This window comes from Ornithorhynchus anatinus, chromosome 17 (assembly GCF_004115215.2).
Source record: "Ornithorhynchus anatinus isolate Pmale09 chromosome 17, mOrnAna1.pri.v4, whole genome shotgun sequence".
Taxonomy (NCBI): Eukaryota; Metazoa; Chordata; class Mammalia; order Monotremata; family Ornithorhynchidae; genus Ornithorhynchus; species Ornithorhynchus anatinus.
In genome coordinates this window covers 4,529,178-4,672,195 of record NC_041744.1, presented here as the reverse complement: position 1 = coordinate 4,672,195, position 143,018 = coordinate 4,529,178, and the positions used below count along the sequence as shown (strand labels likewise).

General features: G+C 51.1%; 1 protein-coding gene across 3 annotated transcripts; it reads left to right on the top strand.

The window, feature by feature from the left end:
- The first annotated feature begins 47,450 nt into the window (after window positions 1–47,450).
- On the top strand, window positions 47,451–128,813 carry WSCD1 (WSC domain containing 1). 3 transcript variants are annotated; one of them, XM_007669835.4, is made up of 9 exons: window positions 47,451–47,585; window positions 84,420–85,138; window positions 93,753–93,867; window positions 95,004–95,191; window positions 98,879–99,000; window positions 119,675–119,852; window positions 123,228–123,392; window positions 126,821–127,021; window positions 128,002–128,813. In XM_007669835.4, the coding sequence occupies exons 2-9, from the start codon at window positions 84,727–84,729 to the stop codon at window positions 128,352–128,354; spliced, it is 1,734 nt and encodes a 577-aa protein (XP_007668025.1). In that variant the 5' UTR covers window positions 47,451–47,585; window positions 84,420–84,726; the 3' UTR covers window positions 128,355–128,813. The 3 variants fall into 3 exon arrangements, with proteins under 3 accessions (XP_007668025.1, XP_028937844.1, XP_001510281.1); XM_029082011.2 differs by lacking the exon at window positions 47,451–47,585 and adding an exon at window positions 71,735–72,081; XM_001510231.4 differs by lacking the exon at window positions 47,451–47,585 and adding an exon at window positions 77,639–77,718.
- Window positions 128,814–143,018: the final 14,205 nt, after the last annotated feature.

The following is a 143,018-nucleotide window of genomic DNA, read 5'->3' as shown; positions in this document are numbered from 1 at the left end:
AAGAGGAAGCACACGAAGAGGGAGAGGAGGGAGAGAATCAGCAGGATCTAGCGGACGGAGTATGGGCCTGGGACCTGCGTTCTAATCCCGGCTCGGCCTCTTGTCTGCCGTGTGACCTTGGGCAAGTCGCTAAACTTCCCTGTGCCTCAGTTACCTCATCCTTAAAATGGGGGTTAAAATTGCACGCCCCATAAGAGACATGGACCGTGTCCAACCCGCTTAGCTTGTATCTCCCCAGCGTTTAGTGTTGTGCCTGACACAGAGTAAGCGCTTAATATCATAAAAAAAGGAAGGGACAGGGGAGAGGGCAGAGGAAGCGGAGGTGGAGGGAGAGGGGGAGAAGGCAGAGGGAGCGGAGACAGAGGTGGTGAAAGCGTAGCGGATCAGAGGCTCGATTTGACGTAGCCGTAATTTTTATCGGGAGCTGCAGAGAGAGCACATTTGACTCAAATCCATTAGCGAGGCGAATTGATTGACTGTAAGAGCTAATGGCAAGGTGCAATATAAATATTTACCTTAATGTACGGCTAAAGTCTTTTATTAACGGGTCGTATTTTCTTGGCATTGCTCTGCATTTTTACTGTGGGATTTCAAAGCGGATTTATGCCCCCCCAGGGTTATAGCTTCTACCCGAGGAGAAAGTCAGGGGCCACGAAGAACGGGCTTCCCATATGACTGAGATGTAGATATGTAGATCAGGACCACAGGGCTTTCAGACTGAAAGAGTCCAGCCTGGATTTTACCTCTCAGCTCCACACGTGAAAACTCTCCAAAGATGCCGGCCGATGTCTTGGGGAGGGAATTCTGGCAGACGAAGACTCCTGGAGCTCCAGCTTTACCCTCAAGGGCCGGTGCGGTTGACGGGGTCATTTCCAGCTCCCTCGAAAGTGGAGGATGGGTTCCCGTAGGAAGCCGCCCTTCTCCCCACAGAATGCAGGCGGGGAGGAATTGAAAAAAAATGAAAAAGTTCCGCCTGCTTCTTAAGGTGCTTTTCCCAAGCTTCCCAGAGTGAACTCCTGCTTCACGAATGCTAAACCAGAAAGAAAACCTTTTCATCCTGATCAATGTGGTTCTCATCTAACACCAAAGATGGAAGGAAAAATCATTTTACTTTGTGGAGGCCACTGTACCAAAGCTCTTTGGAGAGTGCAATCGGACAAGCAGACGCAAAGTGATGAACGGGGCCTAGAAAGAAGCGACGTGGCCTGGTGGAAAAGCACAGACCTATTAGTCACGGGATTGGGTTCTCATTCCGACTCTGCCTCTTGTCTGCTGCGTAACCTCGGGCGAGTCACTTAATGTTTCTGTGCCTCAGTCTCCTCATTTGTAAAATGGGGATGAAATACTTATCCTATCTCCTCCTTAGACTGTGAGCCGCCCGGGGGAGAGGGATTGTGTTCACGCTTGTACTTACCCCAGTGCTTAGTATAGAGAAAGAGGAGGAGGAGAAGGAGGAGGAAGAGGAGGACGAGAGAGACCAGATCAGTGGCAGAGCTGTGGAAGTCAGGATATCTAATCCCGGCTCTGCCACTTGTCTGCTGTGTGACCTTGGGCAAGTCACTAAACTTCTCTGTGCCTCAGTTCCCTCATCTGTAAAATGGGGATTGAGAGCGTGAGCCCCACCTAGGACAACCTGATTCCCCTGTGTCTACCCCAGCGCTCAGGACAGTGCTCGGCACATAGTAAGCGCTTGACAAATACCAACAATTTCTTTTAAAACTTTCCCGTGCCTCGGTTACCTCATCTATAAAATGGGGGTTAAAATTGCACGCCCCATATGAGACAGGGACCGTGTCCCACCTGATCAGCTTGTATCTCCCCGGCGTTTAGTGTTGTGCCTGCCAAAGTATGCGCTTAACGAATATCATAAAAAAGGAAGGGACAGGGGAGAAGGCAGAGGAAGCAGAGGTGGAGGGACCCACATGTCCCTCTCCTGGACAGTTGAAGCTCCTATGATACTTGAGGGAGTGGGAGTCTGTTTTTTTAATTATTATTATTATTATTATTATTATTATAGTATTTTGAACCCAGATATCCTGACTTCCACCCCTGGAACTGACAGGATGATTATGAAAGGCATCGTGGCTCAGTGGAAAGAGCACGGGCTTTGGAGTCAGAGGTCCTGGGTTCGAATCCCGACTCTGCCACTTGTCGGCTGTGTGACTGTGGGCAAGTCACTTCACTTCTCTGTGCCTCAGTTCCCTCATCTGGAAAATGGGGATTAAGAGTGTGAGCCCCACGTAGGACAACCCGATTCCCCTGTGTCTACCCCAGTGCTTAGAACAGTGCTCTGCACATAGTAAGCGCTTAACAAATACCAACATTATTTCCTTTCTCTTCTTTTGTCTGTAAATCATTTCTGTGTTTATTCCCCTTATTAGATGGTAAGCTCCATGAGGGTCGAGATAGTGACTTATAATAACTACGGCACTTTCCCAAGTGCCCTGTTCACAGTAAACACTCAATAATTACGCCTGGGCGATCCCCCGGTATTTCCATTTCTTTAAAAATCAGCAATGGAAACATTTTACTCTCCTCCCCAGTATTTAGTGGCAAGTCCATCAGTCAAGGTGTTCATTGAGCGCTTCTAGGATGCAGAGCACTGTATAAGCGTCCAAGAGAACACAGTGTTACCGCGGTCGTAGATACCATTCCTCTCCAGGAGGAGCTCATGGTTTACTGGGGCCCAGTCAGAGATAAGTGAGTCACTAAATTTTCCAGCGGAGTGGTGAGCTTCCAACATGAAGAGAGTTCGGGGGAATTTGTTACCAGAGGATTCTTAGTTCGGTGCCTGGCACATAGTAAGCACATAACAAATACCATCATTATTATTCATAAAGAAAATCAAGAAGCAGCGTAGACTAATGGAAAGCGCCCGGGCCTGGGAGTCAGAGGACCTGGGTTCTAATCTCGGATCTGTCAGTAACTTGCCGTGTGACCTGGGGCCAGTCGCTTCTTTGTGACTCAGTTTCCGCAATTGTAAAATGGGGATTAAATACCTGTGCTCCCCCACCCTCCCTCTTAGACTCTGAGCCCCGTGTGGGACAGGAGCTGTGTCCAACCTAATTAACCTGTACCTAGCCCAGTACCCACAACAGTGTTTGACACACAGTGAGCACGGAACAAATACCATAATAAAAGAAAAAAAAGAAAATAGGAACTCTAAATTGGTTGTCCAGTGTGGACACCTCTCACGGGGTTTGCCTAAACTTTTCTCCTCTGACTAACCTGCGTAGACGAACCGTCGAGAGAGCGGAAATAATTGATGCCAGGTTGGGTGAAAAATCCTATTTTTTTGGGTCCTTCTAATAGGCTGATGTTATTTATACTGGCTGGTGTGAACATTACTCTGTTTTAATGGGGTTATAAAGTGCAAAGCACAGCGAAAGTTTCTGGTCCCTTCTCTCCTCCCTTCTGTCAATTTTATCTCAGCCCCATTATCCTGTAGTTCTCTTGCTGGGTAGGAACCCATATTGATCGGTAGTTAGCTGACTGCTCTGCCCTGGGCCAGGACCTAAAAACCAGGCTTGGAATGCTGATTAGGAAAGAAATGTCCCTTTCACGAGCGACTTGAACGTTCGGCCCCTTTACTCTCCAAATCTACAAGTGACTGAAGAGGAAAAGACACCCAAGAGAATACGAATGCCAAGATTCTCACTTTCCCTCGCTCTCGCCTCTCTAACCCTTGACCTCTTGCTCTCACACGCTGCCTGGAAAGCCCTCCCTTCTCATATCCAGCAGACAATGACTCCCCATTCAAAGTGTTATTGAAGGCCCACCTCCTCCAAGAGGCCTTCCCTGGCTAAGTCCTCCTTTCCTCTTCTCCCACTCCCCTCTCCTTCGTCCTGACTTGCTCCCTTTATTCATAACCATCCCCTCACCAGCCCAACAGCACTTAGGTGGGTAATTGTAATTTCTTTATTTACACTGTCCGTCTCTCCCGACTGCAAGCTCTCTGTGGGCAGGGAATGCGTGTGTAGTTATAGCGTACTCTCCCAAGCGGTTAGCACGGTGCCCACAGTAAGCGATCACTAAATACGATCGACTGACTGCCTGCCACTTTCCCCATCATCAAAACCCTCCTAAAGTCTCCTCCAGTCTCCCAGATCCTGCCCTTGTTCCTTCTTTAATATGACACCTATGTCCTTGAGTCCTCAGCCCCCAAAGCCTTTAACTTCTTATTCCAATCCCTCCCTGACACTTCACTTACTATATATCCTTTCTTACCCTTCCTTTTGTAATTCATTTTTAGGGTCTGTTTCCCTTGCTAGGTTGTAAATTCCTCGAGAGCAGGGATCATATCTACTGACTCTATTGTATTCTCTCGGGCACTTGGTACGGTTCTCTACGACCGGAAAAGGCCCGGTGAATAGTATCGATTGACAGATTGATGGCGAGGTGAGGGGAAGTTTTAAGGTGATTTTGAGAGGGTCTGGTCCCAGATGTTGAAATAAATATGACTGTCAGGAAATGGCAAAAAGTGACTTTTGGCAAAAATCGCCTCGCAGAGAGGGGAAGTCCAGGAGGACTCAGAGTGTGGCCGGAGGAAGCTTCGATCTTCCAGAAGCCTCCGTGGCCCGGTGGCCGCCTTTGATTTGCAAGGGCTATATCTCCCACACAAGACGGGTATGTTAATGAGAAACCAGTCGATAAGAGGGGTTTATCAAGTGTCTAAAAATTAAATCCGGCCGCCCTGTAATGTGAACGACTGATTTCACTTGGTAGGCAGTCAGGCCCCTTGCCGGCATTAAATTAGGTAGATTAAAATAATTAGTAATACTTTCTATTGACTAACATTCGGTACTGGAAGTTATTAATAGAAAAAATATTAGTCATCTTACGGCTAGACTATAAAGCTGAGCTTTTTACGGGAGATGCTAAATTTTCGTAATAAACTTTTTCAGCCTAATATGAGATGTGCTGTGGAACTCTGGTTAATGGGGCCTAAGGGGCCCTATTCGTTTGCAGAATAATAATAATAACAACAATAATAATTTCAATAATAATTCCATAATAATACATTTTCTCAATGAATTATTAAAGAGCTGGTTTTGTGGAGCCCCACAATTTTGTATTCATATTAATGGTTTACAGTAACCTGCTAATAATGAATGGTAAGGCTCCGCATACACGATTCAGTATCGGAAAGGATTTAAAATCTATTTTTTTCTCTAGTAGCTAATGAATAGCTCGTGATTAAAAATCCAAGACCAAGATAAAAGACCCCCTAAGCTGTTTTGTGGATGAGCAATCTATTCGTGACTGAGTGTTGCTTGATTAAAGAAAAAATTCTTCCCCTTTAGACTATCAGCTCTCTGTGGGCAGGGAATGTGTCTGTTTATTGTTATACTGTACTCCCCCAAGCACTTAGTAGAGTGCTCTGCACACAGTAAGCACTCAATAAATACGAGTGAATGAATGAATGAATAAAACCGAAGAATAACAACGAAAAGGTTCAACTGGAGCTTCCCAAAAATGGAAAAAAAAAAGACCTTTCAATCAATCAGTCAATCAGGCAGTTATATTTATTGATATCTTAGCCTGTGCAGGCCACTGTTCTAAGCTCTTGCACTACAATAAACTACAAACAGCAGGAAGTGATAGAATTTAAAGATTTGTTTGTAGTGTGTGCCTAAGATTTAAGATGACACGGAAGGGCTAAAGTGTCTGTAGGTAGGGGAAATGAGGTAGGGAGATGAGTTGATAATCAGGGAAGGCTTCCTGGAGGAGACGTGATTTCATAAGGTCCTTGAAGTGGTCTACCAGAGGTGAAGAGGGAGAGGAGGGAAGGCGTTAGCAAGAGATTGAGAGCCAGAGAGGTGAGAACGAGGCCCGGTGAGTAGATCGGCTTAGCGGAAGTATCATCCGAACCATCATTTGATACCAGTGGATTTCTACTTCAGAGAACTAGTGCCTTGGGACCAGGTATGATCTCACTGGATAAGAATGGCAACTTTTAAAATCCAAGAAGAAATGGCCGTGACTTCCAGGGTAACAGTTTACACTGAATTGGGATCTTAGAGCGTGAACTTCCACAGAGTCAAGAGTGCTGAAGATGATGTCACTTAGATCAATAAGGTTTCTCTGGAAAGCACCTCGGTGAGAAAAGAAATGAGCTGTTGGGGTTGCAAAACTCAACTTGGCAATCCATTTCCAACTCCGAGAATTTTATCCGTGACTAATGACAGATCAGAGTCAAGGAACAGAGTTCCTGGTGGAACAGGGGGTTGGCAACCTCCTTTTTAGGGACATAATTTGAATTATTTTAGATATCACTTCAAAACAACAGTATGACTCGGTGGAAAGAGCAGGGGGCTGAGCGTAGGAAGACTTGCGTTCTAGTCCCAGATCCGCCACTGGCCTGCTGCGTGACCTTGGCCAAGTCACTTGACCTCTTTGAGCCTCGGTTTCTTCATCTGTAAAATGTTTATAACAGCATCTACCTCTCCCTACTTTCCAGGGATGTTGTGATGATAGAAATAATTGATGTCTTCAAAAAATTAAGAGTACTAACCCCGATGAACAGTCTCTGGAGGAATGCAGCTAAATTGTAACAAATAACACCAGTGCAAAGTCACAACCCTTCAGTGCAGAGTTACCTGGTCCACATTATAGTTAAGAAATCTGGCAAAAAAGTGGTTTATCACAGTGCGATTCTAATACCCCAAGCCTTATTACCAAATCCTGAGATTCAGTTATTACAGAATCTTTTGAGAGGAAACTGATTCAACATTTCATCAACAGGCAAGTTTTATTCTCCAATACAGCCAGAAACCATCCCCCGTGCCACTGAAAAATATCGAGCTCTATTTCAGTGTAGACAACAGTCAGCCAAACAATAGTATTTACTGAGGGTTAACTGTGTGCACAACCCTGAACTGGGCACTTGGGAGAGTACAATACGATCCCTGTCCTCCGGGATTTTATAATCTATAAAGGAAAACAAGTCCCTGTCCCCCTTTGGATTCACTGTCTTAATCCCCATTTCACAGAGGAGGTAACTGAGGCTAGGAGAAGTGAAGCGATTTGCCCAAGGTCGCCCAGCAGTCCGGTGGCTGAGCTGGGATTAGAACTCAGGGCCTTAATGACAATAATAATAATGTTGGTATTCGTTAAGCGCTTACTATGTGCCAAGCACTGTTCTAAGCGCTGGGGTAGACACAGGGGAATCGGGTTGTCCCACGTGGGGCTCGCAGTCTTCATCCCCATTTTACAGATGAGGTCACTGAGGCCCCGAGAAGTGAAGTGACTTGCCCACAGTCACACAGCTGACAAGTGGCCGAGTCGGGATTCGAACCCATGACCTCTGACTCCAAAGCCCGGGCTCTTTCCACAGAGCCAAACGAAGACAGATTAATGCCAGTCGAGACCATTAACATCAAGATACTTTGGAAAAAGAAAACACCGAATAAATTCAAGGAATTCTTCTTCCAACATAATGCAGAGAAGTAATTTCTCCTGAAAACCTGGATTCCATTTTTCCATCTCTCCTAAGTGTCCTGGATTCAGTTAAAATCTTAGACCGCGAGACAGAATGCCTCGGGGAACCAGACTGAAGAGATTAAGCTTTTGTCCACCGACACTAATCAATCAACTAAATGAGTGAAATCCTTTTAACCGGAGTGATAAACAGCCTTATTTCCAGACTCTTCCGGAGTGTGGAAGAAGCCTTTGACAGCTTCTCCCCACCCTCCTCCATCCCCGCCCCACCACAGCGGCCAAACCACGGTTTTGGGAATCCCTCTTGGGGTTTTGTCAGAAACCGTTGCTGCCAAGCACTCTCCTAAGCGCTGGCGTAGGTATAAGGTAAGCAGGTCCCAGATGGGGCTCACAGTCTATTTATTTTGTTTAATGAGATGTACATCACCCTGATTCTATTTATTTGCCACTGTTTTCATGAGATGTTCTTCCCCTTGACTCTATTTATTGCCCCGTCTGCCCGTCTGCCCCGATCAGACCGTAAACCCGTCGAAGGGCAGGGACCGTCTCTATCCGTTGCCGATTTGTCCATTCCAAGCGCTTAGTCCAGTGCTCTGCACATAGTGAGCGCTCAGTAAATACTATTGAAGGAATGAATGAATAAGTAGGAGGGAAGAGGTCCTGAATCCCCGTTCGCGGATGAGGTAACTGAGGCACGGAGCAGTGACGTTTCTTGCTCGAGGTCACACAGCGGATGAGTGGCAGAGCGGGGATTAGAACTCAGGTCCTTTTGACTTCTAGGCCCGAGTTCTTTACACTGGGCCACGCCGCTTCTCGCTGCTTCTGCTTTTCACTGGTTCCCTCGGTGTCACCGACACCAGTCTGTCTCGGCTTGTGGAATTAGGTCGAACAGAGGAATCCGGTTCCATGAGTTATTTCGGAAAACGCTGTGTCTCCGTCTAGCGGTCGAGCAACACGTTGAGATAAGTGGACCCTTAGTTTCCTTCACCGTGGTTAAAAAATGTGCTTATTCCTCCCTCCCTTAGTTTCCTTCACCATGGTTAAAAAAGGTGCTTATTCCTCCCTGCTGCCGCCTCTGCATTCCTAAAGATGTTTTGTAATTATCCGGATTGACCGAGGAGCGAAAACAAAAACCACAAGTGGCTCGAAAAGGGCGTGAAGGATTCTGTGGTTGCATCTATCGTGAAAAGCGGTGAGAAGATGAAAAGATGACCTGGGCTCCGAACATCTCAAATACGTCGTGAAAGCAGCACGGCCTAGTGGAAAGAGAATGAGCCTGGGGATCAGAGGTCCTGGGTTCTAATCCCACTGCCACTTGTCTGCCCTGTGACCGTGGGCAAATAATCTCTCTGGGATTCAGACCTCCACGTACGTCTAAAAGGCAGGGATATTTTTATGACCCTCGAAGTATGACAGACATACGGGAGAAGCAGCGTGGCTCAGTGGAAAAAGCCCGGGCTTGGGAGTCAGAGATCATGGGTTCGAACGCCGACTCTGCCGCTTGTCGGCTGTGGGACGGTGGGCGAGTCACTTCTCTGGGCCTCAGTGACCTCATCTGTAAAATAGGGATTAAGACTGTGAGCCTCATGTGGGACAACCTGATTCCCCTGTGTCTACCCCAGCGCTTAGAACAGTGCTCTGCACATAGTAAGCGCTTAACAAATACCAACATTATTATTATGTCTGACTCCCAGACCTGGGCTCTATCCACTAGGCCAAGCTGCTTCTTAGCTGTTGCCAACCATCGCTTTACCACTTTGTAACTCACTGAATTGACCACAGATTTTACCCCTCCCTGTCGCTCCAGGGAGAGGTTACTCTCTTCTCTGATGGTCCGGACACAATCCCTCCTATTCCTGCCTCCTTAAAGATGTTACCCCTTTTCTCATCTCAGCTGAATCCATAACTTTTCTGCCTCCCACCCGCCACACAGTTTACACCCTTTCTCCCCTCACTTTGATTTATCTCTGCAAGGCTTTGGGAGTCTTAGCTGGAAAGAAAAAGCGCCCTGCCCAAATGCTTTGTGCTAGTCTGGATTCATTGCGCCGTGCAGTCACCACAGAGATTTGTTTCATGCATTTTTTCAAGAGAAAGGGGGGACTCGTTCTCTCCATAGCTGCTATTTTGCATCTTAGGGGAATTGCTGTTCTTCCCCCCATTGGGGCTGACTTCTTGGAATCCCACGGGGAAGAGGCAGTCAGTCAGTCGATCAATGAAAGGTATTTATTGAGCACTTACCTTGGGCAGAGGACTGTACTGAGTGCTTGGGCTAGGACAACAGAACAGAATGGTAGACAAGTTCCCTGTCCAGGCATTAAAATAAATTACGAATCTATACATAAGCACGGTGGGACGGAGGGTGGAATGAATATCAACTGAGTACGGGCTTGGGAGTCAGGGGTGGTGGGTTCTAATCCCGGATCTGCCACTTAGCTGTATGACTTTGGGCAAGTCACTTAACTTCACTGTGCCTCAGTTACTTCATCTGTAAAATGGGGATTAAGGCTGTGAACCCCAAGTGGGGCAACCCTATTACCTTGTATCTATCCCAGCGCTTAGAACAGTGCTTGGCATATAGTAAGCGCCTAAGAAATACCGTGAGTATTATTATCGTTATTATTATTAAAAGATACAGATCCAAGGGAAAAGGAGACCACAGAAGGGTAAAGGAGGAAGGAAAATTAGGGTTTAGTCAGCATGTAGTATGGTGCTTGGAATATAATATGCACTTTATCAATACAGTATTATTATTGTTATTGTTGTTGTTATTATCAGGGTCTCGGAGCTCAAGGATTTGAGATGCACACGCCCAGGAGAACGCCACCAATCAATCAGTGGTGTTTATCGGGAGCTTATGATGAGCAGAACACAGTACTAAGCTCTTAAAAAATTAGCCTCAATCAATCATTCAGTCGATGGTATTTATTGAGCTCTTACTGTGTGCAGAGCACTGGATTAAGCGCTTGGATATGCGTGGGTCAGCGTGGTTTGCGATCGTGTGCGCATACTGGGCGTCTGTGCGAGTGGGAGTGAGTACAACTGTGTGCGTGTGTGTGTGTCCATGCGTGTGCGCCTGGGTGTGTTGCACGTATGTTTCTCCCCCACCGAGAAAAGTAAATAGAGATACACTATAAATGTTGGAGAGGATCTGCATTAAAGGGTAATGGGAATAAATAATGGAATAGATTTTTTGGAAATTCTCGGTATTCACCCAGTCCAGCCACCTGGCAGGTGAAGAAAGGAAATCGGTGGGGAGGAAATGGTCGGGCGGGGGCGGGAGGAGGGGGAACGAACCTTTTCTTCCAGAGTGGAAAGCTTTGTCATATCTGGGTAAAAATGTTTAAATGTAAAAAAAAAAAAACCCCATAAGAAACAAAAAAAGTCATTCCCTGATGACCCATGCTTGCGATTCCCTAGGGGGCCATGCTGTTCGGTTCACCGTTAGGGTGGAGGGCAAGAGGGAGAGGGAGATTTGGAAATGCTTGATAATATTTACCCAAATTAATCGAATGTCGAACAACAGCCAGTGAACGAGAGCCTCCGTTCTAATTAGTAAGTGGTTCATCCTGTTCTAACAATATGGAATAATTAATTTGCACAGCCTCTTGTCTTCTTTTTCACAAACAGTAATTAAAGAGAAATATTATATGGCCGCACCTGTTCTTCATTATATCCCTGCCACACAGAGTAAACCAAATCTTTTATTGATGAGAACAGCCGCAAGTTGGGAGACTGGAGGAAGAGCATCAAAAAGCCCCGCAACCTTCTCCGGAGACATGGCTGAAATATAAAATGATTAAAACATATGGAGGCACATACTGATTACTGGCAGTTCCCACTGGGTTTAGGAGCCCTAATTTTCTGTCGGCTTTCAATTTTTCTAAAGGCGTTGTGTGTGGGGAGAGGGGATGAGGAGATAGACAGAGAAAGTTGGAGAGAGAGGAAAAGATGGAGAGATAGAAACGAAGGTACATGGAGGGAGAGTTAGAAAGAGACGCAGGGATATTAAAACAGAATGAGATAGAGACTGAGGAATTGAGTCAGAAAGAGACTGAGGCAGCGGTAGAACTACAGAGGGAGCAATAGGAGAATGAAACAAAAAGAGACAAAGAGAGACAGAGAGCGAATGAGACCAAAAGAGGCAAAGAGAGAGAGAGGGAGAGAGAAAATGAAACCTGAAGAGGCAAAGAGAGAGATTGAGACAGTGGGAGTTGGAGAGATAGAGCGAATGACAACGAAAGGAGCAGGGAGAGATTGAGATAGAGAGACAGACATATTGAGGCAGAGAGAGAGATGAGAAAGGGACAGAAAGTGACTGAGATCTGAGATGGAGACAGACAATTAGAGAAAGACAGTCAGATGGAGACAGGGACAGAGAGAGAGACCTAGGGAGAGGAAGAGGAAGAAGACGAAAGAGAGACAGAAAGAAAAAGAGAGGGACCCAAAAAGACAGAGAGGAAGAAAGGGAAAGAGGGAGAGACGGAAAGAAAAGGAAAGACAGACAGGAAGAGAAAAGAAGAGAAATTATATTTATTTCTTCTTGAGGTCAAACCACAGTGAATGGAATACAGAGCCATGGGGTTGGCCAGGTATTCACTGTGTTATGATTCCCTCCTCAGAGAAGGAAGAAGTTTTCTGAATAGCGAAACATGGAAATGACCAGAGGGACAGAGATAGTGAACCGAGGTCTTAGCTCTCCCACTCAGACACCCTGAAGCCCTTCCTTTTCTATCTCTCCCTGACCTCCCACCTTCTGTCTTGCTTATAAAGATGGCCTGCAGCGGGCCGGAGGTTGGGGGAAGCTAAGGTGAGGAAAAGATCAGACTTCCCAAACTCCTCCTTTTCTTAGGCTGAGACACAGCAGGAAGGCCAGCCACATCCACTACTTGGAAATGGCAAATTCTTCCTGACAATTCTGGGGATTTGATGGCTGTTTGAGTTTTATGTCGCAGTCCAGTACACACGGCCACGGCTTGATGATCTTCTGCTTCTCTCCACAGACTTAAACATCACCCTCTCGGCCCCGCAAAATCCTCAGTCCCACTCTCATGCTTTCAGAGGAAGCCGGAGGCAAATTCTGGGCTTAACCGAGGCCTCTTTTTCAGGGCAGGAGAAGCAGACCGGTGGTGTACGCGGACAGTGAAATCAAACAGATTGGATTGTTCATGAAAGCTGAATGCTGCTGCCTCGGAAAAATCTCATGGAAGTGTCAGAGCTGGAGGGCAGAGGGCTAGGAAGCTGTCATCTTCTCCTACCAGCAGTAGGGCTCAGGATAGGCGATCCTTCCTGTCCTTCCCACCCTGGAGAGCGAATCGGTGGAGTAGCCTAACGGACGGAGCCCTGGCCTGGGGGTCGGAAGGACCCGGGTTCTAATCCCGGCTCTTCCGCTCGTCTGTTGTGTGACTTTGGGCAAGTCATTTCACTTCTTCGGGCCTCAGTTACTTCAACTGTGAGATGGACATTTAGACTGTGAGCCCCCCGTGAGACATGGACCCGTAGATTAGATTGTATCACCCTCCGTGCTTTGTTCGGTGCCTGGTACCGTTAAAAAAAATCCTCAGGAGGCAGGACACAACCCGATTCTTCTATGAGCCACCTGAGAGTCTCCCTCCTAAAAAATCCTTTCTGGCAATGAATTTAATAGAATTTCCATTGGAATTCTACGTATCATAAGGCAAGAGTAATATCCCTATCCGTCCAGTGAAAAAATGGTGCTTCTAACCCTGGATATGCATGGAGTTGGTGAATTAAATGGTATTAGAAGTTGTGTTCTTCATTAAGCATCTACTACGTGCCAAGGACTGGAGGACGTGATAGATAATCAGGTAGGGAACAGTCCCCGTCCGACATGGGGCTCACAGTGTACGAAGGAGGGAGAAGACATATTGAATCCCCTTTTCACAGATGAGAAAATGGAGGCCCAGAGCACTGATCTACATATCCATGTTCCTTTTCTCTTGTTCAGGCTGTAAATGATTTTGTGCCCGTCTCCACTGATCGACTGAAGCTTTGTGCTCAAGGGAATGTGCCTCTCTCTACCTAAAGATGGATTATTGATGACGACGATTGATGGTGATGATTAACGATAGGGATGATGATGGCTGAGGGTGACGATACAGGGTGATTAATGATGGTGACAATTGAGGATGGTGATTGAGGGTGATGACTGATGATGATGTTCGTGATTGTGATGATTAATGGTAACGATTACGATGATTAGTGATAATGATTGAGGATGGTGATGGATGATGATTTGAGGGTGATCACTGATGATGATTGAGGGTGATGACTGATGATGATATGAATTATTGGGATGATTAATGATAATGGTCATGTTTGATGATGATTAATGGTGACGATTGAGGGTGACTGTCGATGATGATGATGACAATGATTAGAACAGGCAGATTCAAGGCCAGTTGGGAAGTTGGGAAGCAGCCTGGCCTAGAGAATAAGAGGACATAGGTTCTAATCCCAGCCACTTGTCTTCTGAGTTACCTTGGGCAAGTCGTTTAACTACTCTGTGCCGCAGTTTCCTTACCTGTAAAATGGGGATTAAAACTGTGAGCCCCGCATGGGACGGGGACTCTGTCCAACTTGATCTTGTAGGTATCCCAGCCCTTAGAACGGTGCTTGACACCTAGTAAGTGCTTCACAAATACCATTATAAATTCACGAGAGCCTGCAGTGACGTGGCCCAAAATCCAAGACAGTGTTTGCCGAACCCAGTTGCTTCCAGCTGATCCTGAAATTATTTTTTTATGGTATTTGATAAGCGCTTACTATGTGCCGGGTACTGTACTAAGCGCTTGGGTAGATACAAGCTCACCAGGTTGGACAACAGTCCCTGTCCCACGTGGGGCTCACGGTCTTGGCCCCCATTTTACAGATGAAGAAACCGAGGCCCAGCAAAGTGAAGTGACTCGCCCAAGGTCACACAGCAGACTAGTGGTGGAGCCAGGATTAGAACCCAGGTCCTTCTGACTCCCAGGCCCCTGCTCTCTCCTCTAGGCCACGCTGCTTCCGTATTAAGGGCTAACTCGGTTCGTGCTACTAGACCCTGCTCCGTTGGAGTGAAAATAAAGGCAGAGTCAGAGACGGCATTCGGAACATCAAGATTTTGGATTGTGTGGGCCATCCTGACTAACGAAGAGGTCGCCTTCTCCCCTCCCCACCGTGTATTAATTCTCTGGCTGAGACACCGTGAACTGGGCAGAGATTGACGGCAATTCCCTGGAGCTAAAAGTCTCCCCGTTGAAAACGTAACCAGATAGCCAGCGAACACAAAACATCTGCTCCAACTTCCTATTAAATATATTTATAGACGGCAGTTTGCAAAGCAAGACGTCGCTTCCCAAGAACGTGAAAACGTCGAGGTCCTCACAACCGCCGCTCGTCCTCACGACCGCTGCTCGCCAGTGACAGCAGCCAAGATTCTCTAGGTGGCATTGTCGGCGTGCCGTGAAGGGCTCTGGGATCATGCCAGGAACAGCTGCTTCTGAGGGTGAGTAGAGCACTGAATTAAGCATAGAGAGCACGAGAGCGGGATTCAGAGGACCTGTATCCTCATCCCGGCTCCGCCTCGGGCAAATCACTCAACAGCTCTTTGCCTGTTTCCCCATCTATAAAATGGGGACGAGATACCTACTTCCCTCTTAGACCGCGAGTCCGGTGTGGTACAGGGACGGTGTCCAATTTAATTATCTTGTATCTACCGCAGCTCTTAGCGTCGAGAATCGGCGTTTAATAAAAAACATAATAAATGAAAGCTCAAGAGAAAACTGTCATAAATGCCAAATAGCACCCAAGCATTGTGGAGATGGACACTGAGCTATGCTGTTTCAAGGCAAAACAGCGATGTTTCTGCTCGATCGGTCACCCTTCCTTCTTTCATCTCCTCTCCTCTGAAGCTAAGTTCACCGAGAACTTTAAAGATGCCCTCTAAAGTTATTAGGGATAGTAATTGAAATAGTTTTGGGCTGACAGTAAAGTCGATGGCGGAAATTATTCAGGCTCTTAAAATGGGATAATAAACCCACTTTCTTCCTCCTGGAATCAGCTCATTTAATTAGAAAGATCTTAATAAATTCAGCTTGATTAACTCCAACCTTGTGGTGGAAGGTTACCCACTGTTGTAGAGATAATTGTAAACGGAGGGGGAAAAAATAAAAATTAGAACAAAAGAGAAGGAAGAAAACATTCATTACTAAAGGAATCCGGAGATCTGGGTTAATTATGCCGAAGGAACCTTGGAGAAACATGTGCTGGTGTGATGGTTGCTTTAGTTGAGTTGCAGAATGGCATTTGGGTTTAGTTTATTTGGCTCCATCAGTCAATCAATGGTATTTATTGAGCGCTTATTATGTGCAGAGCACTGAACTAAACGCTTGGGAGGGTACAAGTAAGCTACTACTGAAAGCTCCCTCCTGAAAGCTAAACTCCTCCAGGAGGCCTTCCCAGACTTAGCCCCCCTTTTCCACGGCTCCCTACCCTCTCTCCATCTCCCCGACTCACTCCCTTTGCTCTACCCGCCTCCCCGCCCCACAGCGCTTGTGTACGTATGTACATATTTATAATTACAATTCTGTTTATTTTTATTAATGATGTGTATCTATCTATAAATCTATTTATTTATAATGTTGCTATTGAAGACCGTTTACTTGGTTTGATGTCTACCTCCCCTCTTCTACACTGTGAGCCTGTTGAGGACAGGGATTGTCTCTATTTGTTTCTGAATTGTTCTTTCCAAGCACTTAGTGCAGGGCTCTGCACACAGTAAGCGCTCCATAAATACGATTGAATGAATGAATGAGTGAATAATATACAGCAGACCTGAAGAAGTCCCAGGCAGTGTATATAATAGAATTTGAAATCATTAGGGAAAAAATCAGCGTGCGGAGGGAAGAGAAAGAGAGACTCAGAGAGAGAGAGAGAGATAGAGAGAGAGAGGATGCAGGAGAGTATTATTAGTAATAGTAATAGTATTTATTTAAGGCTCACTGTGTGCAGGGTACTGATCTAAACATCCCTACCTCACCTAGATAACATGTCTACCAGCTCTACTGTGTGGTATTCTCTAAGCACTCAGTACAGTGCTCTGCACACAGTAAGTGCTCAATAAATACAGTTGATTGCCTGATTGATGAGACAAAGACACCATCCCTGCTCAAGAATTCACCTTGGGAACTGAGTCGTAGTTTTCAGCAGCCAATTTCAGCTTTCCTGGGGCCTGAATAAACCCCCATTCAATCATCTGGTTCAGTGTGCCCAGTGTCCAATGGATGAGGCAGAGGAGGAGGGAAACAGGAAAGAAAAAAAGATCAGACACAGCAGTGTAGAAAGAGGGAGGAGTTCGGTTCATTCGGGTGTCAGGTGCATTTTTCTCTTTGTTTTCGTCAGATTTATTTTTTGATTGATTATCAGTTTTTGCACCTTGCCGTTTACTTCCTCTCTACTCCATGAATGCGTGTGTTCAGTTCCAAGTATTTTGTGAAGTCATTAAGGAATGAAATGTTTTTATGCGGTCTTCTACATTGGGTTGGGGAAGGGGTTGGTGGGGAGGGATAAGTGAAGGCACTTGCCCAAGGTCACACAGAACAGGCAAGTGGCGGATCCGGATTAGACCCAGGCCCATGCTCTTTCCACTATGTATTACTAACTAATGGTTTACTACTGTCTTTATTCCACCGTATCCAAGCTCTTCCTCTTTTTTCTAGTGCATGTGGCAACCTGTGTCCATTTTTTTTTATTCCTTGGTACTTTTTCTTTTGTTACGTGTTCCCAAAAGCCTTATACAGGGCGGTTGGAGCGCAATCTACCTGATTGATGAGAAGGATGATATGAAATTGTCTCAACAAGTGAAAAGAAGGGAGTTAACCCTATTGTGCTTGAGCTCACATAACCTATGGAGTGAAGATGAGGCTTGCGGTGGAGAAAAAAAACCCCAAATCCAAGAATTTCCAGCTCAGGGATGAGGGCAGAAGGAATTATGAACTCTAGTTGACCTCGCTTGAGAATGGTTAAGTCAGCTGGATGGAAAGGATATCCAAATTACCATTATCTATTTAGGGTATTTGTTAAGCGCTTTCTGTGTGTCAAGCTCGATTCTAAGGAGTTGATCAGGCCAGACACAGCCCCTATCCCACGCGGGGCTCACAGGCTAAATAGGAGGGAGAACAAATCTCATTTCTTCATCATTTCCTTCAGAGTCTTTCCAAATGACTAGTTTTCAGTTGTGTGGCAAGTGTGAAAATACGTCCAGGTTCAAAAATAGGATTCTACTCACCTTTGTTACGAGTTCGGGCTTCCTCCAGTCGTGGCTTCCTGCTCTGTTTATCCAAGGAGACTCAGATTATCAGACATAATCCAGTAAATATTGGAATTTATCGAGCACCAGCGAGGATACAATGCAGTATACTGAGTGTTTGGAAAAGAACAACAGATAGAGATACTTGCCCTGCCCACAGTTAGCTTACACTTTAATGTAGCTATAAGGGTTTTTACTAAGGGATCACTGGATACAGTGTACTGTATTAAAGGCTTGGGAAAGTACAATGGAAGATGGATTCGCATTCCCTGCCCACAGGGAGCTTATACGCTAACGGGGGGTAGGCCTTGTCAGTTCGAGACGAGGTGACTGTAGTTTAAGCTGGTGAGCTGGGATGAAGGAGGGATGGTGGCCTTCTTCTCTGTCCCTTCCCCCTCCGCCCCTGCCCCGATCCTGGTGTGATTTTTTTTTTCGCAAAAATGCCAAATCGATGGTGCCGGTTACTTTGGCTTTCTTTGTCTTGGATGATCAGGGGAGGTTTGGGGGAGCCCTTGTGGGTGGAGGACCAGGAATCTAGGCAATTCCAGCTTCCTCTGGACCTCCTGGGAGCCTCCACTCCATTGGAACCAGACCTGGGCGATGGGAAAGATAGGGTGGGAGGAGGTGGGGGGGAGAGGGAGGAGAACATTTTGATCCCCTGCAGGTCCTTGGGGCTGCGATGGAGCGGTTTGAGTCAGAGAAGATCTCTCCGGACGCATTTCCTGCCCACAGTGAGCTTCCATCTAGAAGGGCAGAGTACAGTAATAAGCGCCCGGGAGAGTCTGAGAGTTGGTAGTTATGTTCCCTGCCTGCAAAAAGCTTACAGCCTATCAATCCATCATATTTATTGAACCCTTACTGTGTGCAGAGCACTGTGCTAAGTGCTTGGGAGAGCGCAGTATAACGGAGTTGGTGAACATGTTCCCTGTCCACAGTGAGTTTACAGTCTAGAGGGGGAGACAGACTTCAATAGGCTGGAGGAAACAGCTTTCGAGGCGGGGTGCGGGGGCCCTCCCCAACCCCCAGAACTCAACACCGACAGCTTTCGGTTGCTTTCTTTCCCTCCTTCGCAATTAGCGCTCAGATTTAATTATCCTAACTATGCTCGATGCCGCCCTCAAGGCTGGAAGCTCTCACCTTTACAATAACGATTAAAGGTCTTCGGCGAGATCTGAAGTGATTTTTCCGGGGGAGTTTTAGCGGGAAGGTGAAGGATGGACAAATTAATTTAATGCCAATTAGGGACACGGGCCCTCTCCGGAATGAGCTCTTTCCCTCCTCCCCGCAATGGTTCTAGCTTTGAGAAAAAGAAGGAAATGGTTAGAGATGTTATCTTTCCTTAGGGACAAGAAGACAGTAAACTCCTTGAGGGCTGGGATTACGTGTCCCTGTCGTCTACGCCTACTCTCCTCTAGGCTGTAAACTTGCCGTGGGCAGGGAATGTCTCCCAAGTGCTTAGTACAGTGCTCTGCACACAGTTAGTGCTCAATCAATACGATTGATTTCTCTCCCAAGTGCTTAGTGCAGTTCTCTGCCCACAGTGAGTACTCAAAACCAATGACTGATCTATTTTGCAGGGGTTACTTTGTCTTTAGAGGACTTCAGTGCCTTCTAAGATAGAGCAATCTGTCTTTCAGAGTAAGGCGGAGCATCTGATAACGGAAGGATCGTCAGCTTCTTGAAGTTGGAAAAATAACCATATGAACTCGCCCAAGTGCTCAGGACACTGTTCCCAGCACTTAATAAGATATCTGGCATATAGTAAATGCTTAACAAATACCACACTTGTTTTTATGATCAACTCTACCGGATTCTCCCGAGGCCTTAGGACCAGCACTCTGAATGAATAATAGTAGTGAGCGGTATTTTGTGAAGCATCCATTCATTCATACAGTAGTATTTATTGAGCACTTACTACGTGCAGAGCACTGTACTAAGCGCTTGGAATGGACAAATCGGTAACAGAGACGGTCCCCGCCCTTCGACGGGCTTACGGTCTCATCGGGGGAGACGGACAGACGAGAACAATGGCGCTAAATAGAATGGAGGGGAAGAACGTCTCATTAAAACAATAGCTAATAAATAGAATCAAGGTGACGTACATCTCATTGCCAAAATAAATAGGGTAATGAAGATATATACAGTTGAGTTTATTATGTGCCCGACACTTTACTAAGCGCTGGAGAGCATACAAGCAAATCATTTTCGACACAATCCCTGTTCCACGTGGGGCTCCCAGGCTCAATCCTCATTTAAGCGCACCCTCAATAAATCCCGTCCATCGGTTGATCGGCCAATCTGTGAACCTGTGCTGGCTGTATCTGAAAACGCTTCCAAACCCACATGTGAGTTGTTAGTATTTATTCAGCTATTGTTATCGTTATTAATCGTATTTAATGAGCACTTACTGTGTGCGACAAACTGTACTAAGCACTTGGGAAAGTACACTGTAACACCAGGCACGTTCCCAGGGCATTGTATTAACTACCTGTCCAGCCCACTGAAGTTCAGCCCAAAGATTTCCACTGTCCCCGCTGGGTCCTAACAGAGTCGTGGACCATCTCAACCTTATTGTCAAAATCGTCAGCCCCCGGGAGCCGCCGATGATGGAGTGTCGACCCTCGCACGGCGTTCGTCTCTTGGGAAGTCCCTCACGGCGGCGAAGGTCGAATATTCCCACCGGACTTTGGGCTGTCTTTCCAACCGTTCAAATGAGAAACTGGCCTGAAATGACAAGAGGGATTGAAATGAAGCGAAATGGAGGCTAATCAGGAAGGTGAAGGGAAGAGTGGACAGCGGCGGAGATGAAGCGATCCCCTGGGCAGGCACAGTCGAGCCAAGAGAGGAAGTCGAGGCGGCCTCGGAGTTGACAGAGATCAAGGCGTCCTGACGGCGTTTGGATCCCGGGACCTAGTTTTACAGCCCGTGAAGCGGTGATAGAATGGACAGCTATAGCTTAGCCATTCACTGAAGGAACTCCTTTTTGAAAGAACGGTTCTAAAGAGGAAGCTTAATAGAAATTCAGGTGCCCTGACCCAAATTCAGAAGCAGCAAGGCCTATCGGATAGAGCAAGGGACTGGGAGTCAGAAGGACCCGGGTTCTAATCCTGGATCTGCCTCTTTTCTGCTGTGTGGCCTTGGACAGGTCACTTCACTTCTCTGGGCTTCAGTTACCTTATCGGTAAAATGGGGATCGGGGCTTTGAGCCCCACGTGGGACGGGAACCGTGTCCGACCTGATTACTTTGTATCTATCCCAGCCCTTAGAACAAGTGCCTGGGACACGGTAAGTGCTTTACAGATACCTTAAATAAAACACGATCATACTAAAAAAACGGGTGTTCTGGGTAAAAGATAGTTGCTGTTCTGGGTGTGGAAAGGATACCGTTGACTCAACAGAGTGTTTTTTATGGTATCTGTTAAGCGCTCACTACGTGTCAGGCACTGGTCTAAATGCTGGGGCAGGTACACGCTAAACCGATCGGACGCAGTCCATGTCCCCTGTGCGGCTCTCAGGCTTACCCTCCATTTTATTCATTCATTCAATAGTATTTATCGAGCGCTTACTCTGTGCGGAGCACTGTACTAAGCGCTTGGAACGAACAAGTCGGCAACAGACGGGGACGGTCCCTGCCCTTTGACGGGCTTACATTTTACAGATGAGGGAACCGAGGCACAGAGAACTTCAGGCTTGCTCAAAGTCACACAGCAGGCAGGTGGAGGAACCTGGATTAGAACCCAGGTCCTTCTGACCCCCGGGCCGCCGATCTATCTTCTGGGCCGTGCCGTTTTCATTACTGCTTCCTCGGTGCAGAACACTGTACTAGAATCTAAGCTCCACGTGAGCAGAGATCATGCCTACCAACTGAACTGTATTCTCCCAAGCGCTTACTACAGTGCTTTGCGCACAGTGAGGATTCGATAAATACCACCGACTGCCTGATATAATAGAGTTGGTAGACGCGATTCCTGCCCTTAGGAGCTCACAGACTATCGCCAGAGAACAAGAGAGACAAAGAAAGAGAAGGGAAAGGAGGCGAGGGCTGAAGGGAAAAGCTTCTCCTCCCGAATTCTCACGCGAAAACCTGAAGATAATGAATGGTTTAATCATTCTCTAGAAAGCTAGCGGCTTTTTCTTCCTCACTGGGTCCGTGTGGACAGGACTGCCTCGACCCAATATTTTATTCTGACCTATATCCATCACCCTTAGGTGTAAGCCCAGATAGCGGTTTGGCATCAGGGAAAAATAAAATGGAAAAAAGTTCAGGTTCCTAATTACGTTCCCCCACCTCCAGCCCCCCGCCCCGAGACAAAGAACTTGGACGTGAGAAAAATTTCCAAGCAATGAGTTTGACTACTTTAGGGATCCCCGCACCCGCCCTTTGGTTAATAACCTACCAAATAAATAACAGGTCAAAACAACTCTGCGACTGAATTGCTTTAAACCTGCGGGTCCAGCTGCTACGATTAACATCAAATCTTTCCCAAAATAAAGCAAGCCTCCAAACAAATGCAGAATTGGCGGTGCATTTCAAAGACCACCTCAGTTGTAGCGGCGGCGGCTTAAATTTTCATTGCTTCTTCTGGGACGGCGCGGAAGGTGGAGGTCAAAGTCGTTACTTCCCTCTCGAAGAAGAGAAGGAGCCTACCGGCTCCGTTGTACCGTGCTCTCCCAGTGCTTAGTACAATGCTCTGCACAGAGTAAATGCTCAGTAAATGCACAGTTCCCTCCTCGGGGAAGCAAGCGTGGCTCAGTGGAAAGAGCACGGGCTTGGGAGGCAGAGGTCATGGGCTCGAATGCCGGCTCGGCCGCCTGGCAGCCGTGTGACCGTGGGCGAGTCACTTCACTTCTCTGTGCCTCAGTTACCTCGTCTGTAAAATGGGGATTAACTGTGAGGCTCACGTGGGACCACCTGATGACCCGGTATCTGCCCCAGCGCTTAGAACTGTGCTCTGCGCATAGTAAGCGCTTAACAGATACCAACATTATTATTATTATTATTGTTAAATACCAGTGACTGATGGGGAGACTTATGGGAATGATGTGAAGCTGGCTTTTTGGGGAGAGCCGCCTTACCAATCCATCAATGATATTTACCGATAATAATAATACTAACGATGTTGGTATTTGTTAAGCGCTCACTATGTGCCAAGCGCTGTTCTAAGCGGTGGGGGAGACACAAGGGCTCATCAGGTTGTCCCACTTAGGGCTCACAGTCTTCATCCCCATTTTACAGATGAGGTCACTGAGGCACAGAGAAGTTAAGTGACTCGCCCAAGGTCACACAGCTGACAAGTGGCGGAGTCGGAATGGGAACTCTTGGGAGAGGACACTGCAACAGAGTTGGTAGACGTGTTCCCCGCCCAGAGCAAGTTTAGAGTCTAGAAGGACAATCAAGTTGGTAGCCGCAATCCCCGTCCTGAACGTTCTCACGATCGAGTGGATCGAGAATATTATCGTCATCTTCGTATCGGTTAAGCGCTTACTATGTGTCAGCCCCTGTTTGAAGCTCCAGGGGAGATATAAGATCATCAGGTTGGACACGGTCCCCGTCCCGCAAGGGGCTCGCAGTCCAAGTAGGATGGAGAACGGGTACCGAATCCCCATTTTACGGCTGAGGAAAGCGAGGCGCAGAGAAACGGAGTGACTTGCTCACAGTTGGGATTAGAACCCCGCTCCTCTGTCGCCCAGGGCCGTGTTCTTCCTACCAGGTCATGCTGCTCCTCCCCAGTCCGTTCACACCCGTGAAATCCCTGAAACACTGAAATACCTCACCCTTCCCGTGCGACAAACAAGATGGCAGAAAAATAATAACAACGACGGTATCCGTGAAGTGCTTACTAGGTGCCGGGCGCCGTACTAAGGCCCGGGGCGTTAAAGAACAGAGCGGGTTGGACACGGTCCCCGTCCCACGTGAGCCCCGCTGAATCCCCATTTTACAGTTGAGGCGACCGAGGCCCAGAGGAGCCGAGTGGCCGGTCCAAGGTCACGCGGCGGACAAGGCGCTGCATTTTAGGCTCACCGACGTATCCGGGTCTGAGCGCTGGAGAGGGAGAAAGCCGGGGTGCTAGAGTTCTACCTTCCCCGAACGGAGTCCGAGTTCCATTCCTCCCACCCGGGATAAGCCCGAGCAAGTTCCGGCTCCCGAGGGTCTCCAGAGGCCGAATTCTACCGTGACAAGCTTCACGGGTCCTTGGCGAGAAGGCCAGTGATTGTCGAAAATGTGCTTCGTGAATGAATTCCGAGTATTCCCCTCTCGCCCGATTCAATTTTACTAATGCATTTTATTTCCATCGGTTTATTGGATTTCCCCCCTCGGGAAATGGGCTATTCTCAACGGTGACAAGAAACCCAAGACTTTGGCCGCCGTGTCTCCGGGCGCGAGCGCGGAGTTCGGGACCGTCCGGAGGTACGGTCGGCCCGTTGTCGGGCGGGGATCGTCTCTATCTGTTGCCGAATCGTGCATTCCAAGCGCTTAGTACAGTGCTCCGCGCACAGTCGGCGCTCAGTCAATACGATCGAATGCGGGAGTGAATCTAAGTCGTCAGAAACAAAAGGGGGTGGATAAAGCGGCGTGGCCTAGTGGCGAAAGCACGGATCTGGGAGTCAGAGGATCTGGGTTCTCATCCAGGATCTGCCACTTCATAATAATAACGATGTCGGTATTCGTTAAGCGCTTACCGTGTGCAGAGCACCGTTCTAAGCACGAGGGCAGACCCAGGGGAATCAGGCTGTCCCACGTGGGGCTCGCGGTCCTCATCCCCATTTTACAGATGAGCCAGCTGAGGCACCGAGGAGTGAAGTGACTCGCCCACAGTCACACAGCTAAGTGGCGGAGCCGGGATTCGAACCCATGACCTCTGACTCCAAAGCCCGGGCTCTTTCCACTGAGCCACGCTGCCACTTCCCTACTGCGTGCCCACGGGCAAGTCATTTCTGAGTGCCTCAGTTTCCTCGACGGCAAAAACCAACCTGGGCATTCGATAGCTTCTCCCTCCTACTTGACCGTGAGCCCCATGCGGGACAGGGACTACGTCTGGCCCGATTTAGCTCATCTCTAACCCAGTGCTTAGTACAGTGCTTGTCACATATAGTAAGCCCTCCACACGTACCACCCCAAAAAGGAGAAACCTGTTACATGGGTCCAAGAGGGAACAGGAGACGGGGATTGCTGACTTTATTAGAAACTGCTCCCCTCTGATGATGATAATAATAATGATAATAATGATGGTATTTGTTAAGCTCTTAACTATGTGCCAGGCACCGTACCGAACGCTGGGGCGGTCACCAGCGGATCGGGTTGGACACGGTCCCTGTCCCACGTGCGGCTCACGGTCTCAATCCCAATTTTACAGAGGAGGGAACTGAGGCACGGAGAAGTGAGGCGACTTGGCCGCCGTCACACAGCAGACAAGCGGCGGAGTCGGGATTAGAACCCATGACCTTCTGACTCCCAGGTCCGAGTTCTATCCACTACGCCACGCTGCTTCTCTAGATTCTCAGTCGATCGATCGTATTTATTGAGCGCTCACTGCGTGCCGAGCACTGTACTAAGCGCTTGGGAAAGTACAATATGACAGAGTAGGCAGACACGTTTCCTGCCTACAGTGAGGACTACCGGACAGCAAGGGAGCATGTTGACGTTCTCCGGTTCTCTCCCGAGCGCTTAGTACAGTGCTAGTCCGAGAAGGCAGCAAAAATTAGTAGCAGTAACAGTATTTATTAAGCACTTCCTATGTGCAGAGCACTATACTGAATGCTGGGAGCAAAGAAACGCAGTCCTTATCCCCCGTGGGGCACACCATCTGAAAGACCTAGTGGTGTTCTTTAAGTGTTTACTACGTTCCAAGTACTGTACTAAGCGGTACTAAGTTCGAATCCCAGCTCTGCCACCTGTCAGCCGTGTGACCGTGGCCGAGTCACTTCACTTCCCGGCGCCTCAGTTCCCTCATCTGGAAAATGGGGATTAACCGTGAGCCTCACGTGGGCCGACCCGATGACCCTGTATCTCCCCCGGCGCTCAGAACAGTGCTCCGCGCATGGGAAGCGCTTAACAGATACCAACAGGAGACCTGGCTTCTGGTTCCAGTTCTACCACTCGCCTGCTGTGCGACCCTGGGCAAGTCACTTCTGTACCTCAGTTTCCTCATCGGTAAAAGGGGGATAATATACCAGTTCTCCTTCGGACTGGGAACCGCATGTGGGACTGGGACTGTGTCCACCGATTATCTTGTATCTGCCCCAGTGCCTAGCACACAGTAAGTGCTTAATAAATACCGTCATTATTATCAGCACCCTGCGGGTGCTGACTAAATGCCACTGATTAATTGATTTGCACAACTCCATCCATTCATTCATTCAATAGTATTTATCGAGCGCTTACTACGTGCAGAGCACCGTACTAAGCGCTTGGAGCGGACAGACCGGTAACAGATAGAGACGGTCCCCGCCCTCTGACGGGCTCACGGTCTAATCGGGGGAGACGGACGGACGGGAACGGTAGCAGTAAATAGAATCAAGGGGATGAACGTCTCATTAGAACAATAGCAAATAAAGAAATTTGGTTGATTTCTTTTTTTTTTTTAAAATGGTATCTGTTAAGCACTTACTACGTGCCGGGCACCGTACTAAGCGCTGGGGTAGCTACAAGACAGTCGGGTTGGACACAGTCCCTATCCCACACAGAGCTCACGGTCTTAATCCCCATGTTACGGATGAGGAGACCGAGGCCCGGAGAAGCGAAGTGACCCGCTCGAGGTCACACAGCAAATTAGAGGCGGAGCTGGGATTAGAACCCGGGGTTAGAAGGTTAAACTAGACAGGAGCAAAGTCAAAGCTGTTCCTGGTTTTGAGCTGTTTCCCGGGTTTTCATTAGGGCCGGAGACTAGAACAGGTTCCTAACTGCTTTTCGCATCTCGTAAGGGGGACTTGGCAAAGGAGGGCTGCCCGAGGATTTTTGATCGCGCCAACTCCTTTCATTCATTCATTCACCGGTGTTTACTGAGCGCTTACTCTGTGCAGAGCACCGTACGGAGCGCTTGGAATGGACCGGTCGGCGACAGACAGAGACGGTCCCTGCCGTTCGACGAGAACGACGGCGATAAGTAGAGTCAGCCTTTCCGCGGCTCAGTTGCCGTCCGCACCGAGTCATCTGTCTGACCTTGGGGGATTCAAATTCTGGAGCTCGGTTCGGGAAGGAGCCACCCAGAAAGCAATCAGATCCAGTCCGCTGAAGTCCCCCGGCGATGTCGACGCTGCGGGCTTCGAAGCGGCGGCACGGTGAAATGTAAGAGCAGAGAAGCGGAGGAAGAGAGGCGAAGCCAGTGAGGAACATCTCCCTCCGGCCCAGACTGTAAGATCCCAGTGGGCAGGGAACCTGTCGACCCGCTCCGTCGTATTGTACCTTAATGACGCTGGCATCCGTTAAGCGCCTACTACGTGCCGAGCACTGTTCTAAGCGCCGGGGGAGATACGGGGGAATCGGGTTGTCCCCCGTGGGGCTCACGGTCTTCATCCCCATTTTCCAGACGAGGGAACTGAGGCACGGAGAAGTGAAGCGACCTGCCGCGGAGCCGGGATTCGAACCCGTGACCTCTGACCCCCAAGCCCGCGCTCTCTCCACTGAGCCACGCTGCTTCTCTGCGCTTAGTACGGTGCTCTGCACGTAGTGAGCGCTCAATAAATGCCGTTGAATGAATGAATGAATTGTACTCTCCCAAGCGCTTAGATCAGTGCTCTGCACTCAAAAGATACCTCGGTTGGATTAACTGATCGAACGTCTTCCTTACCCCTAACCGGGCCCTGGAGTCTTATCAGTTAATCAGTGGTATTTATTGAACACTTACTGGCTGCGGAGCACTGTACTAAGCGCTCTGGAGAGTTCGTTCATTCAGTCATTCATCCACTCGCACTTATCGAGCGCTTAGTTCAGTACAAGCTACTGAGTAGACATGATCCTCTCGACCGTGAGTTCACCTCTAGACCGTCGGCTCGTTGTGGGCGGGGAACGTGTCTGTTTATTGTTGCGCCGTACTTTCCCAAGCGCTTACTACAGTGCTCTGCACGCAGTAAGCGCTCGATAAATACGACCGAACGAATCCTCACCCCTAGGAGCTAACGGTCTAGTGGTAGGCGAGCCAGACGTTAAAATGAATTCCAACTAGAAGGAAGCGGCACGGTCTGATAATGAGGATGGTATTTGTCAAGAGCCTACTCTGTACCAGGCGCCGTACTGAACGCTGGGTCGGATACAAGCGAATTGAGTCGGACACGGTCCCTGTCCCGTGCGGGGCTCACGATCCCCTTTTACGGATGAGTTAACTGAGGCGCAGAGAAGCGAAGTGACTCGCCCGCGGTCACACTGCGGACGGGTGGCGGAGCCGGGATTAGAACCCGTGACCTTCTGACTCCCAGGCCCACGCTCCGTCCACCGGGCCAAGCCGCTTAGACTGCAGGCTCCTCCGGGGCAGGAAGTGGATCTCCCGCTGTCGTTCTCGTCCGTCCGTCTCCCCCCGATTAGACCGTGAGCCCGTCAGGGGGCGGGGACCGTCTCTGTCCGTTACCGGTCTGTCCGTTCCAAGCGCTCAGTACGGTGCTCTGCACGTAGGGAGCGCTCAATAAATACCATTGAACGGATGAATGAACGAAGCGGAGACGCTCAAACAGAAACCCTTTACCGTCGGCTTCAAGGCGGTCCTCAACTTGCCGATCTCCTACTTCTCTCCTCTGATGCCGGTCTCCTCTCTGTACCTCGAGCTCATCTTTCTCTCTCCCGATCCCTCGCCCACATCCTCCCTCTGGCCCGGGACCCCCTCTCCCTTCCTCTCTGACAGATCACCCCCCTCCCCTCCTTCAAAACCCTCGGAAAATCACACCTCTTCCAAGGAGCCTTCCCGGACTAAGCCCTCGTTTCCCCGTTTTAACCTTCCCTTCTGCGTCACCTGTGCCCTCAGACACTGTTTTCCTTAAGCGCTTTGATATTCACCCCTCCTCCGTGCTCCCCAGCGCTTAAGTACGTACCCATCGGCGATTAGAAGCGGCCCGGTCTGAGAGTATTGAATGGATGAACGAACCGAATTCTCCCAGGTGTTCGGTACAGACTTTGGCGCGCAGTAAGTGCTCGGTCAGTATTTTCATTTGATCAAAGGGACACCGACAACCGAGGGAACGGGAGACAGGGAAGTCAGTGAAGAGGGAGAGCCCTGTCAGAATTCCAGATTAACGGGGACGGTAAAAGGCTTGTGGGAGTAATGGGATAGAAATCATCGCCCTGTACTGTTCATATCAATTTTCCATCCCATTGAAACCGAACTCCCCAACTTACCAGGGAGGCAGGGGGGCCCCGGAGGGTCTTTCGAAAAGTAAACCGCTTCCGGGCACGTCGGTCGATCCATCGACAGGGCGATCCGTGACGTTCTTGGTGAAGCCAAGTTCAACTTCCACATCCTCCACATCTTCAGGGTCCGGAGCGTCACCTGCGTTACGGGAAGCAGCGTGGCTCGGTGGAAAGAGGTCTGGGTTCGACTGCCGGCTCCGCCCCTCGTCAGCTGCGTGACCGTGGGCGAGTCACTTCACTTCTCTGGGCCTCAGATCCCTCGTCTGGAAAATGGGGATTAACCGGGAGCCTCACGTGGGACGACCTGATTCCCCTCGATCTCCCCCAGCGCTTAGAACGGTGCTCTGCACGTAGTAAGCGCTTGACAGATACCAACATTATTATTATTATCTCCCCTTTTGGACAGGCGGGGAAAGAATCTGCCAGTTCCGTTGGCGCGCACGCTCCCAAGTGCTTAGTAGCGTTGTGCACACTGGAAGCGCTCGGCCGATACCGTTGACTGATCGATTGATACTCGCGGGTCGGTCGTCCCGTCGGCGGTATCAGTCGATGGTGTTCATCGAGCGCTGTGCGCGGAGCTCTCGAGAGAGCGTTCCGAATTAGCAGCAGCAGACGTAAGCCGCGTTCTCGAGGGGCTTTCGGGCTACTGAGGATGACAGTAATGACGGTATTTCTGAGGCGCTTGCTATGTGCCAAGCACCGTTCTAAGCGCTGGGGAGGATGCAAGGTGATCGGGTTGCCCCACGTGGGGCTCCCGGTCTTGGTCCCCATTTTACAGATGAGGTCACTGAGGCCCAGAGAAGGTATATGGGAGAGTAGGGGCAGAAGACGAGACTGTTGAGGCATTCGTCTGATGGAATAAGCTTCATTCTACTCTCAAGCACTAGCTCACTGACCTCTCCTCCTTCTCTTCAAACTGGGGCCTCAGTTTTCTGAGTTTTTCTCAGTTTTGATCGCGTTGGTATTTGTTAAGCGCTTACTGTGCACCGAGCACCGTTCTAAGCGCGGGGGGAGATAGCGGGCAATCAGGTCGTCCCACGTGGGGCTCGCAGTCTTCATCCCCATTTTCCAGATGAGGGAACTGAGGCCCCGAGAGGTGAAGTGACTCGCCCACGGTCGCACAGCTGCCGAGGGGCGGAGCCGGGCTTCGAACCCGTGACTTCTGACTCCCAAGCCCGGGCTCTTTCCACTGAGCCACGCTGCTGCATGGCCTCCTGGAAAGGGCTGGACCTGGGAGGCAGGAGGACATGGCTTCTAATCCCAGCTCCGCCACCTGTCACTCCCCTTCCCTGAGCCTCAGTTGCCTCAACTGTAAAACGGGGAGTGAGACCGCGATCCCGATGCGGAACGGGGACCGCATCCAACCCGATTTGCCCGTCTCCACCCCGGCGCTCGGTACCGCGAGCCCGTCCAACGGCAGGGACCGTCTCCATCTGTTGCCGGCTTGTTGGTTCCAAGCGCTTAGCACAGTGCTCTGCACGTAGTAAGCGCTCAGTAAATACTATCGGGTGAACGAATCCGGCGCCCGGCATATAGTGAGCATTCAACAAATACCGCGATAATTCTTACGATCATTATTTTCTCGTCTGCGAGAAGGGGAGAGGATTCCCAACAGGTCTCCCCGTGGATGTCGGGAGGATACTACACTGGGGCTATTGCACGTCTTTGGGAGGAAGGACTTTTATCGGCTGAGTTCGCTCAGTAACAATAATAAAAATCGGGGTATTTGTCAAGTGCTCACTCTGTGCCGAGTACTGTGCTAAGCACTGGGGCGAGACGCTGACACTGCCCCAGGTCAGGCTCACGGTTTCAGTCCCCGTTTTACAGGCGAGGTAACTGAGGAACGAAGGAGTGGAGTGATTTGAATGTTCGCGGCATAGACGATCCCAAACCACGAGACTAGAGGCTGACCCCGTGGCTCAGCACTGCCCAACGTGCTTCCTTCGATTAGTGATAATAATAATAATAACGGTGGCATTCGTCCGCTGCTTACCACTGACGATGGCATTTGTTAAGCGCCTACTACGCGCAAAGCACTGTCCTAAGCACGGGGAAGGCTACGAGGTGATCAGGTCGTCCCACGCGGGGCTCACGGTCTGAATCCCCATTTGACGGATGAGGTCCAGAGAAGTGAAGTGACTCGCCCGAAGTCACACAGCTGACAGGTGGCCGAGCCGGGATTCGAACGCGTGACCTCCGACTCCCAAGCCCGGGCTCTATCCACCGAGTCACGCTGGTTAGGGTTTCTGTACACACGGAGAGGGAATTGGGCCAATTCTTCCCCGGTCCTTTCAGGAGCTTTGCCTTCCTCGTCGAGATACGGCCTTTTTCCTTGAAGCGTTTCGTTCACTCGTTCAACTGCCGGGCTCGGATGTAAAAAAAAAAAAAAAGAATAAATGAAAACCGGTTCTGGTTCGCCAGTGGTTTCGAACCCAGTGAGCTGGGACTCGATAATTCCACTCTCGGCAAGCTTCCTCAATTCCGTCTCTAATAATAATAACGTCGGTGTGCGTCGGGCGCTTACTATGTGCGGAGCACCGTCCTAAGCGCCGGGGTAGATACGGGGTCGTCGGGTTGTCCCACCCGAGGCTCACAGTTAATCCCCATTTTCCAGACGAGGTCACTGAGGCCCAGAGAAGCCACTCGCCCGGAGTCACGCGGCCGACAGGCGGCAGGGCCGGCATTCGAACCCACGGCCCCGGACTCCCAAATTGGCGAAGAACGGACTAGACGCTATACCGTGAGCTCACCGTGGACAGAGAGTGTGTCTCCCGACTCTCTGGAACTGTACTCTCCCAGGTTCTTGCCAAGGCGCTCTGCGCGGCGTGAGTGCTCGGTAAACACGACCGGTTGATTTGCCGAGGGCGGAACTAAAGCGATCCAGCGAATCCGGGATGTCAAGCTAAGACGAAACCTTTGTGACAGATCGGGGGACGTAATTGCCTTCCGCCTCCGGCAACCCTTCTTGTGACGTTACCTTTTCTTCTCCCAGGCACTTAGCTCGGTGCTCTGCACACGGTAAGAGCTCAATAGGTACGGTCGGTCGGTGGTCCAAAGTCATCGGGCGGGCGGGTGCCGGAGTCGGGATTAGAGGAACAGCGATGAGTGGAAAGAGCCCGGGCTTTGGAGGCCGGGGTCATGGGTTCGGGTCCCGGCTCCGCCACCCGTCGGCCGTGTGACCGTGGGCGAGTCACTTCGCTTCTCAGTCACCCCATCTGTCAGATGGGGACCGTGGGCCCCATGTGGGACAACCCGATCACCTCGTAGCCGGGCCCCGCCACCCGTCCCCTGCGTCACCCCGGGTAAGTCCCTGGACTTCTCGGCACCTCAGTTTCCCCGTCCGTGAAATGGGATTCGATACCCGCCCCCCCCCCCGCCCCCCTTAGACCGTGAGAAGCGGCGTGGCTCGGTGGAGAGAGCCCGGGCTTGGGAGTCAGAGGTCATGGGTTCGACTCCCGGCTCCGCCGCCTGTCGGCCGTGTGACCGTGGGCGAGTCACTTCGCTTCTCTGGGCCTCAGTGACCTCGTCTGGAAAATGGGGATTGAAGACCGCCAGCCCCGCGGGGGACAACCTGATCCCCGCGTGTCTCCCCCGGCGCTTAGAACGGTGCTCGGCACGTACCAGATACCACCATTATTATCATTATGATGCGTTCGGTGTTTACACCGTGTCAGGCACGGAGCTAATCCCCGCTTTACAGATTAGGTGACGAAGGCACAGAGAAGTGAAGCGGTTTGCCCAAGATCGCACAGCTAAATCTCCGACTCCCAGGCCCGTGCTCTTCCCGCTCGGCCACGCTGCCTCGCGTTGGATTTCCCGAAACCTCAGGGAGCCGCAGGACTCCTGGGGATGGGCAGGACGCCGTTTCGAAAAACTGAGCCTCAAACCGGGGCCTGAAGCGGAGCGAGATCCAGCGAGAGAATAAGTTGGAATGTTTGCTCTATAAAGCTCCAAACTAGGTTATGTAAATAATGAGCGGTAAAGACTTTTTAATGTCGGTGCTTTCGAAACATCTCGTGATCATTAACTTCCCTCCTCCTAATGTTTTCGGTAAGACTTTTAATGAGAAAAGACAATCCGGGAGTCCTGACATTAATAAGTCTATCGTGAAAAGGTCATCTTCCCCAATGCATGTTTTATTATCAGTAGAATAGCTCTGCATTTGTAATGACTTCTCCGACGGCAGTCTTCTTCCTCGGAGAGGAAAGCTTCAGATGCTCAGCATTTACATACGGGTAGGGAGCCGGCGGATGCAAAACGACGATCCGAGAGAGAAGTCGAAATGACTCCCTGAACGGTCTTTGAGTGAACCGCCGTCGCCTGGTAGGATGATCCGCACTGACCTCGGCTCAAGTAGCGAAACGGGACTGCGCGGCCTCCGGCCAGACGAGGGGCCCTCTCGGGGTGACCGTACCCCCCCGGATTTAGCCGGGAAAGGGCTGGATTTTGGGGGGTGACTTTAGGTAGCCTCCCGATTTGTTAAAATCGCATTTACTGAGCTCTTATTGGGTGCAAGAGCACTGTACTGAGCGCTCAGATGTGAGGTCAACCGGACAGAGCCTCAACCGCGGCACGGCCTCGTCCTGTGCCCAGCCGAGGAGGACGATCGTCAGCTCCTTAAAGTTCCTTCGGGGAAGGGAACGTGAAGGCCGAGTCTACTGTCTTGGACTCGCCTAAGCGCTTCGTACGGTGCTCTGCGATTTCTCAGTAAAAATCCAGGAACGATTTACCGCCGCCTCCCTCCGCACAGCAAACCGGAGCCTCTGCCCTCGACTCTCTTCGGCGCCGCCGCGGCCCAGCACAGGCGAGTTTTGACTCGTAGCAGGTCCCCTCGCTGGCCGCTGGCCGAACTCGGAATGGACAGGCCTCTGCTTGACTCTCCCTCCCGTAGTCGAGACTGGTAGAGTCCCGGACACCCTCCGGGTGCGAACTTCTAATTTAAAATCAGGATGGATTTTCACCGAGGAAACTCTACGGCTACGCCTCCAGAACGACTGCAGACGGAGAGCGGGGCCTTCTGGGAGAGATGTGTCTACGGCGCCGCTACGGTGCGGACGCGGCAGCAGAAGACAACAACTCGTACTGACTCTGTACGCCGGAGTCTAGCTTCTACTTTGCGTTTTGAATGAAATGTATTTCTCGCCCTCGCGTGACTTCTAATTTGAAAGCGGCGTGGCTCAGTGGAAAGGGCCCGGGCTTTGGAGTCAGAGATCATGGGTTCGAATCCCGGGTGTGTGTGACTGTGGGCGAGTCACTTCACTTCTCTGGGCCTCGGTGACCTCATCTGTCAAATGGGGATTAAGACCGGGAGCCCCACGTGGGACGACCTGATTCCCCTGTGTCTACCCCAGCGCTTAGAACTGGGTAACTTAGAACGATGCGATCCTTGCGTGTGACCCCGGTCTCGCCGCCACAGAGGTCTCACAGAACCGGAACTGGTTTTCATTTATTCTTTTTTTTTTTAACACCCAAGCAGACTGCCGCTCTGGCAGTCGAACGAGTGAATGAAACGGTTCAAGGAAAACGGCAGTATTTCCCCGAGGAAAGCAAAGCTCCAGAAAGGACCGGGGAAGAATTGGCCGAATTCCCTCTCTGCGTGTACAGAAACCCCAATCAGCGTGGCTCAGTGGGAGGAGCCCGGGCTTGGGAGTCGGGGGTCATGGGTTCGAATCCCGGCTCCGCCGCTTGCCAGCTGTGTGACTTTGGGCCAGTCACTTCACTTCTCTGGGCCTCGGTTACCTCATCTGTCAAATGGGGATTAAAACTGTGAACCCCGTGTGGGACAACCTGATCCCCTGGTATCCCCCCGGCGCATAGAACAGTGCTTTGCACGTGGTAAGCACTTAATAGCGATGATACCACCGTTATTATTATTGAGGAGCAGCGTGGCTTAGCGGAAAGAGCACGGGCTTGGGAGCCGGAGGTCGTGAGTTCAGAATCCCAGCTCGGCCTCTTGTCAACTGTGTGACTGGGGGCAAGTCACTTCACTTCTCTGTGCCTCAGGTACCTCATCTGTAAAATGGGGATTAACTGCGAGCCTCACGTGGGACAACCTGGTTGCCCCGTATCTACCCCGGTGCTTAGAACGGTGCTCTCAACGGATACCGCAATTATTATCGTTATCATTTCTTGTATGGCACTCTCCCAAGCCTCCACCCACGGCAAGCGCTCGGTAAATACGACTGAATGAATGAATGGGTATAGGGAAGCCGGGCGACCTAGCGGAAAGAACGTGGGCCTGGGAGTCAGAGGACCTGGGTTCTAATCCCGGCTCCACCACTTGCTGGCTGCGAGGTCTTGGACTGCAGTCTTTCAGATTAGAGAGGACCTGTCTCCCTCCTGCCCCCGCCCGCCCCCCGGAGCTAGCGTCATACGGGGTTAGGAGCGTAAAGATGAAATTGGGTGCCCCTCGAAACCTTTACGTACCTTTAGCCGTAACTCAGAGCGACTTCAGTCGAGGACCTACTTTAGATGCAAGGGCATTTCTAGAGAGCTCTCTTCGAAAAGCATCGCGATCCAACTCGGTCAGTGGAATTTGAGTGTTGGCTACGTGCGGGACCCTGGTCTAAGCACTTGGGAGAGTTGTCAGGAGCGATCCCTGCCCTCGACCAACTTACCGTCTACCGGGGGTGGGAGGTGGGGAGACAGACGTTAAAATAAGCTGTAGCTGAGGGAAACAACTCAGGATAAGGACGTATACAGAAGTGCTTAGGGGGACGCGGATTGAAGTCCGTGGGTGGTTCGGTAAGTGGGGGAAATAAGATGGGGAGATGAGAGGTTAGTCGGGGAAGGCTTCTTGGAGGAGAAATGATTTTTAGAAGGCCTTTGAAGATGGGGAGGGTAGTGGTCTGTCGGCTAGGAGGGAGGGCGTGACCGCGAGGGCGGTGGCGAGCGGCACGAGAAGCAGCGTGGCGTAGCGGGTAGGGCGCGGCCTTGGGAGTCGGAAGGTCGTGTGTTCCAATCCCGGCTCCGTCGCTTGTCCGCCGTGTGACCTTGGGAACGTCACATCGCTTCTCTGGGCCTCAGTTACCTCATTCGTAAAGCCCTCCGCCCTCCCGGCGGCTCACTTTTTTTTTGCGCCAGTAATTTCTAAAGGAACCCGACGGAGAGACGAATGAATGAAGTCCACCTTTCCTCGGACTCATTCGATCACCAGGACTTCCAGGAAGCGTATCGTACCAATAATTGAAAACTATTCCGTGAGCCTCCCCGGAGGAGAGAAGCGCGGTACAGTTACACGCTGCCGTTGAGATGAAAATAAAGAGGAGCGTGTGACACGTTGAACTCTCGAAGAACGGCGGTCACCGGTCCGCTTTCCGGGCCCGGGTAGGCAGGGAGAAAGGCATCTCGTTTAGAGAGGAGTGCAATTCAGATCCCGCAAGCTAGCTTTCCGTTGCGGAGCATTTATGGCAGAAGGGCAAATAAAACTCAGCACAGTTCCCAGTTGCACATTTTAATTTCGGATCTGGAGAATGAAACCGGCTCCAGCAGGCCCGGATTGTTACAATAACATTAAAATTTCAACAGAACTCGTTATCTTAAATTTAATCGCTCCCTCTCAAACCCTGTCAGAGCCATTATGCTGCCTCCCTTTCTGACATGTTTTAAGCTTCTCCAGAGAGGAGCAGAACTGTAGCTGCAATAATGATTAAATGGCTGTCTAAAGCTTCGCTGGACATCAAAAATAAGCAGAGTCAATTCGCTCTTACACGCGGTTTTAAAAGAAGATTCCCCATTGTGCCCAAACACTGTATCCGGAGGCATCCGTTTCTGGAATCAGCTGAGCCCCGGGAAGCGACACCGGGAGAAAGGAGTGTCACCGCTGGAAGCTGACTCGGAGCGGATACGGGTTTTGGGGTTCAGATTCAAGACTGAACCAGGAGCTGAGGTGATCCGGCTGTGCTCCCCGCAGATATTGGTCTCGGCTTCCCCAGTGCCGAGAGATTGGTGGTTCCGACGTGCTTCGGGACTAAATGTCGCTCCCTACAGCTGTGGGATTTGAGGCAAGTCCCTTAACTGCTCCGTGACTCGGTCTCCTCATCTGTAAGATGGGGGATGGGACCGTCGCGTATTCATTCGATCGTATTTACTGAGCACTTACCGAGCGTGAAACACTGTACTGGGCTCTGCTCTCCCACTTAGACGGAGTTCCTCGTGAGACAGGAAATAGGCCCGACGTGATTCTTCTGCGTCTAGTTCAGAGTTTGGCTCATGATACGTGCTAAGATCGCCTTGGATAGTGTAGCGGATAGAGCACGCCCCTGGGAGTCAGAAGGTCATGGCTTCTAATCCCGGGTCTGCCATTTGTCTTCTCTGTGACCCGGGGCAAGTGGCTTTACTTTTCTACGCCCGCTCAGCTGTCAAAATGGAGATTGAGAACGTGAGCCCCACGTGGGACGGGGCTCCCTCGATTTGCCTGTATCCACCCCGGGGTTTCGTACAGCGCCTAACGGATACCATCGTCGTTACGTTGACCGATGGGAAATCTGATCTCCCGAGAGAGTGGACTTCGTAGGATCAACCTTTGCTTAATAACTGTGACATGTTAATAAGCGTGTATTATTAAATACTTAGTAGAGTGCTCTGCACGCAGTAAGCGCTCAAGAAATACCACTGATTGCTTACCATGTTCCCAAACACTATTTTAAGCCGTAAGGCAGATATAAGACGATCGGGTCAGGCCCGGTCCCTATCCCTCACGGTGCCCCCAGTCTAGGTAGGAAGGAGAACCCGTATGGAGTCCCCATTTTAGAGATGAGCAAACCGAGGCATAGAGAAGCGAAGCGACTCGCCCAAGCTCACACGACAGGCAAGGGGCAGAACCAGGATCGGACCGGATTTAGCAACGTGACCGCGTGGAAAGGGCACAGTCCTGGGAGACAGAGGATTTGGGTTCTGATCCTGGTTCTGTCACTTGGCTGCTGTGTGTTTTGGGGCGAGTAACTTAACTTCTCTGTGCCTCATCTCTAAAACGGGGATTGAGACAGGGAGCCCCAAGTGGACTGTGTCCATCCCTATTCTCTTCAATCTACTCCAGTGTTTGGTACGGTGCCTGGCACATGGTGAGCACTTGACAGATGCCAAAAGGAGTCAAAGTCCCCCGACTCTAAGGCCTAGGCTCTTCCCAGTAGGCCGAACTGGTTCATCTATGTAGTAGGAAGCTGAGACTAAAAGCCCAGGGATTGCCGGCGCTTGTCCGAAGGCAGACTATCACAGTCTCAAATTTCTCTCGTCTTCCCTGCTCACCTCCCTGCTTTGCCAACTCTTAGCGGGGGAATGCAGAAAGGAAGCTGTGGGTGAGATTTCTATTTGACTTAATTTCATCCGATCCTATCAAGCTGTCCATCGTGAAGAGGGAGGCCGACGGTGACGATCCCGAGGGAGATTTCCCGGCGTCCTTACGCAAGCCTCCGGTGTCGTCGCCGCCGCTTCCGTACGGGATTTGTGATCTCCTACCATTTCGGGTCGGCACTGTTAAGAGAGTCAGGGCAAGGAGGTCTTCGAGGCAGATGCCGGCTGCTCCCTCTCTCTAGGTAAGACGATCCCATTCGGTATCAACAGCCAGTCAAGTTACCGAAAAAAAACCCCCCATTGACTTGTATAAACCGAAGTAGACTGTAAACTCCTCGAGGGCAGAGATAGCGTCTTATCAACTCTACTGTAGATCTATTTTTGTTATAGCATTTAAGCGCTTACTGTGTGCCAGGCACTGTATCAAACGCTGGGGTAGCTACAAGTGGATCAGGTCGGACACCGTCCCGTATGGGGTTCACGGTCTCAATCCCCATTTTAAAGATGAGGGGATTGAGGTACAGAGAAGTGAAGTGACTTGCCCGAGGTCATACAGACGTCAGGTGGCAGAACTGGGATGAGGACCTGGGGCCTTTTGACTCCCAGGACCATGCTCTGCCCCCTGGACCGCACTGCTAGATTGCGAGCCCCTCGAAGGTTAGGGCTCGCGGGTCTAATTTCCCCTTGTGTACTATTTCCCAGTGCTTAGTACAGTGCTTGGCACGCAGTGAACCCTTAATAAACACTATTACTGCTACTGTACACTCCCCAGCACTTAGTACCAGATTTATTCTGGTATTTTATTATCATTTATTGATTATTTAGGAGAAGCAGCGGGGCTCAGTGGCAAGAGCCCGGGCTTGGGAGTCAGAGGTCATGGGCTCGAATCCCGGCTCCGCCACCCGTCAGCTGGGTGACTGTGGGCGAGTCGCTTCACTTCTCTGTTCCTCAGTGACCTCATCTGGAAAATGGGGATGAGACTGTGAGCCTCACGAGGGACGACCTGATGACCCTGGATCTACCCCAGCGCTTAGAGCAGTGCTCTGCACGTAGTGAGCGCTTAACCAATACCAACACTTATTTTTTAGTTATTTTATTTTATATGGCCTGCAAGGTGTCTAGCACCTGAGCCTCAGAGGGACAATAAAAACGGTTACCTGATCGTATCTTGATCCCATTTTGTTATTGTATATTTTCCAAGCATCCAGTGGAGCGCACGGCCCCAAGCAGGGCGCTCAATAAATCCTACTTCTAGGGTGGGTTGCGTTCTCCAGTCCGATTAGGGTTGAGAGGGGACCAGAGAGCTCGAACGGGGCTAAATTAGTGAATGTTGATTGCGTCCGAACAGTTCCCGATTCTCTCGAACGCGTCGGATTTGCTCAACCACACCCAGAGAGGGGTCCGCTGTTCGAAACCGCTTTACGCTTCCCATTTTAGTTTTCTTCGGAAGAACACGAACTGCGACGACCGCCCTGACTGTTTGGAGTGGTGAAGACGAACTCTGAAGCAGAAGAGGACGTGGGGAGTGAAATATAAGATGACGTCAGCATGGAGTAAGTAACCGCCACACGTGTTCGATGTCCTCAACAGGGGAGCTCACATTTTCCTTTCATCAAAAGAAAACAAATCTAATGAATTGGTTTTCGGCACACAAATACTCGCTTGAACGATAAGTCCCGTGTGGGTAATCAATCAGTCATCCGATCAATCACTGGATTACCGGACTCCCCTCCCCTCAACCAGGACACGGTGGAGTGCTTTACGGCCATTAAGATCAAATAAATAAGCAACCCAAACCGTTAGAACACAGAGCGAAAGAAATCAGTCCCAAGAGTCGGCAGAGACCCGAGGACGGGAGTAGAAATGATGCCAGAAGTAGAACGAGAGATGTTCCGGTCATGATACGGAAATCTACAGATTCTGGGATTGGTCTGAGCCGAGTAGTTCAGCGTGGCGCGGCGGAAAGAGCCCGGGCTTGGGAGTCAGAGTTCACGGGTTCGAATCCCGGCTCTGCCGCTTGCCAGCTGGGTGACTTCGGGCGAGTCGCCTCGCTTCTCCGTGCCTCAGTGACCTCATCTGGAAAACGGGGATTAAAACCGCGAGCCCCACGTGGGACAACCTGATCGCCTCGTATCCCCCAGCGCTCGGAACGGCGCTTTGCACAGAGTAAGTGCTTAACAAATACCGCCGTTTGTTTTTTAGTTTGAAATCTTGCAGTTCCTTTCCCGGTTTGTCCCCGTCTTTCACATCTTCATTTGTCTTTCCTTCCGTTGCTGACAATCCTCCCCCTCCCTTTTAACTTTCTTAACACTGTGATCCCCTTGGAGGTTAAAGACCATGTTTACTCCTCATCCGTGTCTTGGATAATAATAACTGTGGTATTCGTTCGTTCATTCATTCAACAGTATTTATCGAGCGCTCACTACGTGCAGAGCACTGTACTGAGCGCTTGGAATGGACAAATGGGCAACAGATAGAGACGGTCCCTGCCCTCTGACGGGCGCACGGTCCGATCGGGGGAGACGGACGGGCGAGAACCAGAGCGATAAGTGCTTACTGGGCGCCCGACGCTGTACTGGGTCCTGGGGTGGATCCAGGGGCAAATCAGGTCGGACACAGTCTCTGTCCCACGTAGTGCTCACGGAGTTAAACCCCGTTTTACAGATGAGGTAAATGAGGCACAGAGAAGTGAAGTGGCTCGCCCTAGATCACACAGGAGGCAAGCGGCGGAGGCAGAATCAGAACCCAGGTCCTTCTGACGCCCAGGCCCGTGTTCTATCCACTAGGTCACGCTCTTTCTCATGTCCTTCTTCCCCAGTTCTCCAGTAAGTCCTTAGTGTTTCAACTTCCGATGGCTACCCCAATTCCCCCTTTTAGCTGGAATGCAGCCAGCGTGGACCAAAGAGGGAGAGGGGATATCAAGCGCCCAACCCACCACAGAACTGAGAAGAAGCAGCGCGGCTCAGTGGAAAGAGCCCGGGCTTGGGAGTCCGAGGTCACGGGTTCGAATTCCCACTCGGCCACTCGTCAGCTGGGTGACTGTGGGCAAGTCACTTCACTTCCCTTTGCCTCCGTTACCTCATCTGTAAAATGGGGATTAAGACTGTGAGTCCCACGGGGGACAACCCCAGCGCTTAGAACGGTGCTCTGCACATAGTGAGCGCCCAACAGATACCAACGTTATTAAGGCAATTTTGCGTAAGTGGTTGCACAAAGGCCATTTTGATTCGGTTTAGTCAACGAGCTGCTTGTTGCCCTTCGACTAATATCGGTTCGGTCGGAAAGGACTTTTTCTGTCAAAGCGAGTGCTTCTTAGGGAGAAAACAAGGGACGGTACGGAGTCTTTAGAGGCCGGGATTGCATCCAGCAACTCTGTTGGATGATATTCCCCCGGGGGCTTAGTACAGTGCTCTGCACCCAGTAACTAAAGGCACACAGTGCCTTCGATTGTTTTTTTCCGGTATTTGCCAAGTGCTGCGTGCCAGCCCTTGTACGAAGTGCTGGGGTAAGCGACAAGATAATCAGGTTGGATACGGTCGCTGTCCCACATGGGGCTCACGGTCTCAATCCCCATTTTACAGAGGAGGGGACTGAGGCACACAGAAGTTAAATGACGTTCCCAACCTCAATACGTCCCACTGACTGAGACGTTTCCCAGCTGCTTAATACTATTTGCTTATTTCCTGAGATCAGTTGGTCAGTATCTGATCCCCCGGATTCCGGCTGCCCCATCCCGTTCCCCTTCTTATCCGCTTCCCGATCCTTTACAGTGCGCCCTGTGTTAAGACGGGAACGATTCCCGATGTGAAGACAGCTGGAGAGGTGACCAACTCCGAAAGCTCCGAGGAGGGAGGTTGATGCCAACACTTGTCATAAGAAGGCATCTTTTGTTTTCCGTGGAGCAGTTGAGAGGGGGAGAATTTGCATTAGAATACACTATTTTTTGATAGGTTTCATCAAGTGTAAAGAATTGAATTTTACACCTGATCTCCATTTACTCCCAAACCCATGAATGCACTTCCACCGCCTTGGATTTCTTTTTCTTTTCTGTGGTATTCGTTAAAGCGCTTACGGTGTACCAGGCCTCGTACGAAGTGCTGGGGCAGCGACAGGATAATCGGGTTGGACACAGTCGCTGTCTCGCATGGGCTCGGGGTATTAGTCCAGCGTGGCTCAGGGGAAAGAGCCCGGGCTCGGGAGTCAGAGGTCCCGGGTTCGAATGCCGGCTCTGCCACTTGCCGGCCGACCGTGGGCGAGTCACTTCACTCCTCTGGGCCTCAGTGACCTCATCTGTAAAATGGGGATTAAGACCGTAAGCCCCACGTGGGACGATCTGATTCCCCTCTGTCCACCCCGGCGCTTAGAACAGTGCTCTGCACATAGTAAGCGCTTAACAAATACCAACATTATTGTTATTATTAATCCCCATTTTACAGATGAGGGGACCGAGGCACAGAGAAGTTAAATGACTTTCCCAAGCTCACACAGCACACAGAGTGCAGAGCTGAGAACCCAGATTCTTTGACTCCCAGGCCCGGGCTCGTACCTAGTAAGTCGTTCAACACCTAGAGAAGCAGCGTGGCTCAGTGGAAAGAGCACGGGCCTGGGAGTCAGAAGTCATGGGTTCTAATCCCGGCTCCGCCACCTGTCTGCTGTGTGACCTCGGACGAGTCACTTAGCTTCTCTGTGCCCCATCTGTAAAAATGGGGATTAAAATACGCGAGCCCCACGTGGGACAATCTGATGACCCTGTATCTCCCCCAGCGCTCAGAACGGTGCTCTGCACATAGTAAGCGCTTAACAAACGCCGTAATTATTATTAATTATTATAGTATTTAGTGTAAGTACTCTCCCGAGTAAGTACCGGGAGAGTAAAGTAGAGTTCAGAGACACGACCGCTGCTCTCGAGGAGTTTATGATCTGGCTGGATAGGGAGGTGTCAGTCTTACCGGGCTTCGAATGGGGGTGGTTATGCTCAGTTCAATCAATCAATCAATCAATCAATCATAAATTAGGAATTTTATAATGCTCACTCGAGTCACCACACACTCCCGACACCTCTTGACTGTTGCCCACTGAGCGGCAGAGACTGTGTCGACCTCATTATCTTGTACCAATCCGACGCTTAGTACGCTACTCGGAATATAGTAAGCACTTACAAATGTCATTAAAAAACGTGTGCTACTTTGGGGAGGAAGAAGCGGGTGGCGGGGGAGAGAGGAGAAAAGGACGGGAAAAATAATAATCATGGTATTTGTTAAGCACTCACTATATGCCGGGCACTGTACTAAGCGCTGGGATACACGCAGATTGAGTTGGACACGGTCTCTGTCCCTGGGAGTCGATAGTAGATTTGTACAGGAGGTGATGGTGAAGCCCAGGAAGGAGGTGGAATCAGATATGGAAGACAGATGTGCCTGAGTCAGGGGAGACATATTCTAGGTGGAAGAAATATAGTGAAGGAAGGACGGTTTAGGTGGGTTTGCTTGGGAGGAGTAGAGAGCCTGAGGTATATTGCTAGATCAGTGGTTTGGTGGGAGGAAGTTAACTGGACCAGATGTGATCAACGGAAGTAGAGAGGGGTAGAATCGGATGCCACGGAGATTCCCTGGTTAGGCGTTTTTAAAAATAGTATCTACTAATAACTCCTGCGGAAGCAGAATGCCGGGGAAGCGGCGTGGCTCAGCGGAAAGAGCCTGGGCTTCGGAGTCAGGGGTCGTGGGTTCGACTCCCCGCTCTGCCACCTGTCAGCTGACTGTGGGCAAGTCACTTCCCTTCTCTGGGCCTCAGTGACCTCATCTGTCAAATGGGGATCAACTGGGAGCCTCACGTGGGACGACCCGATGACCCCCGTATCTCCCCCAGCGCTTAGAACGGCGCTCTGCACGTAGTAAGCGCCTAACGAATGCCACCGTTATTAATGTGTAGGGTGAGCGCCATCTGTTACCGCGGTTGTCTTATGCTATCAGGTCTAGTCCGACCCGTAGCGACGCCATGGACACATCTCTCCCGGACCGCCCCACTTCCACCCGCAGTCGTTCTAGCGGTGAATCCGTAGAGTTTTCTCGGTAAAAATACGGAGTGGTTTACCATCGCCTCTTTCCCCGCGGTAAACGGGCCCGCCCTCGACTCTCTCCCGTGCCGCGGCTGCTCAGGAGCTTTGACTTGGAGCGGATTGCCTTCCACTCGCTAGCCACTGCCCGTTAGGAATGGAAAGGGTAGGCTCCTCCCATAGTCGAGACCGGTAGAGTACTGGAAACCCCCCCAGGCGCGACCCTCTTTTCATTACCCTATTTATTTGGTTAATGAAATGTACATCGCCCTGATTCTATTCAGTCGCCATCGTTTTTACGAGCTGCCCTTCCCCTCGACTCTATCTATCGCCGCGGTTCTCGTCCGCCCGTCTCCCCCGATCAGACCGTGAGCCCGTCAAACGGCGGGGACCGTCTCTATCTGGTGCCGACGTGTTCATTCCAAGCGCTCAGTACGGTGCTCTGCACATAGTAAGCGCTCAATAGATGCTATTGAATGAATGAACGAATGGGAGCATTATCTAGAGGGCAGAAATCAACTTACACCCAGAAGCTGCACATTACCTGTGCAGTCAGAGCGGGTGTAAATTTGCTTTAGAAGTTACGATTTATTATTCTCCGTCTTCATTTCTTTCATTCAGAGCTTGACAGCGCTCGCGCCCTGCCAGGCACTCTACTAAGCGCTGGGAGAGAGACAAGATAATCAGGTTGGACACAGTCCGGGTCCCACATGGGGCTCCCGGATTTAATTCTCATTTTACAGTTGAGGTAACTGAGGCACGGAGAAGCGAAGAAACCTGCCCAGGGTTAACCGTAGAGAGGCGGCACGTCCTCCCACTCCCAGACCCGCACTCTTTTCGGGGGCGCGTGAAGAGGAAAATATCATTCCCGCCTCCCGTTCTTTGCGAGGTACCGGAATCCCCTTACGGCAAGCTGGAACTGCGGGGCGAGAGAGCCGTCAGCCTCCAGATGAAAAAAATGAAGATGGAGGACAATAAATAGTAACTCTTAGAGCCAATTTATACCCGGTCTTACTGCGTTGGTCGTGTGGAGCTGCCGGGCGTAAGTTGATTTCCGCACTCTAGATCGTGCTCGCTCAACACGTCCTGCTTCCGCAGAAATCACTGAAGGAGACGAATCGAATTTGCGCAGGTCAGAGTTCAGGAGGGAGTGGTAACTAGTGAAATCCCAGCGGAGCCTAAGCTAATTGCCGCAACGTTGAACAAGCTGTAGGAACAGGCAACTCGCTGAATTATTTACCTTACAATCGTGGGCCTTGTGGTAAAGAAACCCAGTAAGACGCACAATAAAAACAACTACCCACATCTCCTCCAAGAGGCCTTCTCCAACCAAGCCCTCATTTCCTCTTCTCCCACTGACCCCGTGGCTCTCTTCAGAGGTCCAAGCCTAGAGGCGAGGCCTCGGGGAAAGAACGCAGGACTGGGAACCAGAAGACCTGGGTTCTAGTTCCGGCACCGCGGCTCGCCTGCTGGGTGACTTCGGTCACTTTGCTTCACCTCTCTGGGCCTCCGTTTCCTCATCTGTAAAACGGGGATAAAAGACCCGTTCTCCCACTCTTTAAGATGGGGAGCCTTTTAGGGGGGCCTCTGTCCGGGACCGTGGAGGCTTCAGGAATGACAGAAGTTCTTGCACGCACGCATCAGTAGTATTATGTTTCCACCAGAATCCTTCAGTCATGAGGATAATAATAATGATGTCGGTTACATACTTATCGTCGAGCACTATACTGTGCGCCGGGATAGATACAAGATGATCAGGTCCCACTTAGGCCTCGCGGCCTAAGTAATAATAACGTTGGCATTTGTTAAGCGCTTACTATGTGCAGAGCACCGTTCTGAGCGCTGGGGGAGATACGGGGTCATCAGGTGGTCCCACACGAGGCTCACAGTTTTAATCCCCATTTTCCAGATGAGGTCACTGAAGCCCAGAGAAGTGAAGTGACTCGCCCACAGTCACCCAGCTGACGAGTGGCCGAGCCGGGATTCGAACCCCTGACCTCTGACTCCCAAGCCCGGGCTCTTGCCACTGAGCCACGCTGCTTCTCAGTAGGAGGGAGAACAGGCCCCGAAGCCCCATTTTGCAGATGAGGGAATCGAGGCACGGAGAAGTGAAGTGACTTGTCCAAGGTCAACCGGCGGGTATGTGGCAGAGCCAGGATTAGAACTCAGGTCCTCTCCCTCCCGGATCCGAATTCTCTCCACTAGGCCGCGCGGCTTTACTGTGGGCAGCTGAACCCTGTTGTCTAGTAGAACCGGCGGATGGGTTAGAAGCAGCGTGGCTCAGTGGAAAGAGCACGGGCTTCGGAGTCAGAGGTCGTGGGCTCGAATCCCGGCTCGGCCACTCGTCAGCTGGGTGACCGCGGGCGAGTCACTTCACTTCTCGGTGCCTCAGTTCCCTCATCTGTAAAATGGGGATGAAGACTGTGAGCCCCAAGTGGGACAACCTGATTCCCCTGTGTCTCCCCCGGCGCTGAGAACGGTGCTCGGCACGTAGTAAGCGCTTAACAGATACCAACATTATTATTATGATTAGCGCTACTCCGTATTAAATTGGTAAGCGAGCAGTTTTCTCTAGGCTTTCCTCTGGATCCGAGCGAGGAGTGGTTAAGTGGATCTACCCCTGCAGAGAGCAGGGTGAATCGTAAATATCCCCGCGCCCCAGCGACCCCCCCCCCCCCCAGGGTCACGTCTAGAGCTGAAGTCCGGCCCGAGAAATCCCCCGCACTTGGGAGCCGTGCCCCGTTAAATGTCGTCTGTCCTGCGATGACGTTGGCTGTTGACTGTTTCTGTTTACCTGGTTGCCGCGGGAAGCCGTATGGTATTTGGGAGGGATTCCGGTGGAGCTGGCAGTGCAAACCGCGGGGACTTTTTGCCTCTGCGGCTGAATTCCTCCGACGGCATCGAGGCCCAGCTGTGAGAACGAACAGACGTGATCCCCAGAAACAGAAATACCCTCAGCTCAAGCCGCCGACCAGAGACCGACAGCGGGGATTTCAATTTAGAGAGCGCCTCTGTGCCTCCTTCGGTGAATCCTCGATCTGTGGGTTGAAACAGATCAAAAAGGCGACCGAAGAGAGCTGCCCCGTGGACGAGCAGCACGTAGGGCTAACGGACACACGCACACGGAAAAAAAAGCCAAAGGAACGGTAAACAGAACCGAGGTAAACCAAAGATCTGTTCCAGCGGGATGCCGTGTTCGGATCATAAGTTGGAATGATAATGAAAGATATAGTTAAGTGGTTTTTTTTTAAAATTTAATACGGAACGTAATGTTTATTCTGGGAGACTTTTCTACCTCATAATCATCTCCGCCATAATTTGCTCTGGTTGCTATGTGATGAGGCAACTACCTTTTTCTGTTTTTAATTTCTTCTCGCCTCGTGTTCTTTTAACTCGTGACTACCCAGTTGCCCGACAGTTCCGTCTTGGGGATCAATTCGGGCCGTAGTTCGTTTTATGTTAAAATGCCTTTCCCTCCATCGATCCCAAAGCTTCCTTTATGGTTAGGACTAGGAAACGTGAGACTGTTTTGAACACATCGTCCCCTCCCGGGGGCTTAGTAAAGTGCTCTGGCTGTAGCGCTCAATAAATATGATCGATTGATTGATAAGATCTCATTACAACCTTTTTCCAGGGAGTGAGGGCGGTGATTTGCAAAGGATAGGAAGATGTTCTGTGTGTCAGGAGGAGGGTTGGAGAGAGCCCAGGCCTGAGAATCAGAAATATCGCTGAGGTTCCCCCTTCTGCCCTCAGCACGGAGAGCGGCTTCGGCCAAGGCCCGGGCCTAGCAGAGCCCCGGATGGAGAGGGCCGTGACCCTCCTGTTCTTTGGGCGCCCACTCTGTGCAGAGCGCCGTACGCAGGGAAGCGTTGTGACGCGGTGGCAAGTGGATGTGGGGGGGGGGGGGGGTCGAATCCCGGCGCCGCCCCTTGTCAGCTGGGTGACTGTGGGCAAGTCACTTCTCTGGGCCTCAGTTTCCTCATCTGTCAAATGGGGATGAAGACTGGGAGCCTCACGTGGGCCAACCTGATGACCCTGGATCCCCCCCGGCGCTTAAAACGGTGCCCTGCGCATAGTGAGCGCTTAACAAATACCAACATTATTATTATCTGGAAAATGGGGATGGAGACTGGGAGCCCCACGTGGGCCAACCTAACGAGCTTCTATCTCCCCCAGCGCTCAGAACAGTGCTTGGCACATAGTAAGCGCTCAACAAATGCCATCATCATTATTAAATACTGGGTCCTATTCTGGCCGTGTGACCTTGGACAGAGATATTACCCTCTCTGGGCCCCAATTACTTCGTATATAACTTCGGAAAATAATTAGTGCCCCTTCCTGCCCCGTGGATTTGTCGGTAAAATCTGTTTGAGAAATACCCTGAGGAAGAAAAGTCAGAAGAGTTTGGAATTCCTGAGAGTTCATGGTGATTGAAGACATTAGACCAATACCTGAGTGGAACTTGGATGAACCAGTGCAAATGGGAGGAAAGTGTTTTTATTTCTTTATTTATTTCATTTTTAATGGTATTTACTAAGTGCTTACTCCGTGTCAGGCACTGTACTGAGGCACTGGGATAGATATGTGATAATCAGGTTGGACACAGTCTGCATCCCCATTTTACAGATGAGGTTCGGAAAAGTTAAGTGACTCGCCCCAAGTCACGTGGTAGACAAGCGGCGTGGTTGGGGTTAGGACACAGGCTCTCTGACTCCCAGACATCTGTTCTTTCCACTAAATCCCGGTCCCTCTCAGCGTGTGTTATTCGTAAGAACCTTCTAAATACGTTTCCGGCTAAATCCCCTATTTGATGTTTAAAGAGCTGGAGATGGAGAATGGAGGCCTCCGCAAGAGAGAGGTAGCTAATGTCTTCTCCAGTTTTCTTTTGAGACAGAGGAGTTATTTCCGGTGTTCCCGAATGGGAAAGGGAAATAGTTATCGGCGTGGCTCAGTGGAAAGAGCCCGGGCTTGGGAGTCGGAGGTCATGGGTTCGACTCCCGGCTCTGCCACTCGTCAGCTGGGTGACTGTGGGCGAGTCACTTCACTTCTCTGGGCCTCAGTTACCTCCTCTGGAAAATGGGGATGAAGACTGTGAGCCTCACGTGGGACAACCTGATGACCCTGTATGTCCCCCCAGCGCTCGGAGCAGTGCTCCGCACATAGTAAGCGCTGAACAAATACCAACGTTATTATTATTATGTCATGGAAGCTTCTCTTCTCTTCGGAAATCTCATTCAAGATGTGCATTAGTGTGGCGGGACTACGGGAGGGGTGAATAAAGGGTGATGTAGAAAGGAGTTGAGAGGAGAGGAAAGAGAAGAGGCCAGACCCGAGATTTTTCTGCAGTTCGCAGACGTAACTGCCTCCGTTACTTCAGAATCCATCAACTGTATTTATTGTGCACCTACTGTGTGCGGAGACGAGGAGGAGGATAGGGTTGGTAGACACGAGCTCTACCCTCAAGGAGATGGGAATTCGGTTCTGGTCCAAAGGCTGGAAGGAGAAGAGGAGCAGGGAGAATACTGCAAGCCCATGGATGTCATTTCATTGATTCTATTTATTTGCTACTGTTTTAATGAGATGCTCATCCCCTCGATTCTATTTATCGCCATCGTTCTCGTCTGTCCCTCTCCCCCGATTAGACCGTAAGCCCGACATAGGGCAGGGACTGTCTCTACCTGTTCCCGACTTGTACATTCCAAGCGCTTAGTACAGTGCTCTGCACAGAGTAAGCGCTCAATAAATACTATTGAATGAATGAATGAATGAATGTCTGGACAGAAGATATCTCGTGTCTCACACCATTACCTTTCCCTCCGCCATGCCAATACTTGCAACTTTTCGTTCTCTAAACCCAGAGAGCTGAGCTCCTCTAATGACAGTGAGATCTCATTCAAATCCCACCCCTCATAGCCTGCCTACGGTGGCTCTTCTTCCTAATCCTTGATATGATTTTAATATAAATGGAAAACTCATTTGTCCCTGAGCGCCGTTTTCAGCTTTCCCCGTGATCATCACTTGCAGAATGGCAGCTTGTTAGGACGCATTTTAGAACCTGCTTGCCAGCTTGGTTGCCGAAAGGAAATCCTGCTCTCCCCTGTCTGTGAGAAGTGGCTTTGGGTTTTCTTCTTCTTCTCTATCTCAATTAATAATGATAATTTTTGCTGTTATTGCACTTATTAAGGGCTTACTATGACCCCAGTTTCACGGTAAATACGAAATTCTGAGATCAGATACAGTCCACGTTCTCCTCGGGCTTCACAGTCTATTTTATCTCCATTTTAAGATGAGGACGTGGAGGTCCAAAAGAGGATAAGTGACTCGCCCAAGGTCACACAGCAGCCAGATTCTCCTGCAGGAGGCCTTCCCTGATTTTCCTCTCATCTCCACACTGGATTTCACTCTCTCCTGTCCCTCCCCAAGCATTTCATCACCATCATCATCATCATCATATCCTCATCATCGTTACCATTATCATCAGTGGCATTACTTGAGCACTTACTCTGTGCAGAACACTGTGTTCAGTGCTTGGAAGAGAATAATATAACAGAACTGGCAGACACGAGCTTACTTTTCACTCAATCCTCCACCTCTGTAAGCCCTTACGTGCATATCTTTTATACTCTACTACTTTCTCCTCACTTTAATTGATTTTAGTGTTTGTCTCCCCTGCTAAATGATAAGCTCTGCCATTTGCCTACCGTGTAACATTGGGCAAGTCACTTCCTCGGAGCCTCTGTTTCCTCATCGGTAAAATGTGAATAAGACACGAGATCTCCCTCAATCAGTCAGTTGTATTTATTGAGCACCTACTGTGTGCAGAGCATTGTACCAAGCACTTGGGAGAGTACAACGTAACAGAGTTGGTAGACACATTCTCTACCTACAATGAGATTACAGTCTACCTAAGACTGTGAGCCCAATGTGGGATAGGGGCTCTGTACTATCGACATATGCTAGAGTCAGTCGATCTTACTTACTGAGCACTTATTGTGTGCGGAGCACTCATTCATTCGTTCAGTCGTACATATTGAGCGCTGACTGTGTGCAGAACACTGTACTAAGAGGTTGGGAGCGTACAACAATAAACAGGCATATTCCCAGCCCGCAAAGAGCTACTCTTTGACGTATAGTACAGTTCTCGGCACTTAGCGAGTGCTCAGGACGTCCTCTCAGGTCAGGACCCCCCTGCCCACCCCCTCAAATTCTCAAACCGAGCTCTGGCCTCTCCCATCTGCAGCTCCCAGGTGAGATCTCGACTCTGGCAGCTCCTCTAATAATAAATGACGGCCCACGAAAAACCATGCGGAGGTCTTCTTTTAATAGATTTCTAATCCGGGGTTACGTTTTTTTTTTTTTTTTTTCTGCTGTAAATCTCTGCTGGAGGAAAATATTTAAATTGATGCCATTAGTGACTATATTTCAAAAGCCAACAGTGCCTAATAAGTCTAAAATTGCTTTCCATAAAAATGAATCCAGTTAAAGGCAAACACTCATTTCTTTTCTAGTTCTGTTATGTGTTCAATTAGGCCAAAAAAAAAAATCATAGATCTTCTATGGATTTAAAATTTCCAAGGGCCGGAATGCTCTCTGGTTAGGTACCGTACCACCCGAGGGATGCAAATCAGCGATTTTAAAATAATTCATATCCGGGAGAGAATTGTTCGGATCGGCCCAGTCGGAGCTAAAAGTGTCGTAAATATAATATGCGGAGAGATGATATGTAATGCTGCACTGAATGGCTTATCGCCTTTAGAAAACCATTAAGTGTGAATGTAGAATATGCCCACCCTATTTCCTGAAAGTACTATTGTTGGAAGAGATCACATTCTGAATTTGCTTTCTGTGGATGGTGAAAATACCCTTTGAGGTATAGAACGGTGACTGCCGTTCTTTGATTTCTTGCTTTGCTGCTTATTCTAAGCTAAAACAATTCCTCAGTTTCTGATTCTGACTCAGGCCGCCAGAATTGCTGAGCCATATTCTCCAAGTCCTGGATACCCACAGACGGGTGAAATAACAATAGTAATCATGGTACTTACTGAACGCTTATTAGGTAAGAAGCCCTGGAGGATCATTGCGACCTACTGTTGCAAAATACTCGAACCGGGATTGAAGTCAAGCAGAAAGAGGGAGAGGACATGGACGTCAACTCTAGTATCGCTGTTCTCACCTCCACCGACACGAGGTGTTGCCGATTCCCAAGAGCAGGTGGGATGCTCAACCGTGGAATCGGTCTTTTAGGAAACAAGTAGCAGAATGGCAGCTCATCTTCAAAACCCACTGAAGGAACAATATTAAGGCCCGACGGGCGAAATGTCCCCCAGTCCTACCCTCTTTGTCAAGTCAAGGCCCAGGCCGCTACTGTGCCCACCCTCCCTCTGATCGGCCCAGCACTTTCCAGGATGGCGCGGGGCCGCCCTCATCTGCTGCTGGGAGGCAGCTTGTTCCGACTCGGCGGTTCCTGGTTTTACAGCGGGGCGTTTGGCTCAGCGACGGGGCCCAGCTAGGGAAAAATAAAAAGTGACAGGGCATGTCAAGGGCTGTTACGTCCCTGTCATTTCGATTTTCAAACAGATGGAGTTGGCACGAAACAAATGTGCCTCTCCAGAGCTCTAAATGGCTCGGGGAATCGTTGAAGACCTTTGGACAGGGTGGAATTCGCTGGCGTTGGACACCGGGAAGTAATTGGAGCACATCCCGTGGAATCTCAAATCCTTTGCTGCGGGGTTTTGAGCAAGTAACTTAACCTCTCCGGGGTTCAGTACCTCATTTGTAAATCGGGGATTAAATACACACTCTCCCTCTCTCTTAGATCGTAAGTCCCCCACGGGACGGGGACGGTGTACAGTTTGACTTTCCTGTACCTCCCCCCTTACTGCAGATTTGGTAAGCCATTAATAAATGCCATAATTATTGTTCACACTCAGAAGGCGCTCATTAAATAACCTCGATTGATTTGTCAAAGCACGGATGGTCCCAGTTGGAATGGCTCCAGGTTCCGGAGGGATCCTTCCCAAGGCTTTTCCCAATTTCTTTCCTCTTGGCGCGACTTTTCTTCCAAGCCTCATCTCGGTGTGCTTTTTTTTTTTTTTTTACTGATCTGTTCTCTTTTACCCTAAAGCCTGTTGCAGTAAAAATTCCCGTGCTGTAACTCATCGTCTTTTTGCAGGACGACACTGGCTATTCATTTCTTGCGTGACGGGTGTCAACCCTCAGAGAAGCTTGGAAGGCTAGAGGAAAGAGCAAGGGCCTGGGAGACAGAGGACCTGAGTTTTAATCCTGACTCTGCCGCTTGCTTGTCAAGTAACCTTGGGGGAGTCACTTCTGGGCCTCAGTTTCTTCATCTGTAAAATGGGAATTGAATACCTGTTCTCCCTCCTACTTAGACAGCGAGCCCAGTGTGGGACAGGGACTGTGTCCAACCTGATTATCTTGTATCGACCCCAAACAGTGAGTGCTTAAGAAATACAACGATTATTAATAAACCGGGATGTTTTGAGTGATTCGCTATATGACAAACATACCGGAGGCACTCAGATACTATCAACTGATTGATTGATAGTTGCTTTTTTTTCTTTAAACATAACAAACCGTTTTCCCCTTGAGAAAATTCTAAAGAATCTCTTTCCTGGAGAGTTTCTCCACAACAATATTTCGGTCTGGATACATCTTGGGGAAATTTTAACCTGCATATTTGAAAACTTCTGCCTTTCGCGTATCCATCTGGGTGGTGTAAAAGCTATTGCTTGGGAATGATTCTGGCAGGCAGTTATTTCAAAAAAAGGAAATGAAATTCAGCCTCCATGACCTCATGGACTGCACGTTTTTGAGTTCATTGTAAAGTAGGGTAAATGGTCTTTTATCCAACACCAGCTCTGACCTGTTTTGCACGAGGGGAAATTTTCACAGATCTTGGAGTTTGAGACATTGTCTCCAAAAGCATCTCACTGGGGGTGAAAGGTCAGCATCTGTTGGGGTTGAGGGGGAGCTACGATGCAGGCAGGAAACATATCTACCTACTCTAATTTTGTACTCTTCCAAGCACTTCGTTTAGTGATCTACACGCAATAAGCGCTCACTATATATAATTGATAGGATATATATAATAGAGTGCTTTTAGTAAAAATAATGGCATTTGTAATTAATTAATTATTAGTTCATTCAATCGTATTTATCGAGCGCTTACTGTGTGCAGAGCACTGTACTGATTGGAAAGTACACTTCAGCAACAAATAGAGACAATTCCTGCCCACAACGGGCTCACGGTCTAGAAACCAAGGCCTGGGGTGGATACAAGATAATCACGTCGGTCACAGTCCCTGTCCCATGTGAGGCTCACAGTTGTTTCCCCCTTTTAAAGATGGGAAAACTAAGCCACAGAGAAGTGACGTGACTGGCCCTAGGTCACACAGCAGGCAAGGGGCAGTGGGATAGATGCAAGATCATCAAGATCATGGTTAATTATAATTATTGATTTTGTTATTTCAGCTCCTTCTGCGTGCTGAGCTTTGGGCTCTGGCTGGGGAAAATAGACTTCGACCATCATTTTTAACTTGGCTCGTTATCAGTAATGTGTGGTGAAAACAAAGTTTCTGGGGGGGCAGGAGAAGGTGTGCGCTCACACACAGCCACCCTCGAGACGTAGCCCTAAAATAACGCCGTCACTGAGCCAGCTCAGAGGGAGGAGGATTGATCGCCGCGACTTCTTTCTCCTCTCGAATCCAATAAAAGGCCACGCATACTAACTCCCCAGTCGGGAGGGAAGAGTCATCCCCTCGTCCTCATTGAAAGTCCGAACCCGTGAGCCCTCTGTTGTGCGGAGGTAGACGGGGGCTCTCTAATTGAACCCGCTACTTTCCGATAACGAGTGACTGAGTCACCGGGGGGACAAAGGACCTCTGATCTAACGCTCTCCGCGGTCTCACTTTCCGGCCCCGAATCCCCAAGAGAAGGCTGTACAAAGGTCTCCAGGAGATGCCGAGGTTGGTGTTCTGTGACTCAAGTCAACATCGGGGACTTCCGAGTTGTGGTTTTTTTGTCAGGTGAAATCCTCCCTCTTCGAGCCCGTTAGAGTCCACTAAGAAAAGAAAAATGGAAGACGTGGTCCGTACTTGTCGAAAGATTGAGCTTTCAAGCTGTAAACAAAAGCAGCCTGATTTTAATTGAAGGCTTCTGTCGATGCTGTATTTTTACCTTGGCTCTTGGCGGATGGTTCGTTTGAAAGAACTCTTCCATCCAGCCTAATTTTCATTCTTCTTTATATAACAAGCTCGGCGGGGAGGAGCCCATTCTATTCTTGAAACGGAGCAGAAGTCTACTGGGGAAATCTAGGAAGACCTAACCAGTTTTAAGTATCATTTTGCGAGCAGCAGCTGATTTATCTTGAGTGACAGACGCAGTGCTTGTGTTTTTAGAGGAGGCAAGCCCTGGGGATGATGCAAGACAGTCGAATTGGACACAGTCTCCAGTAGGACTCGCAGACCACGAGGGAGGGAAGAACGGGAATTTAATCCCCGTTTAACAGATGAAGAAACTGTGGCACAGAGAAGTTAAGCGTCTTGTCTAAGGTCACACAGCAGGCAAGTGGTGGAGTCGGGATTAGCATCCAGGTCCTCTGACTCCGAGGCTCGTGCTCTTTCCACCTGAGGGTTTCCAGTCAGGGCAGGAGAAGCATAAAATGGAAGCTGTCTGGCCTCTTGGTTCTTTGAAGTCTTCCCCCTCCCAGGCCCCACCTCTTTGTAAAATCCCACGGTATTCGAACTCTCTACATTCATAATGTTGAGTTGGCACCTGCATTTGAAGATAATGATCGCTTCATCTGAAAAATTCTGGGAACTCTTTTTTTTTTTTATGAATGGTATTTTTCTGTGGTGTTTGTTAAGCATTCGGTGTGTGCCAGGCATCGTTCTAAGCTTTGGGGTTAGATACGACCAAAGAATTCAAACTTCTGATGGCCAGACAAAGTAGAGAGCTCAGGTCAAGCACCAAATAGGGACCTCCGGCCGGAAAAATAACCCGCTTTAAACCCATTAGCTAAATCATCGGCTGTCCAACATCGGAGGGGAAAAATATTCTGGCTACCTTCTCCAACAGGCAGGTTAATGGCTCAGTCTTCCCGTCTCGTTTTAGGAGAATCACAAAGCAGAATGACCAAAGCGCCAGTGAGAGAGGTTGTTTAAGAACAAAATCCAGCATGCCCGGCCTCGGTTTTAGAAAAGCAGCTCACCAATCTCATATCTCCCTTTTTTTCCCCAATCTCCTGCAATCTTTACAAGCACTGGCAATCATCTTTTCAATTAAGGGCCATCAACTATATCTCCTCCCCACCGCCTCTCCCCAGCCAAACGGTCAGCTGGGGAGGGAGGGTTTCGTGGTTGAAGCGATGAACTCAGGCGATAATCTCAGGCCTGCTAAGACATGAGATTTCACTGTGCGCTTTGGCTAGAGTGATGGAAAGGAATTAGGGGAATATTCATTGCATCAGAGGGCCCCGCTTGTCGTGGGAGGGTGGGGTTATCAGTAGATCTATCGATAACTATTGAGAGTTTACTTTATACAAAGCACTATTCTAAGTACAGTCTGGAGGGGGAGACGGACATTAAAATACCATTTTGGAGGGATGAGGACGGGAGGGAACAGGCTTCAGAAAACTGACAATCCGGAAGACCGCCATTTTGGGTCTTTCCAGCCCTGACTGGAAGTGGTCAGGTATTTCAATAGCCCAATCAGTGGTATTTGAGCTCTTCCAGTGGGCTGGGCACAGTACTAAGTGCTGGGGAGAGTCCATTGGAATTGGGAGACACATCCCTGCCCTCAAGGAGCATCAAGTCTCGCAGGGGTCACAGACATTATGAGGGATCTGGGAGTGGCGTCAAAGAAAACACCACGGATTCAACGTCGTGTTCGAGCAGGTGCGTCAGAGACGACTTTATTTCTACTAGCGCTAGCAGGGAGCGGAGAACGACAGGTAGAGATGGTTGACAGGCAGAGTTTCCTCTACTAGTCAAGGGTAGCTCCCCTTCAAGCGGTAAAGAGCTTCTTTATATACGGTGGATCCAGCATCCTAGCTTCATGACTGAAGGTAGAACACGATTCTTTGTCTATACCTCATGACAAACAGAGTGAATTCTACTTGGGATAATTACTAGACCCTGCCTGTTTCTCTCCATTTTAGGAATTTGGTGGGCAACCTCTACTGATAAGCAGGTTAGGGTTCCTGACCCGGCATCTTCCGGTCTCAAAACCTCGAAGTACCAAATTTTCTGAAAAGATAGCTAGATAGGATGGAACAAAGGAGAGAGGAGGACACTGTGATAGGAGAAGCAGCATGTTGTAGTGGGTAGAGCACGGGCCTGGGAGTCAGAAGGTCATGGGTCCTAATCCCGGCTCCGCCATTTGTCTGCTGTGTGACCTTGGGCAGATCGATTCACCGCCTCAGTTACCCCCTCCGTAAAATGGGGATTAGGACCGTGAGCCCCATGTGGGCCAGGGACTGTGTCCGACCTGATTACCTCGTATCTACCCCAGAGCTTAGACCAGTGACTGACACATAGTAAGTGCTTAACCGAAAACCATTCTTCTTCTTCTTCTTCTCAATTACAAATACCGTAAAGAAGAGGAGGAACCTCTATTTCGGAGCCAATCTGGAATTTTGGTTCAAACGGCCGTGGAGAAGCCTTGGGGTTAGTATTGATGCAATCGAAAACAGCGCTCCATGGGGGCAGGAGAAATGATTTGTGTCCACACATGTCTGTGAATGAGTGGTGCGTTGATGTTCCATATAGGTTGGTCAATTTTTTTCCACTTACACATCAGATGATAAAAATACAATACATTCCTTACGAGTTTATTCTGTGTTAAGCGAAAGGGTAGATACAAGTTATGAGATCAGACACAGTGATTGTTCCACATCAGGGGTGGAGGGGGTCACCATTTATCTTTATTCCCATTTGACAGACAAGGAAACTGAGGCCCCGCGAGGTGAAGCGACTAGCCCAAGGTCACACAGTACGCGGAGACAGGTCTCGAATCCAGTCTACTTACTCCCAGGCCGGTTGGGCGGCGGCGGGGGGGGGGGTCTTTCCACCAGACCACTCTGCAAACATCTCCAACTTCTCGCCGGATTCATTGATTTCCTTCCTTTCCCAGCATCGCTCCTAACCCTAAGCAGACCCACACCCACTGCTTTCCCTTGCAAAGGGGAGCGCGTTTTGCGCAGCCTCGCTTAATTAGATGATTTCCCCCGGAGTGCTGTTTGGCTCCTGGCATGATGTAGTAATAGAGGAAAATGTAATGAATTTACTGAAGGAGCCGAAATCCTGGGGGCGGTGTATTGCTGGGAGTACCAGGGAGTGGAAACATTTAGGTATTGGAGCGGAGTCTCATATTTGGTCTTTCCAATCTCTTTGCCAAGATAATTCGGGCCTCCAAAAAAAAGATGCGGTGTCATTTGGGGGTAGCGATTGATTTGTCCTGAGGAAAGTGCTGAAGAGCCGTTAATTTCCCTACGGAATTATGTTTGGGTGGGGGTTCCAATAATAATAAAAATAATAATGGTATTTAAGTGCTTGCTATGTGCCAAGAACTGTACTGAGCACTGGGATGGATACAAGTAAATGGGGTTGGATAAGGTCCCCGATCCACATAATCCCTAGTCTTAATCCCCATTTGACAGATGAGGGAACTGAGGCCTAGAGAAGTAAATTGACTTGCCCAAGGCCACACAGCAGATGCAGAGCCAAGATTAGAACCCAGCTCCTTCTGACTCTCAGGCCCAGGCTGCTTCTCAAGGATTCTGCGAGGATCCTGTCTGCCCACTCTATCGTACTGTGCTCTCCCAAGTGCTCTGCACGCAGTAAGCGCTCAGTAAATGCCGCCGATTGATTGACCGGTGGAGCGGGGAAAGGGAGAGGAGAGGGAATGATGGCCGAGTGGAAGGAAACCAGGCCTGGATGTCTAGCGGCCTGGGTACTAATCGTGACTCCACCCCCTGCCTACTGTGTGAACTGGAGAAGTCGCTTTACTTCTCCATGCCTCGGTTTCCTCACTTGTAATCCGGGGATTAATCGATCAATTGTATTTAATCAATCGATCAAGCATCTTCACTGAGTGCCCGCTGTGTGCAACAAAACAATACAGCAGAGTTGGTAAACATGTTCCCTGGCCACGACGAGCTTACGGTCTAGATTAAGTTCCCGTTCTCCTTCCTACTTAGAATGGGAGTCTAGAGCGGGACAGGGACCGTGTACAGTCTGGTTAGTCTGTATCCACCTCAATGCTCAGCACAGTGCTTGTCACTTTGTAAGTCCTTAACAGATATCTCAGTCATTTCCTCGGCCTCCCAGATCAAGTCCTGGGTTCCCCCTCAGCCCCGGAGCTCCTTTTGATAATAATTTGTATTTGTTGGTATTTGTTAAGCGCTTACTACGTGCAGAGCACTGTTCTAAGCACTAGGGTAGATACAGGGTAATCAGGTCGTCCCACGTGGGGCTCACGGTTGATCCCCATTTTCCAGGTGAGGTCACTGAGGCACAGAGAAGTGAAGTGACTGGCCCACAGTCCCACAGCTGACAAGTGGCAGAGCCGGGATTCGAACCCATGACCTCCGACTCCCAGGCCCGGGCTCTTTCCACTGAGCCACGCTGCCGAGAAGAGAGAGAGGCTGACACTTGTCACGGCCTCCCTCCCAGCCTGCTTTCGGTGATCATTTACCCCTTAGTCACCCCAAGGGCCAAGACTTCATTACAGTCTCTCTAGACCGTAAGCTCACCCCGGGCGGCGAACGCGTCTGCTAACTCTGTGGTATCGTACGCTCCCAAGTGCTTAGTACAGTGCTCTGCGCGCAGTAAGTGCTCAATAAATACCACGAACGGCTCCACAGGATCAGTCCTGATCATGGGGCCTTTTCTAGGGAGAAGCTTTTTTTTCTGGATTTGAAATGGCTGATATTTGTAGGTGCCTGTTATCCAGATGATTTTAAAAAACGCGTCCGCGTAGAACCCCGCTCCGTCAACATTTCAGATGGAAACGGAGATCCTGAAAGGTTTGAAAGCCAATCGCCGCCATCCTAGGAGGATGGCAGCGTTTCTTTTTCATCTCCTTCGCCCTTCGGGCACTTGGTATTCGCTCCATCATCAGTTCTGCAGCACTCGTGTCCGTATCTGTAATTTGTTTATTTATATTCTTTCTGTTTCCCCCTCTGGACCGTAAGCTTGTTGCGGGCAGAGAACGTGTCTACCAACTCTGTTTTACCGTTCCCTCCCAAGCGCTTAGTGCAGTGTTCCGCCCACGGTAAGCGCTAAACAAGTACCACTGGTTGATTTTCATTTTTTTTCTGGTATTTTTAAGTGCTTACTATGTGTCAAGCTGTTGTCAGCACTAGGGTAGATACAGGTTAATTAATTAATTCCTTCATTCAGTAGTATTTATTGAGCGCTTACTGTGTGCAGAGCACTGTACTGAGCGCTTGGAATGGACAAATCGGCAACGGATAGGGACGGTCCCCGCCCTTTGACGGGTTTACGGTCTGATCGGGCAGACGGGCAGACGAGAACGATGGCGATAAATAGAGTCAAGGGGAAGAACATCTCGTGAAAACAGTGGCAAATAAATAGAATCAGGGTGATGTACATCTCATTAACAGAATAAATATGGTAATAATAATAATCGGGGGGGACCCGGTCCATAAACCACACGGGGCTCACAGTCAAGTAGGAGGGAGAATGGATATTGAATCCCCGTTTTTCCATCGAGGAAACTGAGGCACAGAGAAGCGAAGTGGCTTGGCTAAGGTCGCACAGCAGGCCAGTGTCAGGACAGGGATTAGAACCCACGGTCTCCGCTCCGAGGCCGCGCCGCTTTTCCGTTTGATTGACTTCATCCTTCCGAAGCAGGTGATTCTGTAACTTCTCTTCTCGAAGGGAGGGTGGAAAACACTCCCGCGAGGCATAAGGCGGTGCTTCTGGGAGATTTTGGCTGAGGAAGAGAATGCCTTTCAACTTTCAGTCTGCTGAGTACCACTTTCCGCTCAGATGGGGATATAGCATTTTCCCAGTCCACCTTGAAGGTAATTAAATTCTCCTTGTAAGACTGTTTGTTTCCTGGAAAGCCCATGATCATCTTAGTAAAGACCTGCCCCGTGCTAAATTAATTTCAATTCAAGGTTACAGGAGCCTCTGCCTTAGTGGTCTTTCTTCCGTAATTTAAAAGCATCTTTGATCCCCTCCTGGGCTGGTACCTTCATTGCTTAGGCTCCATATCCGTCATAAGCCCGGCCAAACTGGAATATGATAACCTCTCTCTACTGCCTCTGGATGTGATCTCAAGACAGGTCCCTGTCAGCGAAGTCGGAATCTCCCAACGGTCGCCTCGGTGAGAAGCGGCGTAGGACCGAAGGTCAGAGGATCCGAGTTCCGATCCCGGCCCTTCCGGAGACCTGCTGAGTGACCTCGGGCAAGTCGCTTCATTTCTCCGGGCCTCCAGATGCGTATGCACGGAGAGCAGCGTGGCCTGATGCCACTAACAGTTACGGTCTCTGTTAAGCGCTTACTCCGTGCCAGGCGCCGTATTAAGCGCCGAGGTGGGTAAAAGGGCTTGGGGGTCGGAGTTCGTGGGTTTGAATCCCGGCTCCGCCGCTTGCCAGCTGTGTGACTTCTCTGCGCCTCAGTGACCTCGTCTGTAAAAGGGGGATCAAAACCGTGAGCCCCACGTGGGACAACCTGATCGCCTTGTACCCCCCCGGCGCTTAGAATAATGCTTGGCGCATAGTAAGCCCTTAACGAACACCCCCATTTATTTATTTAAAAGCAGCTTGGCTCAGAGGAAAGAGCCCGGCCTTGGGAGTCAGAGGTCATGGGTTCGAATCCCGGCTCTGCCCCCCGTCAGCTGGGTGACCGTGGGCGAGTCACTTCACTCCTCTGGGCCTCAGTGACCTCATCTGGAAAATGGGGATTAACCGCGAGCCTCGCGTGGGACGACCCGATGACCCTGGATCTCCCCCGGCGCTTAGAACGGCGCTCTGCACGTAGTGAGCGCTTAACAAGTACCGACATTATTATTAAAAGCAAATCCTTCTGAGTCCCAGGTTCAAGCTCTGTCCACCGTGCCGTGCTGCGTCTCTAAGTGAATAGAGTCCGAAGGACCTGGGCTCTAATCCTGGCTCCACCACAGTGTCTGCCGCGTGGACTTGGGTAGGTCACTTGACTTCTCTGGGCCTCAGTTACCTCAACTGTAAAACGGGAATGAAGACCGTGAGCCCCACGTGGGACAGGGATGGTGCCCCGCCCGATTAGCTTGTATCCGCCCCAGCGCTTAGAACGGCGTTCGACAAAGGGAGCGCTTAACAAATGCCATCGTTAGTATTATATCCGCATGCTCTGTCTTGCCGTTCCCCGTAGTTCTCATCTCCTCCCCCTTTCTCGGGCGATAAGGCAGATTCTAAATCTTCCGACTTTAGACTGGGAACTCATTCTGGGCAAGGCACGTTTCTCCAGATCCGTTTTTATCACGCTCTCCCCAAGAGCTTAGCCCAGGGCACCGAACGCCGCAAGCGCTCAGTAAATACCACCGATCGATCGATTGCCTTCCAACAGGTGAAAATGGCTACTCCGGGCCGGGCCCTCCCTGAGGATCTGAGCCCGGTTTGGGGGATCCTGGTCTCGCCACAGCAGGCAGGCTGTGGCCGAGGCGTGCTGGGGTGGTGAATGCTAACTGTGGTATTTGCTAAGCGCCTGCTCTGTGCCGGGCTCTGTACTGAGCGCTGAGGTGGACACGGGTGAATCCTCCCCTTGGACCGAACGGCAGCCTTTTTCTCCGGGCCTTTCGAGTGACGATTGTCCTGCCCTTCCTCCCTCTCTTTCCAACTCGACGTCTCTATGTCCAAACCTCCACTAGACGCGTTCTCGACGTGAGAACGTATTAAGGACCGAAGAGCAGCCCACGACTTCCCTTGTCCACGGGAAGGAGAGACGAAGTCTGGGGAGAGCGGGATGAAGACGGCATAGGAGGGAGGGAGAAGGAGAGCGGCTTCAAACCAACTCCCCGGAAGAGGTCCGAGGAGCTAATCGGATTACGGAATAGGGGCTCGGTCTCGCTCACTGACCTTCTTCACTTCATCAGGGGTCAACTTGAGACGTGTGTTCCAACGCGTGCTTTCATCCCATGCCTCGGTTAGAAGCCCCTCCGAGGAACTCCTCGTCGCGTCTCTTCTCAAGGCCGGTGGGCTCTGTCTCCATTCATTCATTCGATCGTATCTACTGAGCGCTTACTGGGTGCAGAGCACTGTACTAAGCGCTCGGAATGGACAGATCGGTAACAGATAGAGACGGTCCCTGCCCTCTGACGGGTTTACGTCGGGAAGCGGCGTGACTTACCGGGTAGAGCCCGGGCCTGGGAGTCAGGGGAGCTGGGTTCCGCTCTCGGCTCCATCTCTCTGCCGTGTCACCTCGGGCCGGTCCTTTCACTTCTCTGGGCCTCGGTTAGCTCCGCCGTAAAATGGGATTAAGGCTGTGAGCCCCACAGCCCAAGCTGACTAGCTTGTATCTTGCTCAGTGCGGTGCCTTGTATATAGTAAGCGTTTAATAAATACCGGGAAGAAAGGGCTGAGTCCAGAAAGAACTCCGCTCACGTTAAATGCTCAACGTAACCGTGATTTTTTTACGGTGTTTGTTAATTGCTGACTCCGGGTCGAATACCTAGAACGGTGTTTGACACAGAGTGAGTGCTTAACAAATACTACTGTAACCGAATTCAGTGTTCAGAGTGCTGGGGTAGGTTCTTTAATTAGGTTGGACCCAGTGCCTCTCCCACGCGGGGCTCACAATCTAAGTAGGAAAGAGAACGGGAGAACTGAGGCACAGAGCATTTCATGTCTTGCCTAAGGTCGCCCAGCAAGTAGTTGGCAGAGGCGGAATTAGAACCCAGGTCCTCTGCCTCCCAGGCCCGGGCTCTTTCCACTAGGCCATGCTGCTTCACATTATCGATCATTCGGGAGGGCTTACTATGTGCAGAGCTAATAATAATAATGTTGGTATTCGTTAAGCGCTCACTATGTGCAGAGCGCCGTTCTAAGCGCCGGGGGAGATACAGGGTCATGGGGTCGGCCCGCGTGAGGCTCGCCGTTTAATCCCCATTTTCCAGATGAGGTCACCGAGGCCCAGAGCAGCGAAGCGACTCGCCCACGGTCCCACGGCTGACAAACGGCAGAGCCGGGAGTGGGACCCGTGACCTCTGACTCCGAAGCCCGGGGCTCTTTCCGCTGAGCCGCGCTGCTTCCCGTACAGAGCTCTGTACTGAGTGCTTGGGAGGGTTCGGCACGACAGAGCGGCGGTCCCATTCCCTACCCGCGACGAGCGTTTATGGAACGCTTACTCTTTCCCGACACCGCGTTGCACGTGGGGCGGACCCGTCGGAGATCCCACGTGTCGGTAGCGCGCAGGAGGGTTCTTCTCCACGGAACGGTCTCCCCGGTGTTTCTCCTCCTTGAACGGAAGCCAACGCCGTCGGCTCTGCCATTTCCAAGCTCAGCCGGCATCGAAGTGCGGCAAAACATTTTCAGCTCAGATGGCGAAGGCCGATGAGAAAATCGGAGCGGCCGTTCTCGGCCCACGGTCCTCACCGCCCGAATCCCCGCGGCGCGGTCGTCGGCGCGCACGGGCTCTCCCCTTGCTTCCGGGTACGGCTCGGGGTGGGGAGCGGTCTTCCCCGGGGGGACGCCGGGCTCCGGACGGAAACCCGTGGCCATCCCGCCTACCGTCCCCGTTCCCTTCGACCCCCGGCGGGTGTTCGGGGCTGCGGCTGCTGTCCGTTTGATAATCACGATATTTGTCAAGCGCCTTCCTGCGTCCCGGGCGCCGCGCTGAGCGCCGGGGTGGACCCAAGCAAAGCCGGTGGGACACGGTCCCTGTCCCACCCGGGGTTCGAGTCCCAGTCCTCGTTTTAAAGACGGGGCGCGGAAAAGCGAAGTGATAATAATAACAACGTCGGGATTTGTTAAGCGCTCACTACGTGCCGAGCACCGTTCTAAGCGCCGGGGGAGAGACGGGGGAATCGGGTTGTCCCGCGTGGGGCTCGCGGTCTTAATCCCCGTTTTCCAGATGAGGGGACCGAGGCCCAGAGAAGTGAAGCGACTCGCCCACAGTCGCCAAGCGGCCGAGCCGGGAGTCGAACCCGTGACCTCTGACTCCGAAGCCCGGGCTCTTCCCGCTGAGCCACGCTGCTTCCTGTACTGCAGTGATCAGTACAGTGTGTGACGCAGAGTAAGCGCTTATCCAACAACGTGAAAAAGTAAGACGAAGGCTCGCTGCTTAGCGAGCCCGATCCCCGCCCTGTGGACCTCTTCCTTGCGTCGAACGAGATTTAATTTTTGCAGTGAAGAAAACAAGCCTGGGAATAAGAAGTTCTGCATTCTAGTCCTGGCTCCGCCCTTTGCCGGCCGTGTGACCTTGGCGAAGTCACTTCGTTTCTCAGTGCCCTCATTGGTGTAGCTGTGGATGGAGCCCGGGCTTGGGAGGCAGAGGTCATGGGTTCGAATCCCGGCTCCGCCACTCGTCAGCTGTGGGACTGTGGGCGAGTCGCTTCACTTCCCTGGGCCTCAGCGACCTCATCTGCACAATGGGGATTAACCGGGAGCCTCACGTGGGACGACCCGATGACCCTGTATCTCCCCCAGCGCTTAGAACAGTGCTCTGCACATAGTAAGCGCTTAACGGATACCAACGTTTTTTTTTTTTTCCGGGCCTCGGCTACCTCGTCTGTAAAATGGGGATTGCGGCCGTGAGCCCCGGGTGGGGCAGCGGCTGTGTCCGGCCGGATTTGCTCGGATCCACCCAAGTGCTTAGTACGGTGCCCGGGCACATGGTGAGCGCTTAATAAATACCACAGTTATTTTTAATTATTACTTGTAAAATGGGGGTTTAATGCTTCTTCTCCCTCCCGCTTAGCACAGCGCCTGGCACGTAGTATAAGCGCTGAATAAATACCACAATTATTTTTAATTGTTATTTGTAAAATGGGGATTTAATGCTTCTTCTCCCTCCCACTCAGACAGGTGGGACAGGGACCGTGTCCAATCTGATTATCTCGTACCAGACCCCAGTGCTTGGCACGGCGTAAGCGCTCGATGACTAGCATCGTTAGGGGAAGCGGCGCGGCTCAGTGGAAAGAGCCCGGACTTCGGAGTCAGAGGTCACGGGTTCGACTCCCGGCTCCGCCACCCGTCAGCTGGGTGACTGTGGGCGAGTCGCTTCACTTCCTCTGTGCCTCAGTTACCTCGTCTGTAAAACGGGGATTAACTGGGAGCCCCAGGTGGGACGACCCGATCAGCCTGTATCTCCCCCGGCGCTTAGAACGGTGCTCCGCACATAGTAAGCGCTTAACAGATACCGATATTATTATTATTATTATTACTACGGAAACTAAGGTGAGGGGGATCCTTTGGGGTTTCGTAAGCCTGATTTGGCTCCAGCAAGGGCTACTGAGGGAATGTAATGTTGGTATTTGTTAAGCGCTTACTACGTGCAGAGCACTGTTCTAAGCGTCGGGGTAGGCACAGGGGAATCAGGTCGTCCCACCTGGGGCTCCCAGTCTTCACCCCCATTTTCCAGATGAGGGAACTGAGGCCCAGAGAAGAGAAGTGACTCGCCCAGAGTCACACAGCTGACAAGGGGCAGAGCCGGGATTCGAACCCATGACCTCTGACTCCAAAGCCCGTGCTCTTTCCACCGAGTCAATCTCATATCTAAGACTACCTTAAATCCTTACCCGGCTTGGTAAAAATCTCCTGAATCAGCTCGACATCGATGACCCCCTTCGGTTCTCATAAAATCGACGGATAAGGTGCTAGTGAGCTAGGGAAGGGCGGGTCTCGTCGTTCCCAGACAAGGAAACTGAGGCACCGAGCGGTTAACCCGAACAGATCGCACAGCGGGCCAGTGGTAGAGTTGAGGCTGGAACCTAAATCTCTTCATTGTAGGTACTTTCCGTTTCACCGCACGGCCTTTTCTCCCTCCCCCCGCCCCGCTCTCACCTTATTTTGCCAAGGAGACGTCCGTCCCCTTGATTCTATTCATTGCCACCGTTCCCGTCCGTCCGTCTCCCCCGATTAGACCGTGAGCCCGTCAGTGGGCGGGGATTGCCTCTATCTGTTGCCGAGTTGTCCATTCCAAGCGCTTAGTACAGTGTCCCGCACAGAGTAAGCGCTCAGTGAATACCGTCGAATCAACGATCTTTAATGCCCCCTTAAATGGTATAATTAGGACAAGCGGTCGGAGACCCGGTCCGGCGAGATTGAGGAATCGCGTCTGCCAACTCGGTCGGCCTCTCCCAAGTGTTCAGTTCAGTGCTCTGCGCGCAGTAAATGCTCACTCAGTGCCACTGAGGGATCGATTAATTGATTCATGCATTCGATAGTATTTATTGAGCGCTTACTCTGGGCAGAGCACTGTACTAAGCGCTTGGAACGGACGAATCGGCAACAGACAGAGACGGTCCCCGCCCTCTGACGGGCTCACGGTCTAGTCGGGGGGAGACGGGCGGACGGGCGGCAATAAATAGAGTCGAGGGGAAGAACGTCTCGTAAAAACGATGGCAAATAAATAGAATCAGGGCGATGTGCATCTCATTAAACAAGATAAATAGGGTGATACAGTCGAGCGGACGAGTACGGTGCCGAGGGGGTGGGACGGGAGAGGGGGAGGAGGAGAGGGAGAGGGGGGGGGAGAGAATCGATTATAGGTGCGGTAGGAAATCCTCTCTCTGAAAAAACCCAGGATACAACATCCCAAAGCGCAGGATCCTTGTAAAGCCAATCCGGGAAAAATGGAAGCGGCCCAATTTTCCCGTCGGAGGGAACTTGGCGAGCAGATTGTTCATTCGGCAGGAGCTAAAAGTAGAATCCTAAGAGTCTGCAAGACCTTCTGACTAGAAGGTCGGGAACTAAGAGCTCCACCTCGTATCTTTCCCTTACCCCCTCTGGGGGCACGGGCCAGGAGTGGGAATAAGTAGCCTCTTTAAAAATGGTATTTGTTAAGCGCTCTCTACGTGCCAGGCACCGTACGAAGCGCCGGGGTCGATGCAAGCTGATCAGGTCGGACACCGTCCGTGTCCTCCGTGGGGCTCACAAGGCTTCGTTCCCATCGCCGTTGTTCTTGTCCGCCTGTCTCCCCCGATTGATGATAATAATAATAATGTCGGCATTTGTTAAGCGCTCACTAGGTGCAGAGCACCGTTCTGGGCGCTGGGGGAGACACGGGAGAATCAGGTTGTCCCACGTGGGGCTCACGGTCTTCGTCCCCATTTTCCAGATGAGGTCACGGAGGCCCAGAGAAGTGAAGCGACTCGCCCACGGTCACACGGCTGACAAGCGGCGGAGCCGGGATTCGAAGCCGTGACCTCCGACTCCCAAGCCCGTCCTCTTTCCACCGAGCCACGCCGCTTCTCTACGGTCTCTACAGCCTCTGATTAGACCGTAAGCCCGTCAGAGGGCGGGGACCGTCTCCATCCGTTGGCGACGCGTACATTCCAAGCGCTTCGTGCAGTGCTCTGCACGTAGCAAGCGCTCAATAAATACTGTCGAATGAGTCAATTTAACAGAGGAGGTAACTGAAGCCCACAGGAGTGAAGTGACTCGTCCAAGGTCTCACAGTCGCCAAGAGGGGGAGCTGGGATTAGAACCCACGTCCTGCTGACTCCCGGGCCCGTCTCCCATCTCCTGGACGCCCCTGCTTCTCAAATGGCCCCGTGGGGTTGAGGTCCTGGACCACAATAGAAAGGGCTCGGGGGCAGAGGGGAGGATGAAAAACCCAAGCCCGCTCAAAATCCCCTTTAGAATGAAAGCTCCTCGAGGCCAGGAACTGTCCCCCCCCTCTCCGCTTTGTACTTTTCCAAGTGTTTAGCGCAGTGTGTTGCACCCGATGAGCACTCAGTGAGTAGTAAGAAGTAAGAACCTCCTATGATCTTACGGGATGGTCCCAGAAATCGGTCGGGGGGGAGGAAAGGGGGTTGCTTAATAATAATGTCGGCATCTGTTGAGCGTTTACTACGTGCAGAGCACCGTTCTAAGCGCCGGGGGAGATCCGGGGTCATCGGGTCGTCCCACGCGAGGCTCCCGGTTAATCCCCATTTGACAGGCGAGGTCACCGAGGCCCAGAGAAGTGAAGCGACTCGCCCACGGTCCCACGGCTGACGGGTGGCGGGGCCGGGATTCGAACCCGTGACCTCTGACTCCCAAGCCCGGGCTCTTTCCACTACGCCACGCTGCTTCTCCTTGAGTCCCAGCCCCGGCCAGGTAGATAATAACAACGCTGGTATCTGTTAAGCGCTTACTAAGTGCAGAGCACCGTTCTAAGCGTTGGAGGAGATAACAGGGTCATCGGGTTGTCCCGCGTGAGGCTCACACAACCCCCATTTTCCAGATGAGGGAACTGAGGCACCGAGAAGTGAAGCGACTCGCCCACAGTCACACAGCTGGCAGGCGGCGGAGCCGGCATTCGAACCCGTGACCCCTGACTCCCAAGCCCGGGCTCTTTCCACCGAGCCACGCGCCGACGGGAGCCTCACCTTGCGGGAGAGAAGCAGCCGGGCCTAAGGGAACCAGCGTGGGACCGGAGGTCAGGAGACCTGGGTCCCCGTCGGGCCCCGCCACCCGTCCCCTGCGTCACCCCGGGTAAGTCCCTGGACTTCTCGGCACCTCAGTTTCCTCATCCGTGAAATGGGATTCGGTCCCCCCCCCCCCCCCCCAGACCGTGAGAAGCGGCGTGGCTCGGTGGAGAGAGCCCGGGCTTGGGAGTCAGAGGTCACGGGTTCGACTCCCGGCTCCGCCGCTCAATGTCGGTATCTGTTAAGCGCTTACTACGTGCCGGGCGCCGTCCTAAGCGCCGGGGTAGACACGGGGCAATCGGGTTGTCCCACGCGGGGCTCGCGGTCTTCATCCCCATTTTCCGGATGAGGTGACTTGAGGCACCGAGAAGTCAAGTGACTCGCCCACAGTCACGCAGCCGCCAAGTGGCCGAGCCCGGGATTCGAACCCGTGACCTCTGAGTCCCACTTGTCGGCTGTGGGACCGTGGGCAGGTCACTTCACTTCTCCGGGCCTCAGCGACCTCATCCGGAAAATGGGGATGAAGACTGGGAGCCCCACGTGGGACCGCCTGAGGACCCTGCCTCTCCCCCAGCGCTTAGAACGGTGCTCGGCCCATAGGAAGCGCTTAACAGATACCAGCACTGGCAAGTCACTCCACTTCTCTGTGCCTCAGCGACATCATCTGGAAAATGGGGATGAAGTCTGGGAGCCCCACGTGGGACAACCCGATCACCTCGTATCCCCCCAGCGCTGAGAACGGCGCTTTGCGCGTAGTCAGCGCTTAACAAATACCGCCATTATTATTATTATTATTATTAATGTTATTATTCGTGGCTCAGTGGAAAGAGCCCGGGCTTGGAAGTCAGAGGTCACGGGTTCGAATCCCGGCCCCGCCACCCGTCAGCTCGGTGACCGTGGGCAGGTCACTTCACTTCTCCGTGCCTCAGTTCCCTCATCTGTAAAATGGGGATGAAGACTGCGAGCCTCACGTGGGACAAACTGATCACCCGGGACATCCCAGCGGTTAGAACGGTGCTCTGCCCGCAGTAAGCGCTTAACGAGTACCACCATTAAATGAATTCACTTCTCCGGGCCTCAGTTCCCTCATCCGTAAAGTGGGGATGAAGACTGTGAGGCTCACGTGGGACAACCTCATCCATCCATCCATCCATCCATCCATCCATCCATCCATCCATCCATCCATCCATCCATCCATCCATCCATCCATCCGTGTCTATTGAGCGCTTACTATGTGCAGAGCACCGTACTGAGCGCTTGGAATGGCCAGATGGGTAACAGCGAGCGACGGTCCCCGCCCGCTGACGGGCTCACGGTCTAATCGGGGGAGCCGGACGGACGAGAACGACGGCAGTGAACGGATGACCCCCCCCGTATCTCCCCCAGCGCTTAGAACAGTGCCCTGCACCTAGTAAGCGCTTCACGACGGGATGGATGGATGGATGGATGGATGGACGAACGAGTCCCGCAACGGTGAGGACGACGGGGACGGGCGGGCGGGGGCGGGTGGCGCTCTGCCCCCAGCGGCCGGAGCCGGGATCGCAGGCGAGCCGAGGAGCCGAGGAGCCGAGGAGCCGAAGAGCCGAGGAGCCGAGGAGCCGAAGAGCCGAGGAGCCGAGGAGCCGAACGGCCGCCCTCCCTCCCTCCGTCCCTCCCTCCCGGCCGGTCCCCCGCGGCCGGGGGATGGATGGAGCCGGGCGGGCGGGCGGGCGGGCGAGCGGCCGCCAAGGGCTGTCACTCCTCCCTGCGGCTGCGGGTGCCATCCGTCCGACTCCCCGAGGGCTGACGAGGTGCGAAGCACCGCGCTAAGCGCTTCATTCCGCGGCCGCCCCTCCCGCCCGCCGGTGAGTCACCGGAGCGTGTGCGGAGCGGCCCCGCCGCTGCCTACTTACCGATGCTCCTTCGGACGCGGGCGAGAAGCCCCCCGGAGAGGGCCGGACTATCGCTCCGGCTGCGGAAATCCGGGACGCGTCGAGACGCCTCCCCCATCTCTGCTGCTCTCCCGGGTGGTCCGGCCCCCTCCCTGGCTAGCCCGCGGCTCCCCTCGCCAGCCCCGGACAGGTGAGTTGCCCCCCCCCCCCGGGGACTTTTCAGAATCGCGGCAGCCAGGGAGCGCTCATTATCTAGCGGCCACTGTACCGAGCGCTCTGTCGGAGCCTGTCGCCTGTCTGCAAAGTGATGCACAGGCAGGCAACTTTTATTTCGGGGTGGGGGTTGCATCGCAAAGCCAGCGGAAAGGGGCGATTTAGTAGCCCGTCGTTAGTTTCCCCCAACGCTTGTGGGGAGTGGGACGGGGGGCGGGGGGGATTTGGCTTGCAAAATTGCCTCCCTCGGGGAGTCGGGGCGAGTAGAAGTGTGTGAGATTTAAAGTAGGAGTGCGTGTGACCGGGGGCGGGAGGTCTTTGAGGAAGAATAGAATGAGAAAGGAGACCCTTTTCTTTTCAGGCACTTAATATACGTAGGTTGGGTGGCGATCTTGCCTCTCGTTCAGCCGTCGTTGAGGGTGTTTAAGGTTTAAAGGCCGGTAGGGAACGGGGAGCGGCGCAATTCTTTGTGGGTTTTTGGTTTGTTTGGGGGGGAGAGGGTCCGTGCTGTCTCGGGTGGGAGCCACACGCTGATTGGGAGTCGAAAGCATCCTTCTGGACCGGTCGATTCTCATCCCCATTCCCCCCCGGCCGGGCCCCGGGAACTTCCGCGGCGGCGGCAACGGACCCGGTTTGTTTTCGCAAGTCACACGGAGGGCGAAAGGACATCCTTTTTAGACATTAGGTGCGTGCGCGGCTTCATGCGGTTTGCCAAGAGACGTTTCGGAGTCCCGGAGCCGGGCTCGCCGTGCTTCCCCCGGCCGTTTCCTTAGAGATGTAGCGCCGGCACATATGGCTCTTGCCTCTGTCGCGCGCTTTTCGGCGCAACCAACTCACACGCGCCACTCGAATGAACGCTGGCATCGTAGGAGAGTCTCCGCTCTTTGGCGACCGTGGTGCCGACGTGGGAAATGACCCGTCGGTTCGGCGTTTCTAGGTTCCCAACCTGTCACTCTTGCCACTTTCCAGAACACCAGGCCGTCCCGGTCGCCCGATAACCTGCCATCCTCCTCTAAGGGCTCAAATCATCCTGTCGATGGTTAGGGTTGGGGGGAGGAGAGGGAGGGAGGGAGGGAGGAAAAAAGAGCCAGTTTAGCCAACTTCGGAACACAATTTGCCGCGCAGAGTCAACGCGGAGCCTTCCTCTTGAGGAATCTGCCCTCCGGTGAGATAGGTTTGGTGGAGAGCGACGTAGACCTCTAGGTCCAACAGGGTTTCTAGGTGGTATTGAGGCATAATAAAGAGGACCCGCTTCTCCCCCGCTCCTCCATGGAGTTGGTTGCCCGTGGAATCGTTCCATCCCGATTCCACTCCTTCTTACTGTCGTATAAAACGAGCGGTGAAGCCTGGCCGGTGCATTTTAGTTACGATCGTTCCGAGAAGGAAGGGTCGCTTCGTTCCGGGGGGCTGCGGGACCGGCTGTGATCGTGACCGTGTGATTCTGAAACACTTCCTCTCTGCACGAGGAAGACCGTGTTTATTCTCGCAAGTGCGGAAAACCGTTGAAGCGTTTCTGAGAAATAGAAGTAAACCTGTGTCCTCGGAAGCGAGCGCTTTAGATCCGGAGTGAGGACAGAATGCTGAAAGCTACAGAAGCAACTCAGTTTTAAGAACAAAAGTCCGCCTTCGACCCTCTGTGAATGTCAGCACGCTCCCTCTCTCTTCTAAGAAGTGGTTTAGAAAAGATTTCCAGTATCTCCTGCTCTGCCAGGTCTTTAAGAGGAGAAAGTTTAGCAGCTGAACAACCTGAGAAGTTTGGATACCTGAGAGGGAAATGACAACACTTGAAGTCAGAACAAAACAAACAAAACGGAAAAAAATAAAACATTACCAGATGAAAACCAAAAACAAACGAACAGACAATCATTACCGAGTGAGAATCAGAAACAAACAAATGGAAAATCATTACCGCGTGAGCTTCAGAAACCAAGCCTGGTGTCCAGTGTTCAGCCGCCGCGGACCGACTGAATCTAATCTGACGGGGGCTGTGAGGGAGTTGAGTGGGACTGGGGAATCCGTTTCGCAGCACTTCCTCAAATCCGAGTTAACCTGGCAAATTTGGTGGTTCTAGTTCTGAGCGGAAAGCAATGTGGCCTGGTAGAAAGAGCTTGGTCCTGAGAGCCGGAGGACCTGGGTTCTAGTCCCGGCTCCATCGCTTTGAGGCTCGTGACCTTGTGCAAGCCACTTCACTTCTCCGGACCTCGCTTTCCCCGTTAGTAAAATGGGGATTCAGTGCTCGTTCCCCCTCCTTAGACTGCGAGCCCTTAATGGGACAGGCACTGCATCCAATCTGCATATACAAAAATAAATCATATATACTAACGTCTTTCTCCTCCGCTAGACTGTAAGCGCATCGTGGGAAGGGAATGTTTCTATCGATTCTGTTGTACGATGCTCTCCCAAGCACGTAGTACGGTGCTCTGCACACAGTAGGTGCTCAGAAAATGCCATCCGTTGACGGTAGCTGCCCCAGTGCTCGGTACGGTGCCTGTCACATAGTAAGCGCTTAATAGATACCTCTATTTATTGTTTATATTTATTTTGATTATTTGTTCTCAAGTGGTCACTCGCAGGAGTTTACCTGCTCTCTCTGTCGTAAAGAAACCCCAAATTTGATTTCTCTCCCCTCCTTTATACCCCGTCTCTTCGCTTTCTAAGCGAAATCACCTTGATCTCATGAATTCATTGTCTCTCCCCTGTGTGTATGGTCTTGGATAACCTTCTTCTCAGCGGACTACAACAAGCCCACGGCCGGCCCTCGCGCGTGGCAGAGAACTAAATTTAGCCTCCTGGATCCTTGCTCGAGATTGATCCGTGCCACGGGGGGGGGGGGGGGGGCGGGGAGGCGGTCTTAGGTCCGGGTGCTCCTTTTACTTATAAGAACCACTCAGTTGTGCCGTGGGTTCGGAGCCGGAGGTTTGGCTAGGGGATCTGCTCGACGTGGCTACTAGTTTCAGGGATCTCATTGGAGCTAAAAGAAGCCAACCTGCTAGAATTGCCGTGAGTCATATCTGAACATCATATGGGAAGAGTCATAATTAGCTCTTCTCCCACAGAACTGCCTTCTTTAAGTTCCTTAAAATAAGTGGTTTGTTTTAATAGCCCTGCCAAGCCACCCCCTTTGGATAAAACTGGGCTCCGGCATTCAGTTTGCTTCAGTCTCCTTCCTCCTACTTGTAACTTATTTGGGTGTTTGTCTCCCCCTGGCTAGAGCGTAAGCTCCTTTGAGGGCGGGGGATCTTGTCTGTTAATTCTACTGCGCTCTCCCGAGTGCTTAATACAGAGCTCAGCACCCGGGTGCTCAGTACTACAGATTGGTGTTCGGACCTTTGTAGAAAGGATTCTAAAGTGATCGGTGGCACAGTAGCTCGAATCTAAGGAGGGAAAGAGACAGTCCTGGGAGACGAAAACTCTCCATAATGGACACTCGGCTTCCGCCCTTTGCTGAAGATGTCCGCGTTTCCCCACCAAGGGTTAGTTTGGGATCTGCTGATGGAAGTTCAGCCCTGTGCTTTTGATAAATGAGGACCTGTCTCCCTTCCCTGAAACAGAGCTGGAGGTGTGTATGTCATTAATAGGAATCTTGATATTTGTTGAGCACTTTACCGTGTGCTCACCGTCGCGGTCAGACCAGAGAAACGTTCCCCGTCCCGCACAGATCTCTCAGTCTAAGGGGAAGGACAGCAGGTATTTAATCCCCATTGTACGGATGAGAAAACTGAGGTACAGTCCTGCGCTCTTTCCGCTAGTCCGCATTCCTTAGGCCGTTTTCCTTTTCACTGACTTTCCAAAGCAGAACTGTGGGCAATCGGAGGCCGGAAGATTGGGCTTGAGGTGAGCCGGCTTACGGCGTTTTTAGCTGTCGAGCGGAGTAACTGTGAGCAGGGTGATTCCGTGGAGACTCCAGTTCATGCTTCTAGGAAACCCTTAGGCAAGAGACTGAAATCAGCTGTGATGCTCTGAAAACCTTCTGCAAGGTGCTTCTCCCGTGAGCTGCTATTTATTCAGGTTCTTCTCACCAGGGCTAGGCCTAGGGAAGGAGGATTCCCAGCCACCGTTAGGCGATGAGAGGCCCGGTTGGGTTCCGTTAGGTTTTTAACTAATCTATAAAGCAGTCATGCTGGTTCCCAAGAGGTTTCAGGCAGAAAATTCACCAGGAGTGGGGCGGTGATGATGGAGTCTTTCACGTAATGACCCGACACAGAGAAGCAGCGTGACTTAATGGACAGAGCCCAGGCCTGGGAGTCCGAAGAACCTGGGTTCTGATCCCGGCTCCACCACCTGTCTGCCGTGTGACTCTGGCAAGTCACTTCACATGTCCGTGCCTCCGTTACCCCATCTCTATGGGGTTAAGACTGTGAGTCCCGTGTGGGACAGGCACTGTGTCCAACTTCATCACCGCGTATCTATCCCGGTGCTCAGAACGGTGCTTGGCACGTAGTAAGTGCTTAACGAGTACCATAATTATTATTATAATCACCACTGCCCTTCTGTATTTATATCCAGCCTCAATATGTGTGGGTGTATATGCGTACGCTTCTTGTGCTGGCTACGTATCTATAAATGCCACGTCGATCTCTTAGCTCGCTGTGGGCAGGGTTTGTGTCTTTCTGGCATTTTCTGACGCTTAGCCCAGTGCACCCAAAAGGCACTCAGAAACCTTTAATATCACTGCTACTCTGGTGAACTTCAGCTCTGAGTTGGTAGAATCACTGCCGTCGTGGATCCTAATGCCGGCTCCGTGACGCGTCTGCTGTGTGACCTTGGGCAAGTCACTTAACGTCTCCGTGCCTCGGTTTCCTCATCTGTAAAATGGGGATCGAGACCGTTTGCCCCACAGACAAGTGACTGTGTCCAACCCGAATTGCTTGTCTCCACCCTGGCACTTAATACAGTATCTGGCACGTAGTAACCGCTTAAATGCCATAATAATAATAATTATTAGTAGTAGTAGTACTATTCAAGTGCTTGCTGGGGACAAAGAACTGGGGAAGAGTAAGTGGGTGGGAGTTAGACACCATTCCTGGAGCTCAAAATCGAAGTACAGAAGGCAGGGACGGGGGACCGGCGACAGACAAAAACCGCACAAAGGAACGGGTTCTGGTCATAATAATAATAATGATGATGTTGGTATCTGTTAAGCGCTTACTATGTGCAGAGCACTGTTCTAAGCGCTGGGGTAGATACAGGGTAATCAGGTTGCCCCACATGAGGCTCACAGTTAATCCCCATTTTGCAGATGAGGTCACTGAGGCACAGAGAAGTGAAGTGACTCGCCCGAAGTCACACAGCTGACAAGCGGCAGAGCCGGGAGCCGAACCCGTGACCTCTGACTCCGAAGCCCGGGCTCTTCCCACTGAGCCAAGCTGCTTCCCGTCCTCCGAGGGATCCTCTGGTCATCCCCTGAGGCGTGGCATGCAGTGTTTCGCAGGGTGCATGCAAAGGATTTTTATACGCAGGCCCCACCTCTGGCCAGTGCTGAGAAAACGTGAACTACTTCGAAGTTTTCAAAGAACTCAGTTACGAGGCTCAAGTTAACGGAGATCTTTGCGCTCCACCTGGGATCCAAACCCGAGCGATCAGTACAGAACCGTGGCTGTGGAGCTTAGAGTCGGTGAGTTGGGTGATATACTTACCGAGTGGCCCAGAGAGCACCCCGCGTTCATCTTTTCGTCTCTCTCCCTCCTTCCTCCTTCTTTGCAGGCAGAGAAAAACGGTATATTTCCCCTCAGGTGCCTGGGGTCACTTATTTCTGAGGAGAGCTGTCATCTCCCGTTTTTCTTCTCCGAGGCATCAATTAGGGGGAAAAGTGCGACGTAACGGAACCCTGGCCGTTTGGAAGTCAGAAGGCCCAGGTTCGAGTCTGAGCTCTGTCGCTGGCCTGCCGTGTGACTGTGGATAAGTCACAGAACCTCTCCGTACCTCAGTTTATCTGTAGGCAAAACGGGGACGATACCTGCCTTTCTCCCTACCTCACAGTGTTACTGTGAGGGCAGAAATGAGATAAGTACCACGAGGGTTTGTAACTAAAAAACGCAAATACCATTATCATTATTGTTATTGCCAGTCATTCGTTCGTATTTATTTTCATTCAGCCGTACTTACTGAGCGCTTACTGTGTGCAGAGCACTGCATGCTGCTGACTAATGATTTCTTCGTCAGTCAGAAAGGGGCCTTTCTGCTGTCGACCGAACCGTTGCGGGAACTTGTTTCCGAAGGGATCTTTCCCTTCACCGACTGGTTACGGCCGGGCGATTGAACCCGGGATCGGAAGCGGGTTGAGCGAAAAGCAGGCCCTGGAAACCTGCTAAATCAAGGCGTCTCTGCCTGCAGGCTGGACCTTAGCTCTGCCGGAGCACAACGAGTTAAGAGCTCAGCGCTTTAGAAGCCGTCCGAATTAAGGGTGTTTGCCCACCGCGTGAACTGTAGCATTGCAGTCACTCTTTCCCAGTGGTGGAAGGGGCGTGATGTGCTCAGATCCTTTCAGAAAAGGCTGGCGCCTGTGTTAATGGCAGGCAGGTGTTAGACTGTTCGTTACCCATAGAACCGCCGCAGCCTCGCTGGTCTCCCAACTGTTGGCCGGGAGTCTGAATCCCGCAACGAAGGGGGGGGGCCGGGTTTCCGAGACACGTGTCGTGTAGCGGAAAGGGCACGGGACTGAAGGTGGTCGCGAGATGTGTCCTAGACCCATCTCCTCCGTTTGCCTGCTGGGCGACCCTGAGTAAGTCACTGAGCCTCTCTGGGCCTCCGTCTCCTCACCTATAAAGCGGGGATAAAATGTTCTCCCACTTTTAGACAGGGATTTCCCCCCCACCCCCCCTTGGGGAATGGCCACTTGATCTGATCTATCATGTATCTATCTACCCCAGCACTTGACACCCGCTAAACACTTAATTGTTATTCAATCGTATTTATTGGATACGATACCGTCTGCGGAGCCCTGTACTAAGCCCCCGGGAGAGAACAGTATAACCATAAACAGACCTATTCCCTACCCACAGGGACCTTATTATCATTGTTGTTGTTTAAATATTTCTCAGGTGGAAATGCTTCAGAACATAAGACCCTAATCCGTTCGGTGTCAGAGACGTGTTCCCCCCGACGACTCGAGAAGCCAAGTGATGCTCGTCCTCCTCGGAGGATTCATCTATTAAGACTCGGACCGTTACGGGAGGAAGGCAGACGCTGCGGGAATGAGAAGTGAGGGTCAGGTTTACTGCTCGGGGGGAAGACCAGGAGGGGGGACCAGCTTCATTCAAGGCTCCGGGGGCAGGCAGGTTTGGGGCGACGGCCCTACCTCCAAACACTCGAGCAGTTTGGGGTTCACTTCCGGGACAGCAGCAGTCACAGGGAGAGATCGGCTCTGGAACCGAGGACTCGATCTGAGAGCGGAAGCGTTTCGGGGCGGTCCTTCCTCTAGACTCTAAGCTCGTTTTGGGCCGGGAACAACTCATTCTGTCGTATTTTCCCAAGCGCTTAGTACAGGGCTCCGCACATAGTAAGCACTCAAAAAAACACCTCCGATTGATTGATTGAGGGGTGATCTTAGCTATTCCAGGGTTTGAGGCTTGCCTCTTGGTAAGTTGGGAAGCACTGAGGGCTCTTAAAGATGGCAGGCAATCAGTAATCTGTCCTGAGCACCCGCTTTGATTGGAACATTGCACTAAGCGGTCGGGCGAGTGCAAAAGCGTTAGAAACCCAGACCTCCACGCTCAGATGTTGGCTTTGCCCAAGGCTGAGTCCTGAAGGGTGTCTCTGGGCCTTATTACTTCTCGGTGAGAAGCAGAAGCTGAATAGCAGCCTGGCCTAGTGGATAGAACACGGGCCCGAGAGGCAGAAGGACCTGGGTTCTAATCCCCGCTTCGCCATTTGTCTCCTGTGTGACCTTGGGCAAGTCACTTAACTTCTCTGTGCCTCATTGACCTCATCTGGAAAGGGGATTAAGGCCGTGAGCCTCAAGTGTTCAGGGACTGTGTCCAACGCAGTTTACTTCTATCCAACCCAGCGCTTAGTACAGTGCTTGGCAGTTAGGAAGCACTTAATGGTCACCACAATCATTATTATTAGAATTAAAGGCCTAATGCATGTGGGGAGGGGAGGGAGGGGGGGGGGGGGGCGGTCCAGGAGGCTTCACTATGAGACGCGAAATGTTCAGTGTGAAAGACTCCTCTGCCCGTCAAGAAGATACAAAGCTCCAATCGTTTAAGTGGATCTTTTTTTGGTTGCATTTTGATTTCATTAGCCTCAAGTCATATAAATTAAATACAAACAAATGACGTGCTTTTCCATTAGCAGATATTACCTCATGTCCGTCTTATTCTTTATTTTTTAATTAAGTCATCAAAAAATGATCTCCAGCGATTCGCCCGGGCGCACCCTGGCTAAGCCGCCAGCTTCCCTCGATGGAAAAATCAAATGGTGTTTTTCCATTTCCAGTGGCACTTTGTGCTAATGGCACTGATCTTTCTCTCCGGTAAAGAGCCTCTTAATGGTGGCGAGCTGAATATTTGTAGCAGTTGCTCTGGTGAGGGCCTTTTGTAACTTCAGGATTGGCTGCCTCGCGCCCAGCTTTAATAACAGCAGTATTTCAGGGTAACACACCCAAGTCGGCTGTAAAAAGGACCTTTGCCATATACTCTTTCCAGTTCGGAGGCAGTGGAGTGTCTGGGAAATAGGATTTTCTGGATCCTGAGCCTGTCTGGGGGAAAAGGTGCACCCCTGTGATACAGGCTCCAGTTGGGCTGTAATCACTCCCGTTTTCGTGGTTTCATAACGGCAATGATAATAACTGCGGCATTTGTTTGGTGCTCACTTTGTTCCAAGCACCGGGGTAGGTCCAAGATCATCGGGTCCCACTTGGGGCTCCCAGGTATTGAATCGTCGCTTGGCAGATGAGGGAACTGAGGCACAGAGAGGCTAAGCGACTTCTCCAAGGTCACACAGCAGAAAGTGATGGAGTTGGGATTGGGAGTCAGGTCCTCTGCCTCACGGGCCCGGGCTCTTTCCACTAGGCCACGGCACTTCCTAGACCGTGAGCTTCTCGCGTCTACCAACTCTGCCGTGTTGTACTTTTTCAAGAGCTTAGTACAGTGTTCCCTACCGAGCAAGCACTCAATTATCATTTGATTCCTAGTCTCAGAAATCGAAGAGCTTAGTACAGTGTCCTATGCCGAGTAAGCACTCAATTATCATGTGATCCCTCGTCTCGGAAAACAAAGCAGAATGAATGGTGAGTAAAGGCTAAGTGGTAACTGTTAAGGGCAGAAGAAGAAAAATATCCTGGAACTACTTATTTTTTCCCTCTCCTTTTGTAGTCAGGGCTTCTCGATGCCGTTTATCTGTGTAGCCCGATTCTTTCCTCATGTCTTTTATATTAAGGTTACTTGAGTAGGAATGGAACAGGCTATCTCTGTACAAGATGTGCTTGCTAAGTAATTCTAGGGGTGGCTCGATTTGACTTAAAGACATTCCCCTCCCCCCCACATTCTGGGATTTTGAAAATGGATTAGGAAATCCTGGGTTAGGGATCAAAAATGAGCGGTGACATTGATCGTAAATGGGATAAAATGCACCATCCATAAAATCATGCATTCCAAGATCAGAGAATCTGGGAGAATGCAGTCTCCGGAGGTCATCCAGGGCAGCCCCCTGCCTCCAGGCCGGATGCTCTCCAAACAGCCTCAGGCAGATGGGTCTCCAACCTCTCCGAAAGCCCTCCTGAGAAGCATTGGTGATCTGAGCGTTCATTAATCACGACTTCTCCAGGGAAACAGTTGCATTTCATACTCTAATAAGGACGTTCTGCATGTGCAATAGAAAATAAACGTGGGCAATTATCTTGGATTTTCAAGAATAACAGTGATCGTAATCTATTCCAAAGCAGTCCACAAGGGTGTGCAGTAAGTGACTCTTCTTTCGCGATTACTATCTTTGATTTCCATTCCCTGTTCATTGATATTTTTCCAGGCACATTAACCCTTGAGGATCTCACCAATCTACCCCTTCCTTCCAAGAACCTCCTTCTCCCCGTCCGCCCCCGCTTCTTCTTCAAGACGAGATCCCATCTGTGGGCGAGGGCGGTGACCGTTTCATCAGAGCAATGAAAGGAATAGTGCGGCCCGGTGGAGAGGGCACGGGCCTGAGGGTTAGGTGATCGGGGTTCTCATTCCTGCCCTGCCACTTGCTGTTACTTGCCACGTGACCCTGGGCAAGTCGCTTTGGTTCTCTGAGCCTCCGTTTCCTCCTCTGTAAAATGGAGATTAAACACCTGTCCTCTCTCCCTCTTAGACCTTGAGCTCCACGTGGGGTCCGACCTGAATATCTTCTGTCTACCTCCATGTCTAGTACGGTGCTCGCCACATTCGCACTTAATCAATACCACTCTTTTTCACGGAGAAGCAGCGTGGCGGAATGGAGAGAGCATCGGCCTGGGAGACCGATCATGGGTTCTAATTCCAGCTCTGCCACTTGTCAACTGGGTGACCTTGAGCAAGTCACCTCGCTTCTCCGTGCCTCAGTTACCTCGTCGGTAAGAAGGGGATGAGAATGTGAGCCCCTCGGGGCAGGGACTGTGTCCAACCCCACTTGCTCATATCCGCCCTAGCATTTAGTACAGTGCCTAGCACACAGTAAGTGCTTAACAAATACCATAATGATGATTATTTTTATTATCATCATTATTACTGAAGGCTGCCAATATATCCTTCAAGCGGGACCAATTGCTAAGACTAAAGTCTTTCTGAACCTGATTTTCGAAAACGAATTCTCTACCAAGAGACAATGCTTTTTGAGCTTTTTAAATAACCCCAGATGAAAACGTGGTTGCCTTTTTAATGTATTTATCAAATCCTTGGGAGAGGACAGTAGTTAGTAGATAGGATCTCTGCCCTTTATAGATGTCTAATATAACATGTTTTTAGAGAAACTTTCACAAGTTGGTACCTTGAATTTTGCTTTTCGGATGTGAAGGTGTGGAACAACTTGGGAGTAGATAAGGTAACAAAAATCCATTTGGCCCTCTGGGGAAAAACATACTGTTGTTGTACTCTCCCAAGTGCTCAGTACAGTGCTCTGCACACATTTAGCACTCAGTAAGCGCTCAGAAGCAGCGTGGCTTAGTGGAAAGAGCACAGGCTTGGGAGTCAGAGGTCGTGGGTTCTAATTCCGGTTCTGCCACTTGTCAGTTGTGTGACTTTTGGCAAGTTACTTAACTTCTCTGTGCCTCAGTTAACTCGTCTGTAAAATGGGAATTAAGGCTGTGAGCCCCACATGGGACAACCTGATTACCTTGTATCTACCCCGGTGCTTAGAACAGTGCTCGGCACATAGTAAGCACTTAACAAAAACCCTAATTGCTATTATTCTTATTATAATTAAATACTATCCCCTGACTGAGAACTGGACCCATCGCATTTCTCGCCGAAAGCCACAGTCTGGTCCACCCACCCTCTCCCAAACCCCTTTCCTTCTTCTGGATTCCCGTTCCTCCATGGACCTTGGGCTGCGGGTTAACCAACACCCCTAACATTTTCTTTTCTCCGACACACTGGATCTCTTCTCGAGCCTTTCACGGTTGCCCGGAGAGAGGCGTGACTGTCCGAGAGCCCAGAAAGCCTGGCGCCCGGCCAAAAGCTTCATTTGTGGCCGGAGGTGAAAGGTCATTCACCACATAAAAATGCTCTTTTTTTTTTTTTTTTCCCTTCTGGCTGGGACGGTTCTCTTGTTGGGAGGAATCTGAGGCGCTAGTGGCCCCAGGCAGAGCCAGAAAGCAGAGCTGGCACGTGTGGATAAACTTTATAAAGCTTTATCCAAGAGAGCACTGCGTAAATGAAGCAAAAAACAGTCCCTGCACCAAGAGAAGCTGCTCATCAAAAGATTCCGCACAGCTCCCTCTCTCTCTTCCTCTCCCCTTCTCTTCTTTTGGAATCTGAAATCTTAGGTTTTAATAATAATCTGCCCTTTCCTTTAGGTCTTGCTGCTTCTCAAGGACACACTGTGGGCAAGTGGGAAAACTGGGATCACAGCCCGGTTGCCCCTGTGCCGGTTACACTAGTCTGTGGGTCAGAAGCTGTCTGGTCTGCCGATCTAATATCTACCCTAACCCTGCACAATATTTGGAATGGAGGAAACACTCAGTGCATATAACGAAAGTTCAGGCTGTTCACTGTTTCAGTTTCTAATTCCCTTTCCTGCTCTGTGAGCATGGGGTATGTTGGAAGAGGAAACTTTGGTTTATCGCTGTTTGTTGAGAGGTAAATAGTGCCACTAAAATGGTCTCCCCTGCTTTTCTTTTTTTTTTTTTTTTAAACACTTCAGGTCACTTGTTCCCAGAGATCGTGCCATTCCGAAGTCCGACAGACGAGGATGACGGATCCGCTGTCGAGATCCTCCGCGAGGCCGCAGACGCCACGAGGCGTCAGGTCTCCCGGATACGAAATACAATGAGGCGCTAACCCGGAGCAGGACGAAGGAGAAGGAGCGAAAGGCAGCCTTCTCTGCGGTGCGGAGGCTCGGGTGATGGGATAAACCCGGAGAGGGGTTACGGGGTGACTGCCGCGCCCAAACCCCGCCAGCGATTGAGACGCCGTTCCAAAGGGAAGGGGACGCTAGCTTCGGAAAGGGCATGGCCAAACCTTTTTTCAGACTACAGAAGTTTCTTCGGCGGACGCAGTTCCTGCTCTTGGTCCTCACGGCGGCGTATCTGACGGCTGGGAGCGTGTTGCTGCTTCAGAGGTCCCGTCTGGCAGTCCAACCGAGCCCCTATGGACCGGTCCACCTGCCGGCGTCGGAGATGACCGTCGGAATGGGCTCTCCGGAGGCCGGGGCCGCCCGGGATTCCCGCCTGACCTCCCAGGCCCTCGCGGACACGCTCCCGAATCGCGCGGCGGAGCAGAGGTACGGACCCCGTTGGCTCATGTCCCGGAACTCGGAGCTAAGACGGCTGAGAAGAGGGTGGTTTCATCGGTTCATGAGTGACCAAGAGGCGGGGAGGAACCCAGGCCCCAAAGCTGGGAAAGATCCGGCTGATAGGAAAGGTACGTCTGAAGTCTGTCGCTCGTCGATATACAGAGGGTCTTGTCCAAGCGCTTCTTACAGTGCTCAGCACTAAATAGGCACTCGATAAAATGCTGTTGGGTTTTTTTTAAATGTATATGAGCGCTCCCCCGTTCCAGACACCGTACTAAGCCTTGGGGAGGATATGTGTTAATCAGGTTGGACACAGTTCCTGTCCCTGGTTTTCAGGGTATACCTCAGCGGTTTTGAAGCACCACTCCTTGTCTCAGATCCCACCTGCGGAACTTCTGGTGTCATCTCGTCCTGAATGGCAGAAAGCATTTGGGGGATTTTTCTAGCCCCAAACTACATCCCTCCACCTGCCCCAGCTCCGGGGAATCTTCCATAACGGAAGATCCGGAGGGGGACAGGTCCATCACCAATCGGAAAACCTGTCTTAGCTTGTCACCTCTGAGCTGACTGTCCATGGCCCCAAACCACCAGCTCTCAGTTGGTCCTGAGGTAGCAAACCACTGTTCCCGTCGCACTCCTCTGGTTTGAACGTTGAGCACCGTGAAAGCAGGGTCAGGCTTTATTGTAGAAATGAGCCGTTTTTTTTTTTTTTTTTACCGTGTCCCCACTGCTGATCGACGTGAACCCCCCCCCCCCCCAAACACCCATTTTTTAAATGGGTGGATTTTCCTCAATTTCAAGGGAACCTTCCTCTCACAACCCCAGTATTAGTGGAGATGAAAAATCAGAAACTGCTGGTACTGAAGAACATTTTCCAGGTGGTGAGTGAATGAAAAAAGCTAAAACTTAGGGACAAGGAGTTCGGCAACATTCCTCTGATGTCCGTTCCGTGAATGTTACATTGTACAGAGCAATGGTTCTCTCTTTTGAAAAGGAATTTACAACTCATCTCTCATTCCTTTCCATGAGGTTGGGGATGGGTGGAAACCTTTGGTGAACCCAGAGAGGAGCTGCCTTTTGTTTCAAGTGATAATAGATGTTCCGGGATCTAGAATTCAATATTTCGAAGCAGGCAAAATTAATGTGGCAATTTCTTCCGACTCTTCATTTGCAATGCTTTGTTCTGCGCTTTCAGGTAGTACAGGGCCAAAGTCCTTTTCACCTCTACAGAGTCTTTATTCTAATTGGAGCTCAGTGAAATTTCCTCTCCGTGGTGGAGAACAGAGAGGAGAATGGAGGTTGGAACAGAGGGGCTGACAGGAACAGACCTGAACTGAGAGGAACTAATCCGTTCTCACCCCACAACGCTGAATCAATCAGTGATATTTATTGAGTGCTTAGGAGCAGAGAACTGTACTAAGCACTCGGGAGGGTACGATGCAACAGAATTAGCAGTCACATTCCCTGTCCTGTATACATATTGATAATTCTAATGTCTGTTTACCAATCTAAGTTCCTTATGGAGAGGGAATATGTCTACTGACTCTGTTGTTTCGTATTCTCTTAAGCCCGCAGTAAAGCCTTCCATTATAACAAGTTGGGTTTCAACAGTGGGCGACAAGATTGTTTAGAGCAGGAGACTGTGGGATATGGGAGGATTGTAGGGTACGGAACCCTGCTTCAAGTCCTGGTTCTGCCGCTGGGACTTGAGCAAGTTCACTTAACCCTTCTGAACCTCTTTTTTCTCATCTGGGGATTGGATTCCTGTTTTTAGATGGTGATCTCCATGGAAGACAGAGACCGTGTCTGATGGAATCACCTTGTATCTACTCTGATGCTTAGGCACGGGATAAGCACTTAAATGCCGTTGCTGTGTTTACCGTGGAGTGGTGGAAGCAGTAAGACCGCTCTGGAGATGAGTCGATCCACAAAATGCCGAGGGTTAGGGGATCAGAAATCAAAGCCAAGAGTGCCCTGAGTTGGAGGGACCTGGGGTTTAATCCCGGCTCCGCCGCTTGTCTGCTGTGTGACCTTTGGGAGGCCACTTCTTTGAGCCTTAGTTACTTCATCTGTTAAATAGGGATCGAGACTGAGAGTCCCATGTGGGTCAGGGACTGTGTCCAACCCGATTTGCTTGTATCCACCCCAGTGTTCAGTACAGTGCCTGGAGCATAGTGCGTGCTTAACAAATGCCATAATTATTCACGTTATTTGAGCTCTTACTGTGTGCAGAGCACTATACTCAGCTCTTGGGAAAATACAAGATAATAGAGTTGGTAGACATGATTCCCTGCCCACAGGGGCCTGACAGACTATAGGGGGGAGAGGGAATATAGACTATAAGGATACTTAGGTAAATGCTTTGGGGTGTCGGTGAGTATTGGGATGCTTAAGGGGAAACGCAGCCAGGTGTGCAATCAATGCAGAAGGAAGGGAGGATAAGAGAAATGAGGGCCTGGTCGGGAATGACCTCTTGGAGGAGATGTCCCGAAGATGCTAGTGGTGGTCAACACCGCAGTCAGAGGACAGACTTCCATGACCCTTGGCTTTGGGAATTTCCAGCAGCTGAGGAAGTCAAGGATGCGGGTTCCAGAGCACCTGGAGCCGTCGGGGGAGAGCGGGATTGGGATTCCCGAGTGAGGGGTTGGGAGCTGGGTGGCATACGGGCAATCTTTATTCTCACTCAGATGCATGGCTAGGATCTCACCGCTATTAACACCCCCCATGACTCAGGATGACGCCCTGTCTGTACATTCCCAACCAGATTGAGGAGGCTGCCCTCGTGTTTGCGGATGGTGCCGCTGGCAGTGAAATGCAGTTGTATTTATTTGTTGAGCCCTTACTGTGTGCAGAACACTGTACTAAGCGCTTAGGAGAGTGCAGTGTAACAATAAATGGACGCATTCCCTGCCCATAATGACAACTTTACCTTGGTAGGGGTAAAGACCAGTGGGGACAACAGCCCCTCCTTTACATTATAATGACAATGGTAATAATAATGTAACGATTGAGTAAATTAAGCCCATACCGTGGGCTAAGAAATGGGATAGAATGAGAATAATCAAACTGGATAAAGTCAGTGTCCCACAAGGGGCTCCCGTTGTAAGGGGGAAGGAGGACAGGCGTTGAATCCTCATTTTACAGATGAGGAAACTGAGGCCCGGTGAAGTGATTTGCCCAAGGGCACACGGCAGGCAGGTGGCAGAGCCAGGATTAGAACCCAGGGCCTCTGACTCCCAGAGGACTTTCCACCGGGCCTCGCTGTATGGGTAGTTGTAGTGGAGCAGATAGAAGGCGAAAGGCATTCACAGAGGCCGCTCTTCAGGGCTTCGACACTCTACCGGCATCTTAGACCGGGTGGGAAGCCGCCATATTCCCTACCGGCCAACAGGGAGTGTTCAAGGCAATGCCATCGTAAGGGCGGGGTCCCCCTTCCAACCGATCACATTCCAGGAGCCTCCATCGATAGAGGATTTCCTGTTTATTCCTTGTAATGGACCCAGGATGTTATGCTAACTTGGCAAGGCTTGATGACAGCAGGATGATTAAAGGACTCAGTTACGAACCGTACCGAGGATCGCGCCAGAACCACCCAAGGGAAGACCCCCGTCAACCATCTCTGGGAAATGGAGACGGTGAATGTAAACAAAATTTGAGTTGCTTCGAATTTCCGGCCGCAAGCCAGTTTACTGAAAGGCCGGCTCTCTGCAGTTGAAACTTCAGCAGGCGGTATAAATCACTTAGAATTTCATTATACTTTTGGAAGAGATCCATAATGAAATAAAGAGTCAGTAAGTTTACTCTGGGCAGTAGGTGGGGGAAAGAGTAACCTCTACAGAGATGGTTTATTTTTTATTAATAGTCATTCTTAAAGACATTCCAACGTTTCTAAGCCGTGGTTAATAACAACTCTCTGTGTCCATTTTAACGTCCAAATGAACATAACTAAGATCATCAACAATAATTTGTTGCCTTCCTTTCGGTTGAAGTCAACAGAGGAGTCTTTGAAGGCGTCCTACTCTGTGCTCTATCCTTCAGAAGTCCTTTGCTCGTGTTTACTGTTTTAGAGCTAACCAAAAATGATGTATCATTCCTTATTTCCCTATAAAATTCACAGTCTAACTTATTAGCAGTAATGATTGGTGTTGTCTTAAAATCGTATTTAGGTAACCACTGGTCTCTTGCCATGACCAGAGGTATTTTCAATAATCCCAAGAGTCAGTGCCCCCCCCTGAGAATCATTCACTCTATCTTGACCTCTCTATTGGTTTAAAAGCCCAGTAATGTGGCTCTTCATACCAGTTCACATCAAGTATAACTAGAAAAACCTTCTTCAATGAACTCGCTGAAATAACTAATCTCACAGCAGTCTTTTCTCATCGCTTCACCCTTTCTAAGTATTTTACCGACGCGTCCAAGAGTGTTTATCAAGGGGTCTTGGTAGGGTTTGACTTCAGTAAAATACAGTGAAGGCATCCGTGAGTTGGGACATACCTAGAAAAGCAGAGAAATGATGGTTTGAATGGCCACGGAGAATTATAGAATAATGGTTCATTTCGTACCTCAGTACAATTGAGTTGGACAGGAACTGTGTCTGACCTGATTATCTTGTATCTACCCCAGTGTTAGAACGGCGCTTGACGCATAATAAGCACTTAACAAATACCATCGTTGTCATTAATTGAATAATGGCTGGATCTGTATTGCCCAAACATTTTCTAAGACCCGCCCCGTTTCAACAAAGGTATACTGGATTTGGTTCACCCATCGACCAGAAGTCATCTCCGTGAATCTACTACCTTAGACGTATACAAAACCTCTCTCTCCAATGTACATCATTTCTTATCTCGTTTTATTTTCACTACATGCCCGTGAGGCAGAAGGAGGCTGCGTTAGTATCCCTATTTTCCAGTCGAAGAAACCGAGGCAGAGGTTAAGTGACTTGGCCGAAGACTCGAACTCCAGTCCGTCCCCTGCTCTATGCTCTTTCCTCTTGGCCTGTTGCCTCTCAGAACTCTTATTTATTAGTCATACAAAATAAGAAAGCGAAGATGATGCTTTTAGGCACAGATTTAAAAAAAACCCAAAAACATTTGTACCTTTCCAATCTCTAGTGTTCTCAAGCTTAATCAGTACAAATGTCTGTGGACTCTGCGTGAGGGAAAGAATCCTTTTTTTTTCTTTCCATCTGTCCCTGGCATTCTGTTCTTAATATTTCCCTAGGCCCTTGATTTGGTATGAATCTTCATTTTTCTAGCTGTGTCTATCTAACATCTTAGCTGTCTCCCTTTCTAGACTGCCAAATCCTTGTGGGCAGGAACTGTGTCTGTTCTCTTGGCTCAGCCAAGCGCTTAGTACAGTGCTCAGGGCTCAATGGGCACTCTGTAAGGACTATTGATTGATTGTTCCAGTAACTGACTCTTCAGGACTGTAAGCTCATCTTCTGGACTGTAAGCTTGCTGTGGGCAGGGAGCAATCCACCAACTCTGTTGTAATGTGCTCTCCCAAGCGCTTAGTACAGTGCTCTGCACGCAGTTAAGCCCTCAGTAAATACAGTCGATAGGTTCATTCATCCGTTCAATCGTATTGAGCGCTTACTGTGTGGTTATGGATCGGTTGGTTGATTACGGATGATCTTGTGGCTTTGAAGAAAAAAAAGGAAGGGGTTCCAAAAAGCTGTGTTCTAACACTGTTGTGATCTTCCTGGCCCTTACTGTTGGACCCACCGTTTTCCCTCTTCATGAAGTCACGCTGTCAATCCTGTTGCAGTATTTGACTGGGGCAAATAGGGCAAGCTCTTGTCCTAGTGGAAAGAGCCCGGGCCTGGGAGTCAGAGGACCTGGGTTCTAATCCCGGATCTGTTTTGTGACCTAGGGTGAGTCAGTTGATTTCTCTGGGTTTCAGTTACCTCATCCAAAAAACAGAGATTCAGTACCTGCTTTTCTTCCTGTTTAGACTGTTAACCCCATGAGCGGCAGGAACTGTATTTGACTTGATTATTTTGTACCTACCTCAGGACTTAGAGTGCTTGGCACATATGGTCTAAGGGACTGGGAATCGGAAGGTCATGGGTTCTAATCCTGGTCCTGCCACTTGTCTGCTGTTTGTGACCTTGGGCAAGTGACTCCACTTCTCTGGGCCTCGGTGATCTCATCTGTAAGATAAGGATTGAGACTGTGAGCTCCATATGGTACAGGGGCTGGATCGGACCCAAATTGCTTGTATCCACCCCAGTGCTTAGTACAGTGCCTGGCACTCAGTAAGTGCTAAACAAATGCCACAATTATTATTATTATTATTATTATTAAAGAATTACCATTATTATGATTCCCTGAGTCCTCCCTCCCGTCTCAGGGTCGAACCTGGAGAGTTTTCAGTACTCTACCGGTCACGACTACAGGAGGGAGAGTCAAGAAGAGGCCTACCCAGTCCCATGCCTAGCTTGGGCGGTGGCTAGTGAGTGGAAGGCAATCTGCTACAAGCCGAAGCTCCCCCGTGCTGGGCAGCAGCGTCATGGGAGAGAGTCGAGGGCGAGACTCATTTACCGTGTGGAAGGAGACGATGGTAAACCACTTCCGTGTTTTTACCAAGAAAACTCTATGGATACGCTACCAGAATGATTGCAGATGGAAGCGGGGCACTCCGGGAGAGATGCGTCCGCGGCGTCTCTATGGGTCGGACCCGACCCGACAGCATAAGACAGTAACAAGCCCTCCCTTCTGTATTGCCCATGGCTTGAGCCCGTGTCCCGTAGGTTCTTTGATTTTTTCGCCCCACCCTCACGGTACTTCCGTTCATATCCGTCTGTAATTTATTTTAAGCCTCCCCCGACCCACTGTCCGTAAGGTGTTGAGGGAAAAAAGGATCATATCTACCTCTTCTGTTGTATTTTCCCTTAGTAGAGCATCAGCATGGCCTAGCGGAAAGATGTTGGTTAATTTGTTAAGCTCTTACTATGTGCAGAGCACTGTTCTAAGCGCTGGTGTAGATACAGAGTGATCGGGTTGTCCCACGTGAGGCTCACAGTCTTAATCCCCATTTTGCAGATGAGGTCACTGAGGCACAGAGAAGTGAAGTGACTTGGCCACGGTCACACGGCTGACAAGTGGCAGAGCCGGGATTCGAACCCATGACCTCCGATTCCCACGCCCGGGCTCTTTCCACTGAGCCACGCTTCTCCCAGGCCTGGCAATCAGAGGAACTGGGTTCTAATGCCGGCTCCACTTCCCATCTGCTGTGGGACCCTGGGCAGCTCACTTAACGTCTCTGTGCCCCAGTTCCCTCATCTGCATAATGGGGATTCAAGACCTTCTTCTCCCTCCTCCTCCTTAGACTGCGAGCCCCGTGTGGAACTTGATTGTCTTGAATCTATCCCAGTGCTTAGTACAGTGCTTGGCACATAGTGAGCGCTTAACAAATACCACTACTCAAGACTATGGTGGAAAGAGATCGGGGACTATTTTTTTCCTCATTGTAAGGTGCTTGCCGAGAAAGAAGCAGTTTGCTCCATATGGTGTGTTTCAATTGAAATCAAGCTACTGAATTCCCAAGTTCCCAGTGAAATATTCAAAATCCTTATCACAGGTGCATAACTCACGTCTCATTAACAGCGTATTGTGGGTGTACATTCACAGCTTGCGAATTTTGTAATTGCATGTTTGCAAATTACCAATGTGCAGTTCTTTGAATCCGCTGTCGTGTGCGTAACATTTAAACGTCTGATTTATTTGCATCGTTCTGAAAATCTCTGCAGAAACTTCTAAGGGTTAGATTCCTTTCATCTCCCTCTTAGTTACAAAGTGACACCTTGATAGTTTTTCATCCCATTTACCTTTTAGTCTGAGTTCTCTCTGCCCCCGTCAGTGGGGGAATCTTATTTTGTCTCTCCGTTTTCGTTTCCAGAATCAGATTGCTTTCCCCCTTCCCCACCCCACTAGTGACAAATTCCACCAGAACTCCTAAAGAATACGTTTGGGAATTCTCCAACAGATTTGTCTTCCTTTGGCCGAAGAGCGTGAATATAAGTATAACCTTCTAAATTAGTCCTCTCCCGCCTTTAGATGGTAAGCTCGCTGAGGGAAGGGAAGATATGTTCTGCTTCGTGTCTTCTCCCCGGTGCTCGGGACAGTGCTCTTCTTTCACACCCAGTGGGTGTTCAGTATGTTGCCCTTCTGTGTTCAAGATAGTGCTCTTTATTACTCAGGAAGTGCCCGATAAATACTACTGATTGGAGAAGTTGTAGGTCTGTAAGAAAGATTCTTTACACTGAAGAGAGGAAAAACAATTCTTATGACCTTTCCCGTTCTTGAGTTGGGACGAGGGCTGTCTCTCTTTAACAGAATTAATCAGGTGGCTAAGCCAGTGAATTGAGAGGATATTCCAAGAGGGCATTTTATTCCCGTTTTAGAGATGAGAAAACAGGCCGAGAGAAGATACGGGGCAAGCAGCGGGGCCGGGTTTAGAATCCGGTCCTCGGCCACGCGGCTTCTGTGACGATTTGCTTTCCGAGTTGAATTCATCAGGCCATTGGGAATAAAATGTGCTCAGAAAGCCCTCAGGAGCAAAATACATCAAAATTCAAGGCCCGTATACCCCGGCGCCTGTCTCGTTGATGGTTACCCAAGCCCCGATATCACCGCGGAAAACGGGAATGGCTTTTTAACCGAAGGCCCCAAATAGCGCACGTGACGCTTCCCGTTTATAATAGCATCTCTGACGTTTGTCCCGTTCCATGGACTTCAGGCACTTACGTCGGCTGTTTCCGGGACGATTCCGGGGAGCGGCACCTGAAAGGAGCCGTGTTCTACGACTTAAGGAAGATGACGGTCGCTCACTGTCAGGAGGCTTGTGCCGAGAGGTAAGCGTGATCTCCGGGACTCTCTCGTCCCCTTTCTGAACGCCAGAAGCAAGGAGGAGCTGCACGAAGGAGGGTCAGAGTAAACTTAGGGTCCGAAGGAGGGCTGAGACAGGGCCTGGCGTGTGCAAGAATTTTGGCGACTAGGTTGAAGCGGAAGCTCTGCTCGGGCATCTTGCATCTGAGAGCCTTGTTGGGATTGAGGTGCGGGAACCCTAGTAGCTACTGCCTCCGGGGTGTGGGAGGAGGAAATCCTGGTGGGATTCCAGGGAAACCAGGCTCATTGCCCCCTGCCTTGCCTGAAATCTTCATCCTGGGCCTAGAATAGGATGTCCCTTGCCTGCTCTGTGAGTTGGGCACGTCACTTGACTTCTCTGCCTCAGTTTCCTCTTCTGTAAAATGGGGTTAAATTCTCCATTCTCCCTTCTTCTTAGAGCACGAGCCCCTGTGTGGGATAGGGGCTGGGTCAGATGTGCATGTATCTATCACAGTGCATAGTACAGTAATGGTCACCGTAGTAAGTGCTTAACAAGCACTTTCTATTAATTGTCGTTATTATTATTATCATTCTAAGGGAGCTTATATTGTACCAGGGAAGACAGCAAGATACGCATTCTCTGCTCTTAAAGAGGTTACGATCTAATGCTTTTTGTGTCTTACCTTTCCCTGGCCAATTTATTCATCCAGCTCAGTCTTCAGCTGTTGCGTTGGGTTTCCGTGAACTACACAAAAGCTCCTTAATAATAACTGGGGTATTTAAACACTCATGGGCTAAGCACTGTACTAAGCACAGGGGACCGGAGGGTGGGGGTTGTTCAGATGATCAGGTTGGACACATTGTCTTCCTCTCACAGGGCTCACACTCTAAGGGGGAGGGAGAACAGGAATCGAGTTACAGGTGAGGAAACTGAGGCTCCATGAAGTGACTTGCCCAAGGAGTCACAGCAGAACTGGGCCGTGAACCCGGGTCTTCTGACTCCCACTAGGCCACGCCGCTTGCCCTCCCCGCCCACCCCTTCAATCGCTGCCGGGTGTGAGTTCTGGGGGAGGCGGCCCCGTTCTTCAGCCGTGTCCGGGGGGCCGCAGGGGTCGGGGGCGCACCCTTCCCGAGCGATCGTTAGAACCCCGTCTCCCCACAGGGCTTACGTGTATGCCGGCTTGGAGTACGGAGCGGAGTGCTACTGTGGGAACCGGCTCCCCGCCAGCGGCGCCAGGCAGGAGGAGTGCAACAGCGAGTGCAAGGGCGAGAAGGGATCGCCCTGCGGGGGTGTCGACCGGCTTTCCGTCTACCGCGTGGATGATCAGCTGCGACTCGGAGCCAAAAGAAGTAAGGGGGTGTCAGTCGCCGGATGTCCGCTCGGTCTCTACGTGGGACCACGGGTGTTTTTAAAAAGCCGTCTCCCTTAGTTGGAGTGTGAGCTCCTGGTGAGCGGGTGTATGTATATGTATACTGGGGTATTTGTTAAGTGCTTACTCTGCGCTACGCACTGCACTAAGCCCTGGGGTAGATACAAGTTGATCAGGTTTGGACGCAGTCCGTGACCCACCTTCATTCGTTCATTCGTATTTGCTGAGCGCCTACTGTGTGCAGAGCATTGTCCTAAGCGTTTGGAAAGTACAATGCAGCAATAAAGAGAGACAGTCCCTGCCTTAATCTCCATTTTACAGACGAGGGAACTGAGCCCCGAAGAGGTTAAGTGAATTACCCAAGGTCACGTAGCAGACAGGCGGCAGAGCTGGGATTAGAACCCAGGTCTTGGAGACCCCCAGGCCCCCGCTCTATCCACTAGGCTCCGTTGCTTCTCATAATAATAAAAATGATGATATTTAACCACATAATATGTGCCAAGAATTGGAGTAGAGACAACGTGAGCATTTTGGACACAGTTCCTGTCCCTCCCGGGGCTCACGGTCCAAGGGGAAGGGAAAATGGAGTACCTTATCCCCCTTTTGCAGCTGAGGAAACCGAGGCACAGTGAAGTGACTTGCCCGAAGTCACCCAGCAAGAAACATTGAATTTTGTCCCCTCTTGGGCCTGATGCCTCGGGCGGAACTGGGTGGATTTGAGACTGGTTTTCCTGCAATGCCACAGGGATTTCCACCTTCTATTCACCATTGCTAAGGCCGGCTTTCCACATCAGATGAGAGCTTAAAAATGGCATCTCCCTCTCCTCTCCCACCACCAGTTCCGTCCTGTGCCTCTTAGAGGTTTGGACTTTAAAATGACGGTCCCCTGAATCATGACTTCTTAATTGGAACTAGCCAAAACCAATGAGACAGGCGCAGATGAGCAACCTTTATCTTACTCCAGTTTGTCTCTCCCGGGGCACGGTTTACCGAGAACGGGACACTGTAAAACTGTAGGCTGCGCACTCGTTTGTTGAGAATTTCATTAGTTGGGAAAGAAGGATTGAGTAATGGCCTAGAATGTCCTCACTGCCCGTCAAGCCCTTGGTCAGAAACCGATCCAGCTTCCTAGTTTGGGATCGGACCAGAGGTTTGGAGGCTTCCCGGGATTCCCATCGTTGTTTAAAAGTCTCTGAGGCAGGTCTTAGGGTCAAGTAAGATCCAGTTTGTCTTTCTTCTTAAATTAGTCTAACTTTTAATTTCTTCAGAGGGACTGGTTGGGATCTGGACCCCCCCCAGGTTTTCCCCCGAAGAGAAGACGCTTCCAAGCCAGCCTTGTCCAAAGCACAGTTGGAACATGGAGTCCAACCCCATCCCTCAGCCCCATCTGCCAACCCCAGCTGGGCTGTTTTCAGACCCTTTCAAGTGTTTTCATGCTTTTCAGTCGGCAGCTACATGAGGTTTAGGACCAATCCGGTGGTAGCGATATAATTGACGCCGTTTTCCTTCTCTAAGGGCATTGGTTTCCACCAAAAAGAGAAACTCACCAGTGATCACAGACTTCCCCAGCCTCTTAAGCAGTTGTTGCTTTGGTGGATTCCGGCTCTATGCTCATGTATTTTTCGTTTGTTTGTTTTGCTGAGGGAGAAAGGCAAGGAAGTAGAGATAGGGACATCCTACCAAGATGTCCTGACACGTCGACCAGAAACAGATTGTTTTAGTTGGATACATCCCCTGTTTCCTCAGCATCAACCAACACGACTGGCTTTACAAGTAAAGGTGAACTCTTAGTTCTAATGGTTTTAACTGCTGAGTCGGGGGGTAGTTCTGAAGACTGAAACAGATGTGCCCTGTGTGGGTCCCGATTCCAGCCAGGTCTTCGTGACCAAATCGATTCTTCCACCTCAGTGTTTTGGGATATTTTGCCCTGCTAAGAACCGGAATGTTTCAGGGGGATTCAAAGAAAAAAAAAAAAAACTGATTTGGGGGACAGGAAGTGGCAGGAAGCAGGAAGAGTCAAAAATGGCTGGGTGAGAGGGATGCAGGTAAATGGTAGGCTAGTGAAAAATGGGATCATGGCAAGTCCTCCGTGGCCTTGTCCCTCAAACTTTCAGCTTTGCTCATTCCAGGTGACCAAATTAGATGATTTAAATGTTGGATTTGAAGCTGGGTCTCTCCTGAGGGCAAGCTTTGCCTCATTCCAGCAGTGTATAATTCGGTAACTTTGATTATGGTCATAACATCCATATGTGTCCCTTTAATTCGCCCCTCCTTCAACCCCACACCGCTTATATCCGTATCTGTAATTTATATTAATGTCCATCTCCGACTGTAAGCTCTTTGTGGGTAGGATGTGGCTACTAACTCTGTTATATGGACGCTCCCGAGTGCTTAGTACAGTGCTCTGCGCACGAGGCGTTTAAATATGATTAAGTAGGTTTGAGGTCATCACAGGATTCTGATTTGCGGAGGGGGCGGAAATGAAAAGTCAAAGTCTCCGAGAACCGAGTTTAGCCTGTGCTGGCGAAGTTACAAGTCTCTTTTCTCCTTGAGCCAGTGTGCGTCATGTCCTAGTTCGACGTGACGACACTGAAACTCCCAGCCTCCTGACTGGATGTTTTTAACCCATCGATTGAGATTTTCAGAGGGCTCAGATCGCCCCGATGAAATTCAGGGAAGTGCCGCTTAACTTGGAAGAAGCCAAACGGTAGATTTTAAGCTGGAGCGTAGGGCTCGTGTCTAGCGCCTTCTTCGTACTCTCTATTTTTCCCATCCCTAATCTATTTTAGTGTGTCTTCCCGTGTAAGCGCCTTGTAGTATCTGCCAACTCCGTTGTACTTGTCCAAGCGCTTAGTACAGTGCTCAACAACCAGTAAACACTCCTACCATTAACTGATCTTAAGCGTTTAGTAAAGTGCTCTGCACAGAGTTTCTTCCTCTTTAAAAGGGGGATAAAATCCCTTTCACTCGCTCGTCCATTCGGTAGTATTTTCCGAGTGCTTACTGGGTGCAGGGCACTGTACTAAACACTTGGGTGAGTACAATATAGCAGGAAACAGACACATTCACTGGCTTGTCTCCCTCCCAGATCGAAAGCCATTTCCGGGATGGGGACTGTGTCTAATCTGATGACCTTGAATCCAACCTCAGTGCTTAGTGCAGTGCTTAAGTAAGCGCTTAATGCAGGCCGTCAGCATCATCCAAACGACGTCGCGGAAAGGCATGTTATAATAGAGCTGACCGCTATAAACGGGGAGGTGCGGGAAGGTGGGGAATCGGTTGGGTCAGCTTTGAATTCGTCCACATTCCACCGTGCTTTCGATGTCGTGCACGGGCATCTTTACCGATTTGATTCGGGCTTTTAAGCCTTTCAGGAAATCTTCAAAGAAAAGCACCAAAGGATAGCACCGCCGGCCCCTGGAAGACTTCTATCTAAAATGGCTCTAGGGCCGACTTGGGAGAGAGAGTTGCGGGTCAGAGGCAGAACAGAAGCATTCCTGGCTATTTCCCGGGACACTGCCGTTACTCTGTCTCTGTTCATAGCAGGCTGAGTATTTAATTTATATTTTTTTTCAGGAGCCAAAATAACTAATGTTATTCTTTGGAACTGCAACAGACTACTCTGGGCACTGTTTTCTCAAGAGAAATCTATTTCCTGTCCCCGCAGGGAGGAATATTATCTACCGAGGATGTTTTAGAGTGCCAGAAAATTTAACAGACACCTTTCCCGACTCTTTGATACTGCCCAATTTGACGGTGGAGATGTGCTCTGAATTTTGCTCCAAGAAAGTAAGACCAGTTCTCGTTTCTCATCCTTTCTCCTTTTCTTGTTTTTACATTTTTGCACCCGATAGGAAAGGAAAGTGGCATCCTGGGAAGATTGGGGTAAACAAATTAGCCTTCAGGTGTCCATTTTGGAGTCTGTCAACGGTTTCAATAAAAAGAAATTGAATGCTGACAGATGATGTATAGAAAAATCAGGGGGGTCATTTATCTTAGTGTTTGCCTTAGGCTCTGGGTTATGTTTAGATTTTCCGGAACTTGCCTCACATTTTCCAGCTAATATAGGGAAACTGAGAAGCCCAAGATACATTCTGTGGTACATCTCCTGACCCAAGTCTCTGACATCAGATAGACTTAGCGTGGGAATGAAGAAGTCCGCGACAACGGGATCCAGATAGTAATAATAATAATAATGTTGGTATTTGTTAAGCCCTTACTATGTGCCGAGCCCTGTTCTAAGCGCTGGGGTAGATCCAGGGTAATCAGGTTGTCCCATGTGGGGGTCACAGTCTTCATCCCCATTTTACAGATGAGGTCACTGAGGCACCGAGAAGTTCAGCGACTTGCCCAAAGTCACCCAGCTGAAAGGTGGCGGAACCGGGATTAGAACCCATGACCTTTGACTCCTAAATCCCTGATCTTTCCACTGAGCCACGCTGCTTCTCTAATCTGGCTTTGAATGAATGAACAGTTACTTGGAAATCTGCTTTTCTGAATAGGGTTTTCCGAGGGAAAAAAAAAAGTTGTGTGTCAAACTGGAAGTCTGGTAAATCCCACTTGGGCCAATTGTCCATTAGGTAGAATGTGGATTTGCCTCCGGGCTCCCTGTCTTACAACTTCAAAGAAGGAAGAAAGGGGTTACCTATGAACACGCAAAGTTCACGGTGGAAAATTTAGGGCGGGTTATCTCCTAACCTTGGAGCAATGCGCTCCGATCTCACTTGACTCTATCGGCCTGAATGGGGCATGGTGGCATGAGATGGAGACAGCCATCTCTCCGTTAAGGTCCCTCTTCTCCTCCTGCGTGGGGAAGTCTGAAGCTGTTTCCATGGAAACCCGGGATCAGGCACGATGCCATGTTGGGATTGGTTTTACGGCAGAGTGAGGGGCTCGGCCATACCATTCGAGTTGACTGACAGTCCCAAATCTCTGGTGAATTAAGGGGCGCTTTCCAAATTTGGGATTTCGCCCTCCTAATAATCAAAGATTTTAAAGGAAATTTAAAAATTGCAGGCTCCCTACCCCCTTCGGTAAGTCTTGAAAAGTATACAGGTCATGGCACAGAACTTACTCTGGGTTTGACTGAAAAGCTGCTGTCGGAATTTTCCACTAGGCACCCGTTTTCCAATCAGAGTGTAGCTTGGAGTTGTCCTGTGACCAACCCTGATCATTTAGAGTCTTCAGGTGCCGTCACAGCGCTTGGCACGTTGTAAGTGCTTCATTCATTCATTCAATCGTATTTATTGAGCGCTAATTGTGTCCGGAGCACTCTAGTAAGCGCTCGGAAAGTACAATTTAGCAACGGATTGTCTCTACGGGCTTTAATAAATACCATTAAAAAAAAAAAATCTCCCTTCCTTGCAGAGAACTATGCAGTAACAATTACCGTATTTGTTAAGTGCTTACTATGTGTCAGGAACCGATTTAAGCGCTTGGGTAGATACAGGCTAATCAGGTTAGATGCAGTTCCGGCCCCAAGTGGGGCTCACAGTCTAAGTCGGAGGGTGGGGGAGAATTGAATCCCCATTTTACAGGTAATGTAACTGAGGCACAGAGAAATTGAGTGACTTATCCAAGGTCACGCAGCAGGCAAGTGGCCAATCCCGATTACAACCCAGGTCCTCTGACTCTGAGGCCTGAGCCCTTTTCACTAGGCCACGCTACTTCCCTTAATAGGAGCGTTCAGAGGTCAAGTCTAATTTATTGTTAATTTGCCCGTAAAGATCTCTCTTCCAGGTCAGTTTTTCAGGGCTCCCATAGCAGTAGCCCAGAACATTCTTTCAAAACCGGTCTGCCGTGTGACTTTGGGCAGTCACATCTCTGTTTCCTCAGTTATTTCATCTATAAAATGGGGTCGAAGCCTGTGATCCCCATGTAGGATATGGACTGTGTCTAACCTAATTTTCCCGCACACGGTAAACACTCAACAAATACCATAAAACAAAAGTATCCTAAGACACACTATTGCGGTTTACCCTCTAGCATGGATTATTTTTCCTCCAACTCTCATTTCTTAGACTCCTCCAAGTAGGTCATCACGAGGAAACGCAAGGAAATAAAGAGAATATCACCCCACAGTCGTGGTCTCTTCCCAAATACCGATTTGGGAAGCCGGGCCGAAGGTGTCCGCTCGTGGTGTCTTCAGACAGGAGGTCTGTGAAGTATCACTGCCGTGGCAAGGGATTCTCCTTCAGCAGGTCTGGAGCAAATGGGAGCGTATTTTAAAGTGACAGACCTAATTTCTAAACAAGGCCTCGGTGTCCTGTAGAAAATTACGATGCGGAAGCCCGAGATCCTGATTCTCGCTGACTTGGCAATCGATCACGTTGAACCCTTATTGTGTGCGGAGCACTGTATTAAGCGCTTGGGAAAATACGTACAACAGAGTTGGGAAGGCGCAAGGATCGCTAAATGCAGTCCTTGCCCGCAAAAGGCTTCCAGTCTGCAGGAGGAGGCAGATGTTAAAATTAAGTAGGGAGAGGAGACGTCGACTATGAGAATATTTATGGAAGTATTGTGGGACTGGGATGAGCATTAAAATGCTTAAGGGATGAGCATTTATAGGCAGCATTAAATGGTCAATTAACTGTTCCCAGTTCTAAAATCAAAGCAGCTCAGTAGAAACTGAAGACCCATTGGTGAAATGGCAAGGGGCATATTCAACACTCCAGGAGTACAGCCCACGAGCTTTGAAATTTATGCAGTTGTAGCCTTCTTGAGGGGAAAACTGGAGGTCGGCCGAAGATAGCGGGGGGAAAGAGCCACTTGTGTCCTTGGTTTCCCACTGAGGCTGAAGACTAAATCGTTACCCTGTTTCCAGGACACAAGGGAGGGTTCCAGACCCCAGCAATTCCTTCCTTTCTAAAACCGAAAAGTACGTATTGGCTACTAGTGTAACCAGGTTACTCCTCCCTCAGAGTGTAAATTCCTTTTGGGCTGAGAACGTGTTCCATGTCTCCATTGTGTTTTTCCAAGTGCTTAGCACGGCTCAATAAAGACTATTATTACTTCTAATAGACCAAGTCCTGTAGGGGTTCTGTGAAGTATGAGGATAAGTAGTGGGGTGAGAGCTGATTAAGAGCCTCAGAGATGGTGGTCAGGTGTTTCTGCTTGAGGAGAGGAATGGGCAGCCATGTAGGGTTTTGAAGGAGAGGGGAAACTTAAGCAGAGTGATTTCTACCCGGCTTTCCAAAGAGGCTAATTACTATTGTATATTATACTAGTATACGATTAGTCTAATAGTAATATACTAATTACTATATTACTAGTAATATAATAGTAATAGTATACTATTATACTATTACCATTACTAATTATATTACTAATGATAATAACTGTGGTGTTAAATGCCTACTGCATGCCGGTCGCTGTACTAAGCGCTAGGAAAGATACAAGGTAATAGAGTTGGAAACAGTCCCCGCGTCTCAATTAATCCATGTTTTATAGATGAGGTAACTGAGGCGCAGAGAAGTGAAGTGACTCATCCAAGCTCACGCAGACAAGTGGCGGAGCGGGGGGTTAGAACTCGGGTCCTCTGAATCCCAGGCCTGTGCTATTCTACTGGGCCACGCTGCTTCTCAAAGCAGATGCTGCTTTGTGAAATGGAAATATCTGAGAAAAACCCACCCGGGCAGCATCTTCCTTATCTGTTTCGGCCGGGGAGTCCTCCTGAAATATGGCTCTTCTCCACCTCCAGGCTCCCAAACGCCCAAGCCAGGCAGATCCCAAGGACGTCGCTGCGATCAAAGGAAGTCAAATACAGTCTCTGAGCTGGCCAGCCTGTTTTTGTTTATTAAAAAGCATCCGGTATTTCGACTCCTTCCCAGTCCGCTGCCGGCTTGGAAACGACCTCTTCCAAAACAGTGTTCGTCAAAGCCGTATCCGAGTCAGAAGCGACCGAGCAAATCTGAGCCTGCTTTGGGGGTCAGGTTTCGCTTCTGGCTTCAAACCGGCAGCCCGTGCCGGTGCTCAAAGACGGCAAATTCGTCTCCCTATAGCACAGATGGATTGAAGAGATAAACTGGCCCGTTTGCAAAGAAGGGTCGTTTGAGTGGCAGAAGAAATCTTTATCCTTTTGAGGGCAACCTTTTGTACCTGCCGACTCTCTCCAATTCTCTCCTCAGCGCTTAGAACAGTGCTCTGCGTTAGTCAGCTCTCCATAAATCCCGTCGACTGTTCCACGGGGGTAGTTTTAAAACTGCGTCGGTCCCGGATCTGGTTTTCCTAAGAGATTTGGGAGATGTGGGGAGAGATGGGTCCCTAATGTGTGTTTTGCTTCTGCTTTGCTTTTTCAAGCACAGTGTTCAGCGCTGTGTAGGAGCTCAATATTTTTCGTTCACTAACTGTAGAGATTTAGCAACGAAGAAGAGCAAATGCGTGCTTGTTCGATCGTCCAAGACGTCGGGTGGAGGGGGAAGACGCGCTGGCGGCCAGTTTAGAGGTAATTCAGGCAGAGAGCTAGGGAGTTCTTGGATAGAATAGTCGTGGCGCGATCCATCGTATTCGAGTGCTTATGGTGTGTAGAGCACTGTATCAGTGCTTGGGAGAGTGCACAGAGTTGGGAAACACGTTCTCTGCCTAGAAGCAGCTTGTCCTAGTGGATAGAGCCTGGGCCTGGGAGTCAGAAGGACCTGAGTTCTAATCCTGGCTCCGCCACGTGCCTGCTGTGTGACCTTGGGCAAGTCACTTCACTCCTCTGTGCCTCATCTGTAAAATGGGGTTTAGGATGGTGAGCCCACGTGGCTTAACAAATACCATTAAAACCCAAAGCAACAATCCAAAAAAAACCCTACCTGGTATTTATCGAGCACTTACTTGGGAAATAGAACAGGAGAACAAAACACATCTCCTGTCCAGAGGGAGTTTACACCCTAATAAGAGTAATGGTACTTATTGAGCACCTACTGAATGCAAGGCCCCGTACTAAGCGCTCGGGAAGTAAAACAGATACGCGAGATGTGTTCCCTCCCCACAAGGAGTTTACACCCTAACGAAAGATCAGTGGTACTTATCGAGCACCTACCGACTGCCGGGCGCTGTACTGACCGCTTAGAAAATAGAACAGAAGCACGAGACACGTCCCCTGCCCGGAAGAAACGGGCATTTTAAGGGGGTAGAGGGTTGGCAACGTTTTAGGGGGAGATCCAGCGTAGCTATATGTGACACCCGGCTGGGATGGGGGGGATTGAGGAGCAGGTGATGGGTCGAGAGCCACCACCGCATCCGTTCTGGGCTTCTGTCCAGGGGAGGGCTGGAACCGGGCCCCCCCGTGACAAAGCAACGGAAGGACTGAGCCGGGGGAGCCGTCTGGGAGCTGCAGAAGAGCCCCGTGTATGTGCGGAGTGGAAGGCAGCCATCAGATGCGCTTATTTCCTGGAGTCTTTGTAGAACCCCACACAGAACCACCATTCAGGAGGTCCCAAGAAAGGGCAGCTGGGTTGAAGTCTCAATCACGCCATCCCGGCTAGGTTTACAAACAGAAAAGATAAGGAAAAGCCCCGACATTATCCTCTCCTCCCCTTCGCTTTATTCAGAGGGGCAATTTTTTCCATCTCAATGCAGCTAACGTCCCCCCTTCCAACGCACCCCTCCCTCCCGTCCAGCGCACACTACAAATCACCCTGACCGCCTTTGGCTCCTAAAAGCTTTTTACTATTGTTTCGCCTTTAACGCAGAGTCTTAATGGATTCTTTCTACTCTTCGATCGAGAGGGGAAAATTTGTGAGCCATTAACGGTGGGTTTCTTTTTTTTTTTTGCACAGCCCTCCCCACACTGCCCTGCTTCTTACAGGACTTCCTGAGTGTTCTCATTATCCTCCGGGGGATGAGATCTTTCCGGTGGGAGGGAACTGGGGGTGCTTTATGCCTCCATCCTTACCCTGACCCCAGTTTCTGAGAGTGATGCATTTTGCCGGAGGGTCCCGAAGGACTCGGGCGAAAAGAGAAGCAGAGTGGCCTAGTGGAAAGAGCGCGGGCCTGGAAGTCAGAGGACCTGGGTTCTAAATCCCAGTTCTGCCAGTTGCTTGCTCTGGGGGCTTGGGCCGGTCACTTAACTTCTCTGAGCCTCAGTTTTCTCAACTCTAAAACGGGGATTAAATACCTGTTCTCCCTCTCTAGTTAGACTGTGGACCCCATGTGGGACAAGGACCGTCTGACCTAATCATTCAATCGTACTTATTGAGCGCTCACCGTGTGCAGAGCTCTGTACTAAGCGCTTAGCTTCCACTTACCACTTTGAACGGCGTGGACGCGTGGTAAACCGATTTGCTCGTATCCACCCCGGTGCTTAGTGCAGTGCCCGGCAAATGGTAAGAGCTTAACAAATACCACAATCAGTATTATTATTATTATAGTGAGTGCTTGACAAATACCATAAAAGAGGGTGAGTCCAGTGCCTCAACCGAGGAAGGAGAGAAAGGAGCCTCTGGAACTTTGGTACAGCCAGCAATCCTAGACTGTGGAATTCTGTTTCTTTTTTTTTTTAATATTAATTCGTTCATTCATTCAATAGTATTTATTGAGCGCTTACTATGTGCAGAGCACCGTACTGAGCGCCTGGAACGAACAAGTCGGCAACAGAGAGAGACGGTCCCCGTCCTTCGACGGGCTCACGGTCCAATCGGGGGAGACGGACGGACGAGAACGATGGCGATAGATAGAGTCGAGGGGAGGAACGTCTCGTGAGAACGATGGCGACTAAATAGAATCGAGGCGAGGTACATTTCGTTTACGAGATGAATAGGGTGATGTAGATATATACAGTCGAGCGGACGAGGACGGTGCCGAGGGGAGGGGAAGGGAGAGGGGGAGGAGCGGAGGGAGGTGGGGGGAAAAGGCCTCTTGGAGGAGGTGAGTTTTAAGTAGGGTTTCGAAGAGGGGAAGAGAATCGGTCTGGCGGAGGCGAGGAGGGAGGGCGTTCCGGGACCGCGGGAGGACGCGGCCCGGGGGTCGACGGCGGGACGGGCGAGACCGGGGGACGGCGAGGAGGCGGGCGGCGGAGGAGCGGAGCGTGCGGGGTGGGCGGTGGAAAGAGAGAAGGGGGGAGAGGTAGGAAGGGGCGAGGGGACGGAGAGCCTCGAAGCCTAGAGTGAGGAGTTTCTGTTTGGAGCGGAGGTCGACAGGCGACCCCTGGAGGTGTTTGAGAAGGGGAGTGACATGCCCAGAGCGTTTCTGCAGGAATAGTATTTATTGAGTGCTTACTATGTGCAGAGCACTGTACTAAGCGCTTGGAATGTACGGATCGGTACATTTCCTCACCTGCCCCCTGGATTCCTCCATCGCACTGTCCCATTGTAACCGGACAGATGTGCGTTATTTCCCCAGTGCCACCGAAGCGTTCAATCGGAATCTCATAGTGAAAGGACATATCCTAGTAAAGCTGCCCTCCATTAGATGGGATCCTCGAGGTTGTCACCTTAAGCTTGAGACTCTCCCGACTTCTCAGCTCCGCTGTCCCTGACGGACATCCCCAGTAAAAGAATAAGTTATCGGATCCAACGGTCAAGAGCAGGTGAGTGCTTTTTATGTGCAGAGCGTGGTACTGAGCATCTGGGAGAGTGCAGTCAGTCGGCCAGTGGTATCTATTGAGTGCTCACTGTGTGCAGCAAAGTGTACTCAGCGCTTGGGCTAGTACAGTACCACAGAGTTAGAAGACACGATCCCAGCCCTCGAGGAGCTGACAATCCGGAGAAGAATTGGCGGCTCGAACCCCAGCTCCGTCCAGAATCTGTGAAATCAGAACCACGTCTGAGGGCAGCAGGAGTGTACGTGTTTGCGTTTTAGGAGGGAGCTGAGGCAGTGTGGTCTAGCGGAAAGAGTTCGAAGACCCTCAGATCCTAGTCCCGGTTCTTCCACTTGCCTGGGTGACCTTGGGCAAGTCACTTAACCTCTCTTCGCCTCGGTTTCCTCATCGGGAAAATGGGGATCCGTTACCTATCCTTCCCTCCCTCTTAGACCGTGAACCCCACAGGTGACTCCGTCTGATCTGAACAACTTGAACCTACGGCAGCGCTGAGCGAAGTGCCTGGCACAGAGCGTACGCTCGGTGCTTGCCGTCAGTATGATTCCGGCAGAGGCCGCTCTGTCGCCGTGAGCTGCCTTGCAAGAATCAAGGATGGTGATAGTGGAATGTCCTGCCTCCCCACCCAATAATCCCCCTCCTCCCACCCAATAATTCCCCTCCTCACTTCATAATTGGATGGAATAATAATAATAATGTTGGTATTTGTTAAGCGCCGACTATGTGCAGAGCCCCGTTCTAAGCGCTGGGGCAGACACAGGAGAATCAGGTCGTCCCACGTGGGGCTCACGGTCTTCGTCCCCATTTTACAGAGGAGGTAACTGAGGCCCAGAGAAGCGAAGTGACTCGCCCGCAGTCACACGGCTGAGAAGTGGCAGAGCTGGGATTCGAACTCACGACCTCCGACTCCAAAGCCCGGGCTCTTTCCGCTGAGCCGCGCTGGAATCTCACCTAGAAGTCACGTCACCTTTCACCACAGATTGTTCCCTGGCGTATTTTCCCAGTTGCTCCCTTGTCACTTTTAGCGACGGCAGTCTCTAGGATTGAAAACTCTCCTTACAAAGCAGCCTCTTCATCTTCCCGTTCTCTCTTGCTCGGATCCACCGGGGCTCGAGGGGCGAAGACAAATAAGATGCATAGATATTTAATTTTTATGGAAATGAGCACTCAGAAATTCCCCCAGGGTGCTCCGATTGTTTTGCGTTTTCAGAATCAAGTGATGTTGCCGAAATGGTAATGGAGTAAATAAAGCAACATTATTATCTGAAATTCTCCCGTCATCTCGCAAACGTACAGAAACTTGACAGTCCAATATACTGGATGAAACAGAGCGGTTCAAGTAGTTGCAGGGGGAAATCCCATTCCCCTGACTTGAGAATGGTGACCTATTCAAGTCGAGGCTCCGGAGATGGAGAATGGGTTGCAGGGAGAGAGAGACCGGGTCGTAATCTTGGATTCTCTCTACAGTGGGCAAACGTGCAGGGATTTGACATTTTAATGAAAAATGTGCTGCGTGTGCGCGTGTTGAGCCCGAATTGGCGACCGAAGCCCGTTCTCCAAGTCAGCGAGGCGGCCGACAGTTCACATTGCAGCGGGAACGTTTTCTGAAATGTAGCGATTGACTAACTTGACGGTTTTCCTTTGTTTGCTGGCCTTGTGGAGGTTGGCTGCGTAGATGAGCCAAAAAAAAAAAAAAGCTAGGGAAACGAGAACTGCCCTCCGAGCAGATTTCTGGGGGAGTGGATCCCCCTCCCCTTCTGTCTAGGCGTATTCATTCATTCATTCAATAGTATTTATTGAGCGCTTACTTTGTGCAGAGCACTGGACTAAACGTTTGGAATATACAACCCGACAACAGATGGAGGCGGTCCCCGCCCAATGACGAGCTGACGGTCTGATTGGGGGAGACAGACGGACAAAAGCAAAACAACGTAAACCCGATAACATAAACCCGATAAAAGCAGTAGTGGATGGAGCATGGGCCGGGGAGTCAGAAGGTGACGGGTTCTAATCCCGCCTCCACCACTTCTCTGCTGTGTGCCCTTGGTCAAGTCACTTCACTTCTCTATGTCTTTTAACTCCTCTGTAAAATGGGGGTCGAGACTATGAGCCCCTCATGGGACAGGGACTGTGTCCCACTCGATTTGCTTGTATCCGCGCCAGGGCTTAGCATAGTGCTTGACACTTAGTGAGCACTTAACAAATACTGTAATTATCATTATTATTAAAGTAGCGTTCGTAGACACGTTTCCTGCCCACCAGGAGCTCAGCGTAGTACAGTGAGGGCCTAGTACAGTGCTCTGCACGTAGTAGGTGTTCAGTAAACGCGATTAATTGATGGGTTGTTTTACCAGGCCAATCCACCCCCGTCTTCTCCGGGCTTTGCCGGGAACAGGCTGAGTAAACGGGGTTCCTTAAAAGAATAATAATAATGATGATGTTGGTATTTGTTAAGCGCTTACTAGGTGCAGAGCACTGTTCTAAGCGCTGGGATGGATCCAGGGTCATCAGGTTGCCCCACCTGAGGCTCGCAGTTAATCCCCATTTTCCAGATGAGGGAACTGAGGCCCAGAGAAGTGAAGCGACTCGCCCACAGTCACACAGCTGCCCAGTGGCGGAGCCCGGGATTCGAACCCATGACCCCCGACTCCCAAGCCCGGGCTCTTTCCACTGAGCCACGCTGCTTCTCTGATCAGAAGCGGATGTGACTATCAGGGGCCGTGAAAATCCCCGCTTACTCTGCCATCCTCTTGGGAAGGAATCACCATCCCGGGTTCTGCCTGGCATCCCCGGAGAGATCTGGAGACACGAAACCCTTCGGGAGCAGATGCTGCACGAACAGACATCAAGCGGGAAAAAAAAAGGGGAGAGGAAGAGAGAGACACATGTAAGATTTGGCTAGAATTCTTTAACCGGCCCCCGTACCTCAAAATGGGGGCAAAATCATTACCTTCCTCGGGCCAGAAGGTTTAAATCTCACTCCCGCTTCTTCCCGCTTCCATCATCCTTTCCCTCAGTTGTCCTAGATGCGGACAGGAGCCTGGTCCGTGATGATGATAATGGCAGTATTTGTTAAGACTTATTATTCATTCGTTGGACGGTATGTATCGAGCGCTTACTGTGGGCAGAGCACTGTACCAAGCGCTTGGAACGGACAAATCGGTAACAGAGAGAGACAGTCCCCGCCCTCTGACGGGCTCACGGTCTAATCGGGGGAGACGGACGGACGAGAACGATGGCGATAGATAGAATCGAGGGGAAGAACATCTCACTAAAACGATAGCAAATGAATAGAATCAAGGCGATGTGCATCTCATTAGCAAAATAAATAGGGTGATGACAAAATAAATAGGATAATGTGTTAACGTGCTAGGGTTATGCGCTAAGTAGCATGGGCCTGGCTATCCGAAGGATCTGGCTTCTAATCCCGGCTCTGCCGTTCGCTTGCTGCGTGACCTTGGTAAGTCACTTAACTTCTCTGTGCCTCAGTTTCCTCAACTGTAAAACAGAGATTCGATACCTGTTGTCCCTCATACTTAGACCGCGAGCCCCGTGCGGGACGGGGACTGTTTCCGACCTACTTACCTCGTACCGACCCCAGCGCTTAGACCGGAGTTGGACCCATAGTAAGTACTTAACGACAGCATTAAAAGAAAAATCGCGCCCGGGGAGATCCAAGATCATCAGGTCAGGCTCCCGGTTTACACATGACTCAACTGAAGCCCAGTTGGCTCACGGAGGCTGCCGGGATCCCGCTCCACCATGTGGGTTGGGCCTGGCTCGGCCTGGCAACTTGGCGTCTGCCCCTTCCCTTCTTCCCGCCTGGTTTTGGGGACAGACAGCTGGGGGGGGGGGACCATCTCCGTGAAAATGATTCCATTTCCTCTTGGCCTCCCACTCAACACCATTCAGGGTTTCATTTGCGGCAAATGTCGCCCCACTGCAAAGTGAAAATCAGGGTTTGGCAGCGGTGATTTTTTGCTCTTCCCCCGGGCCCGCTCCACGCTCACCAAACACCCGCATTTTGCCGGGAGATATTGTCATCCCGTCTCCCCGGATCTGCGGGGTGCGGAAGGGTCCTGCGTATCTCGATCTGGAACGCTCGAGAAAGACAGGAGGGAGCTTTGTCCGATCCAGGTGTCTCATTTGAGAGAAAAAAAAGCACTTACCCCGAGATCCAGTTAGAGGCCGCGGCGATCAAATTAAAAATGGAAATCGCACCGGCGTCATTCCCATCTCTCCCTTCTTGTCCCCCTCCTTGCCCCCATCCTGAGGCTACCAGCTTTCCCCTCAGTGCTGCCTAGATCCCTTCGGGTGTTTTTCCTGAGACTCGGGCCACCGCCGGAGAGCAGAGGATGAGCTTCCCATTTCCAGAGGGTCAAGAACATCCAAGGAAGCCGCCCTGAGGTGGAAAATTGGGAAAATGACCAGTGACCCTGAGAATCGGGGCTAGAGGGGGGAACGATCCCATCTCAGGGAAGGAGTGGCTTCAAGGAAGCTGAGTCCTTTAGCTCTGCTGTCTCGTCTTTTTGGTTTCCCTTCACCACCCTGTTCCGCACGCAGGGCCTCGTCGATCTTTCGCTCTCGGTCTCCTCTGCCTCCCGGATTCCCTGAGCGGGCGTGGGACTCTCCCGTCCCCACAGAATCCGCGTTCCGATTTCGCGCTCGGTTCTTCTGATCGACTGGATTGGCGTCTCCTACCCCCCATCACGCCTCGCCCAGAGTGTCCAACCCCCCGCCCGCCTCCGCAGGACGCCAGCTCGCTGACGCCGTTCCCCCCCACGCCCCCTCTCCCGGAGGCCGAAGTGGAGGGTCCGCCTCATTTTCCACGAGCGGCAGTCCGTCGCTTTTATCTCTCCTCGGGCCCTCGCTGCCTGCCGACCGGGGACTAAATAATCACCCACCTTCCGTGTCGATAACGTTTGGGGGTGCAGGGGGTCGGGGCTTCGACTCGTCGGAACGAGGCACGGGTCAAATCCCAGAGCCTTTCGTCCCGGCACCGTCTCGGGAGGAAAATTGAATTTCATTAGCTTCTTAGGGGGGGGGGGGGGGGCAGCATGCAGGAAGAGAGGGCGTCGGAGAACGGATCCTTCTCCCTCCGCTTCGCGTCCCCTGCGATCCTACCCCAGAGATTGGTTTTGGGAATAATGCCCAAGGTAGTTAAACGCTTATTACGTGCTAAGCGTCGGGGTAAGTACGATACAGTCAGATCGGGCACAGTCCCTGTCCCGCGTGGGGACCGTGGTCTTCCGATGGGTGTTTAATCCCCATTTGACAGATGAGGGAACTGAGGCGCAGTGAAGGTAAGTGACTTGGCTCGAGGTCGCCCAGGAAGCAAGCGGCAGATGTGGGATTAGAACTCAGGTCCTCTGACTCCTTGGCCCTTGCTCTTCCCGTCAGGTGGCGCTGCTTCTAAAGAATAAGTCCGGGTTATTTTACCGGATCCGTTCCGCTTTTCTGGTCTTTGAAAGGATAACAAAACTGGCCCGTTCTGAGCAGAAATAGGATGTCCAGGGGAGCGGTCAGCACACCGTCCCTTTAAGCGGTCTGCGGCCGCTAAATACCCATTTGGAGTTGTCCCTCGTGTTTGAAGCGAATGTCACTGACTGGAGAAACCACCGGCGGGTGAGTGGTTGAGCAGGTCAGACGGAGAAGCGGCGTGGCCTAGCGGATAATAATAATAATAATAATAATGTTGGTATTTGTTAAGCGCTCACTACGTGCCGAGCACCGTTCTACGCGCTGGGGTAGATGCAGGGTAATCAGGTTGTCTCTCGTGAGGCTCACGGTTAATCCCCATTTCCCAGATGAGGGAACTGAGCCGCCGAGAAGTGAAGGGACTCGCCCACGGTCACGCAGCTGACAAGTGGCGGAGCCGGGAGTCGAACTCATGACCTCTGACTCCGAAGCCCAGGCTCTTTCCACTGAGCCACGCTGCTTCCCGAGATAGAGGTAGGCCTGGGCGTCAGAAGGACCTGGGTTCTAATCCCGGCCCTGCCACTTGTCTGCTGGGTCACCTTGGGATTGTCACTTCCTTCTCTGGGCCTCAGTTACCTCATCTGGAAACTGGGGATTAAGACTGAGAGCCCCACGGGGGACGTGGACTGTGTCCAACCTGATTAGCTGGTACCTCCCCCAGTAGAGAAGCAGCGTGGCTCAGTGGAAAGAGCCCGGGCTCTGGAGTCAGAGGTCATGGGTTCGAATCCCGGCTCCGCCACTTGGCAGCTGTGTGACCGTGGGCGAGTCACTTACCTTCTCCGCGCCTCAGTGACCTCATCTGTAAAATGGGGATTAAGACCGTGAGCCCCACGTGGGACGACCTGATTCCCCTGCGTCTACCCCGGCGCTTAGAACAGTGCCCTGCACATAGTAAGCGCTGAACAAATACCAACATTATTATTATTATCGTTATTACTTAGTACAGTGCCCGCCACATAGTGCTTACCAAGTACTATATTAAAAAAGCCCCCCAAATTGTATTTAGCTGTATAACTTTGAGAATTAGCCGACAAAAAATGAATTACGGAAACAAATACCGAACTGGCAAACAGCGATGACAGTTCTCATAGTAGTTCTTCACGGAGGGGAAACAAAAACTTTATTAGATCCCTTCTGTAAAGTTGCCTGAAAATGACCCAGTTACAGGCCTAATGGAAGTTTTTCTCTTGAAGGCAAGAGAGAAAAAGAAATGCTTTTTAATTTAAAAAAAACCCCCCAAATCGGAATGACACCTGTGCAGATTGCGAATTGATCTCGTCGTATCTTCTGACAGTTTACCAACTCACCGTCTCTTCCAGCATCTGGATTTCAGTTCACCCACTAATGAAGAAAAACGTCCCTTCAAATTTCACCGTCGTCGCAGGCCGCCGATAGGCCTCTCGTAGGGAAGCCTTGATCGGAGCGTGACTTGTTCGCGCTGTGCTCTCTGAAGCACTTGGTACGGTCCTCCGTCCTCAGTGGGCACTCCGTAAATGCCGTTGATGGATTAATCCCGTGACTTACCGCTGAGGAGAATTTTGGTAACAAGTATGCTCGCTTGCAACTCTCAGCTATTTTAGGACTAGATCTTCCTCTTTCTAATGTTCAGGGTCTCACCTGCAGGGGAAATCTGACTTCCCCAAGTCCCCTGGCATTTTAACGGAGGCAGCGTACGCACGGAAAAAAAACCCAACACGGGAAAACGGTCGTTTTCCCAAGAACAGACTTGAAATCGGCCCACTAATAATGGTAATCGCGACGGTGTTTGTCGAACATTTACTATGTGTCAGGAACTGCGCTAAGGGCTGGGGATGGATGCAGGCTAATCGGGTTGGACGTAGTCACTGTCCCACCTGGGGGGCTCGCGGTCTCGATAACTGAGGTGCAGAGAAGTGAAGTGACCCGCCCAAGGTCACGCAGCAGACGGGCGGCAGAGCCGGGATTAGAACCCGTGATCTCCTGCTAGACCCGTACTCTAGCCACTACACCAGGCCGCTCCCCCGGACTCCCAGCCCAGATGGACAATCCTTAGGCGGAGTTTAGTTCTTCCCCTCGGCTCTATTTATCGCCATCGTTCTCGTCCCGATCAGACCGTGAGCCCGTCGAACGGCGGGGGCCGTCTCTATCTGTTGCCGACTTGTTCGTTCCAAGCGCTCCGTACAGTGCTCTGCACATAGTAAGCGCTCGATAAATACCGTTGAATGAATGAATTCCTTTCGCGAGTTAAAAAAGGAGATTTCTCACATGCCAGAGATCCGGCTTGCTCTGGAAACCTGAGCCGTCCTCCTTGGAGGCTGGGATCAGTAGGACTCTCTCGTCTAGCGTTAGCGAGCCTGAACGGGCTTTTCCGGATTGGGATGTGGGATGGAGGAGGGGGTGCCTTAGAGGGGCAGGGACCGTCTCAGCGGAAGGAAGTGTGGTAATTCCCCTTCTTAAACCCGTCTCTGCCTCCCCGCTTCCCGCTCCTCCGGCCCAGCTCTGACGTTAAGATTCGGCACCTTCCGCTTGGTTCTCGCCAAAACAGGAAAGAGTGGAGCTCGCTGAGGTCGGGGACTGGAGCGTGAGGAGCAGCATATCCTAGTGGAAAGAGGCAGGGGCCCAGGAGTCAGAAGACCTGGGTTCTAATCCCCGTTCTTCCCCTTTCTTGGTGGGTAACCTTAGTCGAATATCTTAACTGCTCTATGCCTCAGTTTCCCCATCTCTACAACGGGGATTCACTGCCTGTTCTCCCTCCCTTATAGAAGGATATTTAGAGAAGCAGCGTGGCTCAGTGGAAAGAGCCCGGGCTTGGGAGGCAGAGGTCACGGGTTCTAATCCCGGCTCCGCCACTCGTCGGCTGTGTGGCCGTGGGCGAGTCACTTCACTTCTCTGGGCCTCGGTGACCTCATCTGGAAAATGGGGATGAAGACTGGGAGCCTCACGTGGGACAACCTGATGACCCTGCGTCTACTCCAGCGCTTAGAACAGCAGTGCTCCGCACCTAGTGAGCGCTTAACAAATACCAACGTTATTATAGACGGCGAACCCCGAGTGGGACAGTGAATATATCCGATTATCTTAGCTCTACCCCAGCATTCAGGACAGTGCTTGGCACACGGCGAGCGCTTAAAAGAACCCCAGTGACCCTGCCCCAGGGGCATATTGACCGCGGCTCAGTGGAAAGAGCCCGGGCTTCGGAGTCAGAGGTCACGGGTTCGACTCCCGGCTCTGCCCCTCGTCAGCTGCGTGACTGTGGGCGAGTCACTTCACTTCCCTGGGCCTCAGTTCCCTCATCTGGAAAATGGGGATGAACCGTGAGCCTCACGTGGGACGACCTGATCACCCTGTATCTCCCCCAGCGCGTAGAACGGTGCTCTGCACGTAGTAAGCGCTTAACCAGTACCGACATCATCATTATTATATTGACTCACCGGACCCCTGGGTCCTTAGGTAATGACCTCAATTAAGGACCAGGCTGGTGAGCTGGTTTTGGGGGAGCCAGCAATCCTAATCAATCGACCAGTCAATCCATCGGTAATACTTATTGAGCCTCTAACTTGTACTGAGCGCTCGGGAGCGTACAGTAGAGCGAGGAGCTTACGCAGCGCTAAAATCAATTAAAGACCGGGGGAAGCGGTAGAGCATAAAGATCCAGAAACGCTATCGAGGGTTGCGCCCGGGTGACACGGAGATGCTGTAATGGCAGTTGGGGGATATAAGGCGGGGAGAGGAGAGGTTAATCGGGGAAGGCCACCTGAGGAGGTGGCGTTTCAGAAGGGCCTTAAAGATGGGGAGAGCTGCGGCCCGCTGGTTAGAAAGGGGGAAGGACGTGAGCGAGAGGTACGTTCATTCGATAGTATTTATTGAGCGCTTACTATGTGCAGAGCACCGTACTGAGCGCCTGGAACGAACAAGTCGGCAACAGAGAGAGACGGTCCCCGTCCTTCGACGGGCTCACGGTCCAATCGGGGGAGACGGACGGACGAGAACGATGGCGATAGATAGAGTCGAGGGGAGGAACGTCTCGTGAGAACGATGGCGACTAAATAGAATCGAGGCGAGGTACATTTCGTTTACGAGATGAATAGGGTGATGAAGATATATACAGTCGAGCGGACGAGGACGGTGCCGAGGGGAGGGGAAGGGAGAGGGGGAGGAGCGGAGGGAGGTGGGGGGAAAAGGCCTCTTGGAGGAGGTGAGTTTTAAGTAGGGTTTCGAAGAGGGGAAGAGAATCGGTCTGGCGGAGGCGAGGAGGGAGGGCGTTCCGGGACCGCGGGAGGACGCGGCCCGGGGGTCGACGGCGGGACGGGCGAGACCGGGGGACGGCGAGGAGGCGGGCGGCGGAGGAGCGGAGCGTGCCGGGTGGGCGGTGGAAAGATGGAAGGGGGGAGAGGTAGGAAGGGGCGAGGTGACGGAGAGCCTCGAAGCCTAGAGTGAGGAGTTTCTGTTTGGAGCGGAGGTCGACAGGCGACCCCTGGAGGTGTTTGAGAAGGGGGGTGACGGGCCCAGAGCGTTTCTGCGGGAAGATGAGCCGGGCGGCGGAGTGAAGAATAGACCGGAGCGGGGCGAGAGAGGAGGAAGGGAGATCGGAGAGAGGGCCGACACGGTTGTCTAGCCGGGATATAACGAGAGCCCGTAGCGGTAAGGTAGCCGTCCGGGTGGAGAGGAAAGGGCGGATCTCGGCGATATTGTAGAGGTGAGACCGGCAGGTCTCGGTAACGGATAGGATGCGCGGGGTGAACGAGAGAGACGAGTCAAGGAGACGAGTCAAGGATGACACGCGGTGGGAGAGATGAGACGGAGGCACGGCGAGTAGGTTAACTTGAGTCGTGAGTCCTCTCTATCCCCCCCCCCCCCCAAAGACAACACTGAAGTAATTTATGACTCACCATCTCCGGTCACGCCTCAGTCCTCCTTCCCTCTCCTACAAAACAATCTGGAGGCTGCTCAGGGAAGGAGAGGGACAAACGATTTTAATGTCAAAAATGCAGAGCGGGCCTGTATTTACAACGTCGGCCAGCTGTCGCCTCGAAGGGCTTCTCACCCACGATCCGTTCACGCAGTCTCCCTCCCACCCCGCCGTCTCCGAGCAGATACCCCCGCCGAGGCTGCCGATCCCTTCGGACGTCTTCTGGCTGACGCGGTCCCCGTCGGCGCGGCTCGCCTGACACGCCGAACGGAAAGCCGAAGGGATAACGTCGGTCGGGGGGAGGTGGTTTCTCTCCCCTCGGAGAATCGTCTCCCATCTTTACGTCTGCTGCCTCCTTCGATATCGGATTTTCCAATTTCCCACCCAGATCTCTGCCAAGAATCAGCTCCGGCCCCGCTCCCTCGGGTGATCCCGGAATGTCCTGGGGCCTGGAGCAATCCACCTCATCCCAATCCCAGCTCCTCCAATTTTCAGCTCCTCAAGGGGGAGGGACCAGATCTGATCCAGCCTCTTCATCACCGATGTGCCCGACACAGAGCACCGTCTCCGGCACCTTGTGAACTCTGCCTCCCAGTGCGGATTAGCAGGTTTTTTTTAATGGTATTTGTAAAGCGCTTCCTGTGTGCCGGGCGCTGTTCTACGCCCTGGGGTAGATACAGGGTGATCGAGTTAGACACAGGCTCACGGTCTTAACCCCCATTTTACAGATGAGGTCACTGAGGCACAGTAGAAGTGATTCGCCCAAGGTCACACGGCGCATAAGAGGTGGAGCCAGGACTAGAACCCGAGTCCTTCGGATTTCCACGCCCGCGTCTATTCCCTCGGCCTTACTGCTCCTCGCTGAAGCAGCGTGGCTCGGTGGGAAGAGCCCGGGCTTGGGCGTCAGAGGTCACGGGTTCTAATCCCGGCTCCGCCGCTTGTCAGCTGGGTGACTGCGGGCGAGTCACTTAACTTCTCTGGGCCGCATTAGACAAACGGAATCACTTAGCTCATCTGTAAAATGGGGATTAAGACGGCGACCCTCACGTGGGACAACCTGATCCCCCCGTGTCTACCCCGGCGCTTAGAACAGTGCTCTGCCCGTAGTAAGCGCTTAACAAATACCAACACTATTATTCCTGGATTACTCCACTATTCAAGCACCCCATCGGTAAATTAAGTGTGTCTCATTAGACTGTAAGCTCCTTGTGGGTGAAGATCTTGCCTCCTATTACAATCTACTGTCGATTAGATTGTAAGCCCGTCAGTGGGCAGGGACCGTCTCTATCTGTTGCCGATTTGTACGTTCCAAGCGCTCAGTACAGTGCTCTGCACGTAGTAAGCGCTCGATAAATACCCTTGAATGAATGAACGAACTGTCAGACGCAGAGGTTGAGAGCTGGCAAAGGGATGGCTTTCCTCCTGGAGGGGGGCGGGGAGGGAGATGGAAGTTTTCTGGGGGGAGACCAGCCTCCACAGCCCTCGGGAGCAGGGTGAGGGGCAGCGGGCAGTCAGAACGTAATTTCGAATGAGAGGCACGAACAGAAGACGGGAAGTTGCCTTCCGTGGCAACTCGCCCTCCCCAACGGAGTCAGACGTTCTTGCCAGTCAAGGATGAGATGCACGGTGCCCTGTAAACGGAGAGTCGGAAAGAGAACCCTTCCGCGTCTAATGCGGCCATGAATTCCGAGAATGCAGAGGGACCTGGCTCGCCGTTCGGATCGAATCACGATCCATTAGAATCGCTGCGTCCACCCCCCACGTGCTCCGTTTTTATAGAAAGTAGAGAGAGGATAAAAATCCTGCTTGGTTCATTCTGGCCCTTGGCCTTGAATTCGGCAAAGTACGGGTGAACGTTTGACAATAAAAAGAGGGGATTTTTATGAGTCTCTCTGTTTCTCTTTCAAAACTGGATGCACTCGCTGGCGTCGCTCGTCTTTTAAACTAAGCCTTACGTGATGGCCCCGGGGAGAGAGGAGGAAAGAACAAAACGCTAAGTGGTGTTGTTGGAATACAAATCTTCACTTACACCTGAATACAGATATTCCTACCAGCTTTCTGGGTGACGGCTCCTCGGGACGAGGAGCGGAGGAATCGGGCCGAGTAAATCTCGATCGTCGGCGAGCTCTAGATCTGGGCGGGTTAGACGTTCTAAGATGAAGGCTTCTCTTCTTTTAGTTTTTGGTTCAGAAAATACACGTTTTCATGAGAGGATTTTTGTAAGGCTTTTCCCAGTTAACCCGGGGCCATTTGCTGATGCAAGGAGTTCCACCGACTCGAAACGGGAAACGGAATGGGACCGTTTGGTTCCATCCTTCAAGAAGACGGGCTTCGGAAGAGCGCATTTTTAAGAGCTGTGAACGTTGGATTTAACCATCAGATACGGAGTCCCAAGGGTGTTCCCATTTCACATAGTTTTGTGGTATTTCTGCCGACGGATGCCCCCGCGCCCAAGTCCAGCGACCTTTCTTTCGCCGCTGTTATCGTCGTAATGTGCCCGGTGATGGAAGGAACCTTTCAGAGCCGCTGCCCTCCCTCGAGCCCCATGGTTCTCTCTTTTTCTCTCCCGGACTCAGGAGTTTCCCTTGGCCATTCTAAGAGGCCCAGAGTGCTACTGTGGGTATCCCACAGTGCATTTCCCTCTCCGCGACAGCGTTGACCAGTCGCTCTGTGGAAGGACGGTCGGGGGCAACGGGCGGCCCGCCACGTCGAGGAACGGAGATTACTGTGCGGCCTATCAGACCCCAGTTCAAGGTAGAGGTTTTTCGCTGAAAATGAAGGGGCGGTGGGGGTAGCCGGGGTGGCGGGTTTAATAATGATAATGATAGGAATGCTATTTGTTAAGCTCTTCCTATGTGCCAAGAACCGTTAATAATAATAATAACGGTGGTATTTGTTAAGCGCACCGTTCTAAGCGCCGGGGGAGGTACGGGGTCATCAGGCGGTCCCACTTGCCGATCACAGTCTTAATCCCCATTTTACAGAGGAGGTAACCGAGGCACCGAGAAGTCAAGTGACTCGCCCAAAGTCGCACAGCTGACGGGCGGCGGAGCCGGGATTAGAACCCACGACCTCTGGCTCCTAAGCCCGGGCTCTTTCCACTGAGCCACGCTGTTCTGAGGGCACAGCCCGGCCTAACGGACCTGGGAGTCAGAGGACCTGGGTTCGAATCCCGGCTCTGCCACCTGCTTGCTGGGTGACCTTGGGCAAGGCACTTAACTTCTCTGCCCCTCAGTTTCCTCATCTGTAAAATGGGCATTAAATCCTACTACCTTCTAACAATGATAATAATGGCGGGATCTGTTAAGCGCTCACTACGTGCCGAGCACCGTTCTAAGCGCTGGGGGGGGGGGGGGATACAGGGGAATGAGGTTGTCCCACGTGAGCCTCACAGTCTTCACCCCCATTTTCCAGATGAGGGAACTGAGGCACCGAGAAGTGTCTCGCCCACAGTCACACAGCTGACAAGGGGCGGAGTCGGGATTCGAACCCATGACCTCTGGCTCCCAGGCCCGGGCTCTTTCCACCGAGCCACGCTGCTTCTACTCAGACTGGGAGTCCCACGTCAACCTAATTATCCTGAAAAAGGCCCCGGCGCAACAGCGCCTGACACATACCAAGCACTCAGCCAACGCCGTAATAACAGTGATAATAACGATGGGATTTGTGGAGCGCTTACTACGTGCCGAGCACTGTTCTAAGCGCTGGGGGAGATGCGAGGTAATGGGGCTGTCCCGCGTGGGGCTCCCATCCTTCAACCCCATTTTACAGATGAGATAACCGAGGCACAGAGAAGTGAAGTGTCTTGCCCAAGTTCACACAGCAGACAAGTTGGCGGAGCCGGGATTAGAACCCACGCCCTCTGACTCCCGCGCCCGCGCTCTTGCCACGAAGCCAGGCCGCTGCTTCTTATTTAAAATAATGATAAAGATCCATCATCCCTCCGCGGCACTCAGGTGCCTGGCTTTATGCCTCCGTCTGACATATAGTTCGGTGTCCGTTTCTCCGCTGGGTTGAAAACTCACTGAGGGATCACACGGACTGTGTCTGTTGCACGAGAAGCAGCGTGGCTCAGTGGAAAGAGCCCGGGCTTGGGAGGCAGAGGTCAGTGGGTTCGAATCCCGGCTCGGCCCCTCGGCAGCTGTGTGACTGCGGGCGAGTCACTTCACTTCTCGGTGCCTCAGTGACCTCATCTGGAAAATGGGGATGAAGACCGTGAGCCCCACGTGGGACAACCCGATTCCCCTGTGTCTACCCCGGTGCTCTGCGCGTAGTAAGTGCTTAACAAATCCCAACGTTATTATTATTGTTAGCATCTAGTAATGCAGAACGATTTCCTTCTGCCACTGGGAATCCTTCTCCCTCTTCCCACCGCATCAGCAACCCAACCCCGATTTCCAAGTGGGACGAGCTTCTCCCCAGTTCCTCCTTCCAGCCCGTCAGTCAAGGTATTGAATGGAAATCGCCCCCCCCCCCCCCATCCCTCCCCCGCCGTCCTAGACCACGCAGTCGGTTAATAGCCCCGAATCGTCGAGCGACTTCAGATCACCGGGACCCTCCGCTTTACGATGCGTTCCAGAGTCTCAAACACGCTGAGTTTTTGCGACTCGCTGCGAGCGTAACTCCACTCGCAAAACCGAACGAGAAAATGGACAGAGGCCCTCTCTCTGCTTTCCGCTTTCCCCTCCGACTCCCCAGGCTCGATACCCTCGTAATAGGTCCCCCAGGGATTGCTCCTAATTGGTGATTATTCTAACAGTGTCTTTTTGAAGTCAGTCGTTTCACCTAAGAGTGAAGATTCTTGTATTATTAAGCCTATTTCTCACACGGGTCGGCTCACCCCCGGTTAACGGCTGGTTACCATGGCGGCTGTTGCTAAAGGCCGTCATCGTCCTCGGGTTCTTGTAGGAGGGAAGGATCAGGAAGGTCACAGAAGTGTCCTGTAGACACAACTGCAAAACCCAAAACCCAGCAATGGTGTTTATGATTTTTTTTTTGGTTCTTTTTTTTCTTTAGGATGTTTGTTAAGCGCTTCTATTTACTAGTTTTACTGCTAAGGCTGGCATTAAAGTGCTCATTGTGTGCTAAGATCTGAGGCAGATAGAAAATAATCACATCCAACGGAGTATCTGTCTGAGAGCTCACAATCTAAGAAGGAAGGAGAACAGGAATTCAACCCCCCATTTTACAGATGAGGAAACTAAGGCACAGAGAAGTTGTGACTCCCCCAAATCCACGCAGCAGGCAAGTGGCGGAGCCGGAATTAGAACCCAGGTCCTCTGACTCTCAGGCCCGTGCTCTTTCCGCTAGGCAAGGCTAATTCTCCAGCGTCGTGCTTGGCGCTTAAGGAGCGCTTAATAAATAGCCTAACTAAAGGGAAAATGATCCCTTTCCCCCAACTTAGGGAGGATTCTCCCGGGAACCTTTCATCGAGCAGCGTCGCTTTCTTGGTGAACCATCTCCACACAGGGCTATCCGTAGGTGGTTCCACTATCAGCGGAGAGGCAGCGTGGCCTAGTAGAAAGAGCACGGGCCTGGGAGCCGGAAAGGATCTGGGTTCTAAACCCACTGCCCCTGGTCTGCTGTGTGACCTTGGGAAAGTCACTTCACTTCTCTGTGCCCCACTTACCTCATCTGTAATATGGGGATTAAGACTGAGAGCCCTACGTAAGACAGGGAGCGTCTTCAACCCAATTTGCTTGTATCCGCCCCAGCGCTTAGTAGAGCGCTTGACCCGTAGTAAACACTTTACAGATTCCTCTTATCGGTCAGTAAATTGTATTTTTTGAGAGCTTAGTGTGTGAGAGCCGCGTACTGAGCTCTTGGGAGAGTACGGTAGAACAGCTCAGCGGGTACATTCCCTGCCTACAGTGAGCTTACAGTCTAGAGGGGGAGACAGACATTAATACAGAGAAATGATCAATCGTAATTGAAGGAAAACAATATAAATAAATCCCAGTCCTTGGTTCCAAACCACCACCTCCTCTCCAGGAACTGCAGGTCCCCAAGAGTTCTTGATCTTGGCTTCCGGGGGCGAGGGGTTCGGGCTCCGCCTCTGACGTTGACGAATGTCAGATCGATGGTCGAGAAGCCGTCTTGTTAACCCCCACCATTCTTCTGGACTTCCAGACACCAGGTGTACGGACAGGAAGTTCCTGCCCTCCAAATCCAAGGTATTTGTCGCCCTATCAAGCTTTCCCGGAGCAGGGAATACCTGGACCCGCCATTTGATAGAACACGCCACCGGATACTACACGGGAAGCTACTACTTTGATGGAGCCCTGTATAACAAAGGTACGGTTACCCCAAGGGGTTAAAGAAAGTCACAGGAAGGAGAACCTTGACAGAAATTGGGTTTTCTGGGTGTGGCCTGGTGGAAAGAGCCTGGGCCTGGGAGTCAGAGGATCTGGGTTCTAATCCGGGTTCTGCTTAGTATGTGACGTTGGATGAAGATGTGACGTTAGAGAAGCAGCGTGGCTCGGTGGAAAGAGCCCGGGCTTTGGAGTCAGAGGTCATGGGTTCGAATCCCGGCTCGGCCACTTGGCAGCTGTGTGACTTTGGGCAAGTCACTTAACCTCTCGGTGCCTCAGTTACCTCATCTGTAAAATGGGGATTAAGACTGTGAGCCCCACCTGGGACAACCTGATTCCCCTGTGTCTACCCCAGCGCTTAGAACGGTGCTCGGCACATGGTAAGCGCTTAACAAATACCAACATGATTATAAATCTTCCCCTCGATTCTATTTACTGCCATCGTTCTCGTCCGTCCGTCTCCCCCGATTAGACCGTGAGCCCGTCAGAGGGCGGGGACCGTCTCTATCTGTTACCCATTTGTACATTCCAAGCGCTCGGTACGGTGCTCTGCACATAGTAAGCGCTCAATAAATCCTATTGAATGAATGAATGAATAAATCACTTCACTTCTCTCTACCTCAGTTCCCTTTCTACTTAGACTGTGAGCCTCATGTGGGATCTGATTATCTTATCTCTTTCCCAGCACTTGGTACAGTGCTTGGCGTCTAATAAGCACTGGACAGATACCACAGTTATTATCATTACTATTATTATTTTCTTCTTCCCACGTGTATTGGGAAGGACCAAAGAGAGACAACCTTTAGCAGCTGCCTTTTCCATCCTTAAAACCCCTGTGGAAAAGGACAGATTGATCTTACTGGGGCCTTTCTGATTTCATAACTCAACAAACTGTCCATGAAACCCCAAGAATTTCATGATTTTCATGTCTTTTTTTTTTCCCTGTAAAACCGGGATGCCTCATTCTATTAAGAGCAGATTAATTTAAATGGGAAAAGGATTGGGTTCTATTTAAAACTGAGAAACTCGGAAGATCCCGACTGGGATCTAAATTTGGCAAAGCAACTCCTTGCCATCACAATAAGATGAAGAGTTTCATTAAATTGCTTTAGCACAAACATTTCGTTTCAGAATGAATGATGCCGTCGATAATATCTTCATTAAAACTGAAATTGTTTTCAGGCTGGGGAAATACTAACTTGTTCTTCATCCGATGCCTAGCGGAGAGGACTGGAAACCATTTTTTCTGCCGCTCCAATTTTTGTCACCCGCAAATGACGCAGGTTATTTTGAAAGGGAAATCCACCCAGTGTTCACCCGACTGATCTCGATTACTGCAGAAATACCCAACCAGGGAAGAAAACAATCTCCTTCCTAGCAACTTGTTTCAAATCTCTCTCCCTGCTGACACTAGGTTGGCTTATGGACTTTTATCTTGCCAGTATACTGTGGAAGCCACAGTTATCTCCCTGAAGGTTCTTTTTATTGAAATCTTCTTAGAAAGCACAGGCGCCGAAATGAAAACTCCTCCCCCAACTTTCTACCTTTTGAATTGAACTCCTAAGCTTGACAGGAGGACGGTATCACCGTCGACAAATGGTGCTCAGCTGCACCAACCCATGAGATTGTGAAGTAGCTTGAAGGCAGAGACCGCGTTTCCTGTTTTTACCCTTCCAAGAGCTTAGTACGGTGCCCTGCACGCGGTGGAGGCCCAACCGATATCGTTGATTGATGACTGATTGCCAAAGAGAGTGCAGTTAACTGGAAAACCAATCCACCCAGATGGTGGTTATCTAATCTGAACATTTTTTCGAAGGAGTCCGGATCAACCACCAGACAATCCCAAAAATGACTTAGTCGATACAGAGGGTGGCACCCCAAGTAGAATGGCCCCGTTCGTTTTCTTCATCGTTCAGTTGTCAACCCGCTAGACTGGAAGCTCCTCGCGGGCAGGAAACGGATCTACTAACTCCGTTATTTTGGGCTCTCCCAAGCGCTTATCATTGATTGATCGATTGGTCATTGTTTTGAGGGATCCTCGCCTAGGCGTTAATTATTTAATTTTGGTAACTCAGCCTGGATACCGTGACCTGTTCGGTTGGTTTTAAGGATTTGTTTAATTTTAGGCAGCTGGCAACGGTGCCAATTTTTCCCGTTGGAGGAAACGTCAATCAATCACAGCGATCCGTGTTGTGTAAAGAGCATTAACTGTTTGCAGAGCACGGTTCTACGGGCCTGGGAGAGTACAGTAGAGCTGGTTGATCTGATCCCTGCCCTCAGAGAAGATGACACCTCCAGAGCAGGGCCCCGGAAGTCAGAAGGTCATGGATTCTAATCCCGGCTCTGCCACTTCTCTGCTGTGTTACCTTGGGCAAATCACTTAACTTCTCTGTGCCTCAGCTACCGCCCCTCTAAAATGGGGATTAAGACTTGGGAGCCCCATGTGGGCCAGGGACTGTGTCCAACCCATTTTGCTTGTATCCACCCCTGTGCTTGGTATAGTGCCTGGCACATAATGACAGGCACCGGAATTATTATTATTGGTAGCAGTGGTATTTGTCGAGCACCACTGGGTGCGATGCATCGGCCTAAGGGAAAGTACAACAGAGTCATCATCCTCATCCAAAAGCTCATCCCACATCTAATAAAGGCTCCGTAAATAGCACTGATTGATGAAACACATTTCCTGTACGCAGGAGCTCACCTAGTAACCGGAGACAGATTAAAAATGACAAATAATGGCATCAGAATCGATAACTGAACGCAGAATGGACTATACATAGCTTTACACATATAGCCGGGGTGGGCGTGTATAGATTCGTCTGTGCTAGAGGTGTCTTTTAGGTTGGTACGGTCTGGAGTGTGGGGAATTAATTGGGAAAGGCCTGTGGGAAGAGGATTTACAGTGACTAGTTAAACCTTCTCTCAGCTCTCTAAGTGCGGGGAAATCTACTGTTCTCACATTTAAAATTTTATCACGCTCAACACTCCAGAGTAACAACTCCAGTTTTAGAACGCTACAGCACACCTCTTTGCATTCTATATTTTGTTCTTTCCTGCCTCTTAAAAGCTGGGGAGAGAAACCTAATAATAATCGGGGGATTTTTTTTGAAGTGCTTACTATCCGCCAAGCGCCGGGGTAGATCTGATGCTATCGGAGCAGACGCGATCCCTGTTACACAGGGGGTTTTCAGTCGGATGAGGAGGGACGACGGGTATTCTAACCCCAGTTTTAAAGAAGAAGAAATTCCCTGCTTACAATGAGCTTACGGTCTAGGGGGGCTCAAGTCAAGGTTCTGGGTGTTTGCTTTTAGCGGGATTTTTTCCATTCTGAAGCCCATGGTTGAGTTCAGGGCGTGAGGAGAGAAGTGAGGAAATCCTCCCATCAACTTAATCTGTATTTCTGTCCAGGTTTTAAAGGGGAGAAGGATCACTGGAGGAGCCGGAGGACCGTCTGCGTGAAAACCCACGAGAGCGGCAAGCGGGAAATAGAAATGTTCGACTCCGCCATCTTGCTGATCCGGAACCCTTACAAGTCCCTGATGGCTGAATTCAACCGGAAGTGCGCTGGCCACCTGGGATATGCGACGGAGAGGAACTGGAAAAGTCAAGGTGAAGGCAAGGCTTTGGGCCGCTCATTGGTGCTTCGCCAGAGGAAATGTCCCTCCGTGTTTACAGACGGTTCTCTCGCTCCTCTAGGAGTAGGAGTGGAACTAGCATGGCCTAGTGAACCCGACACGGGCCTGGAAGTCAGGAGGTTATGGGTTCCAATCCCGGCTCTGCCACTTATCTGCTGCGTGGCCTTGGGCGAGTCACTTGGCTTCTCTGTGCCACGGTTACCTCATCTGTAAAATGGGGATTAAGACTGTGAGCCCCACGCGGGACAGGGACTGTGTCCAACCCGATTTGCTTGGATCCGCCCCAGCGCTTAGTACGGTGCCTGGCACCCAGTGAAAGCTTAACAAATACCACGGCGATTTATTAATTCAACGTCCGCTGGATGCGAGGTAGCGTACTGAGGGTTCGGGAGAATACATTCAGAGGAAAGACACGGTACTTGCCCACAAGGGGCTTACATTCTAACAGGGGAGGCAGACATGGCAATGGGATATAGGCAAAAGTGCCCAGGAGGGGTGTAAAATGCACAGATCCTGGAGTTTGCTGGTAGTTGAGGGCCCGTGTGGGGTTATACGGATGGTGTGGGGTGAAGTGGAACGATGTGGGGGAATTCAGTCAACTACCGAGCCCTTACTTTGTGTAGAGCACCGTACTAAGCACTTGGGAGAGTACGGTACAACAGAGTCGGTAGACACGTTCCTCACCCACAGTGAGCGTACAGATGAGAGGGGGGAGACGGACGTTAATATAAATGACTAAATTACGATTATGGACGCAAGCGCAGTGGGACTGAGGGTGGGGGCGAATAGAGGGGGCAAATCCACGTGCGAGCGCGAAGCAGAAGGGAACGGGAGTCGCGGACATGCGGGTTTAGTCGGCGAAGGCCTCTTGGAGAAGATGTCTGCCTCGAGCCTGCCGAGCGATCGGAGATCTCTCCCTCACCCTCTGCTGTTCTCCTGTCTCTCGCCTCCTAGAGTGGCCAGATTTTGTCAACAGCTACGCCTCGTGGTGGTCCTCCCACGTCTTGGACTGGCTCAAGTACGGCAAACGCCTGCTGGTGGTTCACTACGAAGACCTGAAGCGGAGCCTCATCCCCCAGCTGCGAGCCATGGTGGCGTTTCTCAACCTGACGGTGGCCGAGGACCGGCTGCTGTGCGTGCAGAACAATAAAGACGGCAACTTCAAACGGCTCGGGACCAAGCTGAAGGATTTCGAGCCTTTCACCCAGGAGATGAAGGCCGTGATCGACAGATACATCCGGACTGTGGACAGAGCCCTGAGGGAGAAGAACTACACGGGCTTGCCCAGAGAATACTTGCCCAGATGATATTCCAGCCTCAGACCTGCCGTGCCCCCGACGTCCACCGACGCACCCACAGGGACACACGAACGCGCACCGTGCACGCACCCCCGCACACGCACACGAGACCTAGAGCTTTACGGCGGCGGCGGAAAGAAGCTCATCAGGTCGGCCGAAGAGCGCAAGCTTTCACCCGCGCGTAGATGGTCTTCGGGGGCCCTAAGTGCTTCGAAGGCAAGCGACGAGGGATGGAAATGGGGTTATAAACCAAGACAGAAGCTATTAGCGTCCCCCCGTACGTGGCACTTGGTTCTCGCGAACGGCTAGGAAATTGACCCGTCGGGCACGGCAGACTTCTCATCCCTCCGGCGGAACCGCCGGGGAGGCGGAGGGGAGTCTGAGGCTCGCCAGAACTGGAACTGGCTCCCGGGAAAGGCGTACGGGAAGGAGGGATCCCGATAAACAATCTCGTCCGCGCGTCTCCGAGATGCCGTCCTTCTCTGTTGGTGTTTTTCTGTGAGCGTCCTCGGAGTGTCTCGGTTTGTCGTTAACCGGCCCGAACCTGGACTGAGGTTCAACGCCGGCGGCCTGGAGTGAGAGTTGGAGGCCGAGTTTATGGGCGAGGGGCAGCGACTCGCTGTTTCCCAGGTTTCTGAAAGAGAGTCGAAGAGCCTGCGGATGGGAGCTGGTAGGGGCCGAGCTGGGTTTCCCTCTCCTGGCCCTTGCCCGCTTCTCTCTCTTTCCCACTCTACTCTTCTCTGGCTCCCCGTTCCTCCTTCTACCTCTTCCTCTCCATCCCCGCCCCCCCGTGATCCCTTTTCCCCTCGTCTAATGACCTCCCCATTCCTGTCCCCTTCCTTCTCCCTTCTCTCTCCCCTTGCTGTCCCTCTCTCCCCCTTTTCCTTTCTCCCTCTCTTTCTTCTCTCCCTCTCCCAACTTCCCTTTCTCTCCCTCTCCTTCCCTCTCCCCTCCTCTCTCCACTCCTGTCTTTCTCCCCCACTCCCACCGCTCTTTCCGCCCCCTCTCCATTCGCTTGGGGCACTGGGGAAGAACAGCTTTTCGGTGAGAGACAGTGTCATCACTCTGCGGGAAGGAAGAGAGCCCAGTCTTAAAGGTTGACCCTGCTCCCATCAGCCCAGAGCTCAGACCCCGAGGGGGAGAAGGAGTGGCATGGTGTGCGGTCCTGAAGCTTTTGGGATTGCCCCTGACTCACTTGGCTGTTACGTTACACTAGAGCTCCTCTAACTGTGGGTCTTGACTAGAGAAAGTTAGACAAAAGCTCGCGGTCGGTCTGAAGGGACCCGGGCCTCGTACTGGGTTGCGGAGGCTTCCGCGTAATCGTTAGCTGCCCCGCCCGAAAGAGCCCGAGTTTCTCAGAACGGCTGCGGTCACACGTTGACCGTACAGCTCTCCCCTGATTGTGCCCAACGGACAGACTGCGGCCGATTCAGAAATGAGCGGGGAGAGAGCGGGCGCGCTGGAAAGCTGCTGAGAGTGGGAAATCCCCGTGCCCGGGGCCGATACCGCTAGAAGAATGCAGTTCCCCTGAACTGACCGTTATAAATCAGTCTTGACTTTCTGCTGAGAGAAAAGCCAGGATTTCTTCACCAGCAAAAGCACAGCAAAGCCAACTGGGTTCAGCCCGGTGATGTCCAAACCCCCTTGACTGCATCCCTCTCCCGTCTTGTTCTCGCTTAACTAGCACCGGGGCCAGACTAGCGCATGGGACTCTTCCCGTCCCATCCCATCCCCCCTTTTAGGAGGGGGATGAGAAGTAGCGTGGCCCAGTGGGTAGAGCCTGGGCCTGGGAGTCAGAAAGACCTTGGTGATGATCCCGGCTCCGCCACGTGTCTGCTGGGGCGAGTCACTTCTCTTCTCTGCGCCGCAGTTCCCTCATCTGTAAAATGGGGATTAAGATTGTGAGCCCCACGTGGGACAGGGACCGTGTCCAAGCCGATTAGCCTGAACCTACCCCAGCGCTGAGAACGGTGCCTGGCATATAGTAAGCGCTTAACAAATTCCTTAAAAATAAAATTGGACCTGCCTAGAGGAAGGAGAGGATTTCTGGGTGGTGTCTGGCATCCACTGTTGAACTTTCCAGGCCAGGCAAGAATCAGTGCTCTCAGGGTAAGGTTTTTGGTCGAATGCTACCTGTTTTCAAATCCTCACTGTTGGGAGCCGAAAGAGATGTTCCCTTCGATAAATATCAGCGTCCCGTTAATCCGTAGCCACCTGGCTCCAGTGGCCACGGATCCGATCCGACGTGCTCTGTCGCGTAGTCTGAGGGCCTGACTTTCCGTCGGGCGTTCGGGGATGAAAAAGCGAGAGGGATTTTAGTGGAAATTGAGAGGAGTCAGGAGTCGGATAAGAAAGGTGCCATCTGGGATCTTTTGAGTCCTCGTGGGAGACTCTCAGGTCTTGCCAGAGAGCTGGAATGAGTGAGACTTGGGGTCCGGCTCAGACGGCTGTGGGACGATCATCCCCGTCGCCCCCCTGGAGTGGACGCCCGTAGAGTCGATGTGTCACGGACGGGTGGCTTGCGCTTATTTCTTTCATACGTTGTCTCTCATCTGCTCTTGACCGCGTCAGCACGATCGGAATAAAGGACACACTGGATCATCCGTATCGGCCCCTCGAGCAATCAACGTGCAGCGCTGACCGGGGTGAACAGAGAAACAGGGAGGACTAGCGGAAGGAGCCCGGGACTGGGAGTCAGAGGACCTGGGTTCTAATGCCAGGCCTGCCACTTGTCTGAAGTGTGACCTCGGACAAGTCACCTCACTTCTCTGGGCCTGTTTCCTCGTCCGTAAAATGGGGATTAAATCCTACTCCCTCCTTCTTAGACTGTGAGCCCCATGTGGGACAGGGACTGTGTCCAACCTGATACCCTTTTATCCACCCCAGTGCATAGAACAGTACATACTGAGTGCTTAATAAATACCATAATTGATTAATTAATCAAAGCCAGGGCAATCAAAATCGACGCAGCGATTTTTCTCCTTTACCCCTATGCCCCTGCAGGCTTCATAGCGTCTCTATTGGTGGAAAATTTGCAAAGAACCGAAATAGATGCTTGGAAAACTAAGTACTTGGGCAATGGGTAAGTGAAAAAGAATGACGACAGGCTAGATCAGAAACGTCTGGGAGACGAGCCCCTTCTTTATTCTAACTTTTCATAATGAAGTCTCTTGATGGCAAAAAACCATCAGATCACAGGGTGTGTGTACGTGTGTGAAGGATAACGATGTTTCCTTGTGAAAATGATAACACTAACTGTGGCGTTTATTGGTGCTGAATGGTGGGGTCTCAGAGAGGGCAGAGGAGGATTCCTTCTCTGGGCGGTAAGTACGTTCGGTGGAGTGTTTTAAAAGGTTTATTCTTTCTTTGATTATTTTTGAAAGATTTAGTAACGTTGGGGAGGTTGGAGGAGAAGCAGCATAGCCTGTTGGAAAGAACGCGGGCCAGGGATTCCGGGGATCTGGTTTCTCATCTAATCTGGGCTCTCGGTATAATTCGTTGATTAATAATGGTATTTGGTAAGTGCTCATTAGGTGCCAGGAACTGTACTAAGTGCTGGGGCGGATACGAGCAAATTGGGTTGGACGCTGGCCCCGAGAAGCGACGTGGCCTTGCGGATGGAGAACGGGCCCTAGAGTCAGGTGGACCTGGGTTCTGATCCGGGCTCTGCCACTTGTCTGCTCTGTGACCTTGGGCAAGTCCCATCACCTCTATATTCCTCAGTCACCTCCTCTGTAAAACGGGGATTGAGACTGCGAACCCCTTGTGGGACGGGGACCGTGTCTAACCTGATTTGCTGGTATCCACCCCAGAGTTTAGTACGGTACCCGTCACGTAGTCAGAGCTTAGCAAATACCCACAATTTTTAGTAATTATTTTCATGGGGCTCACGGTCTTAATCCCCGTTTCACAGATGAGGTAGCCGAGGCCCAGGGGAGTGAACTGCCCAAGGTCACACGGCGGACGAGTGACAGAACCGGGATTAGAACACAGCAAATTGTGTTGTGCCTCCCGGGCCCCGGCTCTATCCATCAGGTCTCGCTGCTTCTCGGCGTATAATCGGACCGGTATCTAAGACCGGAAGCTGGAGCTCGGTGGACTGTTTCCGGCCGCCCTGTACGGGATCCCCCTCACCCCCTCGATAAAAATATGTCGCCGACGGGATTGCTGGGGCGGATGAAATCTATCTATCCAAATGCCTCCGACTCCGAGATTGGCAAAGAGAAACACGTGGAAAGGTGACTGTCACTCCCCACCTCCCCCCCTCCGCCAGGTGGGCTTCCTGTGGGGCGATTGGGCTCTGAAACGGGCCGATGGAAGTTTGGAAAGGAAGAGGGAACTCTTCCGCCTGGGCGACCCTAGGGAAGTTGGGTGTGTGTGTTTGCGTGCGAATGCCCGCACGCCCTTTTCGGCGCGCGTAGCCCAGCGCGGCAGCAATGGCGAAGCAGCGTCCTCATCGCGGCTCCGCCACGTACACACTGTGTGACCTCGAGCAAGTCACTTCACTTCTCTGCCCCTCAGTTCCCTCATCTGCAAAATGGAGATTCAGTGCCTGTCCTGCGCCCTTATTCGTTCAATAGTATTTAATATCGTCGGTGTTTGCGAAGCGCTTACTACGTGCCGAGCACCGTTCCAAGCGCTGGGGTAGATACGGGGTCATCGGGTCGTCCCACGTGAGGCTCACGGTCTTAATCCCCGTTTTACAGATGAGGGAACTGAGGCGCAGAGAAGTCAAGTGACTCGCCCCCGGTCACACGGCTGACAAGTGGCAGAGCCGGGAGTCGAACCCGTGACCTCTGACTCTGAAGCCCGGGCTCTTTCCACTAAGCCGCGATTTATTGAGCGCTTGCTATGTGCAGAGCACTGTACTAAGCACTTGGAATGGACAGATCGGTGACAGATAGGGACGGCCCCTGCCCTCTGACGGGCTCACGGTCTGATCGGGGGGAGACGGACGGACGAGGACGATGGCGATAAAATAGGATAGGCCGGAGCCCCACGTGGGACCTGATCATCTCTACGTACCCCAGTTCTCAGTACGGTACTCAGCACGGAATAAAACGCTTAATAAGTACCACAGCTATTACTATTATTATCAGTACTATAAGCAGATGTCACTGTGGCCCACTCTTGCCCCGGGTGTTGGGGGGGGGGGGGGGTCGAGATTTGCAGACCGAACGCATCCCTCGTTCGGAGTGGAGTGCGCAAGTTGAGCGTTCTCTTGCCCGTTTTGCGGATGAGGCAACCGCGCGCCAGAGACGTTAGGTGACTCGCCCCAGGTCACACAGCAGCCCAGCGGCCGGGCCGAGACTTGAACCGGAGTCTCCCGACTCCGGCGCCCTCTCCAGTAGGCCACACTGCCTCAGACGTTATTCACGGAGGTGTTCAGAGGTGACTATTCCGTGACCTCCGGGGAACCAGCCCTTCACTCAATAGTATTTATTGAGCGCTTCCGATGTGCAGAGCACTGTACTAAGCGCTTGGAATGGACAAAGCGGTAACAGATAGGGACGGCCCCTGCCCGTTGACGGGCTTACAATCTAATCGAGCCCTTGGGCGGTGCTTCTCAAGGGAAGCAGCGCGGCTGGGTGGAAAGAGCCCGGGCTTGGGAGTCAGAGGTCATGGGTTCGAATGCCGCCTCTGCCACTCGTCAGCTGCGTGACCGTGGGCAGGTCCCTTCACTTCTCTGCGCCTCAGTCGCCTCATCTGGAAAACGGGGATTAACCGTGAGCCTCACGCGGGACAACCCGATGACCCCGTATCTCCCCCAGCCCTTAGAACGGTGCTCTGCACGTAGTAAGCGCTTAACAGACACCGACATCGTTATTATTCTTGAAGTTCTCCTGTTGCCGTGAAGTCACCCCTCTCCCCGGTCTCCAGACTGAACAACGGACCTGTCCTTCGGCGTTGGCTGGTGACGCGCGTCTTCTCGGGCCCCTGTGATACTAGAGCCGCCGGAAAAGGAGGCCCATTTTCCCACGCAGGAGTCCGAAAATCCGAGCAGAGAGCCAGGGGAGCCTGCTGCGAAAATACTCCCGCCCCACTGCAATGCTGGAAATTCTTCTTCTCCGGCCGCTAATGCCGACGACTCGATCTCGGACATCTTCGCCAATGCCGTGAGCCGTCATTCTGCGGGGACGCTGACACAACCTTGCAGAAACTGCCCGAAGGGTGTAACCTTTCAGGCGGGCAAGATGGTAAAGGGGAAGCTCTCTTCTCTCTCCCGACCTCCCCCCCGGCCCCCCGCCCAATGTTCCAATGTTTGCCAGACGCTTATTAATTTTCCATTAACCAGTTTCTACGGGAATCTATTCTTCGCCGTTCAGACGGAGCCACTCCTGTTCTATAGCCACATTAACCTCCATAAAATAATTAAGGGCTAGATTTTCAGCGGGAGACCTTAAATGTCACCTCTCCGGAATCTAATATGTCTTGCGGTGGCACGGGGATATAATGAGAGGTTCAGATATAGAAAATCGAGTTACCGCTTGTTTCGGTTGTGACATTCATTCGGCTGGGATGATCCAACTTCTCAAACGCATTACTTATAATTTCCTTTTGACCTTGGGTGGTTGAGAGTCCTCTTTAAGGGAGCTCTCCTTCTCATCTCACCCATTTTATTAGCATTTAATTACTGGAACAAATTTCCAGATGTACAAATGATATCAGGATTGTAATTCAATTGCCCCCCCCCCCCCCCCCCCAATCCGCGATTCGCCAAAGGGGAGCGTGTTTGTTTGAACGTCCTTGGTACGCAGGACCGGCGAGGAATCGTTTGTATCGGCAAGTCGACCCCTCCTCTATCATGCCGCCGGAGCAGCGTATACGGGATTTACTTTTAACTGCAGCTCTCTCATGTCGGAAGCGGCTCACATCCCAGCGCACCGACTCCCCGCCCCCCCCGGCTGCCCAACGGGCTCTTCGACGGTTCCATTATATTCCTGCTCGTGGGGCTTCCTTTTCGTGGTATGCTCCAGGAGAAAGAGATAAGAGAAGCAGCTTGGCCTAGCGGGCCTGGGAGTCAGGAGGCCCCGGGTTCTAATCCCGACTCTGCCACCTGTCCGTTGGGTGACCTTGGACAAGTCCCTTCCCTTGTCGGTGCCTCAGGTCCCTCATCTGTAAAATGGGGGTTGAGCCAGGGAGGCCTATATAGGACAGGGACCGTGCCCAACCCGATTTTCTCGCATCTACCCCCATTCGTTCAATAGTATTTATTGAGCGCTTACTATGGAGTGCTCAGCCCTCTGCGCAGTGCTCTGCGCACTCAGTAAATCGATTGATTGATTCAAGTGACTTGACCAAGGTCCCACAGCAGGCAGAAGATGGAGTCAGTATCAGATTCCCAGGGTTCATGATTTCCAGTCCTACGCGCTTCCTAAAGCGCCCGGGCCTGGGAGTCAGGGGTCATGGGTTCGACTCCCGGCTCTGCCACTTGCCAGCTGTGTGACCGTGGGCGAGTCGCTTCACTTCTCTGTGCCTCAGTGACCTCATCTGTCAAATGGGGATTAACCGGGAGCCTCGCGTGGGACGACCCGATGACCCTGGATCTCCCCCGGCGCTTAGAACGGTGCTCTGCACGTAGTAAGCGCTAAACAAATACCAACATTATTATTTCTTTCATTCAAGCTTTCCTATGCCTTATTTTCACACAGGAGAGTTTCCCACCGCGTTCCCGTTTTCTTCCTACCCCACCGGGGTCATTCAATCAACCAGTGGTATTTTCTAGCGCTTACTATGTGCCGAGCACCGTACTAAGCTCTTGGGAGATTACGACACACGGGATTGGCAGACGGGTTCACCGCCCGTTAGGAGCTTCCGGTCTGGGAATCTTTTCCGTTGTCTCGTTTGTGTTTCCAGAGGGCCATCGGACCTTCATTCATTCATTCCCAGACCTTCACGCTGACCTTTTCTTAATCATCTCTCCGGGGTCTGTGCTCTCTAAACTTTGGGTTCATACCCTGCCCGTCTGAGGCTCAGCAGAGGAAAGACAGACTGAGACCCGGAAATCTAGGTCAGAAGAGGAATCCTAAATATAGCGATTTTGACAAATTAGGCAGAACTGTGTTTCTTCTTCTCTGTTGCCCACAGAAAGGCGCCGAGCCAGCCGTGGTAATTTTTATCGTGAATGAATAATAAAAAGGAATACGCATTGTTTCCAGGAGGGACAGATGCCTATTAAATATTTTCAGATCAATGGCAACACGAGATTCCCTTTCCTTTGAGCTTCCCTTTTCAAATGGCTTTGTAATAAAAATGCCATTTCAATAAATATTAAAGGTGAAATACAATGATATGTTTTTTCCCCAACTGGAGGAAAAAGTTGGAAGGTCCTAGAGAAAAGATGAATAATAGGCCTCTCTCCCCATTGGAAAACAAAGAGAAATGTAATTGATTGGCATTATTTATTTCCCTTCACCCTGGAGTTCTGCGGGGCAGAAGCTAGTGGTGCCAGCTTTTTTAATAATAATAATAATAATGTCGGCATTTGTTAAGCGCTCACTATGTGCCGAGCGCCGTTCTAAGCGCTGGGGTAGATACGGGGTAATCGGGTCGTCCCACGTGAGGCTCACGGTTAATCCCCATTTTACAGATGAGGTCACCGAGGCCCAGACAAGTTAAGTGACTTGCCCAAGGTCACACAGCTGCCAAGTGGCAGAGCCGGGAGTCGAACTCATGACCTCTGACTCCCAAGCCCGGGCTCTTTCCACCGAGCCACGCTGCTTTTAAGGGTCGGGTACCTCGTGACGATATGGGAAGAAAATAAGGACCGAAGAAAAGACCAGTCCAAAGCAACAGGTGCAAGTTGAAGATTGGAGCGGGAGTTTTGCCTGCTTTCAATAGTATGTATTGAGCGCTTACTGTGTGCAGAGCACTGGACTAAGCGCTTGGAATGGACAGATCGGCGGCAACAGAGAGAGACAGTCCCTCAGACTTGCCTCTGATCTTTCAACCCCTGACACATTACGAGCTCCTTCTGATAATCCGTCTCTAGAATCGGAAACTCCGCTCCAAATTGTTGATTCAATCGTATTTATTGAGCGCTTGTTATTGGGAGAGTACACTAGAACAGACACATTCCTTGCCCACAGCGAGCTGACTCCCTAGAGGACGAGCTTACGGAATAGAGCAGTGTGGTGTAGTGGATAGAGCCCCGGGCCCGGAAGTCAGAAGATCGTGGGTTCTAATCCCGGCTCCGGCACCCGTCTGCTGTGCGACCCTGGACAGGTCGCCTAACTTCTCTGTTCCTCAGTTACCTCTTCTGTAAAATGGGCATTAGAACTGTGAGCCCAATGTGGAACGGGGACTGTGTCCAATGTATTTATCCCACCGCTTAGTACAGTGCCTGGCACGTAGTAAGTGCTTAACGAACACCACAGTTATTATTATTTTTATTATTAAAATAAGGTTCTTCCTCCCTTTCAGATGTGAGTCGCGGTAGGGAGACAGGGAGGGGGCCTGATCTGATCATCCCAGCTATTGGAACGTAGTACATTTTTAATATGATTAACTTAAGCCCGTTATAGACAGTGAAGATGTCTGCAGATTCTCTTGTATTTTACTCTCCCAAGCGCTTAGAACAGCTCTCTGTACTCACAAAATGCCACGGATTGATTGATTGATTGATTGATTGATTAACCTATTCCCATAAGACTTCTGGTCAAGCTGGACTCCATGGATGTGTGAGGGAAAGGCATTTTCAAGGGCAGCCTGCCAGGGGCAAATTCCGGACAGAGGAAGTGATCCTCATGATAATAATAATAATGGTGGTATTTGTTAAGCGCTCACTCTGGGCAAAGCACCGTTCTAAGCGCTGGGGGGATACAGGGTGATCAGATTGTCCCACGTGGGACTCACAGTTTGAATCTCCATTTTACAGACGAGGTATCTGAGGCACAGAGAAGTCAAGTGACTCGGCCAAAGTCACACAGCTGGCAAGCGGCAGAGCAGGGATTCGGACCCATGACCTCTGACCCCCAAGCCCTGGCTCTTTCCACGGAGCCACGCTGCTTCACGGGGGTGAAATCCGTGGGCCGCATTCCCAGTCACTATCCAATCCCAGATGGGACTCATTCGATTCATTCATTCGATCCTATTTACCGAGCATATACTGTGGGCAGAGCAGCGCGGCTCAGTGGGAAAAGCCCAGGTTCGGGAGCCAGGAGTCATGGGTTCGAATCCCGGCTCTACCGCTGGTCAGCCGGGTGACCGTGGGCGAGTCACTTCACTTCTCGGCGCCTCAGTTCCCTCCTCTGTAAAACGGGGATTAACTGTGAGGCTCAAGTGGGACGACCCGATGACCCCGTATCTCCCCAAGCGCTTAGAACAGTGCTCGGCACGTAGTAAGCGCTTCACAGATACCGCCACTATTATTACTAAGCGCTTAGGAGGGTCGGTCAGTCATATTTGTTGAGTACTTACCTCGTGCTGAGCACTGTACTAAGCATTTGGGAGAGTACGGTACAACAATACTGTTGCCGACTTGTTCGTCCCAAGCGCTTAGAACAGCGCTCTGCCCGTAGTAAGCGCTCGATCAATACTGTTGAACGAATGAACAATAAACAGACACATTCCCCGCCCACAGGGAGCTTATAGTTACTATAAATAAATAGATTAGACTCCATGTAGTGATCCCAGCCCCGAATTTTCCTGGCATGCAGTAGGTTAACGTCTCTCAGCGAGCAGAACCTTTCCTCTGGATCACGATTACAGCCCGTTTCTCGGAAGGGGATAGAAAGTCACGAGAGAGAAGCGGCGAGATAAGTAAATGATTTAGGGAACCCCCTCTGAGGGAAAACCAACATCCTCCCTGACGCGGGGGCTGAGAACAGAGCATTCTGGGGTAGGGCTCTCTCTCCTCCATGAAGCATCAAATATGCTGGAAAATAAACCCGATTTTGCACACTGGAGTACTTTATTAAAGTGATGTTCTGGAAAATTGCTAAATCTAAATATATAGATGCATAAAAACCTATTTTCTCTAACAGTTCCATCAGGGGAAAAGAGTTGGAACGCGTAATCGATTCATTACGTATCGTTTTTCTCTCTCCCTCTTTTTGTATCTGTCTCCTCCCACTAGGCTCTAAGGCCCTCGAGGTCTTTCAACTCTGCATCCTCGCCCAGGTGCTTAGTTCGGTGTTTAGCACACAGTGAGCACTCAAAGACCGTGAGCCCCGTGTGGGACGTGGGTGAGTCCAACCTGATTGGCTTGCGTCCACCCCACTGCTTAGAACGGTGCCCGGCACGTGGGAAGCGCGTGACGGATACCATGAAAGATACCCAGCACGCGTAGTGAGAAGACCACAGGGCTGGGAGCCGAGAGACCCGGGTTCGGATGCCGGCTCTGCGACTTGCCTACTGTGTGACCTTGGGCGAGTCATTTCACTCCTCCGTATCTCAGGCTCCTCATCTTACCTCCCTGCTTTAGACTTCGTGTCCCTTGAGGGACTCTGAGCCGATTGCAGCGCATCGACTCTGGGGCTTACGCACGGAGCTCGGCCCAGCGTTAGCACTTAAAAACCCTAATAATCATCATTATTGATCGGTCTGTTGACAATCGCACTCCACTGGGAATGCGATCTTAGGGGATTGCTACTCGGGCTATTAATCAGGGGATCATTAAAAAATCCATTAACTTCCATGAGGGAAGCAGCACGGCTTAGCGGGTGGAGCCCGGGCCTGGGAGTCAGAAGGACCTGGGTTCCAATCCCGGCTCCACCGCCTACCTGCTGTGCGACCTCGGGCTAGGCACCTAACTTGTCTGTGCCTCGATCACCTCATCTGAAAAACGGGGATTGAGACTGTGAACCCCACGTGGGACATGAACTGTGACCAATCTGATCGGCTTGTATCGACCCCGGTGCTTAGTACTAGTGCCTGGAACGTAGTAAATGCTTAACGGATACCACGAAAAACTGGCAGATTTTCAAAGTTTGTCGCCCAGACCTGTAAGGTTCAGATCACAGACCTCTGACAACAGACACACGGGGAACGATTTATGGGGGAAGGAATATATTCTCTATCCTAATTTATCCACTGGTTTCCGGACTGAATTTCCACACTCTTGGGACTGGTGTCTCCTCGTCGGCTCTCTGCCCTACGGTTTGTCTGGCTCCGTTTTAATCTCCCCCGCTCCCCCTTTTTTTCCTCCTCCCAGTGGAGACTAAATTAATCTTGGATGTTCAGTGGGCTATCCAGCTTGGGCGCTACTTCCAGAATGCCGAAAGGGGAGAAAAATAAAATCCCTTTCCTCTCTCCTCACTCTGTCGGCTCTCCCCATTCAGGCGGGCGGCTGACTTTGAGAGCGACCTTAACATCTCACCTCATGCATTATTCATGACGCTAAAAGATGTAAATACGGTTTCCAAGAGGTTAAAGTCGAATCCCTTCCCTCGCACGGGTCACTGTTATTTAATATTCCGACACGGCGCTCGCCTCATGAATAATAATAGCCTCACAAAACACAGTGACCTAAAACCGAGCACGTATTTTCCCACTATCTGAGATCTGGAGATTGCCCTCAAACAGGAGAGACCGAACGGGGAAAGGAGGGGGGGGAAAAAAAAAAATCCTTAAAAACCTCTGGGTTAAACATCAGCTCCAGTTGTATTCTGCCCATGGATTATCATTCATTAACTCTTGAGCCTGCGATGAGTCTGTTGGGTACATTTTCTCGGCCCCGCGGCCATCCGGGGAAAACGTGCGCAGCCGAAACCTTTGAGGGAAATCGCCGAGATTTCTGTAAATTGCAAAGAGCAGCAATTTGGTTTAGGCTGTGATAACAATCAGAGGGCATCATCTGGGGAATCCCATGCTTCCAGAAGCCAGCCTATCGCATTCTCCTTCCTGAGTCTGGCGGAGGGGACGGAACTGACTCATGTGATAAGAAAAAGCCCCCTTCAATCCCTTTGGCACTCATGGATAAATTCATTCATTCATTCTTTCAATAGTATTTATTGAGCGCCTACTATGTGCAGTCTCTTCAGTGGGTTATTCCCCAGCTCTTCTGAAAACTCCACCTCCTCCAGAACGTCCTCCCCGATTCATTTCCGCTGTCCCGAGGCACGTTAGACGACGAGCCGTCTGATGGAAGGGACGGGGAGACGCGACGCACGCCGAACGCCGTTTCCACCCCATACGGATCTCGCAGTCTAAGGGGTGGAGAAAGCAGGTGTCCTGCCCCCGTTTTACAGGCGAGTTAACAGAGGCCCAGAGACGTTCAGCGTCTTGTCTGAAGTCACCCAGCAGGCCAGTAGCAGAGCTGAGACTGGAAGCGGGGTTTCCTGACTCCAGTAGGCCACACTGCCTCTCAACCCCCTTAGAGGCAATGAGAGGGGTCTGTGGAAAGCGTCAGCTCTGGGATCCCCTGATGAACCTCTCTCGGGGCTCTAGAAGGAGAACTTCATTTAATAATAATAATAATAATGTTGGTATTTGTTCAGCGCTTACTATGTGCAGAGCGCTGTTCTAAGCGCTGGGGTAGACACAGGGAAATCAGGTCGTCCCACGTGGGGCTCACAGTCTTAATCCCCATTTTACAGATGAGGTCACTGGGGCACAGAGAAGTGAAGTGACTCGCCCACAGTCACACAGCTGACGAGTGGCAGAGCCGGGATTCGAACCCATGACCTCTGACTCCCAAGCCCGGGCTCTGTCCACTGAGCCCCGCTGCTTCTCCTAAATAATCAATAAATAATAATAAATACCAGAATAAATCTGGTACTAAGTGCTGGGGAATGTACAGTAGCAGTAATAGTGTTTATTAAGGGTTCACTGCGTGCCAAGCACTGTACTAAGCACTGGGAAATAGTACCCGAGGGGAAATTAGTAGGAGCTTACCAAATATCCTGATATCATTATTATTTGTAACAGTATTCATGACGCCGGTCGCGGTTTCATTCTCGCAGAGAAGAGGACTGAAGGTCCAGGGCTTTCACCTCGATCCCCTCCTTCAGATGGGCCCGGTTTTTTGTTTCGCTTTGTTTTTTTAGATGGTATTTATTAAGCACCTATTATTTTCCAGAAACTAGGCACTGGGGTAGATAGAACCTAATCGGGTTGGACACGGTCCCCGTCCCACGTGGGGCTCGTAATCTTAATCCCCATTTTACAGATGAGGTAACCGAGGTCAGAGGAGCGAAGTGACCTGTCCGAGGCCACACAGCAGACAAATGGCAGGACCGGGATTAGAACCCAGCTCCCAGGCCCGGGCTCCATTCTGCTCTACTCTGCGGCCGGTTGCCGTCAGGACGACAGAACCCTTCTCCTCCGCTGACTCAAGCGGCCTCCCGTTCAGTCTCTGAGACCAGGTCGCTCGCCCTTCGGGAAGAGAAGAGAGGCGAACAATCGGGCTGAGAATAGAAAATAATCACAGCAGCTTCCTGAAACTCCCCCCAACCCGCTTCAGTTTGGGGCGTCTAGGAAACGGCAGGAAATCGCCCGCCCTTTCCCGTAGGAGAGGGAAATGATACCGGGAGTTTGACTTCCCGACCTAGGTACGAAGCAAGGAGAGCCGAGTCCCGTTCTCTGTCCGCAGACGTCGTCAGGGGAGGAGGAAACGGGGCTGACGTTGGAAGTTCTGGTCTCCGGGTTTCTTCTCCGCTCCCGCCTGTTTTTGAACCTTTTGACCCTTAGAGAAGCGGCGCGGCTCAGCGGAAAGAGCCCGGGCTTGGGAGT

Excerpts from the sequence above, each read along its gene's own strand:
- WSCD1 (XM_007669835.4), top strand. The coding sequence starts at position 84,727 with ATGGCCAAACCTTTTTTCAGACTACAGAAGTTTCTTCGGCGGACGCAG. Across the intron at positions 93,868-95,003 it reads CAGGAGGCTTGTGCCGAGAG|GGCTTACGTGTATGCCGGCT; the intron begins GTAAGCGTGATC and ends GTCTCCCCACAG. Across the intron at positions 95,192-98,878 it reads GCGACTCGGAGCCAAAAGAA|GGAGGAATATTATCTACCGA; the intron begins GTAAGGGGGTGT and ends CTGTCCCCGCAG.